General features: G+C 46.0%; 2 protein-coding genes across 3 annotated transcripts; both read left to right on the plus strand.

Annotated features, from left to right (window-relative positions):
* The first annotated feature begins 16,421 nt into the window (after window positions 1–16,421).
* Window positions 16,422–51,168, plus strand: LOC144251255 (transmembrane protein 87B). Of its 2 annotated transcripts, none has more exons than XM_077794276.1 (11): window positions 16,422–16,587; window positions 19,848–19,941; window positions 21,471–21,541; window positions 25,721–25,830; window positions 25,920–25,978; window positions 27,058–27,161; window positions 29,069–29,142; window positions 37,171–37,244; window positions 40,058–40,110; window positions 47,276–47,306; window positions 48,317–51,168. In XM_077794276.1, the coding sequence occupies exons 2-11, from the start codon at window positions 19,867–19,869 to the stop codon at window positions 48,374–48,376; spliced, it is 711 nt and encodes a 236-aa protein (XP_077650402.1). In that variant the 5' UTR covers window positions 16,422–16,587; window positions 19,848–19,866; the 3' UTR covers window positions 48,377–51,168. The 2 variants fall into 2 exon arrangements, with proteins under 2 accessions (XP_077650402.1, XP_077650401.1); XM_077794275.1 differs by lacking the exon at window positions 21,471–21,541 and adding an exon at window positions 24,176–24,247 and having other exon boundaries at window positions 16,425–16,587; window positions 25,722–25,830.
* An 11,511-nt stretch (window positions 51,169–62,679) lies between these two features.
* On the plus strand, window positions 62,680–111,650 carry LOC113175660 (fibulin-7). Its single transcript, XM_077794277.1, is given in 14 exon segments — window positions 62,680–62,782; window positions 74,970–75,129; window positions 78,852–79,022; window positions 82,706–82,831; window positions 83,752–83,901; window positions 84,383–84,520; window positions 86,657–86,795; window positions 88,217–88,462; window positions 108,571–108,779; window positions 109,254–109,369; window positions 109,536–109,766; window positions 110,850–110,964; window positions 111,159–111,256; window positions 111,423–111,650. Coding segments are annotated over 14 exon segments (2,202 nt in total). The 5' UTR covers window positions 62,680–62,707.
* The last annotated feature ends 25,237 nt before the right edge of the window (window positions 111,651–136,887 follow it).

Consider the following 136,887-nt stretch of genomic DNA (forward strand, 5'->3'; position numbering starts at 1 on the left):
TCAGGGATGTGGCTCAGTGGTCAAGTGCCCCTGAGTTCAATCCCCTGTCCACCCTCCCCCCACAAAAAAAGATATGCTGGGCCCCAGGACTTTAGAGAGGTCTTGTTAGAACTAAGATGAGGCAGGTCTGCTGGATGCAGTGAGACGGGGTGCATGTGAATCCTTGCATAACTCCTTACAGAGCAATTCTAAAAATAAGATTTAGATCCATTCCCAAACTGTGCCACGGCTGCAGGCTTGTTCTAAATGATGCCAGTTTTATAGGCAGGTCTCTTTTGCAGTACTAATTTGCAAGTAAAGAACATTTGCATGAAAGTATAAGTTTTTGAGTTCTATTTTCAACCATGCACAATTTTCCCCTTTCAAAGGATGTGTGCACTTCTCACATTGGAGAAACACTGGCTAGAGGATTTTGAAGTCCCTCAGCCAGGGCTTAATTTCATCAGACATTTCTCAGGGCCTCTGCATGATGTCTAGCCGGGAAATTGCCTTGTGGGAACTCTGCCAGGCGCTCTGGCGAATGCCAGCAGTCACACTCCAACGCAGAAGTGGTTGTTTTGTGACCCAGGGTGTCCGACATAAGCAAAGAAATCAGAGGCCTTCCTTCCCTTCCAGGTGAGGTAGCGTTGTTTGCACTTGACTTGGTAAATAGGGGGAGACTGGCAAGGTGCTTTTTGGAAGTGAGTGAGCTGTTTCAGTTTGGCCATTTGTGGTCCTGAATGACAGCTGACTGGAAATTAAAGCTGTAAATGGAACCTCAAACCACAGGGAGTGGGGCCGAGGGCCTGCTGGCCTGGCACAGGCCCAAATGCTCACAGTGCTTGAAAACACTTGCTAACACGAAGACAAGGGCCATAAGATGTAAACTAGATGGAGATGGATGTGCCCAGGAAGCAGGGAGAGATCCTCCAGCAGATGTGTGTGGAAATTAGTGGTGTGGGGATAACACATTTTGGTGCACCACACAGTAACCGTGTGGGGAAAGAGTCCCCTGGCAACTGTGGGTACCCTGGAGGGAGGAGCCTCCTGGGGATGGTAGGAGACTGGAGGGGGTAGAAGCTGATGGATCTGGTGCAGTTGGCACACTTAAGGGGTTCCTCCAGTCTGTTTCAGGAATGCCATTGAACGGGTGCCGCCCAAAGCTTTGCTAGTCCGTGTCAATAGTCATTGAAAAATAAGTCCATGTACTTTCCCTCCTCTTCTTCCCATTTTCTTACTCCTTTCCTCATCTTATTCTTCCGCAGCAGAAAAATCAGGATCACCTATGCAAAGCAAATATAGCCACAGAAGGCTACATGCTCCCAGCTGTCCCCTAGTCCTCTCTGGCCCTGGGTACTCTGAGCAGAGGCATGGTATGGAAACTGAACAACACAGAAACAGTTCACACCTATGCCTGGCTGCATGAGCAGGCTGGTGATTGGCTTCACAAAGTCTTACTGGTACTAAAGGAGAAGCAAATGAAATAAGAAAGGCACCACTTTGGTGAAATTCTAATATTCAAAAGTGATACCAAAATTTAGATTCTATAAGTAAAGAGCAGATTTCACAGTGGAAAATAGGCTGCAGTGAAATAGAAAAAAAAAAAAAATTGCTGTGCTTAGCGTTTGAAGGCCTGGGTCTGTTTTGTAAGTTGGACTAGTTCTTAGCTGGAGGAACTTTGTAAGTTGCATTAACTTGAGAGCACTTCCGGGTTCATGGTTTTCCTGTTTAGACCAAGTCATCCTTTTTGTCAAGGAATACTTTTTTTTTTTTTTTTTTTTTTTTTTTTTTTTTTTTTTTGATGGAGGGTGGCACTTGGAAACCAAGACCTGGATAGAGGGAGGATTATTCCTACTGGAGCCTCGTTGCTTCTCCCCTTTGGTGGAGAGAGCTAAGAAATGTAATCCAGAAGCCAGGAATTCATGCTGCGAACTGCAATTACAACAAATTTAGCACTATAAAGTTGTTTCTTGTTATTCTCCATTCCATATTTGAATCTTCCTTCTCCCTTACTTATTTGCTCTAACCTATGATATATTCAAAATATTACCGAACTGTTACATCAGGATCACTAATGACAACAAAACTCTTAAGTAGATATAAGATTTCTTTGCATGCATCTATTTGTCCTTAGAATAAATCCTAGTAAGTGTATGTGCCTGGAGTGCCATGTTCAAGTTCCTGGAATGAATTCCTTTCTTCTACCATTGTTACCAAATTGATATATAGTAGGATCATTTATTTGTGTTTACCATACTTGAAAAAAAACTTTTTGATTTGTTTATTGAATATGTGAAATATTTATATAATCCAAAAGTCAAAACTATAAAAGGTAATAGTCATTTTTATTCTTTATTCCCTTCCACCCTTATCCTATCTAACCCCAAGTTTTATGGCTTCTAAGTTAATCTTCCCCTGATATTTTTGTGAAAAAACCAACGGTATAACTATTTGCTTATTTTCTTTTCCTTTTCATGAAAAGCATAGCTTATTATTTATATATATCTCATGTCTTTCTTTGTTTCATTTGTATTTGTCTCACTTTTTTATTTTTCTGGGTCAAAACCATACCCAGGACCTTGCTCATAATAGGCAAGAGCTCTGCTGATGAACTAAATCCTCAACTCTTTTTATTTGTATTTTAAAAGTCACTTCAAACACACACACACACACAGAGTCATTTCACATTAATTCATAGAGTTCTTTGGCACTAATTTCGTACAGCTTCTTGTGGATGCACCTAGTTAATTCCATCAGACCTTGAAGGATGGCCATTTAGGTCATCTTCAATATTTTGATCTTATAATGAAAAACTATGTAAGTATGTTGTTTTGCATTGATAGACATGCATTTCCTGGAAGTGGGGTTGCTGGGTCAAAGGGTGAATCATAGGTAACTGTGTTTACTAGATATTGCCAAGTTCCTCCTCACAGTGAATATACCCCTTCCTCTCTTTCCAGAATATACCAGAGTTGTTTTTCCACTTCCTCCCTAATAGAGTCTGGTGCTCTTTCAAATGCTTGCCAAACTGCCAGATAAAAAATGGTAACTCAAGATGGATCAAATTGCATATGTCCTATTGTAAGTAACATTGGTCATTTTTTGTATGTTTAAAGGACATTTATGCTTTTTTCTATGAATTGCCCAATTTGGGGAAAATATTTTCATGGGATGTTTATTCTCTTCTAATTCTCTAAGAGTTCTTTATTTATTGTGGATATTAGTCCTGTTTTGGATGGCAAAGCAGAAGACTGTTGCACACCATGAGAAAGTACCTGCTTTCCAACACCCACTGGCTTTAGCAGTGTCCAAGTCAAGAAAGTCACTTTGATTTGCACAGAAACATAAGGTATGTTCTGCATGGTTTTAACATAAACTGTATTCCAGACTGTAAAAAAAAAAAATTACCCAGCATGATCAGGATTTAGGGAAAGGATATCTATCATTGCTGGTGATCCTATGGGATGTTTTTGAGTCACCAGGAAATAAAAATCAAAACACTACACCAGAATCACTGTATCCTGAGAACTGCCATCTTTGGAAGAATCTCTGTTTAGGTAATCTGCATGCCTCATTACAACTTTTAGTTATTCATACACAAATGTCATGAAAATAGCTATTTTTACTATAAATTTATTTTATTTCTCTTTTTCACCATTGTTAGCTAATTATGTTGATTTTTTAAAAGCTACCTAGTAGGTAGGATATCATCTAGAAATTTTATTTCAGTAAATACTGTAAATTATTTGTTGTATATGAAGAAGTCAGATAAGGTCATAGATGAAGAGCCAGATACAAGATCTCAGTCAAGCTGAGACAGACTCTGAACCTATTTATTTATTTTGCTAAATAACTACAGCCAGGCCACTGGCGAGATTTGAGTGCATCCTGGTGAACCCCCCCAGCTGTGCTGGAAAACAGTTTAGATGTTAACCCTGTATTTCCTTTTTGGTACTGGGGACCATGTATTTTTGGGTAGCAGTAGATGACATAGTGATGAGGACAATATTCATAACCCAATTCTAGTTCCCTCCTGGGTTGAACAATGTTTTTATTTTGGTCTCTTAATATTGTGTGCATAGGGGGAGAGAGAGAGAGAGAGAGAGAGAGAGAGAGAGAGAGAGAGAGCTCTATAAAATATAGTTGAATTGGTTTTTATCGATCCCCTCTTTTCTACTAGAAGCATAAGCAGAGGAGGCCTCTGCCCTTAAGGAGCTTAAAAGTGTGACAAAACAGTAACACAAAAAGAAAGCATTAGGCCGCGAGAAAGCACACGTCACAGTCAGTGATGTTTAAAGCATGGGGAGCCGCCTCAGAAAACACTCTAAGCCCAAATTCAAACAAGAGAGCTTTATTTACCTGGCCAGGGACTGTCACCCACCCGTAGAGACCGAGGCTCTGTGGAAGAACAGCCATTTCCTGTCCTGTGACTTGGGAATTTAAGGATGAAAACCACAACTCAGGGGCTTTTCTCAGGGTCATGCAAGCAAGCAAGTTACAGAAGCTAAAAAAAGCAGTTAGCTTACAACTTAGTTAATCGCATCTCGGGTCCAAGCAAGTGTCAAACAACCCAATCCTGAGTTTCAGCTGAGCAGGGGCGATAACCTATTTCAAAGTCCTGTAGACCCGTAAATGAACTCAAACCCAGGATGTAGCTCACCACAACCACCACCATATCCTAAGTTGGGTACATTCTGTGGGGTACAAAGTACAGAAAAACAATCTTTTTTAAAAGAAGACAGCTTTTGTTTCTGTTTCTCAGAAACGGGTCATGCACTTTTTTTTTTTTTTTTTTGTATAGAAGGCAGCAAAATGGAGTCTTAGGGCTGTCTATGACAGTTCTTGCTTTATAATTCTCTTATCTCACTTATCAAAATCTTATATCTATAATCTATATTTTTTACTAATCTATAACCTACAACTTATATTCTTATTGATTTTATTGATTAGTTTACACCAACAAAACCAATGAGTACTGTTACCCTTGAGCTTAGAGAAGCCAAGTGTTTATTTCCATTAATTCCTTTGGGAAATTAGGCTTTGCCTCATATTTTTGGGGGGAAGGGATAGTTTCCAGTATTCATATTTATTTATTTATTTATTGTTTGTTTGTTTGTTTCTGTGCACTGGATACTTAACTCAGGGGCACTCGACCACTGAGCCACATCCCCAGCCCTATTTTGTATTTCATTTAGAGACAGGGTCTCACTGAGTTGCTTTAGTGTCTCAGGGTTGCTGAGGTTGGCTTTGAAGTCACGATCCTCATGCCTCAGCCTCCAGAGCTGCTGGGATTGCAGGCATGTACCATTGCACCCAACAATAAACATTTATTCTTTAGTAATTTTTTTTGGGGGGGGCACCATAAAAAAAAGTACTGGAGAAGAAGGTGGGTGGTCTAGCCCAAAATACAATATTAAACTCAAGGGATGTGTCAGGCTGATTTCCATGACAACCTGAGACAAACACCTGATAATGAGGTGTAGTTTGGTCCACAGTGCTAGAAGTTTCAGTCCATGGTTACTTGGTCCCAGTGTCCTTGGGCCTGAGGTGAGGCAGAAAACCAGTGTAGGAATGCATGGCCCAGGAAGGCTGCTTAAGTCATAGCAGCCAGGAATCGCAGACACAGAGGCACCCAGGGTCCTGACAGCCCTGTCAAGGGTGGGCTCCCAGTGACCTAAGTAGGCCCCACCTCCTGAAGGCTCCTCCTCTCCTTAGCAATGCCCTGGGCTGAGGCCAAACGTTGGCCCTATGGGCCCTTTGTGTGTGGGGGGGTGGGAGGCGGCATTTGAGATCCAGATAATAGTGATGAAGCTGTGAGTCTTGTGATTCTTGGAGAAGCCCACACCCTGTGGGGTATGGCTAAGTGCTGGTACACACTGATATGGAATATTATGATTTTACATTGGAAAAATGGAAGAAAAGACTTCCTTTAACATTAAAGAAAGGCAGGAGAGTTTTAGGTGTACACAAAGAGGAAGACAGGTTTTAAATTTTTGAGAAACTGATCTAAAATAATAAAATATTTCTGTCTGGAGAGGAAATGATCTGTGGACCCGAGCACATGGCCACAGTCCCCGTGGTACCTTGTCCTTTCTTGAAGGCTGACATCAGACACACCAGCTCATGCACAGAGGGTCTAGGACTGTCCCATGTCCCCTCACACCTGGGCTGGTCAGAGCTGATGGCACCAGGAATTCCAGTGGGTCTCATTACCAACCAGAGATGAGAAGGTCAACCTCTGATGGAGGGGAATCTGGAGTCCCTGCCATCTGTGGTTGAAGACACTCACATCACGCAAAGTGTGCAAGGAAGGCCATGGGACATGTGACAGCCGCCTTCACATATCTGACAGTGCTGACGTGAAGAAAAGCATTTGACCTACTCTGTATGTCTCCGGGGGCATTTTCTTTCTTTTTCTTTCATCTGTTTTATTCCAATGACAGGATTTAAGACAATTCACAAAGATTCATATGACATAAGACGAAATGAGATCTCAAATCCTAGGTAATAAATTAGGGTAAAGAGAAAAATGAAGGCTGGGAAAACAATATACGGTTGTCCCCTTTATCCATGTTTTCACATTCTATCATTTCATTTACCTGTAGTCAACTGCTGTCCAAATACAGTACTTAGAAAATTCCAGAAATAAATGTTGGTAGATTTTAAATATTATTACAATATATTGTCACCATCATTCTATTTTATTTTTATTCATTGTTTTTAATTGATTAATATTTAAATTAAATTTTATGTGTAGGAAAAAATATAGTATATTGGACCCTCAGTATCCATAGGGTCCCAGGAACTACCCTCATATAGCGAACTCCCCAAATGCCCAAGTCCCTTATTTGAAATGGCATAATATCTACAATATAACCTACAGATATCATCCTATATACTTACATCATGCCTAGATGACATACAACATCATTATTAAACTAAGCTGTGTAGGGAATCATGTCCAAAAAAAAAAGTCTTGTCATGTTTAATGTGGATGCAATTTTAATATTTAAAATATTTAATATTAATATTAAATATAAATATCTAATATTTTAAAAAAATATTTTCTATCTGTGGTTGGTTGAATCTATGGATGAAGAACCTAGAAATATGGAATTTCAATTGTATAAATAAGGTTTGGTTCTATGGTTTGAGGCATTTGTGAAACATTTTAGAACCACTATGGAAAGCAGTTTGGAGATTCCTCAGAAAACTTGGAATGGAACCACCATTTGACCCAGCTATCCTATTCCTATTCCTTGGTTTATACCCAAAGGACTTAAATTCAGTACACTACAGTAATGTAGCCACATCAATGTTTATAGCAGCTCAATTCACAATAACTCAACTATGGAACCAACCTAGGTATTTTTCATAGATGAATGGATAAAGAAAATGTGAGATATATATATATATATATATATATATATATATATATATATATATATATATATATATATATATTCATTCAATGGGATAATACTCAGCTTTAAAGAAGAATGAAATTATGGCATTTGCCAATAAATGGATGGAATTGGAGAATATCATGCTAAGTGAAGTAAGCCAATCCTGAAAGACCAAAGGCTGAATGTTTTCTCTGATAAGTGGATGCTAATCCATAAGGTGGGGGTGGGTAGGGAAGAATGAAGAAACTTTGGATTGTTGCAGAGGGGAGTAAAGGGAAGGGAAGGGGTGTGGGGATGGGAAGGATGGTAGAATGAGGTGGACACTATTGTCATATATACATATATATATATATGTATGTATGATTATGCTACCAGTGTGACTCTGCACAGTGTTCAGCCAGAGGAGGGTGAAGTTTTGCTCCATTTGTATACAGTGTGTCAAAATGCATTCTATTGCCATATATAATTAATTAGAACAAATGAAAAAATGAACAAGTATCCCCCACAGATGAATGAGGAGCTTCTGTAGAATAGAAGTGAGATTCAGACACAAAGGGATGTTGTGATGTGGACTACAAATCAGTATCTAATCTTTTAAAATAGTAGAACCAGGAATTAAAGGGAGTTGGGCTTGGAAGTAAAACCAGGAGAAACCCCCACTTGATCATCAGCCAGGAGTGGGCTGGGTCACTTCGGGTGAGAAAGTTTCTCATTATTAGCTGATAATTGAATCAGGCCTGAGGTCATCCACCGTCTACCACATTGTGAAAGGAAATCTCATGTTGGAAAAGAAAAGAAGCTGTGTGAAATTAACTCTCAAGTTCCACAAAAGTCATTTACTTTAGAAATCAGACTCACTGCTTTTCATCTTGCAATGGATTTGTAGTCAAGTCCAAATTCACCACACGTACATGACCCCACGTAGGTCATCTGGGTGTTCTCTGAGGCAGGTAGGACATTGCAGTCCTCAGATTACCTCCCCAATTCCTTCCTGAGGGCCCAAGTCCCCAAAGCAAGTATTTTAATTCCTTGAGAAATAAAGCTGAAAATGCAAAACCAAAGAAGTCACCACACATTTTTAGGAACTACACCAAGTAGTAAATAACTAACGTAGAGCCTTTCCAAGAGGCAGAGGCCGTGGGAAACGCAGAAGTCACCTAGGTTACCAGGCACTAGTTGGAGTGCAAGAAAGATCCAACTCTGAATTCCCACACCACTGGGGCACTCTCAAAGCTGGTCACGGAGACTGTTTTTATAGGAAAAAATATGTGGTGGTGCTTCAGAGTCCAAGGTCTATCCACCATGGATGGATGGATGTCACTAGCACTAAGGTCAGTATACTATACAGGGAGGCTAAATATGACCACAAACAACTTCTGAGTATCTCTCAGCCTTAACATAATGAAAAGATTTTTTTTTCTCAGCTCTGCCTCAGTCAAATGAGAGAACATGGCTTTCCTTGAAGAAGTGACTTAGACCTAGGTCCTTTCCATCTTCCTAGGCTGCCATCTTCATATGGAGCCCAAGTGGCTATACAAGAAGAAAAGGCATTGAGGACTACGTGTGACCAATGCATCCTCTGCTCACATCTTTGGTACCTATTTCCTGCCATGCAGGTATTGTACCAGCAGGTTCCAGGCATTTCCCTGGAGAAGGAGCTCTCCTGGTTAACCCACCGCTAAGGGAAAGTGAGATGTCAAGGGCATGGGTACTGGTAGAAGACCAGGCAGCAACCAAGATGGCTCAAGTGCTCTGCTCAAAACCAGGGAGAGATTTAGCTTTGCTTCTGGAAGGGAAGAAATGGTGAAAGAAGCCAGACAGATCTGATGAGCATGGGATCTCGAGAGAAGGAAGAAGGTTTATGTCTGACCAGTGCTAAGTGCCCAGTGGGACTTTTGCAGGAGACTTAGAACATGGAGGTCATGTGGTCAGCTGAGATCTGCTTGTCTGCATCAATGTGATATATGATATGATTTGTCTCCTCCAAATATTCAGCAGGGTATATTACACATAAATTTACCAACATCCTGTCAAGTTCCGAGTTACAAAACAATACAAATCAGTTAAGAGGTGAATAAATCTAGCAAAGGATAGTAGTGAACTCAGAGAATGTCTGGGAGCCAGAGAAGGGTTGTAGACCATGCATACATGGTTCCTGACCCACGGTAATTCCACTCATGATTTTTAACTTCATGATGGTGGGAAAGTCATGCACATTTAGCAGAAACCACCCTTCAGATTTTGAACTTGGATCTTTTTTTTTTTTTTTCCTGGAGTAGCGCTATGCAGTTAGATCCTCTTGCAAGTCTGGGTGGCAGCAAGCACAGCTCCTAGTCAGTCATCTTGGGAGGATCTTGGGAGGATCCTCCCAAGATGATGGGAGGATCCCCAAGATCACCAAGGGAAATACCCCACACTCTACAGAGTGCTGTGAAGCTGAATCAGCCTGCTGGGTGGTGTGGGTGTATTTGATGCGTTTTTTACTTTAATTTTCAACTAATGAGTTTATTGGGATGTAACTTCAAGACAAGTGGAGGAGTATCTAAAGTGAAGGGGTCACACTTAGGTCACCCTTGGAGCACACCCAGTACCCACACCACAGTCATCAGCTCTCAAACTCACAAGATGTGCAAAGTCTCAAGTCTGGGAAGGTGCGACCACAGTGCATGACAAATGTCTACCCTGGGACTATGTATGGAAATCAAGGAAGAAGTACATTTTTTGGTGAGGTCAATGAAGAACAGAAATTTGGGACCTGGTAGCACGTGACCTGAAGAAGCAAACCTGACACTGCCCCATTACCCCAATGCCTCTTGCAAAAATCTTGGTGAGGGTGTGGACCCCTACAAATTGGAGAATTGGGGGTTCAGCATATTCTTACTTAGAGATCATGGAGAAGGTGGGATTCAGATGAAGTGTGATCAATCTCTTCCAATAAGAAAATGTCGTAAAACTTCCCTTCAAAAATAAAGGAAACTGTCTATTTAGGGAAATTTATTAGTAGAAGAATGTTCTGTTATCTCTGGATCAGAGTCTAGCCCTAACTGTCTGTGTTTCTGTAGGCAAACCTCCATCTCTCTGTGCTTCCTTTAAATGAAGGGCTCTAAGGGATTTCTAAGAATATTTTGCATGCGAGTATTCACAGTTTAGTCTATTCACTCTAGGGAAACTTTTTTCTATGCTTTATTGAGATACAATGTATATGAAACACAAAATATAAAGTATATAGTTTGGTGACTTTACACACACACAACGCACACACACTCCTGTAACCAATTTTTTCAATCAATAACGTCCCGTCCCCCCACTACAAAGCTTTACTATGCTCATTTGTATCACCACTGTTAGCTTTGCCTGTTCTGGAACTTCATATAAAACAGAATTATATAAATGTACTGTTTTATGTCTGACTTCTTACTTATACAATAGTATCCCCTTATCTGTTGGTTCAGTTTTCATGGTTTCAGTTACCATTGACTGACTACAGTCCAAAAATATTAAAAGAAAAATTAAAAATAAGCAATTCATAAATTCTACCTTGCTCTGAGTGGTGTGATAAAATCTCAAGTTGGCCTGTTCCACCCCAGCAGGGGAGTGAATCACCCCTTCATCCAGTGTATCCATGCTGCATGCACTACCTGCCTGTAGGCACTTGGTAGTCATCTTGGACGTCAGATCGACGTTGTGGTACCACAGTGCCTAGATTCCAGCAACCTATTTTACATAGCAATGGCCCTGAAGCATGACAATAGTGATGCTGGCAATTTTATTAAAGTATATTGTCATAATTGTTCTATTGTAGTATTCATAATTGCTGTTAATTTCTTCCTGTGCCAAATTGAAAAATTAACTTTATCATAGAGATATATAGAAAGACCACATCTTCTACCCCAGTCTCAGGCATCATCCACCAGAGGTTTGGGAATGTTTGCCCCGTGGATTTGGAGGACTACTGTTACATGATATTTGAGATTCATCCATGCCATTTTAAGTAAATTTTAAAAACTGAAATTAACAATTTTGGAACAAAAATCATTGTTGACTTTTAAAAATAAATACATGAAGTACTTGAGAATGTGGAGGATTCTAGGTCATCTGAGATCTGTGATCTTGATTCAAGCTGCAGAGTGTGATTCTGTTGCTATCTACCGACAGTATTAACAATAACAGGAAAGGAGGAAGGCAGGGATGGTCAAGAGGTGAGAGGGTGGGAAGCAGAGGGGCAGGGCCTGGGCTGCTGGCTAGCTAGGTCCGGGAATTGGTGGTTCTGAATTTTCTGGTAGATAGTGTTCTTTCCAGATGAAGTACAGTTGTGTAAACAGATCTGAGCTTGGAATGTAAGGAAGGAGGAAGGGGAGCCAAGTGATCCAGAGCCTGCTGGAAAACAGGAAGAACTTGCCTGAAATTGAGGAGCAATGCCTTCAGAGAGGCCTTCCTGAGAACTCCTCAGGCATTGCTGAAAATTGGATGCAGTGCAAACAGAAGCATGACCTGGCATGCAGCCGTCACTGCCTGCAGTGTCTCTGTGCCTGTCCTGCCCAGCCTGCTGAATACGTGTATTTAGCTGACCCAAGTAAGTAGCCTTGGAAATAAGTGGCATCTATACAACTCAAGACAAATAAATGGCAAGCTAGGTGCCCAACAAGTGAGGGGCTGATCAATCACCACCAAGGGCACCTGGAATTGGCATGGGCTATAACTCCCCATCCCCATCTGCTCCCAGCATCAAATTATTTCCAACTTGCAGCAAACTGCAAGGAATGCTGTAATTGTGGGTTATTTCAGAAGGGATAAAGGATGAACTTTTTACCTTTTGAAACTTTGTTTATAAACAAATGGTGCTGTACTTGGCAAAGAGCACCAAGTACATGTTCCCATCAGTCACGGATATTTTGCCTCTTGTATCTGTACTTTCTCTTTTCTCTTCTTCTTTATCTCATTCCTTCCTTCCTCCCTCCCTCCCTCCCTCCCTTCCTTCCTTCCTTCCTCCCTTCCTTCCTTCCTCCCCTCCTTCCTTCCTGACAAGACATCATAATGCTGCCCTGGCTGGCCCTGAACTCTTAGGCTGAAGCTATCCTCCTTAGCCCACTGAATTCTGGGACCACAGTCACACACCACTGTACTCAGTTTCCCTGCACTTTTCTTAACTTCTTAATGAAGCATTTAAAGACAGTTTTTTTTCTTGTTTTGACAAAAGCTGATTATGTATTCTGCTCCATTCTCTGGTCATTGTATTTTTTCTATATTCAGATACCCCTTAAAGTTCCTAAGCAAGCTGATGCTTCTGTTTTCATACTAAGAAATTCTGCAGGATCTGGTACACAGAGGGATTCTGTGAGCTGCTTTCTATTAAGCCTTTTGGCTGTGCCCAGATTATTTCTTTAAAAAATAATGTAAAATCCAGGGCCAATAAAAAATTGTTCCATGCTCCAAATTGGCCATGATTTAATATGGATTTTAGAACTGAAATAAATAACAGTGGAATACAAGTGCATACCTATTAGAATGGCTAACATCCCAAAACCTGAAAATAGCAATTGGTGGCAAAGATGTGAAGCAATAATAACTCTCAATCGTTGCTGGTGGGAGTGCAAAATAATTTTGGAAGAGTCTCAAAGTTTCTACAAGGCTTAACAATACTATCACCATGCAATGCAGCAATTGCATACTGAGGTATTTACTCTACTGATTTGAGAACTTATGTCCACATAGAATTTGCATTCAAATATGTATAGCAGCTGTATTCATGATTTCTAAAATATGGGAGCAAGTAAGATATCCTTTAATACACGGATGGATAAATGATCTGTGGTACATCTCTGCAATAAAATGCTATTCAGCAACCTAAAAGGAATGTATCATCAATCCAAGCAAGAATATGGATGCATATTGCTAAAGGAAAAAAAAGCAGCATGAAAGAGCTGCATTACTACATGATCACATTCATATCACATTTTGATAAAGGGAAAGCTATGGAGATGGGAAACAGGTTAGTCTTCAACAAGGGCATGGAGAGGAAAATTGGGTAGGGGAAAACATGGGATTGTCTTTTAGGGATATGAAACTATTTTGTACTATATTTTTGTGGTGACTTATGTGGTTATCAAAATTCATGGAACCTCACAACACACAGAGTGAAACTTAATGTACTTATAAGATTTTTAAAAAATCAATTAGGAATTCTGGGAATTTCAGGATAGAATTCAGCCTGTGACAAAAGTTGTGGCCGTGTTAAAAATGTATGATATAGGGCTAGGGTTGTAGCTCAGTGGTAGAGCACTTGCCTAGCATGTGTGAAGCACTGGGTTCGATTCTCAGCACCATATATAAGTGAATAAATAAAATAATGGTCCATCGGCAACTAAAAAATATTTTAAAAAATGTATGATATAACCTCACTGAAGGAGGTGGGGGAAGGTGCTGACCTGAGTAGCTTTGGAAATTATGGGCATTTGTAAGACTAAAGGTAAAGAAATTGTCCATAAATACTGTACTCTAGTTGATAAAGTTGTTCCTTACACAGTTAGCAACTCTGATACGTCTGTAGGTGTACCTTTGGGTAAAAGAATTAATTCAAGATGGTAGACCGTGGGAACCAGGTTTCTCACTGTTGGAATGGCGTTACACAGATGCAAGGAGAAAGCCTGGAAGGACCCAGGTGTGACTTCAGGGGCATTAGTAGGAAGCATCAGTGTGTACTTTTGTTTAGAACAAAAAAAATTTAAAATAATTCCAGATATGTGTACTTGAAGGTAAATACATACTCATCTCTTTCCAAGGTCTGTTGGTCCAGATGGCCTAGAATTAAGGGTACTCCAGCAGCAGCTTGCACACCAGCACCCTTACCTTGGTTTCTAAAGCCATTCTCTAATCAAAGCAACCAGGAACCAGGGCTCCTTGGAGAAATGGCTGAATCTAAGGTTGAGGCAGGGAATATACCTGGAAATGAGCCTGGGACATCTTATAATGCCAAAAAATGAAATGCAAAATTATGGAGTTATATCGAAATAACTGGCCTGAAGAAAGAATCCCCAAGGTAAAGTCAGAACAATTTGAAAAACAAAATGAATAATTGAATACTGGACCATAACCTAAAGTACAAAATAGTGATAGTAACCTAACTTACATAAATAAATGACTGAATAAATAACCAAATATAGAATAGACAAATCTCCTGTTCAGAATTTTTTAAAAAAATTATGTAGGTACTCACCTCTCAAGGAGGTAGAATATAACTAACTCCCTATTTTTAATAGCCTATGTTTAGTGAATTTCCCCCAAAGAGTACAGTATGGGACAAGGTGGGGTGGGGAAGGCGGCACAGTAAACACTGCCTAGACAGGTGATCAAGGTCAACACCAACAGTGATGGTCCTGTTGGTAGTATGCACCTGTGATGTAATGTGATAAAAAAGGCACTTGACCTCTGTGGTTTTCCTCCCCCAAACCCATAGCCCCAGTTTGATCATACGAAACACACAAGACAAATCTAAATTGTGAGGCTTTCTACAAAATACATGCCCCACACTCCTCAGAACTAAAGAGGTCACATAAAACAAGGAAAAACTGTGACAAATTGTCACAGCCAAGAGGATCCTAAGGACATGGTGACCAAATATGATATGATCTCCTGGATGGGATCCTGGGACCGAAAAGGACATAGGTAAAAATGAAGCAAATCTTAATAAAGCATGTGCTTACTTGATACAGAGTGAGTCTCCCTTAACTGAAGTGCTTGCATCTAGAAGTGTTTTGAATTTTGGATTTTTCCAGATTTTGGAATATTTGTATTTCCATAATGAGCTTTCTTTGGGATGTGTCCCAAGTCTAATCTTGAAATTCATTTATGTTTAGTATATACTTTATGCACAGAGAGTGTAGCTTTATGCAACATTTTAAACATTTTTTAAAGTATTTTTTTAGTTGTGGTTGGATGCCATACCTTTTACTTATTTTTATGTGGTGCTGAGGATTGAACCCAGAGCCACGTACATGTTAGGCAAGCACTCTACCACTGAGCCACAACCCCAGCCCTAAACATTTTAATAATAATACTTCCACAAAGTTTTCATAATAGGTAATTTTCTACTTGTGTCATCTGATTAGGGCTAATAAAGTTTCAGATTCTGGAGTATTCTGGATTTAAAATTTTTGCATTAGGGATGCTCAACCTGTAATAGCAATGACTTGATGATGGTTCATTAATTATGAGAAAAGTCCCACAGTAAATGTAAGGTATTAACATTTTTAATATTAAATTAAAATATTAAACGACTGTGGGAACTCTGTAGTAGCTTTGCAACTTCTAGTACATCTAAAATATAAAGTTTATTAGAAGTGGAATGAATAAGCGTAGTTCATACTTAAACCAATGTGAAAAAATTTTTTGTTCACTTGCATTTCTTGAAATTACATCAGAAATTTCAAGATACATTTGGAAAATTGGCTTTGATGCATGCTTTTGAGATGCAAGCTGACCCTCCATGCTTCCTCCAGTCCCAGGGTTACTGTGTCACGTCCATCATGCAGGAAATAGGGTGAATTCTGTTTACTTGGGCAGAGTACAGGTCCCATGCAGGTGGGGATCAAGGTTTCTGTTCTGTTATAGCCACCCAGTGGGAGCATAACATGCGTATGTGCATACACGCGTGTGTATGTGATGCTGGAGTTCGAACCCAGGGCCTCAACACGCTGGCCAAGTGCTGGACTCCTAACAGATGCGTTTTACATAAATAAGTGATGAAGGCATCCTGAGAAAGAATTCTGGTGGGTGTTATGACTTTCAGGTAGTCACAGGACAGGAAGAGGGAGAGTTGTGGGTAACCTCCAGGGGAAAGAACTGAGGATGCTCAGGAGACAGGCATTGGGTGACAGAAGAGCACTGCCAGCAGAGCTGAGCACTTTTGGAGCGAATTCTTCAGGAGACTATGGCTTCTCCATCCCTGAGGTTTCAAACATCATTTGGCTTGGAGAAGAACTTTTAAAGAAAATCTGGCTAATTGTTCTGAGTTCAGACTGTAGTTGTTCAGAGCACACGTCTAACATCTTGGGTGGAAGGCCTTCAAGGTACACACGGTGAAGTACTTTCTTTTTTCCCCCTCAGCCCAAGGCTTATTGATATTCGCCGAGTTGATATCTGCAGTTAAGAGGACGTTGGCCCGCCTCCTGGTGATCATTGTGAGCTTGGGCTATGGTATTGTGAAGTAAGTAGTGGGGCATGGGAAACATACCCTGTCTCTTACCTAGTACACATTATGATCTTGGTGGAACTGGAACCTTCTCTGTATCATTATGCAAATCCCCAAGGGTAAAATCCGCAAGAAAATGGTTTTAAGAGACTTCCCGGACTGGGGCTGTAGCTTAGTGGTAGAACATTTGCCTAGCATACATAGGATCCTAGGTCCCATCCTCGGCCAAAAAAAGTAAAAAGATTCCCATGTGCTAGTTATTTTATGTTATTTTCAAATAAGTATTCTGAATTTGAATTCTAATAACTTTATAGTAGGTTAACAAAGTGTTAACTTGAAGGATGATGGAAAGTCTAAAATGATTCTTGAAGTTCAAGCCATTTTGTTTTCTAGCCAGTACAGAAAAGCTTTTAAAATCACATTTGAGTGTTATAGAGTTGATTAGACACCGTGTCAGCAGGATTTCTAATGAACCTGACCATTCCCTGAGGACCTCGCTAGCCTGGAGCCACCAGCAGGCCTTTCCTCTCAAGTCTGTAGCTTCCTGGGCATGAGTCGGGAGAACTCGTCCTCTTTATCCTCACTGCTCTTTTCAGACCATTGTTCTCCCTGCCTTCCTAAATTCTCTTACTCCCAGAAGCTCACGCCTTCAGATGGTCCCCTGGGTCCCTTGCTGCATCTTCTCAAGGTACTCTGTGGGCTGCCAGACTCCTGCCCTTCATCTTCCTCCCCAGCACCTCCCCTGCTGGAGTTTCCTGTGCTTCCTGGTCCTGGGCAGATGGGCTCACACCCACCTCTCCTGCCCTTGGCTTCAGCTCCTCCCACAGCTGGTCCCGTGGTCTTGTTCTAAACTTCACTGTCATGGTTAAGCGCACCCTCTTCATAGTTTTAATTTTGAACATATCTTTTCAACTGCTGTCTCCTCTTTCCTGTCTCTCATAAATTGGCTTCTGTTCTTTCTGTCCCCAGTGTGCCCTCTGACCTTTGGGCCCTAGCACCTTCAGTGTCCCTTTCCCTGTGTGTCCTCACTTGGCTTCTCTGGCTTAGCTTCCTTGGTCCCGCAGGGTTCTTGCCCCTGCTGCTGCCCTTTCTCTTGGTCGGCCTTCTCGACAGCAGCCCAGTCCAGCTGGGTAAGTCCAGTTTTGTGACTGTGTCAGGCTCACCCCTGCACAGGGACATCTGCCTGGGACGGCACTGGACTTCACTGCCCTGTGCACTTGAGCTACTGCTGGGGTCTCTCCTAGACCCCGTTGCAGAGCAGCTTCACCCCTCTTCTCAAGTCTCCACCTTCGCCCACCCCCTCACAGCTGCCCCTGGCTCTCTCCTAGCTGAGAGTCTTCTGCACTGTGGTTCTCAGGTCCTGGCTTGCTGGGACACCCACTACACGCACCTCTCTTGGCCCTGCACACATCTCTGCCCTGTGTCCCTGCAGCAGTTCCAGTTTCCCTGTCTTGATTTTCCTCCCCGGTTGGTCCCTCTGTTTCTACCATTTTTAAAAGCAAGGTCCCCAAATCCCCCCATGGCCCTCCCTGCTCCTACCTCACTTCTCGTCACCATGTGCTGTGCGACTTCTCCTGTGAGCATCCTGCACTTGTCACCCCAACTTCCCGTGTAATCTTGACATCCCCAGGGGAGGTTCTGCCCCCACTGATCCACTGAGACCCCTCTTGTCAGGTCACCATGATGTCCCCTTGCCTGTCCACGTGGCCCTGCTTAGGCTGGTCAGGGGTCCCGCTGTTAGCTTCTGTTTGAGCCCTGGCTTTGCTCAGTTTGCAGAGTGCCTCGGGAGTTCTGTCCTCAGTCGCTGGCTGTTCCTTCCTCAGCTCCCTTGCTGAGCCCCAGCCTTGGAGTGCCCACATTGGCCTTCCGACTCCAACTCCGCCTCCGCTCGATTTTGCCTTGGTCGGCCTCTTGACAAAATCCCAGCCTTGACAGGTCCAGCTTTCCCTCTGCACCGGGCTCCAGTGCTTCCTCCCCATCCAGACCTGTGCTCCTCCACCATCTCCCAGGACTCCATAGTGCATGCTGGGTGGCCCCCGGCCCTTCATCTTTTTTATAAAGCCACCTATTGTGGCCATTAGTATTTATTGCCTGCCCCCCTACACTCAAGTGTGAGTCCCGGGGGCAGGAGCCTTGCTGGTCTTGGGTCCTTGACTCTGAGTCCTTAGCACGTGCTCAGTAACCTGCACCGAATGCCTGCTTGTGCGTGTGAGCTTGGGTTTCAGGGAGTTGAAAAGGCTGTAGGCAGGAGGCCTTTTTTTTCACTGGGGTCACTGAGATTCCTTCTCAAATGCTCTGTGTGGCCTGTACAGTAGACAGCATAGACCCCGTGGCCAGGGTCCGGCCCTGCAGTGCAGGTCTGGTTGTGAGCTTCAGCACCAGCAGTGTGTTGGAGCTTGGGTGGGGCGGGGCACAGGCCCTTGCTGAATAGCCCTCCACTGCTGGCTTCTCCTGTTGGACTCTCCACTCTGAGCCCCAGTGCAGTCTGGTTTTCTGGTTGTAACTAGAAGATTCACTAAACTAGGTAAATAATTTTAAAGATTAATTATGGACTTTAATCTTTATTTAGATTTTATTTCAAAATGACTGCCTTATTTTTTTCAAAATCAGGTTTTATTCTGGTAGATTCAGAAAAGATTCAGAAAAGGGTTTTTTGTATTCTAAATGTATGTGCTGCAGTCAATTCTGACTTAAAAATGTCATGAAATGTTTTTTTTTCATATTATTGATTATAAAAAACACTACCTTTGCATTTCTCTAGTTCATTGGTGTTTTACAAGTCAGAAATGTTATTTTTAATTTCTCAGTTTAAAGAATGAAGCTAGATTCTGTTAGTGCTCCTGTTCCAAGTGGCACAGGCAGAGATCAGAGGAAAGCCCTGGAGTCCATCTGTCCTCCAAGTCAGAAGAGCAGTGAGTGGCCTCCAGGCAGACCTGTCTCACAACAGTTTGTAGTAGGGGTCCTGCCAGTGGCCATTGGAAGTGGTCACTTAGCTTCTCAGTTTCCACAGCCTTCTGGTCCACTTGCAGAAACAGTATCCGATTGTGGTCATTGTGTTGCTTGAAGTTGAGCAGAGTCCTCTGGCACTCTGCTGTCCTCCAGCTGTGCTTCCCTGGCCTGTGCAGCTTCAGGTCCTACAGGAAGGGACCGATAGGAAGACCACTGCATCCTGGGACAGTGCCTCCCAGGCTGGGGCAGACTGAGCTGCTTAGAGGTGCCCTTCCCGTGTGCCATGCTCTCACGGCCTTCCCTTCCTCTGTCTCCCTTGGCTGTAGGCCACGTCTAGGAACCGTCATGCACCGAGTGATTGGACTGGGACTGCTCTACTTCATCTTTGCTGCTCTGGAGGGTGTGATGAGAGTCATTGGGGTAAGAACTGCATGATTCCCACTACCCCTTTTATTCTTTTTAATACTTATTTTGTTTTTTCAGTTGGACACAATAGTTTTTTGGTTTTTGTTTTTAATTTTGTTTATTTTTATGTGGTGCTGAGGATCAAACCCAGGGCCTCGAATGTGCTAGGCAAGTGCTCTACTGCTGAGCCACAACCCCAGCCCTCCCACCAACCCTTTATTATTGTTGCTGTGAAACATATTTTAGCTCCTGAGATGATTTTTTTTTAAGATCCCAGAAATTTTATTAAGACCCCAGCAGAGCTTTTTTCCCTGGGATATTTACCTTTTATGACATGATGTCCTCCTCAGAATCAGCTCTATCTCAGACTGTCCAGTGGTTCTTCATAAAGAACATTGTCTGTGCCATTTTCAATCTGCACACATTCATATCTTCCTTCATTCTGGATTTTAAGATGTGTCAAGTGGACAAAGTCAATGACACCCTCCAGGCATATCAGCATGACATCTCATCGCTTCCCTAAGTCTTACTGGTTGTGAGATTTCTCTGTCTCTTGTGGCTATTTTGGGGGTTCAGCAGGCCCCATTGTTAGGCCCAGGAGGTACGTTGAGAACAGAGACTTGAGCGACGTGGGCAGCAGTGCTGCTGGTGAGGAAGGGGTGATGTCTTCATCTGTGAGGACATTTCCATGTCCCGCTTTGGCTTTTCTTAATACTCGACTGGGCTGGGTGATTAAGGTGACTGTACCCTACCTTGTGATGCCACCCAGAGTGACCTTTGGGTTAGATGTGTGAATCAGATCATTGTGCATAGGGGGGCGTGTGTGTGTCACCACAAAAAGCCTCTCTCACATACTGAATCTGACCCCAAAGCAGGACATCTGTCCAGTGAATGTCAAAGCCTCATTTCTCTTCCTCTCATGTGGTACATCCATACCTGTTAAATACACCTGCTCTTTTTTTCTTTTAGTAGATTTATTTTTTCATAATAATAATGAACTCTGAATTTACATTTATATAATTCACATGAAATTTTTCTTTGCTAAAAAGAAAATAGAAAAGATACCTATTCCACATTTAAGTGGCGCACATAAATTGCATTTCCTTAACCTTCTACCTAACATTTTAGTGACTGTTTTAAATATGACTCGTCAGGGTGAAGTCTTGGTTTGTGTTTGCCTCAGGTGCAGCCCTCCTTGTTTTACTTCCTGTGCCTCTTCACACAGTGGGGAGTCTGGTTCATTAGCAGTACTGGCTGGAGATTTGCTGAGAGGGAGGAGATTGGCAGCTTGGGACTCAGTGCTTTTTATTTGCTAGCCCATAATAGTTTTGCATTGCTATTATCAAGTGAGCTGGTGACGAGTTGACATTTGTTACTGCCAAACAGATCATTTTCACATGCTAAACACAGTTCTCTTAAGAGAGAAAATTTTTTATGTGACATCACACAGTGATAAAATAAACTGAATTGTTTTCCTTTATCAGATAATAATTGCTAAACTGTGATGAAACTTACATTCAGGCTTCCTTGTTTTTATCTTCCAGGGTTCTAACCACTTAGCTGTTGTCTTGGGTGACATTATTTTAGCAGTTATTGACTCCATTTTTGTGTGGTTCATATCCTTTACTGTGTCCTTCTAAAACAGTTTGTTGTATCATTAAAATCAGATTACTTTTAATTCGTAATAATGATAGGATGAAATGTGGTTATGAATTATTGTTATCTTAGTATATAAGTTTAGTTGAAGGTGAAGAAGTAATAACTCCCCAGATAAGGACTGTCTTTGTATTTTCTGTTTAATTCCACCAGAATTTAGATGCTTTGTGTGTACCTTGTACTGATAGGAAGAAGACTGTCCCTGCATCCCTAAAGAGGGGACAGATATATAACTAGCAGTAATACTGCAGTAGCAATTGCCTTTTTAGAGTGGTTAATATGAACAGAGGGAGGAGAAATTAATTCTGGCGTAAAACCAAGGAAGCCTTCATAGGAACAATAACACTGACTTTGAAACCGACAGGACAGGGGGCACTTATCAGGAGGACTGGGAAAGGCTTTCAGGAAGAAATGAGGGGAACAGATCGTAGGAAGAGAACAGTGGCAGACTGTCTGGGCAGCTTTCCTGCTGGGCACGTGTGTTGTGAATCGAGCAGGTGGGACAGAGGAAGGACAGCACGGGGTACAAGTCCCTCTAGCAGCTGCCGTGGAGAGCAGGAGAATCACGACAAGTGGGTGGCATGACTTGGGAGTGCTACGAGGTGACCTGGAAGAGGAGACAGGAAGTCTGGTCAGGAGTCACTTGCAGGGCCCTCAAGACCTACTAAGGGTCAGAAAGATGTAAGTCCAGCAGTATCGTTGCTAGAAATGGGTTCTCAAAGGTCTCAGGTGTATCCTTGGGGCTACTGGCAGCAGTGTGGCAGTTCTTGGGGTGGTGAAATTGGAGAATGAGCCAAAATGAAGGCGGTTTGGGCAGCCCAGGGTGTTCCTGGGAAGAGAGTTGGCAGTGCCAGCCCGGGCTAGACGCAGCTCTGAGGTGGAGTGCTGGGCCTGGTGTGCAGGAAGCCCTGGGTCCCACCCCGGTACTGCCAGAAGTACAAATAAAAACATCACAGCTTCGATTTGCAGAGGGGTCGAGCTGGAGCCAAGGGTCTGATCAGAAGTCGTGTGGTGGGAGAAGGAGGCAGCTGTGACATCACCCAAGGAGAATAGGCGGCCCAGTGAAGTAAGGAGCTGGGCTGGTGCCTCGCTGCAGGGGAAGACGAGGCTGAAAGGGGGAGCAGAGCTGAGGGAGGTGGCAGGGCAGGGGACCACCCTGGGGAGACAGACCTGTGCTGTTGAGATTGCCGTGCCACGTGCAGGGCTGGGAAGGGCAGGCATGGAGCAGGCTCTGGTGGAGGGGCTGCGGCATGTGGCAGCGGGGGCACTGTGGGGACAGTGGCAACTGGGTCCTGCAGGGACCTGAGTCATAGGTTAAGGGTGGAGATCCCTGTCTTTTTTTCCTCTGTGGTGAGACTGGGGGAAATGGGAGGAATTCTAGAGAAAATGTGAGCTGGTCAGAGCAGAGTTGAGGCTGTGCGTACCCTGGACGTGGTCTGTCTCTCCCACATTACATCCTTGTTGACACTGTCCTGGTCGATAGGTTTCATGTTTTACCATGTTCTTTTTGTTTCCACTCTGTAACACTTTCATCTTTCGCCATTTAATTTTTTTTACTGTTTCCCTTGCATTCTTTTCATTTTCTCATCTGTTTCTCACAGGAAGGCCCAGAGGGCTTGAGCTTGCCTATGTCTCTTCCCTACAGGGAAGACCTCCTTCTCCCAGGTTTGCTGGCGGAGGGAGCCCTGCCCGTGGCTTCTCTGAGCCCCATGTGGGATGTTTTCTAAGCCTGGCCAGTCTATTCTTTAAAGTCCCTATTTGTGAACTCTAAGTGTTTTTGTAAACTATGTATTTGTGAACTTCCAAGTTGAAAAAACAACTCTGGACTTAATTCATTATCCTTTCTCTTCAAAGCAGTGGTTCTTGACCTTCTTTGAGTACTGGATCAGAAATGGCTTTGGAAATACCATGAAAGCCGTAGGAGCTCCCCACAGAACATGCCCCACTCCAGGAGCCCTGCCCACAGGGGCTGTTGCAGACTCCTGAATTATACTCACAGGCCCTCTGAGGTGCCTCGTTAAGAAATAGCACCCTCTGGGCTTGGGGCACACTCCTGCTACTCGGGAGGCTGAGACAGGAGCACTGCAAGTTCCAGGCTACCCTGGGCACTTACTTGAGGCCCTGTCTCAGTCTGTCTCAGGCCCTGCCAAAATGTGCTCATGGGTTCAACCCCCAGTACCAGGAGAAAGAAAACAGAAGTCCAGAAATTAGAATTGCCTTGATGAGAGGAAGGAAATCTAGTATCCATTTCTGCTGGATCCTGAACTCTTGAGGTTCGCCTTCAGATTGCTGTTGGCTAATTTCCACTATTAAAGCAGAAAGTCTGCTGTATGTATAAAACCAAAAACAGAACAGACCCCAGCGTATGTCCCCAATGATCACAGATGACAAATGAGAAGTAGGGCATGATACATACAGAACTGAATGCTTCGACCAAAGACTTTGCTTCCTCTGAATCTGAGGAACTTACATGGCTACTCATGTAAGAATTTGACCCTCAAGGAAGACAGGAGAGCCGCAACTCTCCTAAGCCCAGCTTTTCTCATGTGTGCTCCCACTTTCTCTGCTATTGTGTTTTGCTGTTTTGCTGCAGGCGAGTGATTCTGACCTTGTCCTTCTGGCCAGCCTGCCTCTCTCCCTGCTCGACTCGGGCTTGTGCTGGTGGATATCCTTTCCTAGCACAAGCTGGGACCTCACTGGGGACAAGCCTGTTGCTCTTGCTGCTGCTTTCCTATCACGGGAGGAGTGGTTTAAACTGTACCCCAAATAGCAGTGTGTTGGTAAGTGAAGGCTTAGGCAGCTTCCCTTTTACTTTTGATATTTTTATTCCCTGGTTTTTAAAAAACATTTCCAAATGATTAAACAAGGCCAGGTTTTTTCATCTTGTTGTTTAAGGAATAAAAGCATTTTTGTAAGTTCTAACAGTAGTTCTGGTGGACTGGGTTATGTTACTTTAGAAATTGATGTTCTTTGTAATATTCACCATTCAGGAACACTGAAAAGCAGTTTTGTAGCTTTACCAACTACTTTAGTTTTCATATGAAAACCAAGTTTTTGATTTATGAAATATTTAGAATTTAAAATAGGCATAAACGCTCCCTTCTAGTGCCCAGCTCTGCCCGGGCGGCAGTGTTCAGTTCACAAGCAACGCTGGCTGGTCTGCTCCAGAGGGAACCAGGGTCAAGGCAGAGATCTGGCTGCAATCCTTGCTTCTGAAAGGCGACATTACCTGAATCCAGGTTCAGAAATCCCTGCATTTGTGTTCTGGGAAAAGTCTGCTACAAAGAAGCCCCCTCCACACAGGACGTAAATGCCTAGCTGACCTCTTGTTATCTACTGGCCAGTCTGCACCAGATACTGTCTGGACCACACTTTAAGCCCTCTCCTTCCTGAGGGCCCTGAACTTTGACCCATAGCCCGAGCCTGCATAGCCCTCTGGAAGGCCTTCTCTCACCTGCTGACCTCAAGGAAATCCCCAGTCAAATCCAGTCCCACACCCACTCCTGTTCCCTTCTTGCTGGCCTCACCCTTCTCTGCCTGACCTTTGTGACTCTTAGAGACCTGTAGTCTTCTTCCTCCTGTACAGTCGCCCTCCCCTCTTTGGTAGTGTGTCCAGGAAGGTCTCCACCTACTGAAGATCTAGTTTATACTGCATACGTTTTTTTAATCTATAGAATGGAGCTGGTAGATGACCTAACTTCCCAATTGTGGTCTTTCAGGAAATAAAAGGAGAATAGACCAGAAAAAAAAAAAAAAAAAGGAGAGAAGCAAACAGGCAAGCTTGAGCCAAACAGCACATCCAGGGGCATCTGTGGTGTGTCTGACCTGGGGTCTCAGCGTGCACAGCTTTCTCCTGGGCTGCACACATTTGGCTTGGAATGAGCATGAACCAGGTGTCTTTGCCAGCGGCTGTCTCTTGAAGTCTGTTTATTCTTCTCAGTTGTGGTGAATTTTGAAGCAAATTCTGTATAATATGTCAGGATTATATACTATTGGTTACAATCACATTTTCTGTGATAAAATTTCTTCAAATTTTAGGAACTGCGTTTAGCACTATTAATTTTGGAATATATAAGATTCTTATTATGGTTTTTAGCTATTCATTACTATTTAAAATGTTTTCCCTTAACTATTCTCACATTTTTATAAGTTTGGCACAAACGATGAAGACCCTGAGGCTAAGAAAAAACACAGTGAAATTTTCCTTATATAGGCACTTTACAAATACTCTCATATTTGCTGTGTTGGGTAAGTGATTGACTTTTTCTCATTATGATAAAGCATTTCAATATTTCATGTTCTGTCCTCCAAAGGTGACTTTTTAATGTGTGTTTCAGCTTCCATAGTGTTTATGGTGTGGACAACCAAGACATTTAGAATTGCAAAATGCCAATCAGTAAGTAAATCTTCCTAGTTAAATTGCCATTAATTTTAGTTATACTATTTTGTGGAATTTTGAAGAATTTAGTTTGTTTACAAATAGAGGTAATTTTGATGGAAAATTTCCTTTTACTTTGAATGATATTGTATAGAATTACCAACACTTTACCTCTTTTAAATGAATCTGAAAAAGGAATTTCCCCTAAATCTCCTTTTTCTATCATGCTTTTTTCTAAACTTCTTATATATTTTCAAAAAGAATTTCCTTCCTGTAGTTTAAAATAATAGGAAAGGACTGTAGCTGTAACTCAGTGGTAGTGTTTGCCTGGGTTCATACCAAGCACAAAAAGTAATAAATAAATAAAAAGACAGGAAATTTTTTTCTCCTTGCATGCATACCATGAAGTTGGATGGGCTTTTGTCTTTTTTTTTTTTTTTTTTTTTTTTTTTTTGGTGCTTGGGATTGAATCCAGAGACCTGTGCATGCTAAGCCCACACTCTGCACTGAGTTACACAGCAGCCCAGGTCTGTGTCATGGTGGGCTGGAGTCCTTAAGCCGGGCGTGTGTCCGTGATGGTGTTTTCAATGTGAGCCTTCAGGAGCTGCTCCCAATGAGTGTTTTAGTTGGAAGAAAATGCCTTTTTCAGACTTGCAATGTGAAAGACCCTCTTTTAGGGGTCTCTTGAGATTTGGTGCTAGTCTCTAGTTCTGCATAAATAAGCACAAAGTGCCCCCTCAATCCTGAGCTGCTGCTGGCTTAAGGACAATGTAATGAAATAAGAGGTAACTTTTTTCTTTCTTCCCTCATTTTAATATTTTATACTCAAAGTTCTAAGTGTATTTTTAGGATCTTTTGTTTTCTAAATCTTTCTGTTCACCCTAAAATTTCATGGAAAGGCATGTTTGTAAGAGAAAGTAGCCCTTTATAAACACTTCAAACAATATAGGTTGCTTAAAAAATAGGCACTTATTTATTTGAAAGACTTACTTGTTGGAGAGATGCCATTAGTCCTCGTCATGGTGCTCTGTTTGGATGGGAAATCTGTATGTTTGTCAGAAAATTAACTTCTCCTGTTTGACGTGCTCTTCTTGTAGGACTGGATGGAACTCTGGGTGGATGAGGCCTTTTGGAGCTTCCTGTTCTCACTCATCCTTATTGTAATAATGTTTTTGTGGAGACCATCGGCAAATAATCAGAGGTACCTAGCATACGTAGTTGAAGTTGGCAGGCATTTGTTGACCCCTCCTAGAGTCAAAAACACTTTGAGAAACTGGGGAAGTAGTCTTTGCTTTTAAGCAGTATATAGTCAAGTGGGGCGACAAACATAAAAAATGCGAGACAGTAAAATAAGAGGTGTGTAAACCAGTCTAGAGGGGAGAGGGACGAGGACGATACCAGGAGGAGGTATGCTGCTCCTTTAGGAAAGGAGCAGACGGTGGAGGATTGAGCTGGGGAAGAATGTGCATCTTCTGGGTGGGGGAAGGCAAATCAGGCAGTTTGGTCAGAATTGAGGTTGAGTGTCTCCTCTTTCTTTTTTCTGTTTTCACATGGTGCTGGGCTTGAACTCGGGCCCTCTTTGTGCTAGGCAAGTGCTCTATCACTGAGCTACAGCCCAGATGGAAGGTTGAGTATCTCTTATCCAACACGCTTGGGACAGGAATGTTTCAGATTTTGGATTTTTTCAATTATTAAGCATTTGCATAGATTTTACCAGTTGAACTTCCCTAACCTGATTATCTGAAATCCAAAATCTGAAACTTTCTGGAGCACTGACATGATGTTCAGAACATTTTTACATCTTTGGATTTGGGGTGCCCCACCTGTGCTTGTAGGGGAGTAAAGCTGGAAAGGAAGGGTGGGACCAGAGTGGTGCAGGCTTCAGTGTCACCTTCAGAAACTCTGCCTTGGGCTGCAGTGATGGGAAGACCGCTTCCTGCCTCACCTCTCAGCCTTTGGAAACAACTATTATATTCCTTGTCTGTCCTTCAAGGAAAAAAGGAAAAAGTATGTGTGTTGCTCTCCCCCTTTTAAAAATGGCAGTCATACACACATGGCTCTGTTTCACACCTTTTTGTGTAAGACGTGTCTTTCCATGTTGTCATTTGTAGGTCCAGTACTTTTTGAAAGCTTTTTGTTACTGGGGATTGAACCCAGAGGTGCTTTACTACTGAGCCACATCCCTAGCCCTTTTTACTTTTTGTTACAGGGTCTCACTAAGTTGCTTAGGCTCTCACCGAGTTGCTGAGGCTGGCCTTGAACTTGTGGTCCTCCTGCCTCAGCCTCCCAAGCCACTGGGACTGCAGGCATGCGCCATCATAGCTTACTACATTATTTTTTAAAGGCTCTATGGCATTCCACAATATGCCTACAGCAGTTTATATAAGCAGTTATTAGACATTTTGTCTTTAGACTCTTGCTGTTATCAAGAACAAGAATGCTGTTGGACATCTGTCTGGGTAAACTCTTGTTAGTGGAATGAATGGCAGGTGGAACTGTGATAGCTAGTACCAGAAGGTCTTGAGGAAAGGAGGCTTTGATTAATCACCATCAGCAGGATGTTTGCATCCACAAAAGTGTGACTCCACCAGGGGTTTTATTTTCACCAGTCAGACTTTGTCTTCATTAGGGGACAAGCTGGAAAGCCGCAGGCAGGAAGGAGAACCTCGCGGGGAGACAGAAGTACTGCAGGGCATAACCTGCCTGAGCACATAGATTGTATAGATTGTGGAATTGCTTTCCAGAAAGATTTTATCCACTTCTGCTTTCACCAGCATAGCTTCACGGTGATTCTTGCTGACTCGAGAATAAAATAATTAAATTTTACATTTTTTATTAAAGAACCTTTCAAGATGTAGGGTTTTTTTTAATTAATTTACTTTTTTAAACCTTTATTTTATTTATTTATTTGTTTGTTTGTTTATTTATTTTTATGTGGTGCTGAGGATCGAACCCAGGACCTCCCACATACTAGGCGAATGCTCTACCACTAAGCCACAACCCCAGTCCCAAGATGTAGGTTTTTATATATAATGACTACTTTAGATATAAACTAAAAATTGAACAGGTTTAAGCACACTAGTGACACTATCCTCCTTCTTTATACAGATATGCATTTATGCCCTTAATAGATGATTCTGATGATGAAGTTGAAGAATTCATGGTAACGTCTGAAAATTTAAGTGAGTGTTATGTTTTCTCTTTAGGTGACTGTTGTACTTGCTGTAGCAGGTCAGATCCTTCCCTGATGTGATACACAGCCACATGCATCATTTTAAATTCTCCTGTAAATATTTGTAAACATCTACAGGAACCTTTTCTTATGATAGGCGCTCATAAAAAAAAAAGTCAGTGATTAAATTTGGGGATTGCCAAATGTAGCTGGAGCCTTTATTCCTTATTTGCACTTTATTCCTTATTACAGTGGGCACATGGTTCTCACATCGTGGTCCCAACGTGTGGTGCTTAGTCTGGAGAGGTGCTGGTCTTACGTGGTGGCTGGGTTCCTGTGCCTTGTCTCTTCTTGCTCTTTTAAAAGCATGCACACCTATTGTTTCCCAGTGATGTCCACAGCATGTCTAATATGGTTCCAGTACCATGTATTTTCTCTCTGTTGGTCTCCGCATTGCATTTTGCAGTCTGGTTTGTCTGCCATGTGCTCTAATGAAGCCCTCAATAAGGCAGCATCAAGGTGTAATTCAGATACTGAGAGTGACTCTACCTGTTCTGTCTTGCTTTCCTCCTGCTTTGATTTCTCTTATTAGTAACATTCTTTCTCATAATTTATTTTGATTCTTGCCTCCTTGTCCAAAATTCTTTGAAAATGCCTGGTCAGCAAACACCATGGCATGACCAGCATGCTTCCAGTGCCCCTTCCTTTACCTCTTCTCATCTTCCTCTCACCAGCAACCCACTCTTTCATGGTTTTTTTGACCCTCCTGTTAAGAAAGTTCAGAAACCCAAAAAGCTTATTCACCATTAAATTATTATTATTAGAATTAATTAAATTATTAGTATTAGAATTCCATGCACTGAAGTTCCAGCTTCCGGAATGATGGGGTGAACTGTAGTGACACACCTTTGTGTTGATGTCTGACCAGTATCAACTCAGTGGACACTGACAACACGGAGCACTGGAAAGCACTGGAGAGCAACCAAACCCAGAGCAGAACCCGGGCAGTGGCCCTCTTCAGAGTCCCCATTGACAGAACCTGTCCTGACACATGGCCTCTGGGGACGCTGCCCTGTCCACGAAGGGGGAGTGGAGAGTGGAGAGTGGGGCTGTGCAATGCCTGAAGACCGCAGGGGGAACTCTGTGAAGGGGAGAGCACACGTCTCTCAAGCCTCCACTGATGCTGAACTGGGCCTGTGCTGAGCAGGACTCCAGGCTGCCAGAGAGGGAGGCTATTTGCCTGAGGAGTAGAGCAGAGATGTGGGGGTTGCCCACTGCGGCTTTGGAAAAGTGAATCTCAGCAAGTGAAAGGGCTTAGATGAACACCTTGGGCTTTCCTCGAAACCCCTGAACAAACCATGCTCTGGGATCTTCGGTATTCACCTAAAACTAAAGCAGAGCTGGAGAAAACCACCCTACTGAAATCTAGCAAGGTCAGTACAGGTCAGCGATCCATGGGAAGTTCAGGAGAGAGGCAACCTGGGAGAAAGGCATAGGCACGAGAGGAGAAGCGAGAACCAGAGCACTACAACTGAAGATCTAATGTCTGACGTCGCTCACTGGGTTGGATTAACAGGAGACGTGCAGGTTGGACGCACAGAAGGGAAGGGTGAACATTTGGAGACAGATCAAAAGACATAAACTGAAAATTAGAGAGAAAGGCTAGAAACAAAGTGAATGTGACCTGAGTGACCCGTGGCCTTATTGAACATTCTGCACGTGCGTAACTGAGCTCCAGAGGAAGAGGGGATGGGGAATAAAAATATTTGCAAAAACACAGAAATGATTAATAACACTAACCTTGGATCGGCAAAGCTCTAATGAGAGGCACAGAGGAAGTGTTCAGAGACCTTAGAGGCAGACTACTGAAAACGAATACAGAGCTTTCAAAAGAATCCTTTGGAAGAAGGTACTTTACACCCAGAGACCAGTGACAGCAGACTGAAAATCTTGAAGACAGTGGAATGACATTTTTAAAGTAGTTTTAAAAAATTGCCAACCCAGAATTCTGTATTGACAAAAATATTTTTCAAAAATGAGAGTGAAAAAGGGTATTTTCAAGTAAATAAAGCTCTAAGAATTGGTCATCAGCAGAGCTGGCCTAAGAAAAATGCTAAGGGAAATTCCTTAGATTGAAGAGAAGTAGTATCAATTTAAAAACTAGCTATAAGAGAAACAGAAGGAAAAGTCAGTTGATCTTTTGAAGCAAAAATAGTAAGGGTACATTGTGAGGTTTGTAAGATATGTGGAAGTAAAATATATGAATGTCACACGAAGGACAGGCTAGGTGTAAATGAAATCCACAATATGTTACAGTTTCTATGTGCAGAGTAGATTGCGATAAGTATGAAACATTTTGGAATCTTTGGAGCATCCAGTTAAAAAGCAGCCAACAGAAGGGATAGAACAGAATATTAAAACAACCCAAAAGAAAATAGGAAGGAAAAGACAGAAGGGACCAACATAAAACAAATTACAGTGTGGTTGATGTAAATCTAACTGTTTTAATAATTGCATTAAATGCAGGTGGGCTGAATATTCAAGTTCAGAGATTGTTAAACTGTTCTTTTAAAAAAAAGTGAAATCAGGTTATGGGATATCTGTAGGAGATGCTTTAAAAGTGACACCTGGTTGTGAAAAGTGCATAAAGTGAAAAAAAGGTGTACAACGAAAACACTAAGCATGGGAGAGTCAGGGTGGGTTCTGATGAAGTAAACCTCAAGGCAGAACCACCAGGATTTTAAAAAGCATCTTTTCAGCCAGGCACAGTAGTGCACCCCTGTAATCCCAGTGACTCAGGAGGCTAAAGCAGGAGGATTGCAATTTTGATGCCATCATCAGCAACTTAGTGAGGCCCTGTCTCAAAATAAAAAAAATACTGGGGATGTAATTTAGCACCCCTGGGTTCAACCCCCAGTACCTAAACAAATAAAAGTTTAAAAGCATAATTTCTTAATGGTAAAATGTTGAATTTACAAGAAGTCATATTTCACATATTTTAAAGTTACATAGACAAATTTGGTCATAATTATCTATTTGAACATTCCTTTTTCAGTCACTAATAATGCAAGTGGACATATCAGTTATGAGTTGAACAAAGCCTTAATTGACCTGTTCAAGTCCACATTGAACAAGATAGACTATAATATATGGCTTTGAAAAGTCTTTTCAATATTCCCACAAGGGCTGGTGGTTTAACTCAGCAGTAGAGCACTTGCCTATCATATGTAACGGCCTGGGTGCAGTCCCCAGCACAGCAAAAGCCGAAAATTCAAAGATTGCATTTCCGCAGAGAGGGAACTGTAACCATGATGGAATTAAACTAGGCACTATTGATAGTAGATACCTAAAAAGAATCCAACATTTGGAAGTTGGTAGCATGCTCCTGAGTAACTAACGGGTAGAAGGAATCACAAGTGCTAATCTAAAATGTTTTCTATTAAATGATAAAAATAGCATATCAAACTTTGTGGGACTAGTAAGTCCCCAGAAAACGGATGGCTTCAGTGGCTGGCAGTTTTTACTAAGAAAGGAAGCATGTAAGACTAGTGACTTGTATGTCTGAGAACTAAAAAAGTAAAAAAAGAAGGGCAGATCAACCTAGAGTAGTTAATGAAAAGGAAGGGAATTTGAAGGTTAAGCGCCTATATCATGAAATGGAAAGCAGGGAGAACAGAGGAAATCAACAGAGCCCTCCAAAGGGGCTTAGTAGAAATGGCATTTACTGCCATCTATTGTCAATGAGAGAGGAGGACAATAAATGCCAGTGTAGGGAGAGACTTCCAGTGTTGGGAGCAGTATTTGGGGTACACAGGTAATGTCACCACCAGCTCTGTGGTAGTCAGTGGGCACCTTGAATGGAATAGACAAAGTCCTTGAAAAAGAACACACAACAAAACTACCGTAATCTTAGTTCTAAACTTATGCCACCAATTCTGAGTAGCCCTTTATCAAAGAAATGTGGTTTATAATTTAAAATCTTCCTATAGAGTACTAGATCCCTGGTGAATCTTTCACATATTTCATTGAGGAAGAAATATTTCAATCCTATACAAACTCTAGGATGTAGAGAAGATGAGAAACTTTCCAATTTGTTTTATAAAGCCAGCGCAACTAAGATGCCAAAATCTAACAAAGACATTACAAGAAAAAAATTACCAATATCATTGAGTAGAGACATTAAAATTCTTTAAAAATATTAATGAATAAAATCTAGCAAAGTATGGAAAGGCAATCATCATCAAGGGATATTATCCCAGGGTTGTTAGCCTGTTTTAACATTTTGGAAATCACTTAGTGTAATTCATCATATTAAAAGAACGAAGAGGCCAAGTACAGTGTCGCTCACCTGTAATCCCAGCTCCTCAGGAGGCTAGGCAGGAGGATCGCCAAGTTCAAGGCCAGCCTTGGCCACTTAGTGAGGCCCTGTCTCAAAAAAGTGATAAAAGGAGCCAAGGAGTAGCTCAGTGGTAAAATGCCTCTGGGTTCAATCCCCAGCACCAAAAAAGAAAGAAAAGTATCTCACTAGATGCAGATCTTATAAACCCCAACTCAACAAATTAATTTTGAAATGGCATGAAAAGACTATACAGTAGCCATACTCAGTGGTGAAACAGCCAGTGCTTTCCTCCCAGGCCGGCGAGCACAAGGGTGCTGGAGAGCGGGAAAAGCAGGGGTGCGAGGGAGTGTTGAGACTCCTTGTTTGTACACTTAGAAAACCCTGCAGCGTCTGTTCAAGTAGAGGAGAATCAGTAAGTGACGACACAAAATCTCACCAGTTGTTTTTCTGTATACTGACTGAAAGCAGGAAAGTTAAATCTTCAAAAATAAAATATTTAGGAACAAGTTTATTGAAAAAATGCAAAGAATCTCTGCACTGAAGACCACAAAATAATGCAGAAAGAAATTTTAGGATAAAGAAATACAGAGATCTAACACATCTATGAATTGGAACTTTTGATATTAAACTGTCAGTACACCAAACTGATAAGTAGATTCAGGGCAATCTGAGTCATAATTCTAGCTGACAAAAAAATAGACAAAGGTTAAGATGAGGGCTGGGGCTCAGTGGCAGAGCGCTTGCCTAGCATGTGTGAGTCACTGGATGCCATCCTAGCACCACGTAAAAATAAACAAAGGCATTTGTCCATTTACAACTATAAAAATTAAAATGGGTTAAGCTGATTTTAAAATGCATATGGAAAAGCAAAAGACCTGAAGGAGCTTAAACCTTCTTGAGTCATGATGTGGATACACCTTGAAAACTCATTAAGTGAAAGAGACCAGTGACAGAAGTGAGCCCACCCACGGGTCAGTTGACTGGCCCAGGCATTGGGACTTTTATAAGGAGAGGCAGTCTTTTCCACAGAAAGTGCTGGAACAACTGTTGGAACATATGGAGAAGTTACCTGGATGGCTAGCACGCATCTAACCATAATTAGTTCAAGGTGGATCACAGACCTAAGAGTAAATCATTAAATTATAAATCTTCCAGATAAAAACAGACGCTGTCTTCATGACCTTGGATGTGGTAATTTCTTAGTACACAAAAGACAGTAACCGTAAAATTTTTAAAAATCAATAAAATAAGCTTCATTGAAATTAAAATTTTATGTTCATCAGTAGAAACTTAAGAAAATGAAAAGACTACCTATAGTGTGTGGGATAAAATATTCTCAATAGATGTATCTGACACCAAGTCATAAGGTAAGAATTCCTGCAAATCAGTCAAAGAAAACCCACGTTGTAAACAGGGACAGGAGACTTGAATGGACATTTCACCAGAGAAGACAGCAGTAGCATTAAGGTACAGGTACTCCATGTCCTTGTCACCAGGGAAACACAGCTCATGCTGTAATATGATGCCACTACACCTCCCTTAGAGGGCTGAAAATACAAGGCCAGCAGCAGCTGGGTGTCTCCTGCACCACTAACAGGAAGGAAAGGCACGAAGAGTGCTCCAGAAGCAGCCCCACGGTTTCTTAAAAGCCCAAACTTAGAGCTGTCAGGCAGTCCAGCCATTCCACTCCAAGAGGAAATGAACCAGGTGTCCACAGAAGGACAGGACTGTTTACAGCCACTTGATTATTCCTCATCATCCAAAGCTGGAAATAACAGACCTCTATCAACAGGTGAATGGATGAAGATACTGGGCTGGGGATGTGGCTCAAGCGGTAATGCGCTCGCCTGGCCTGCGAGGGGCGCTGGGTTTGATCCTCAGCACCATATAAAAATAAAATAAAGATGTTGTGTCCACTGAAAACTAAAAAATAAATATTAAAAAATTCTCTCTCTTTAAAAAAAAAAAGAAAGCAATTCAATACTATCCAGTAACATTCTATACAGGAGTGAATCTAAGAACTTTACATTGCACAAAAATACCCAAATCCAAAAGAGCATAGATGATAGTTCTGTATATGACATTATAGGAGAGGCAAAAGGAGCCACGTGATCGTCTCAGAACAGGATTGCTAGGATTGATTGGAAAGGAACATAAAGAACCTTTTGTGATGTATTCAATGTCTTGATTGGGATGGTAGTTACATAAAGGTATGTGTTTGTCAAACCTCTTTAGTCTGTACACTTAAAATTTGTGTATTGTTATATTATAAGTGTACTTCAATTTTTAGGGATTAGCATATTGTACCTCTTAAAGAAATGCTAGAATTTACAGTGCCCCATGGAAACATTTTTTAGATTCTAGAACTTCATCTTATTTCATTATATCATCTTACACTGTTTTTTTATTAATATATTTTTTAGTTGTCAATGGACTTTTTTTTTTTTAATGTGGTACTGAGAATCGAACCTAGTACCTCACACATGCTAGGCAAGTGCTCTACCACTGAGCTACAACTCCCCCAACTTACACTATAGATCTCACAATAATGTACCAATTGTCCTAGATTATGGAGAAGCAATATTTGTAAATTACTGTAATAACAAATGTGAATACTTACTGGGCATAAGTAAGTATTTGTGTGTTAGGTACTTTTTATGTGCTAAGTTGTGTAATGCTCCCAGAATTCTATGAGAGAGAGACATTGTAATCTCCATTTTAGAGTTGGAAACACCAAGTCATCGCTTTACCCAAGGTTACATAAGAAGAGCCAGATTATAAGTGAGCCAGTTTAGTTCAAGATCCAAGCTCTTGACCTTTGCCACACTGAAACTGCTGACATAAAGAAGAATCTAGGTCATATATGAACAAAATGTTTTTCTTCCTCATCTTATTTCTACCGTAAGCATGTTCCAACAACTTATTTATCAGCAAAGTAAAAATACCCAAATGTGTGTTTTATTCTTGAACATGATGCTGCAGATTCTACAGACGTCCAAGTCCGGAAACTGATGTGAATTTACAGGAAATAATGCGAGCGTGTGCGCGTTGCACTCTAAAGCTAGGCTTCAGACTAGTAACTTGTACTGGTTGTTCTGATGAACAGTTGTCAAAAACCCAGCCTGGAGGACACCTTGAAGTGAAATCCGCCCGGGCAGAGGTCACACCATGAGGCCTCACTCATAGGAGAAAGCTAGAAAGGCTGGTCCTGCAAGGGTGGAGAGTGGGCTGATGTTGCTGGAGGGAAGGGGAGATTGTGGACGGCTGGTTAATAGGTGCAAACTACAGGCAGGTGGAAGGAGTTCCAGAGGGCCTGCAGTTGGCCACAGTCACTTCGTGTTTCACAGTGGCTAGAAGAGAGGATACCAGTGTGTCCAGCAAAGAAATAGTGACTGTCTGAGAGCACAGATGTACTTGTCACTCTAGCCGATCACAAATTATACAAGTGTATTGAAATGTCCCAGCCACCCATAAATATACATTATCTTTATATCAATTTTTTAAAACTATTAACTTTTTCCATACCTCTTTCCTATATCTTCAAATGGCATAGTAAAGCTAGCACTCTGCTCAGAGTTTCCACTGTTAACTTTCCTTTAGGGGAAAAAATCCTTTTTCTTAATGGGTTATTAAATGTGAAGTAATAAAGGAAAATATTATTTTATAATTTACATGTATGTATAATGTTTCTCTTCACAGCTGAAGGAATAAAATTAAGAGCCTCAAAAACTGTTTCCAATGGAGCAGCTAAACCTGCTACTTCTGATAATTTTGTGAGTATAGTATGTATTTAATAGAATCTCAGTCTTTAATGCTTCAGAATCTGTGAGTGTGCTATTCATTGATTCTCAGAACAGTTTCAGCCATGGTTTTTGATGTAACTGTTACCATATGGCAATACTAGTTGAGGCCCATAACTCTGATACTTGTCAAAAGTGCTTTCCTGGGGCCAGCAGCAATGAGCATCACCTGGCGCTTTTAGAAATTCAGAGTCTCAGGCCTGCCCCAGACCTGCAATGCTGAATCTGCTTTCTAACAAGATTCCATGACTGATTTTTTACATTAAAGATTGAGAAGTAGGGGCTGGAAATGTGGCTCAGTCAGCAGTGTGCTTGCCTGGCATGCGCGGAGTGGTGGGTTCGATCCTCAGCACCACATAAAAATAAAAATAAAGATGTTGTGTCCACCGAAAACTAAAAAAAAAAAAAAAAAAAAAAAAGATTGAGAAGCTTTTTATAATTATAGGTTGTGTTGACTTTTCAGTGTATTAAAGTGATTCTTGAATCCATCTTTTTTTTAACATTTATTTTTTAGAAGTAGTTGGACACAATACCTTTATTTTGTTTATTTATTTTTTTATGTGGTGCTGAGGATTGAACTCAGGGCCTTGTACACGCTGTACCACTGAGCCACAATCCTAGACCCTCTTGAATCCATCTTAATATTAATAGCATGTGTTATCTGTTGGGAAAAGAATTGTGTGTTATATGCAGTTAGCAAAATCAATAGATTTTTTTTAAAATGAACTATGGAAGTTTGAATAAAATGGTATGATATATAATAGGGATATTTTGTGCATAAAAGTAATGATTTTGAAGATAAGCAGGTTTACACTCTTAGAATTATATTGGCTACAGATAATACTATGTAAAAAAGTGCATATGCATATAAATTCTAATAGGACAGATGATGTATGAAAATGTTCCCTGTTGGGTTTGGTAAATTCTCTGATTTTTATATTTGGTTAATTTTTTAATCCTTTAAAATATGTTCTTTGAGTAGTTTCATGGCAATTTAACTAAACATTCAAAATATACTATAGTTTTCTTTATCTGGTGTTAGAACTACAGAGTGAACATCAATAAGCCAAACATTCAAAATCCAGAATACTCCAAAGCAACTGTGACACAAATGGAAAAGTCCACACCATCACACTTTTTTTCATGCTCAAAATTGTTAACAAACATTGTATGAAGTTACTTCAGGGCTGTGTGTATAAAGTGCATACAAATCGTAAATGAATTTGGTGTTGGGACTTGGTTCCATCTCTAAGCTGTCTTATCATGCATATGCAAGTATCACAAAATCTGAAAAGTCTGAAGTCTGAAACACTTCTGGTCTCAACCATTTTGGATAAGGATACTCAACCTGTATCACAATTTCAGATTTCTTAGTTTTTTCTATTTTAGTTATGTATCTCAGTGTATTTTTAAATTCATTATTTGCAAACATAGCCAGTCCTGATGGTGCACACCTGTAATCCCAGCAAGTTGGGAGGCTGAGGCAAAAGGATCACTGACTCATTTGAGGCCAGTTTGGGCAACTTAGTGAGATTCTGTCTCAAAATAAAAATTAAAAAGGGTGGGGCTAGGGCTGGGATTGTGGCTCAGCGGTAGAGCACCCGCCTAGCGCATGCAAGGCCCTGGGTTCGATCCTCAGCACCACATATAAATGAATAAATAAAAACAAAGGTATTGTGTACAACTAAAATAAATAAATTTTTTTTTTTAAAGAAAAAGGATGGGGCTAGTTCAGTGGTAGGGTGCCCCTGGGTTCAATCCCCAGTACCACAAAGAAAGAAAGAAAAGTTTTTGCAAATGTGTTAAGAAAATAGTTTTTCATTTCTGTAAGTTAAGTGCGATCGGGGCTCAATCAGAGATTGTGGGCTTACTCTCACTGGTCTATTTCTGCTTAAGACCCACTCAGAGAACAGGGTTCCTATTCATCCTGGCTATTGCTTTGTCTCTCTGTTGGTAAGCATTTCATGTAGCCAGGTAGATAATGAAGAAAATTTTGATTTGTTTTACATTATAAAGTAAAATATTCAGTATTCCTTATATTTTCTCTTCTCTCTGAAATGATTATGAGCAAGTTTCCATTTGGGAAAAATTGTAGCTACCCCAGCCGGCCTGCTGCTTTTCTGGTCTCTCTAGGGATGTGAGCATGTGCACAGTGACACTTAGTCGTTGCTAAGGTAGATTATTTGGCCCATCATCCTTTTCTGTTGAAAAATTATTAGCTCATCAGAACTTTCAGGGGGATGGGGAGTACTGGGGCTCTAACCCAGAGGTGCTTTACCACTGAGCTACATCCCTAGCCCTTTTTATTACTTGAGACAGGGTCTCACTAAGTTTCTGAGACTGGCCTCAAACTTGATATCTTTCTGTCTCCGCCTCCAAGTTGCTGGGAGTGTAGCTGTGTGGCATAGCACAGAGCTAATTCATAAGAACTACAACAAATAGGGAAGCATCAGAGTGTGGAGAAGGAAAAAAAAATGCAAATCATGCTTTTGCTGTTTTCTATCATATATATCAACTTTGTTGTATTGTGGTTTCTTAGGACAAAACAATAACATGGATATATCTGACTAAAACCAAGAAGTGAAAAAACCTGAAATCAGCATTTTATTTGCCTGTTTAAGAAACCACTGTCTTAACTTCTGTGTGGCATATGTACCAACTTGTTAGGACATAGCAACTAAAAGAATGTCATGGATTTGAACTTAAATATTTACACATTTATCCTTCTAAAATATTCTTTCAAGTGATATTAAGCAAATGCTAAATATAAATATCTATTTCTACAGGATGAAGATTTGAAGTGGGTGGAAGAAAACATCCCCTCTTCATTCACCGATGTGTAAGTATCCTCTGTTACAGTCTTAGTGTAGGCTGTGGTTTAATGGGTCATTCTGCTGTCTTGTGCTTCTCAAACCTCATCGCTCCATGGGTTTTGTGGGCTCCTCGCCTGGGCATGGCTGTTTATTTCTTAAGAAAAATCAACAAAAACAAAGTTCTGGCTTAGTTTCTCTTTCCTTTTTTCACTGAACAGGAAGTTTAATACCAGTGACCTGTGACAAAGGCCCACTTTTTCTGATCTAGTTATCAGTATCATTATTTTGACTTAATTTTTGTTATAGAAAAGTTCAAACTCATGTAAAAACTTTTTATGAACATAACTCACAACACCGAGTATTGTGGGGAAGCTTTTGGAGGAATGATGTGACCGTGGAAAAAGTAATCCATAGGGATCCCTTTGGGGAATTTTGAGCTGTTGACATTCCTCTATATCTTTGTCCTGTTCAACACGAGAATTCCACATAGCAGTTTCCCCAGTCAAGACAGGACAGCCAAGCATGGGGACATTTCCTCATACTGTTCTGTCCTCCCTGCTCCCATCTGTCCCTCTCAAACAGTTCTGTCTGGTCTGATATTCCCTTTACCTGAAGAGTGTCCTATTTCTTGTAATGCAGCTGTGCTGGAAGAGAATCTGTCAAATTTTTGTTTGTCTGAATAAGTCTTTATTTCTTTTTTTTAAACAGTATTTTTCTAGATATAGAATTCTTGGTCAATAATGTTTTTCTTTTATCACTTCAAATGTTGTCACTTACATGTCTTCTAGGTTTCAGAGTTTCAGAAAAAGTCTACTTTAGTTTTTTTCCTTGTTCCTTCATGTTATATGGGTTTTGTTTGGTGGTTTTAGTTTTTGTTTTTGGCAGCCGTAGACTTCCTCTTTAGTGTGTTTTTAGAATATGGTGACTGTGTGTGTGTGTGTGTGTGTGTGTGTGTGTGTGTGTGTGTGTTTGTGTATGTATATGTATGTGTACACATAGATTTCATTTGTCTTGGCTATATACCTAGAAGTGAAATTGATGGATCATGATAATGTAGTGTTCAGCATTCTGAGAAATGGAAAGCTGCTGTGTTATTTTACATTCCTATTAGGGATATATGAAGGTAACAGTTTGTGTCCTTGCCAGTACTTGTTATTGTTCATATTTTTTATGTTATCTCTTTCAGTGGCTATGAAATAGCATTTCATTTTGCTTTGAGAGATTGATGTTATTTAAACTTTGGTAATTGAAATTGATGCATATCAGGTCTATGAAAAATAGGAACTACAACCAACTATTATATTTTTTTCTTTTAAAAGAAAATGTATATATATATTCTTTTATATTTACTTACATTTTTAGTATTTCTTCTTCCTAACATGAAACATGAGCTAAGAGCCTTCTCCTGTGGGTCTCTATTATTCCTTACAGTATGGGTTTGCTGGCAAAAATTCTGTTTTATTTATATGAAAATATTTGTTTTGCCTTCCTTGTTAGAGGATGGTTTTGCTGGATATAGAAATCTCTGTTGACTTTTGAGCACCTTCATATCCTTCATGACTTTCACATTGTAACTTTAGCATATTGACTTCCTTCAGGTTCTTAAAGCTCTACCACACATCAAGGCTTGGTTGAGCTTGCTGAACATTTTTATACATGTGTCTTTTCTTTTTGTACATACTGTCTCTCCTAGGCAAAGGATATAGGTCTTTTATTTTTCCTTTTTTTTTTTTTTTTTTGGTACCAGAAATTGAACTCAGGGGCACCTGAACACTGAGCCACATCCCCAGTCTTATTTTGTATTTTATGTAGAGACAGGGTCTCACTGAGTTGCTTAGTGCCTTGCTTTTACTGAGGCAGGCTTTGAACTCGGCAATCCTCCTGCCTCGGCCTCCCAAGCCGCTGGGATTACAGACGTGTGCCACCACACCCAGCTATTTTTCCATATTTTTTTATCGGCACATTATACTTGTACGTAATGGTGGGATTCGCTGTTCTATATTCATACATGCACACAATATAACAATATAATTTGCCCAGTATTATTCTCAGTAAGTCCCCTTTCCTCTCTTTCTTCCCCTGCTCCCTTTTCTTTACTGATCTCCCTTGCACCTTTATTTTTTTTTCCTCTCTTGTTTCCTTGTATGAGAGAAAACACACTACCCTTGACTGATTTGTCTTTTGTTGCTTAATATAATCTTCTCAAGTTCCATTCCATTTTCCTGCAAATGACATAATTTTATTTTTATTTATGGCTTAATAAAGCTCCATTATGTATATATACTACATTTTCTTTTTTTTTAATTCATTTTTTTATTGTTGGTTGTTCAAAACATTACATAGTTCTTAATATATCATATTTCACACTTTGATTCAAGTGGGTTATGAACTCCCATTTTTACCCCATATACAGATTGCAGAATCACATCAGTTACACTTCCATTATTTTACATATTGCCATACTAGTGTCTGTTGTATTCTGCTGCCTTTCCTATCCTCTACTATCCCCCCTCCCCTCCCCTCCCCTCCCCTCTTCTCTCTCTACCCCCTCTACTGTAATTCATTTCTCCCCCTTGTATTATTTTTCCCTTTCCCCTCACTTCCTCTTGTATGTAATTTTGTATAACCCTGAGGGTCTCCTTCCATTATACTACATTTTCTTTATCCGTTCATCCATTGAGCAACACCTAGGCGGGTTCCATAGTTCAGCTGTTGTGCTACTATAATATGGGTAAGCACAGATCACTGTAGTATGAACACTTTAATTCTGGGGCTGTAGCGCGCCGGCCTCATATATGTGAGGCCCTGGGTTTGATCCTCAGCACCACATAAAAATAAATAAAGGGCTGGGGATGTGGCTCAACTGGTAGCGCGCTCGCCTGGCATGCGTGCGGCCCGGGTTCGATCCTCAGCACCACATACCAACAAAGATGTGTCCGCCGAGAACTAAAAAAAAAAATAAATAAATATTAAAAATAAAACTCTAAAAAAAATTAAAAATAAATAAAGATACTGTATCCAACTTCAACTGAAATATTTGTGTGTGTGTGTGTGTGTGTTATTTTTTTAAAGAATTAAAAACTAGGAATGGTATAGTGAGCTATAATGAGCTCCTGTTTCTCCACATTCTTTCCAGCATTTATTGTTTGTATTCTTGATGGCTGCCATTCTAAGTGGAGGGAGATGAAATGCAGTGTAGTTTGATTGTATTTCCCTAATTTCTAATGATGTTGAACATTTTTTCATACTTTTGTTGGCCATTTATGTTTCTTTTGAGAAGTGTCTCTTTAGTTCTTTTGCCCATTTATTAATTGGATTATTTTGGGGGTGTTAAATTTTGAGTTCTTTGTACCATCTGAATATTAATTTTCTATTAGAAGAGCAGCTAGCAAAGATTTTCTCCCATTCAGTAGGTTCTCCTTTGCCATGCAGAAACTTTTTAATTTGATGCCATCCCTTTATTAACTTGGCACTATTTCCTGAGGTTAGGGGTCTTATTGAGAATGTCATTGGCTGTGTCTACACATCAGTGCTGACCCTACATTTTCTTCTAGGAGTTGCATAGTTTCTGGTCCAGTCCTAGGTCCTTGATCCACTTTGTGTTGTCTTAAGTGCAGGGTGAGTGCCGGTGATCTAGTCTCATTCTTCCACATATGGATAACCAGCCTTCAGCACCCTTTGTTCTTTTCTCCAGTGTATGGTTTGTCAGGAATCAGATGATTTTATCTGTGTGGATTTGACTTCTAGTCTGTACCATTGGTCTGTGGCTGTTTGGATGCCAGGACCATGCAGTTTTTGTCACGGAAGCTCTGTTGAATTCAGCTATTTTGATTCCTCTAGCGTGGCTTAGAATTGTTTGGCTAGTCTGTCTCTTATTCTTTCAAATTAATTTTAGCACTTTTTTCCTAGTTCTGTGAAGAAAGCTGGTATTTTAATGAGGATTGCATTGAATTGATTTATTATTTTTGGTTATATGTCCATTTTAACAATCTTAATTTCTGCCTATCCAAGAACATGGGAGGTATTTCTATCTTCTAAGGACTTCTTCAGTTTCTTTCTTCAATGATAGTTTTCATTGTAGAAGTCCTTCATCTCCATGTTTAGATTTATTCCTAGGTATTTTTTTTCCTGATTTCTTTTTCAGCAGATTCATTATTGGTGTTTAGGAAAGCTGTTGATTTTGTATGTTAATTTATACCTGCTACTTTACTGAATTTGTTTGTTAGCTCTAGAAGTCTCTTGGTGGGGCTTTTGGATCTTCTACTAGAGAATCCTATCATCTGCAAACAGTGGTAATTTTACTTCTTCCTATCTAATTCTTATTCCTTTTATTCTCCTCCCTTGACTAATGCTTTGACTAGAATTTCTAGTGCTATATTAAATAGGAGTGATGAAAGTGGACATCCTTGTCTTGGTCAGATTTTAAAGGAAATGCTTTGATTTTTTTCCCCTTTTACTATGAGGTTGGCTTTAAGGGGGTTTGTATATAGCCTCTGTAATGTTGAGGTCAGTTCCTTCTATCCCTAATATAAGTTTGTCGCTCTTTCTGTATCTTTTGAGATGATTGTGATTTTTTTATGTCCTTATTTCTATTTATGTGGTGAATTAATTTGTTGATTTGCATGTATTTAAACCATTCTTGCATCCCTGGGGGGAAAAAACTTGAGCATGACACGCAATCTTCTTAATATGTTGTTGAATATGATGTGCTAAGACTTTTAAAGGATTTTTGCATCTAAGTTCATTAGGGAAGTTGATCTGAGTTTTCCTTCCTCGATGTGTCCTTATCTGGTTTTGGTATGAGCGTGATCCTGGCTTCATGAAATGAATTTTTGTGTTCCATCCCTTTCTAGTTTATGGAATAGTGTGAGGAGAATTGGCATTAGTTCTTCCTTGAAGTACTGGTAGAATTCAGCCGAGAATCCATCTGGTTGTTGGCTTTTCTTTGTTGGAAGACTTTTTATTACTCTTCTGTCTTATTTCTAGTTGTGGGTCTGTTTGGGTTTTCTCTGTTCTCCTGATTCACTTTTGGCAGGTTGCATGTGTTTAGAAGTGTATTCATTTCTTCTAGGTTTTCCAATTTATCGGAGTTTTCAAAAGAATCTCTAATGATCTGCTGAATTTCTATGATGTCTGTAGTGATTTCTTCCTTTTCATCTCTAATTTTATTAATTTCGGTCTTTTGTTTTGATTTTGGTTATTTGGCTAAGGATTTATCAATCTTTTTATCTTTGTTTCACTGATCCTGTATTTTTCTTAATTTTCAATTTCATCGATTTCAGCTCTGATCTTAATTATTTTCTTTCCTCTACTGGTTTTGGAATGGGTTTATTTTTCTTTTTCTCAAGGACCTTGATTTTCTCACATGGCGCTCATAGCTGTAAACCTGCCTCTTACAACTGCCTTTGGAGTGTCCCAGAGGTTCTGGTGTGTTGAATCTGGATTCTCATTGGAGTCTAGGATTTTTAAATTTTTAAATTTTTCCCCTGATTTCTTCTATCACTGATTCATCATTCAAAAGTGTTTTGTTCAGTCTCTGTGTGTTCATGTAGTTTCTATATGGTTTTTTTTGGTGTTGATTTCTATTTTCTTTCCATTATCATCAGATAAAATGTAAGGAATTATATCAGGGGTTTTTTTTTTGTTTTTATTTTTTAATTTCCTTAGATGCCTATGGCCTAAAATATTATCTGTTTTGGAGACTTTTCCATGAACCCCTGAAAAGAAAGTGTATTTGTTAGATGAACTATTCCATAGATGTCTGTGGAGTCCATTTTACTTCTAATATTTTACTGAGTTTCTGTCTGGATGACTCTGTGTGATAGTGAGAGGTGTGCTGCAGTCACCCAGGATCATATATGCCGGGTCTCACTGAGCCTTAATTTGAGTGGTGTCTGTTTTATGTGATGAGGTGCACCCATCTTGAGGCATAAATGCGTACCATCGAAGTGTTTTCTTGTTAAGTGTTTCCTTTGCCAGCGTGGTGTGACTGTGTCTTCTGATTAGCTTGGTCTGTCTGCTGCGTCGTGTGAGAGTATCGACTGCTGCCTGTCTGTAGCTTTCCTGAGCATGTCCAGGCAGCATGGGAGACTCTCTCCAGCACCTTTCCCAACGTGTTGACCCTTTGCCCTAAGAGAGCACTAACACACGTGAGAGGAGTGTTCTGACTAGATGGCAGATCACCATTCGGGTAGTTTCCCAGCTGTTCAGAGAAAAACATAGCAAGGAAGTGACAAATAAATCTGAACTTGGATGTCAGTCATGTTTGGAATTACTTATTTGTGTATTTTTAGTCATTGATATTTCTTCACCGCATTAAGCTCTAGGATTGCTTATCTTATATTGAACCCAGGGCCTTGTACAGTTTCCTTTCTGATATAGAAATAGCCTGTGGTCCACTTCCTTTCTGAAGTTAAGATTATTCAAATTTTTCAGTTAAACTTTTGACAAAACAGTTTTTTGTTTTGTTTTGTTTTGTTTTTGGTCCTGGGGTTGGAACTCAGGGGCACTCAATCACTGAGCTACATCCCCAGCCTTCTTTTGTATTTTATTTAGAGACAGTGTCTCACTGAGTTGCTTAGCGCCTTGCTTTTGCTGAGGCTGGCTTTGAACTCGAAATCCTCCTGCCTCAGCCTCCCGAGCCACTGGGATCACATATAGGCATGTGCTACTATGCCTGGCAACAAAACAGTTTTTAAAGGAACACACATTCCGAAAAGTGTTCATATCCTAAGTAACTGTATAACCCACTAAATTTTTTAAATGAGTACATTTGAGTAATCAGCATCCAGATCAAAAAGTGGAACATGACTAAGCCCTAGAAGCCCATGTTCCTTTCCACATAGGGGGCCATCTTCCCATAGGTTCTGTCGTCCCGACATCTGGAACTGTAGAACCTGTTCATTTTAAAAATTTTCTCCCTCAGTAGCTCGTCCATCTTCTTGGTTGTATGGTATTCCACTGTTTGACCATGCCAGTTTCTCCAGCTGGGCTGTTTCTAGCTTAGGGCTGTTGAGCACAGTGCTGCTATGAAAACCCTCCTCCTTGTCTGCTAGAACCTGGGTGTCTCCATGACTCAGCTGAGCATCTGCAGTGGGAATTGTGGACCACAGGCTATTTCTATATCGTTTTCCTAGATTCATTGGCCTACTTTTAATAACACTGTCACTTTTTTTTTTTTTTTTTTTTTAGAGCACTTCCAGTGTTGGTGGATTCGGATGAGGTAAGATATGTTTTTGCTTATTTCCTTAGAGCCGGTATTGTCACAAAATAGAAATGTACTTCAGAAAGAGATTCTGAAAGTCACTTTTTAAAATGAGTATGGGTTGAAGAGACGGAAGGACATTACGAATTGACTTGTGATGAGGCATAAAGGACTTCTGGGTGAGGTCCTCCTTTAGCCAGAAGCAAGATTAATGCTTGTTGGTAGGAAAGGGGGGGGGGTCTCACTTTATGAGGCGTTCAGTGAATGATTCACTAAACCCATGTCTAGGTAGGGTTGACAGGATTTGAAGGGGCAGCTTAACCTCTGACGCTGTGCATATTTTGTTGGGGTAGTAAATAGTGTTTCTGTTTGGTCTCCTCGTTCTTCACTTACCAAACAGGAACTCTGCGTCAGGGGTATGGCCTAGGAAGTTCAGGGGGAGGGTTGGGGTCACAGGATGTTCAAGGTTGCCTCAAGTTTGAAGTGCCAGAATGAAGGCTGGAGGGGGGAGGCCAAGTTCAGGTGGCTGTGGGGGATGAGCTGTTGCTCTGTGTTCACTGAGATGCAGGAAATAACTTTGCATCAGTGTCATTGGGGTTGGCGGCAGGGGAAAGTTTGAGAAGGCTATAACTTCAGGCCTTAGGACTCTGCTGAAAGACGCGCCTAGAATTACTTTAAGAAGATGTTTGAATTATTTACTTGATGGCAACTGATTCGTGATCTCAAAAAGACCTGGATTCCGTGAGGCCAGGCAGATCCAGACAGATCCCGGTGGGCTGTGCTGCGATCCGCCGGCTCCTGCCTCCGCTCCCGGGGCTCTGAGCTTGTGTTTTCTGGGCAGCCAAGGGCTGGTGCTTTGTGGCCGTCAGCAGGTCCCTGGGCATTCTGAGTGTGTGTGGACTGTACTTTCACTGTCTATATCTGATACTTTCCCAACATGGAAAGCGTAAATCGTGATTTTTGAAAGATTAAAAAATTCCATCACAGTCTTGGAAGCAGCATTTTGACAGTTTTTCTTCTCCCTCCAGGAAATTATGACCAGATCTGAAATAGCTGAAAAAATGTTCTCTTCAGAAAAGATTATGTGATCGGAATGAGTATAAATAAAACCAAGGTCACGGCCTCGGACTGTGATGGGTGGGAGCTTGTTAGGGGCAGCCAGCAAGCTCTGGCCCTGCTGCCCTGGACATCACGTGGTAAAGGAAGGACTCGGAGGAGGCTGTGCATCCTCGACAGCTGACTTCTCCGTGTCTGCCGGAGTGAGTGGCTGGACTTGGAAGTCATCTGAGAAGAGCACGAGGAGGAAGCCGTGTGCACAGACGCCTGCTGGTGACGTGCCAGCATCGGATTGGGGATCTCTCTTTTCTCTGGAAAAAAGGATCATTCCAGGTTTCTTTAAATTATATAAAGTCTCCTGCTGTTCTTTCTATTCACTTTGAGATAGATAATGTGATTCTTCTGAAGTATAGCGTGTCCGTGTCCCCATCTTTGGGATTTATGATTACTAGAAGCAGTAATGATTTTTTGTTTTACTTTTATACTGATGACTTAACATTGGAATGTGGGCATGTTGATATGTCTCATTTTGCTTTTTTTTTTGGTCTGCACAATGCCATTTTTTGTGAATACCACCATGAGCACCAGATCATGGAGTTAGGTCTTCTCTGAGCTCAGGGGAACACATGTGCACAAAGAGAAAAGTCTTAAGGGTTCCTTCCACAGATTTGCTCTGCCACTGCCCCTCCTCGGGCCACGGGTACGAGAGCTACTGCTGAATCTGCTGGGCAGGTGGTGGACAGCTGGCCACATGGTGCCCCACAGCATCTCCTGCCTGGCAGGTTGGGAGGCCCATTACTGCTGAGCCTGGTGGAAACTAGATCTGTGTCTTGTACACAATCTTGGCATCTTCGTCTTATAATAAAGGCACATTGAACTGCAGAGTACATCACTGCTGATCTGGTAATTGCTTTGTTAATCTTTAGCCATGTTTTGCTGCTTATTTGTCACATTTCTTGGTGACATATGGGTTGGCAGGGGTTTTTTTTTTTTTTTTTTTTTAGTGTCTTTCTTTAAAATAGTGTGGACGTATGCAGTTGGACATAGTGTGATGAAACTGTGATTGTGCCACTCCTTCCATGACCAAAGATAGAGGGCTGGCAACCTGTGAGGCAGTGATGAGGGGCGCATCTCGCCTGTCCTCTGCAGGAGTCCAGCCTGTGAACTGAGAGTGACTTCAGAGCATTTGAGAAGACAGGAAAATCTTGACCATCACAAATCTTTGTTTTTCACTGTGAAGCCTCAGAATGGTTTTCTTTCCTCTCAAAAGCCTTTCTGACCTGCCTCCTGTGGTCAGAAAGGAGGTTAGTAAGAAGACTGCCTTCAGGCAGCAGCTTCTCCTGGGAGGCCTCGCCTCACAGCGGTGCTCAGCGGGGAGCCCTGGCAGGACAGCGCTGCTTGCCCCTCTGGAGACAGGCAGGTTTGCCAAGTGGTGCTCGCTCTGGACACCCTTCCTGGGAGGAGAGGGGCTAGTTGAAGGGTTCTGGTTCCATCCTTCGCTCAAGTTTCTGCCAGGGTGATGGCCGCCCACCGAGTTTCCCAGCACCTGGTTTGGGTGCTCTGCCTTTGCCCAGCTGGTTCAGGACTGGAGGTGTCTGCTGACCTCCTACCCCACGGTTTGCAGTGGGTTGACCCCTGACTCGGCACACAGCTGGGGTTGACCTCAGAGGCCGAGTCCTGGGCCTGCAGCCAGGAGGCACGTGAACATGGTGGGTGGGAGTGGGGGCCGATGGCAGGTGTCACACTAAGGGGAACCAGCCCCCACAGGCCTTGCTGCTGTTCATAGGGACAGTTCTTTCTCCCACCATGTAGCTCAACAGGGACTGAAGGGAGCAGCTGCTCTCCGCCCTCAGGAGGCAGGTTCCCTCCTTCCGCTGCTGCTGAAGGGCATGTGCAATGTCTATCCTTCCTGGTGGTGGTGTCATCTGTATTTCTGGGGAGCAGGAGCCCTGGCACTTGGCTTCCAGGCCCAGGGAGGATGGCAGAATGTCCCCAGGGCGCACAACTCCTTCCTCAGGGGCCTCCAGACCTGGGGCCTGCTCTAGGGGTTACTTTAGGAAGCCTTGGCGAGGCCTAAGGGAAGGGCCCACTTTGGTATGAAGTGTGAAATTTGCCTAAGAGGAAATTTTCATGATTTGAAGTAGATTAAATATCTCCTTTAAAGTGTAGTCACTTTATTGCAAAAACTAAGGAAAAATAGCTGATTATTTTATGCCTAGAGGTAATATTCCCTTACTTTCTTGTAAAAGAAATATTTTTTCTAATCTTTCATATCCCTTCCCCTCTGTATTACAGAACATTAGATTTGCACTACTATAATGTCGACTCAAAGTATAAAAGTGTATAAATAAGTTTGATTCTATATCTTCCTTTTGAAAGCGGTCTGGGGAGCCTCCCTGGCCGTCACGCTAGGGAGGTCTCTGCTCCTAGTCCTTGTCTTTTGTGGCAGCAGCAGAAGACAGCCCTGCCCAGCACCGCCCTGCACGACAGAAGCTTGACATGGGCACGTTTTGAACATATCAGCTGTATGTATGTAAGTGACAGAAGTCGATTTTTAAGGAAGTGTATGTTATGCCACAAGAACTCATGGCTGGGTTAAGAATCTTCTTTAGAACTAGGAAAGTGTTTTATTCATATATTTGGGGAGAAAGTTTGGGGGCTTAAAAATTGTATTTTTTATTTAAAAAACTTAAATTATTCTATAACTTGAAAGAAATTTCTTTGAATATAGGACATGACTATTTGAAGGATTTTTGTTTGAAACATTAATGTATTTTTGTGCCTTAAAATTGGTTCTTTTAATAAAATGCTTTCTGAAAGTTTAGATGATTGATGATTGACAATATTTGAACGATAGACTGCATGACTCTATAGGAAAAACAGACTTCAGTAGATGGCAGGACTGAAATCCTTCAAAGAGGAGGGATATTCCATTAAACAAGAAACTGTTCAACCTCAGTAGTGATACAGAAATGCAAAACAAAAGGTTGGGGAAATTTCTAAAAATCTGGTTAACCTAAATTTACGTTCTTTATAGACATCTGTAAAATCCCTTTGCTATCAAGGTCTGGTGAACTGAGCAGACTCATTAATGATGGTGAGAAATGACTCATTAATGATGGTCTTTGTGAGAAGAAGTTCATGAAGTTTGGATGGTATCAATTTTGGTGATATTTTAAAGGACGGCTCAAAATACAGAATAAAGTTTCTGCACAAGCGTGTATTGTAGTATTCAAGATGAAACTAGAGGCGAGTTTAAATGTGAACAATAGGAAAATTATTGCATTATGGTTTAACTGGCTACTTTGGGGACACTGTGCAGTCATGAAGTTATCACAAAGAATTTATAACAACAGACGAATACATGTTACTGACATAAAAACAAAATCAAGGATTGAATAGCAGTGAACCAAAGTGGCACTGTGGTCAGTGTTGTTGGGGTTCCACCCCAACGTGGTCCCCATGTGATCCCAGCCTGCCGCAGTCTTGGCTGGGCACAGAATCACGAGCCACTCACAGCTTTGTAGATTGAAACAGCAATTCTTTATTCCCGAACTCACACCGGCCTCTACACACGTTCTGGGGAAATCCACGTACTCCACCAGGCTTTTTATCCTATTCCCAGCAGGAATAACCTTAAACCTGGAACTGCCCTAAACCCAGATTGTCTTAAACCGGGAACGCCCTAAACCCAAGGAGCAGGATTCTTCCTAAAACCTGCAGGATACACCCTAAACCTGGATCCACCCTGGTCCTTGAGCAGGGTCACCTTTCTCAAACATACATGCAATGTCACAGCGAATGTCCAAGGCAAGTCCATTTCCACGAGTCCTTCCTCTAAGCAACATGGGGTACGCTGGCAAGGAAATTTCGATGTGTCATTTCTACTTGGCAATGGCCCTCAGCACCAACCCTTCAGAAGACTGAGATGAAAAGAGGGCGACTCTTGTCCCAGCCCAGATGGGCACAGAGGTGGGGAGGCTGGCCTTCCAGGTGGTCCCTCAGGACCCCCAGTTTATTTCCATCCGAGGCCACCATTGACACCCAGCCAGTGGAAGGAGGAGGAACCGCTCAGAAGGTTCTGGGACTGGAGCAGGAAGTGGCGAGCATTGCTTCTGAGCAGTCCCTTGGCAAAACCTGGTCCTGTGGTCACACCAGACTGCCAGCAGGCAGGGTAGTGCCAGCAGCCCGGCTGCCTCCTTCCTGAGAGGGGGACCCCTGGCCTCCTGCCTTGTGGAGCAGTGGACGGCAGCAGACCTAGGAGCTTCTCCTGCCTTCGCATTACCTAACTTTCTAAAGCTAAGGTGTGAGCTTTGCCTAGGCTGCATGGGAAAGGCTGTGTGGCTTCAGGTCACAGCTGGATCCCTGAGAGCCCCACCTTGCTGGGACATGTGGTGCAACATGGGGACATTTCTTCAGGGATCTTCTCCCAGCCTGATGTTGGGGACCAGGACGGGAGCCTGGAGGAGGGCAGGGGCATGTGATGACTTGGGGCCATTCACAGGGCACCAGGCTTAGCCATTGACCCCACAGGAGAGGCTTAGTAGCCTGCCTTAGGTAACCCACCCAGGAAAGTGACCAGACTGGCCTAGTATTAGCAGGAGTCCTCCTTGAAGGATTTTCCTCAAGTCCTGAGGGGAGTGGAGGCTCCATTTACCACGTCCATGTTTGCTTATTGGAGGGTTGATAACGTGTCTGAGGAACCTGGGGCACTGCCCTCCTCGGCCAGCTGACGTCAAGGTGGAAAGTGCACGGGAAACCCTCTGAAGTTCAGGTACATCACCTTAAGAGTAAGTTGCCCAGAGGTTCCCCATGAGTGACCTGGGCTTACAGCCGAACACCTGGGCTGTGTGACGTAGGCTGGCGTGATAACTCAGATGAGAATAACTTGGGTAGCATTTCCTTAAAATTATTTTTGAAGAATAAGAAACTGCAGTTTATATACAGGAAAAAATTCAAAAGCCATCCAGCAGAGGGTGCCAAAGTCATGTCTCCTAGAATTCCTAATCTCGACTCTTTGTCCTTAAATCTTGCCTTTAAAAAAATAAATACAAATAGACTTTTTCTTCTAAAATGCCATTAAACAGATTTGGGGAGTAAAGAAAATAAACCTTAAAAACATAACTTTTAGGGATTGGGGTTGTGGTTCAGAGGTAGAGAGCTTGCCTAGCGTGAGGCATTGGGTGCAATCCTCAGCACCACATAAAAATAAAATAAAAGATATTGTGTCCACCTATAACTAAAAAATAAATACAAAAAATAGGCTCAGTGAGGTTGTACGTACAATGACATTTACAAACAATAATATTAAAAAACATATCTTTTGAAATGTTATAAACTAAACATGTGCGTAGAGTCTGGGGGTGTAGCTCTGTGGTGGAACTCTTGCCTGGCCTGTGTGCAAGGGCCTGCTTCAAACCCCACCATCCTAAGAAAGAAACTTACAAGCAGCCAGAGAGGTGGCACTGCACCCGCAGGACTGAGGCGCGCTTTGTGTGCTGGTCACCCTTGCTGCCTCATTTCCTGTGACCTCATTGTCATTCTAGCCTCCAAATTCAGCTCTTAATGCTGGTGCTCTGCTTTGAGTCCATCAGTAGGGACCTCCTTGGGGTAGAGTGGAGCCCAGAGGGTTAGCGGCAGTGTCTGTCTTACATTGTCCCTACTGAAAATAAAATATCCAATTCCATGAATTTTGATATTTTTCTTTTTTTAAAAAAATAAAGTCTGGGCATAGATGCATTGCATCCAAGAAATTATTTTAGATATTTATAGCAAGAAGGAAAGAACAGGTTGCCTTTTCCACTGCCTGTACACTTGGAAACAATATCCTTATAAAAGGCAGTTGCAGATTTCCCCTTCTGATAATGGAGGAGTGCCTCTGTGGGACCTGCCCTTCCCACAGACTGCTCTAGATAATTAGAGTCGCGGCTACCTGGAGACAACTGGACTGAGGAGGCCCAGGGCACCAGAGGGAAGTCAAGGCTTGCGTGAAGGAAACTGCAGGCTCCAGTTCACAAGGGATTGAAACCCAGACTTAAAACCGGGTTCACTGGTTTGAAGAACTGGAAGAGCTCAGGAGCAGCACAGGGGCTGGGAAGAACAAGAGGAATTGCTGAAGAAGAATGCTAGCCATGTCCCCAGGGGATGGTGGCATTGGGATGGGAGGCCTGGGGAAGGTGATCAGCTGATGAGGGTGGGGCCCTCAGGAGTAGATTAGTGCCCTTATGAGCGATGCCCCTGAACTCCCTGTTCCTTCTGCCATGTGAGGACACATGGAGAAAAGAGCTGCCTGAGAAGAGAAAGCAGGCCCTCCCAGACAGCACCTGGATCAAGCCTCCTGGCCTCCAGAGCTGTAAGAAACACACGCTCGTTGTGAAGACCCCCTCCTTGTTATAGCAGTGCACACTCATCTAACCAGAGCCAAAGCAGGTAAGCACCAAATTCTGGATCTAAAATCTTCCCTCGGCTGCGTCACGGGCTCTCCCTCAGCTGTGTGTGTATGGGGATGACTGCATCCATCTCCGGCTGACAAGTGGAACCTGGAGATCTGTTCACACCACAGGAAACAAAACTAGACCTTGATTCCAACCAAGTAAATTGCCTACTAAACAAGAATGTGAGGATGACATCAGAGAAAATGGCAGAATAAAGACCTGAAAGTTTGCCCCTTCATTAGGGAAAAAAAAAATGCTCACTGAGACCCTGTCTCAAAATTTAATAAAAATAAGAACTGGCAGCTGGGTGAGGTGGCGTATGTCCATAATCCCAGCAGCTTGGGAGGCTGAGGCAGGAGGATTGTGAGTTCAAAGCCAACCTCAGCCGAAGCCATAAGGGACTCTGTGAGACCTTGTCTCAAAATATTTTTAAAAGGCTGGGGATGTGGCTCGGTGGTTAAGTACTCCTGGATTCAATCATCCCCCGTACCAAAAAAATAACTCTCAGAATCAACTTTTTCAAAACTTTAGAAATTAACTAATAGCAATCTGAGGAGCATTTACTCAAGAAAAATAGCTGAACCTCAGTAAGAAGAGCAAACACTGTGGTGTTTTAATATGTCTTGAGTCTGGAGCTCAGTAGCAGCCTTGAAGAATAATAATGTGCTCAGGACCAGAATGGTTTCAGAAAACAAAATCTTCAAAAACGAATATTGGAATATAACTAACAGAACATTGTCAATGAATTGAACAACTTGGGTGAAATAGACAAATTTCTAGAAGACACAAATTACTGGAACTGACTCAAGAATAAACAGTCTCAATAGACCCATAATAAGTTATGAGATTCAATTAGGAATTGTTTTTATGACTTCACCGAAGTCCAGGCCCAGATGGCTTTACCACTGAACTCTACAGACATGTAAAGGAAATTATTATTAATTATTCAAAAACTCTTCCAAAAAACAGAAGAGGGAACACTTTCCAACTTATTCTATGAGGTCAGTATCACTCTGATGCCAAAACTAACCAACGGCAACACAAGAGGGGGAAATAAAAACTGCAGACCAGTGTCTTGCATTAATTACATGGAAACAAATATCAGCGACATATATACAGCAACACATAAAAAGATTTATACACCTGATGCAGTTATCGGTAGATACAGGAAAAACATTTACCAAAATTGAACGCCAAATAAAAAACTCAACAAACCAGCAAGAAGGGAATTTCCTTAGCATGATAAAAGGCATCTACAAAAAAAAAAAAAACTACATAGTTAACATGATACTCAAAGAAAAAAGACTGGCGCTCTCCCTCTGCTGAGGTCTGAATGTTTGTGTCTGCAATACTAAGATGAAATCTCATCCCCAGTGTAGCAGTATCAGGAAGTGAGGCCTTTACAGGTAATTAGATCCTGAGGATGGAGCCTCATGAATGGGATTAATGCCCTTGAAAAGAGGCACCTCTTCCACCGGGGAGGACACAGCAAGCAGGTACCATCCTGGAGGCAGAGTTTGAGCCTCACCAGAGACTGAATCTGCTGGCACCTTGATCATGGGATTCCCAGTCTCTGGAACTGTGAACAGTAAATGTCTGTTATTGATATACCAAGTCCAAGATATTTTGTTACAGGAGCCTGAGTGGACTCAGACACCCCCTCAGCTCTGGCACAAAAGAGGATGTCCACTCTCACATCTATTCAACACTGCACTGGAGCTCCTTGTCAGGACAACCAGATAAGAAAAAGGAAGAAAAGTTATTGAGATTAGAATGGAGAAAGTATCTCTATTTGCAGATTACATTATCTTGTATATAGAAAACGACAAGGAATCTACTAAAAAACTATTAGAACAATAATGAATTCAGGGAAGGTGCAGGATGTCAGATCAATGTACAAACATCAATATTATATTCATATATTTACAGTTAATAATTCAAAAATGAAAGGTTAAAAACATCCACTTACAGTTGCATCAAAAGAAGACAATACAGAGCTGAAATATAGCTCAGTGGTAGAGAGCATGTCAAGTCGTGTGAAGCCCTGGGTTCTTTCCCCAGCAGCACACAAAAAAAGGTTCCTTTAAAGGAATAAAATACTTAGGAATGAATCTGACAAAAGTAGTGCAAAACTGTACAAAACATTTTTGAAAGAAATTGAAAACTACAAAACATTTTTGAAAGAAATTGAAAACTACAAAACATTTTTGAAAGAAATTGAAAAGATATAAATGAACTAAAAAAAATGCTTATGGTAAGATGACCTACCATTATTAATAGGGTAATAGCCCCCAGATTGACCTATAGATATAAGAAGACCCCAACAGAATCTCAGCCGACTTTTGTAGAAACTGAGAAACCAATTCTAAAATTTATATGGAATTTCAAGGAACCCAGTTCGCTAATTCCTAGATACAGTGGAGGACTTGCTTGTTGGAGCACCCCTTTGATATGCAAACAATCAATCCTGAACCCACTCTCCCACCTACCTCCTTTTATGGAACTCCTGCCTCCTTTAATTGAGGACACTATCCTGCCCAAATCACCATAGGAAGTAGACAACTAGGGAATTCCCTGAAGCCCAAACCCCACCACGCTACTCCGACCATCCCATCAGCCTGCTTAGCTTGCTTACCTTGCTGGGCCCATTTCTGCAGAAGTCACTGTAAAGTTTCTGGCCCACAGTTCTCTCTGTCTGCCCCTCTGTCTTGAGCACTTCCCCTTGTGGCCCTGCATCATGTGCCATTCCTCCCAAGTGGGAATAAACATTCCTTCCTCCATATCAATTGTTTTCCTGTCTATGTGTTACTGTAACTGTTAAATCCCAGGTCCCATTCAAAGATAAGGGGCAGAAACCAATGAAATTGAAAACAGACAATGGAGAAAGTGAACAACCTCAAAAGTTAACTCTTTGAAAAGATAAACACCATTGATTAAAGACTAGCTATAATCATTAAGAGACCACATAAATCATTAATATCAGGAATGAAATTGGGGCTATAACTACAGACCCAACAGAGAGTAAAAAGATAATAAGAAAATACTACTACTTTATGCCAATAAGCTTGAAAAATTAGATAAAATGAGAAAATTCCTTAAAAATAACAATTTGGGGGCTGGGGTTGTGACTCAATGGTAGAGTGCTTGCCTAGCATGTGTGAGGTACTGGGTTCGATCCTCAGCACCACATTAAAAAAATAAGTCTATAAAATAAATAAAAATATATTGAAAAAATAATAATTTGTCATAACTGAGATGAAACAATTTATCATGACAGGATGAAAGAAAATATCCAATTATACACACACATTACTTAGTGATGATTTTAGACTTACAAAAAAGTTGCACATTAGACAGTGTTCTTCCACCTTTTTTTAAAAAAAACAGAGAGAGAGAATTTTTTAATATTTATTTCCTTTTTAGTTTTTGGCAGACACAACATCTTTGTTTGTATGTGGTGCTGAGGATCAAACCTGGGTGGCACGCATGCCAGGCGAGCACGCTACAGCTTGAGCCACATCCCCAGCTCCTGTGTTCTTCCACCTTTATCTAGGACCCCTCTGTTCAGCATTCGTTCAAACTTCAGCTTGATATTGGGAAACTCCCTGAAGTACTCTAAGCCTCAGCTTGCCCATCTGTAGAGTGGGAATAAGGGGACCCAATTCACCAGGTTGCCATGAAGACCACGTGGAAACTTGTGAAGTGCTTAGCACAGGGATTGGCATGGAATGGGCGCTTGGGAATGTGTGTTCCCTTCTTATGTTATACCTGCATGAAAGACCATCAGAGTCAGTGTTGGCAATGGCCCCTTACCTGTGTGCCTACTGTGTGCTGAGGCTTGTTAGGCACTTGATTATTTTGAAATCTCATAATGACTTTTTTTTTTTTCTTTTTTTCTTTTTGGTACTGGGGATTGAACCAGGGCACCACGTAACCACTGAACCACATCCCCAGAAAGAAAAATATATTTATATTTTATTTAGAGACAGGGTGTCACTAAGTTGCTGAGGCTGGCTTTGAACTCGATCCTCCTGCCTCAGCCTCCTGAGCCACTGGGATTACAGGCGTGCATCACCGTGCCCGCTGATAAGCATTTTTTTATTCCATTACCTAGATGAGGAAGCTGAGAGTTGCAGGTCCACGCTGGCAGCATGGAGGGAGCGAGGCTCGCCCAGCCAGGTCTGACTTCAAGGATTGTGTTCTCGCCTACTTCCACCATCTGTCCCTTCCTGAGGCGTTTGAACTTCTATGCACAATGACGTTTGTGGATTTTCAAAGCTGTCCTCCTTTTGACAGATATTAACTGATGTTTGGTCTTTAATTATGGCACAGTGAAATCTGTCTTTCTCCAGGCTTTATCTTCTGAACTGGGAGGGTTTTCTCGGGAGGTTTCTTCTGGCTGTCCTGACATCATGCACAAGCAGACAGTCTCTTCAGTGTTTGCCGCGGGACTGCAAGGTCTCGTTGGCTAGAGCTCCAGATACAATGCGAGAGCATAATGTAGCGCCTGGCACAGGGCCGAGCCTGGCACAAGGCCATGCCTCGAGTGGGCACTCAGTAAATATTTGTGTAATGAATGAATGGGATGAAGTCACTGCTCTCCTGCTGAATGATCCCTCCCACCCCCTCCCCGCTGTCCCTTGTCTGTTACCCTGGGTTAGCCTAACATGCTGGGCTTTGTTCCTGGGGCCCCTTGTGGGTGTTTGGGGGCTGATGACATTTACAGCCACAGATACAAGTGGGATAGAGGAGGTAAGAGGAGAAGATCTGCAAACAAGATTCAGCCATAGGGAGGCAAACCAGTAAGAAGTCCCTGAACCCCAAAAGGGTGGACAGCATTAGCAGGGCCGCCAAGAGGGACCCAGAGCATCCTGCGGGACCCCTCCGGAGTCCCTGGTTCCCCCCCCCCCATGCCACCTCTGGTCCAGGCTTAAGCCCAGATTTCTACAAATCTTCCCCTGTTGCTTCGCATTCCTGAGCTACCGGGAGAATATGAGTGAATCGGAGAGCTCCTCCCAGGACACAGCAAGGGGTCCTGCCAAAAAACCTTTGTAACTATTTTCTTTGTGCTGATCCCCCTCCCACCACCTCCAAAAACAATCCTCCAGCATTCCAGAATATTCTTCTGAAAGTTACATAGGAAATAGAAGGAACAGAACAGTTGATAGGTCCATCCAATTAGCTTATATTCACAGACCGTCTACTTTTAGACAGCTGGCCAAGTTTCAACTGTGGAGAGCCTGCCTCAGTCTCTGCAGATCCAGGGTGGTCGAGGACAGAGACAAAAGAGACATCAGACCTTATGCCAGCCCAGACAGCAAAGCACTAAACAGAACGCAGTCATAGGGTAACACATGAAGTTAGTAAGTAATAACAACAAATCCCTGTTGAAACTTAGAAACATTTGAAATTTAAAATATAAAATTCCTGAAATCCTATAATCACAGATTTGATATAAGTAATATTACTGTACCCCAATAGTGAAAGAGGGCTAAGGTCTCCTGTAGGAGCAGCATTCTGGGAGGGGCCAAATTTGCATACCTTGGGACATCACTCGATCATGGCCTGCATCAGTTCGCTCTGATGCAGGAAGCCAAGAGTCTCCTCCAACTTCATGACTGTAGAAAAGGCAGGAGAAGAGAAAAGGAGAATTATCTCCACCAATGTCTGGCTCCCAGGGGACAGCGCTGGACCTTCCAGTGGAGCTTTCCATGTAAATACAAGATGGGGTAAAACACAAACAGCCACACTGACCAGAATGGAACCTTTCATTCACAGAGGGAGAGTACTGCCAGGGAGGGGGATGCTGGGCTTTTGGCATGGATGGCATACACATGGGAGAAGGAGGCTGAAAACCACAATCTCCACAGGCTGCCTTGGATGGGGCCATCACTGTCCCCTTCTCTCCGTCTGGACAGAGAGAAGCAGTGTTCTGACCAGGACTCTCTTCAGGAATGCAAGACAAGGGAACACAAGCTCTGCTCTGCTTCCCCGAACAGGGACAGGAAGGAGAAGCTCAGCAGATTTCCTGGGTAGCCAAGGCTCCGGTGGCCAGCCTGTACCAGTGAGGTTCTGATTGGTTCCCGAGGACAGGCTATGGGCTGAATGTTTGTGGTCCCCACCCCTACCACCATTCCATATGTTGAAAATCAAATCCTCAACATGATGGTATTAGGAGGTTGGGCTTCTGGGAGATGATTAGTGCTATGGTCCGCAAAGTCCCTATGTTCATTCAGGACTATTCAGAGGGGAAATGATCGGATCACAAGAGCTATGACCTGATCAGTCCATCCTAGTTTGAATGGACTGGGTGTTAACTCAGGGCACGGGGGTCATGGCTGGAGGAGATGGATCACTGGGGGTGTGCCCTGGAAAGGTTCATTTCCCTATGGTCCCCTCCCCTTTCTCTCTCTGCTTTCTGGTCACCATGAGTGGGGCAGCTTTTCCTGTTTCCCACCCTTTCGCCATGATGTTCTGCCTCACCCCTGGGCCAGAGCAATTGGAGTCAGCCTACCAAATCCCCGAAAATGAGAGCCAAAATAAACTTACCCTCCTCTGAGTTGTTCTTGTCAGGTATTTTGGTCACAGCAATGCAAAGCTGACTAACAGGTCACAGGGGCTCCACCTTTATGAGTGGGGTTAGTGCAGTCTGCTTATAAAAGGGGCCCCAGAGAGCTCCTCTGCCTATTCCACCAGGCGAGGATGCCACAAGAAGCTGCCTCTATGGAGCCAGGAAGTGGCCCTCCCCAGCGCAGGACTTTGCCATGCCTTGCTTTTGGACTCCCCAGCCTAGAGAACTGAGAGAAATACCAAGACCAGGAGAGGATGCCAACCTTCCTTTCCGGCTGCCAGTGGGAAATCTTCTGAACCCCTTCCTTGAGCTCTTGAGCTCACTGAAATGTGGAGGAGGAGACAGATTCAGGCCTGGCCAGACTTGGTATGCACCACAAGTGGCATCCTGGGTTGCCTTCTTCCCCAAGAGCTAAATCATGTTTTCTAGGAGCGTAAGTGGGAGGCATCTGGTCCCCCCTCAGCTCTTGGGTGCAGGGAACCTGGGACTGCTCCTGCCTGCCCTTCCCAGCTGTTTCCTTTTCCGCCTTCACAAGGTTCTAGAACCTGACTTCGATTTTAAACTGTTTCCCCTTTCCTTGGGAGATCAGTGGAAACCAGGAGAAGGCTGTAGATTCTTAGTTTCTCTGGGTGCCCTTAAATCCTCAGCGGCGTCATTTAGGGGATTCTAGACTCCTCTCGGTTGGAGAGCTTATTCTAACCTATGCCACGTTTAGGAAGCCCATCACCTGTCCTCACAGTGTCGCGGAGAAAGGTGTCCTTGTTGGAGCTGTGAAGTAGGGCCGACCTAGATTTGGATCTTCACTCTGCTCCCTGTCCCTGGGTGATATCAGCCTCTGTCTCCCCGATTGGGAAATGAGGATGGTCTCGCGTGGACCAGCCCAGGATGGGCTACTGGTCTCCGGCACGTGTGCGGGATCCCGGCCGCTCTTTCCCGCGAAGGCCCTGAGGATGCCCACGCTCGTCCTCGGCGTCGCGCCCGGCCTCCTCGGGGCGCCGCGGCTTGGGCGCGCTCCCAGGCGCATTCCTGGCCGGGCAGCCCCTCCTCCCTCGGTCTTGGCCAAGGGGCTGGCGCCTCCCCGCCTCGCCGGGGCCGTCTCGTGCCGGCGGCGGCGGCTGCGGACGCTGGTGGCCGCGGGGGCTGCAGGGTCCGGCGCGCCGCGCACCTGGCCCAGAGACTGCGCCTCGGCAGCGCGGCGCCGATGCCCGAGGGGCCGGGCTGCGCCCGGCGCCTCCCGGGTCCCCGCGCGCCCGCCGCTCCGGGCCCTGCAGGGGCAGCTGCGGCATCTCCGGGAAGGGCTCGGCAGGGAGGGCGCCGAGTGATCTCCCTTCCCAGGCAGCGAGGTTCTGATTGGCAAGATGGTGCCCCACTCTTGGCGCGCGCTCTTCCTTCTCCTGCTGCTCCTCGCCTGCCCTGCGTCGCGGGCTTCCCAGGTCAGTGTCCCTGCAGCCCGCCGCTCCCCGTCCGGCTCGCGGGAGAGGCACCACTGAGGCGGGAGGGACCGGGCTTGCCACATGGCACTCGGACGCTCGGGGCGGGGGCTTGGAGCGAGTGTCCGGCTGCGCTTCAGTTTTCGGAGAAGCGCAGAGTCCCCCATCTGTCATCTCAGATGCGTCTCGGGCCAGGCGCCTGGGAGGACCCGGGCGGGTCTAGCGGGGCAGTTTGTGCGAAGCGTCGATCCGCGGGGAGAGGGCTCCGCGTGAGAACAGGGGAGGAGGCAGAGGTCTCCCGGACTTCGGAGACGGGGTCTTTCTGGGTCTCCGTGAGCGCTCCCAGCCATCCTGTAGGTTGGAGAGCGTCCCGCCCTCCAGCCCGGCATTCACATTGTGACTGGAGTGTTCCTGGCGCCACACACCTCAAACCCCACAGAACTTTCTTGGCCGGTCAGCTCTTCCCAGGGGGACTGACTGGGGAGCTTCTGAGCCCGTGCGCTCCGAGCCCACGACCCGCGTTTTCTTCCACGCACGTACAGGCAGCTTGCTCTCTTTTTGCGGTTTATGTTTGTTCAAGTCCCACTGGGTTTATTTACTCCATCAGATTCACGTTCCCATTAACTATTAGGAACTGGTTTTTAAAGCCACAATGCAGATAAAGATGCATCTTATTGAGGTGGACCTGGAATCGCCAAGTTCAGAGCCAGCATCCAGCAGACGAGACTAACTTGGGCAGTCAGAGATTCCTTCCCTCTGAGAGGGGCCTGGCCCTGGACGGCCCACCAGTTACCCAGACCTTCACTGCCACCGACAGCAAACAAAGTGGCTGTATGTGGAGGGGAGGGGACAGATGCCACCAGGATTCTGTAGGCTTCTTCCAGGCACTGCATCCTCCTAGCAGCCGGGAAGCAGGATCCTGGTCACCCCCATGTTGCAGATAAGGAAATTGAGACCCAAGGAGTCTGTGACTTAGTCAAGATTACACCGCCAGGAAAGAGAAGTGTAAATCCAGCTGCCCTTGTGAGACTCCAAGCCTCCCTTGCTTGCAGACTCTTAACTGTACTCCTTGCATTGGGGCAAAATCCTTGGAACAAAAATTGGGACAAAAGCCTGGCAGGCATGCCCCAGGCTATCTGGAAACCCCCTGGAGTATAAGAAGGGACTCCCGGGAGGGAAAATTAGCTTCAGACCAGACCTGGTGAGGATAGTGCTATCAGTGGTACTTAGGCTTCTCGGGGCTGCTCAGCAGCTAGGCACTCAGAGGCCCCATTTGGGGCCACAATGAACCCATCCCCAGAGAAATGGAATCTCCCACTAACTTCACAGACACCAAACAAAACAAAATCTGCATCCTGAGTTCATCCCAGCAGCACAGGAGGGTGCATCCTCTAGGGGTTCCCTAGCCCTGGCCCTGGAGGGGGCAGGGTATGCAATGAGAAGCTTGATGCCCAGCCCTGCATCACCTGATCTTAGGTGCTCAGGCAAATGCCTGCCTCCTGAGAGCACCTGGGAAACAGGTGAGACTCAGGCAGCTGTCCCCAACATTGCAGCTGCTGCACCCAAAATGAACCTTCTGGGGCACCGTTCTCAGGAGATGGGGATCCACTCCCTGCCTGCCACATCCAGCTGTCTGCGATTCTAAGCTGTAAGAGCACCTGACTCAGGGGCAGGGGAGCAAGAGAGACTGTTCATTGATGCTTATTTCAACGTTCATGTGACTTGCACTCCCCACCCCTCCTCCACTCCAGCCTGCCCAGGCAAGCCTGAGGGGTGAACCACAGGGAGGCCTCCGGCTGGCCGGCCCCCATGCTTGCTGGAGTAAGCATTACCTGGCTTCTTCTCATCTTTCAGATCTCTGCTCAGATAAGCACCCCTCTGCCAAGGCCTTCCGGACCTCCTCTGTCCCTGCATTTTCTATTATTAAGGGAAGTGGAAGGTGGCTTTGCGCAGGGTCTGCAGCAGGGACCCTGGGCCTGGCCAGGCTCCCAACACCCCTCCTGTCTCCAGGGCTTTCCGCTACCTCCCACTTGTGAGCAGTCTGTCTTGAGTCATTTTTCCAGGTGTTTTGTGACTGGTTGACGGAGAGTGGGTGGTTGCTGGGAGGCAGGGGAGGTCAAGCAGCAGGGGGACCTTGCAAGGGTGGCTGTTTCTGTGCCCTCTTTTCCCACAGGAGAAAACTGGCTTCACTGGGGAGACAGGAAACATGTTTACCCACCCCTGCTACCCCCCCCCTCCAGCCCAGAGGTTCTAGAGAAGCACAGGCTCCCAGCTCCTCCTTGCCTGTGAGGTGGGCAAGGTGTTAGAGGTGGAGGGGTTGGGATGTTTCAGAGGCTCCCCCCTCCCCAAACCTTTCTGACCTGAGATGTGTCAGGGTTCCAAATCCCACCATTACAGGGTTATGTTTTGGTCCATCACTTTCTTCTTCTTCTCCTTCTTCTCCTCCTTCTCCTCCTTCTCCTCCTTCTTCTTCTGCTTCTTCTTCGTAATGTGGTTGAACCCAGGGACCTTAACCACAGAGCCACATTCCCAGACCTTTTTTAGAGTCAGGGTCTCGCTAAGTTGCTGAGGCTGGCTTTGAACTAGAGATCCTCCTGCCTCAGCCTCCTGAATTGCTGGGATTACAGGCGTTCAACACCACACCCAGTTGGTCGATCGCATTTTACAGTTAAATAAAAACACATGTTTTTAGTGTTCATTTCCATTATTTTAACCATAGATCTGTGGCAACCACACCACTACAATTAGGATACAGAGTGGTTCCATCACCCCCAAAACTACACCATGCCGCCTTGTGAAAAGTCACACCAGACCATCCCCTATAACCATCATCTGTCCTGTGTCACCAAAGTACCATCTTCTCCAGTGTCATAGCAATAGGATCAAGCGGGGCAAAGCCTTTGAACTTGGCTTCTTTAGCATCAGTGTTCCAGGTCCCCCTGTTGGCGTGGGCTGCACAGCGCCCTACCATGGTGTCACCTCCAGTTTGGGGCAGTTATGAGTAGAACGGCTATAAACATTTACACACAGCTTTAGTGTGGCTGTAAATTCTCATTTCTCTTGGGAAATACTTAGGAATGGAATTGCTGGGTCATTTGGTCAATGGAAGTTTCACTTTGTAAGGAACCGCCAAGCTGTGTTTCTTTCTTTCTTAATCTTATTTATTTATTTGTTTTGGTGGGGTTCTTTTTTTTTTTTTGTCTTTTTTGGAACTGGGGGTCGAACCCAGGGCTGTGCGAGTGCAAGGCAGACGCTTTGCCACTGAGCTACACCCCAGCCCAAGCTGTGTTTCTTAACTGATGTCACCTTTTACATTCCTGCCAGCATCACATGAGACACCCAGTTGCAGGCTGGGGACATGGGCTCCGTGTGCTAAGGCCCTGGGTTCAATCTTCACTTCCTGTGCTTATTTGCCACGTGACTAGTCTGTTGGGTGAAGCACCCATTCAGGGTCGTGTTGTTGTTCAGGCTGGCCTCTGACCCCTAGCTTCAAGTGATCTGCTGCTCAGTTGCCACGTAGTTGGGACTACAGGGTGCATCACAGTGCGTCACAGTGCGTCACTGTGCGTCACTGTGCATCACTTGGCATCACTGTGTCAAGCTTGCCCGCTCTTGTTGCTGTTGTTGTTGTTTGTTTGTTTTGTTTTATATGGAGACAAAGCCAAGGGCGCTTAACCACTGAGCCACATACCCAGCATTTTTATATTTTATTTGGATACAAAGTCTTGCTAAGTTGAATAAGGCCTTGCTAAATTGCTGAGGCTGGCTTAGAACTTGTGATCATCCCACCTCAGCCTCCCGAGCCGCTGGGAGTTCAGGGGTGTGCCACTGCACCTAGCCAGCTTGCTCATTTTAAAAATGTTTTATTTATCTTCTTGTTGTTCCGTTTTGAGTGCTCTTTACATATTTTGTATACTAGTTCTTTTTTTAAACATGCGAGTTACAAATATTTTCTCCCAGTTTGTGGCTTATTTTGTAACTTTTTTTTAAAAACAATGTCTTTTCTAGAATAAAGACTTTCAATTTTAACAAAGTCCTAGTTATTAATATTTTTATTTTTATGGATCAAGTTTTTGGTGGTCAAGTTCAAGAACTGTTGGCCTAAGGTCATGAAATTTTTCTTCTAAAATATTTATAGCTTTACATTTTTACTGTGGTCCATTTTTAGTGACTGTTTTTGGACCAGGGACTAAATTTAGGGGTGCTTAACCACTGAGCCACATCCCCAGCCCTTTTTTTGTATTTTATTTAGAGACAGTGTCTCACTGAGTTGCTTAGGACATCTCTAAGTTGCTGAGGCTGGCCTTGAACACTCAATCCTCCTGCCTCAGGCTCTTGAGCCACTGGGATTACAGGTGTGCGCCACCAGCCTGGCTTTTAGTGACTTTTTAAAAAAACTCACAGGTGAGGTGTGTGCGTCCCTGTGCATCCCTTGTTTATTGTTCCAGTTTGATTTGTAGACAGATAGTTGGATTCCCATTGATTCTTCCTGGCAAGTTGGTCAGAAGTCAATTCGTCATCCACGTTTGGGATACTTCTGACCTAACTTCATCCATTGAGAAAGTCAGTCCTCCAGCTTTATCTTTCCTTTTCAAAACTGGCTATTCTCGTTTCTCTGCCTTTTCAATAGAAGTCTAGAATCAACTCATCTGTATCTACAAAAAAATCCTACTGATTATCAGTATTGCAATAAATATAGATCAATTAGGAGAGACACAAGATCTTAAAAATATTGCACAGTGCTGAGCACAGTTTATTTAGTCTTCATTTAATCCATTGGAGTTATTTTTTTTCTTTTTTTTTTTTTTAGTTGTAGGTGGACACAATACTTTCATTTTATTTATGTGGTGCTGAGGATCGAACCCAGGGTCTCACACATGCGAGACGAGCGTCTACCACTGAGCCCCAGCCCCAGCCCCTCTGTCAGAGTGTTTTAGTTTTTAAGTCAAGCATGGCTCATCAGATTTATATGAAATAATGAGTTATTTCATTTTTGAAGCTATTTTAAATGGGACTTAATTTCCAATTGTGTGTTTCTAGAAGATGCCATTCCAGTGGGTTTTCCTGTGTTGTTCTTATGCCTTATGACCTTGTGGAACTCACTTATCCGTTGTATGGATTTTTTTTTTTTAGATTTCCTCATTTTTTAAATACACACAACTGTATTGTCTGTGAATAAGGGTGGTTTTATGTTCCTTCTACTCTCTTCTGTGTGTTATCTATTTAGTTTTCAGCCTGACAACATGAACTAAAACTCCCAGTACTACATTTAGGAGGAGAGTGGACAGGCTTGTCTGTTTTTTTCATCTTGGGTTGAACCCCGGTTGTTCCACCACTGAGCCACATCCTCAGCCATTTGTATTTTATATTTTGAGACAGGGTCTCGCTAAGTGACCCAGCCTGGTCTTGAACTTGCAGTCCTCCTCCCTCAGCCTCCTGAGTAGCTAGGAATCCAGGCATGTGCCACTGCGCCTGGCCATGGCCATTCCGTATTTCTAAGCAGCTGGTCTCCTGTGGTGACAGATGGACACTTTCCATTGTTCACTCCCCAGGGTACTAACCTATTTTAGCTTTTTTGCTGCTGTAACTCAAGGACCCGACCAGAGCTGCTGTAAAGTAGGAAAGGTTTATTTAGGGGCTCACAGTTTCAGAGGTCTCAGTCCATGAGAGGCTGGCTCCATTCCTTGGGCTCCAGGTGAGGCTGAGCATCAGGGCGAAAGAGTGTGGCAATGGGAAGCAGCTCATGTGATGATCAGAAGCAGAGAGAGACTCTACTCATCAGAGACAAATATATATCTCAATCCCCACCCCGAAGCCCCCTCCTCCACCACACCCACCACCTCAGTTTCCACTCAGTTCATCCCTATCAGGATTAATTCACTGAGTGGGTCAAGCCTCTCACAGCCGAATCATTTCTCCTCTGAACCTTCTTGCGCTGTCTCCCACTTGAGCTTTTGGGGGCACCACGTCTAAACCACATCATGAACCTTTCGAGCTGTCTATTGCCTGGTGCGGTAGGTGGGTTCTGCTGAGGCCCAGAAACTGGTGGCTGTAGCCTGCGGTTGGGAGCAAGGCCAGCGGGGAGGGCGACGGGGGAGATGACCTCGTGTGCTCTCCCCGACTGACTCAACGTCCACTGGCTTCCCGGGAAAACCAGTGGCTCTTGCCAGGGCAGGATTCATGACCTATTCCCCAGTCTGAGGACGAACGAGATGAAGAGGGTGGGAGAAGGGGACCCAGAGCATGTCCCTTCCCAGAACGGTGTGGCCCTGCACTTGGCCCTGGACTTGGCCTGTTAGTTGCAACTGATGCCAATGTGGTCAGGCTGCTGGGGCCGCCAGGAGTGTCGGTGGGGATAGACTGCTGGTCACTCGGGAGCTCACGCTGATGAGGGGTGTCTGCCAGGGTCACAGCTCCAGGAGTGTTTGCCGACCCTGCAGGAGCCGGAGCCTCGGAGTCTTGTGCAGAGCCGAGACGGGGTATGTGGTGAGACACCGATTTGGTGCCCACAGTGGCCCTGGCACCGGGAGCAAAGCAGACAAGGGCAGCCCAGCAGTCCAATGCTGAGAGGCCTGGCGAGGCTGCAGGTCGGCATGGCACCTGGACCAGGCAGCAGGAAGTGCCAGGCAAGGTGGCTCCACGTCAGACAAGCAGAGAGTGTCCTGGCCTCGCGCTGGTTCATCTGTGTGCTCGTTCAAATGAGCACCTAGTGTATACTCGGGTCCCACACTCCACAACAAGGTCCTGGGTTATCTGAGACTTATTCTGTGCTCAGGAGAGATGCAGGGCAAGGGAGAGGTGGGATGTGGGACACTCTCTGCAGCAGGTCACATCCGGTTCTGGAGCAGATGCCCTGGGGTCCGAGTCCTGGACATGTCACTGTGGCTAAGAGACATTCTGCCTCCTCAGATACAGAGTGGGCCATCATGGCACCCACGTCCTGGGCTGCCTTGGGCATGTAATAAAGCATTCATGTGACACATGGTTTAAGTGCCTGCTCTTGGCTCCCGCCATGACCGTCATCGCCCCTGTGACTGTTTTAGAACACAGACAAGAAGGGGACACAGTGTGAGTGTAGAAACATGAGCAGCCAGAGGAGGTAGAGCTCAAAAACTTCCAGCACGCGGGGCTCAGAGCCCAGAAGGAGGCTCCGTGGTGGACTTCCTGTCCACCTGTCTAGGCCTTGGTATCCTGGTGTTGGTCAACTTAAGTGTGGGTGGTGCTGGGAGGCATTGTTCAGAAGCCACTAGCCTTCGATCAGTAGGCTTTAAATAAAAGAGATCACCCTCATGGTATTATGGTTCGGCCTCCTGCAAAAGACGGATCCACCCCTCCCCCAGAGGAGGGGATTCTACCTTTGAGGCTGCCCTTGGACTTGAGCTACAGCCTGCAGACTTCCCTGGTCTCCAGCCTGCCAGCCCAGGAGCCGGTTCCTTACAGGCCTCTATCCTTCTCCATGTGACTTTTAGCATGTTAAATATGTGTGCTATGGATTACACAGGGATGATACCTGATACATACTAAACACGTGTTCTATGTCACACTTATAGGAAGCAGACATACGTTAAATAAGCTTGTTTTGTGTGTATTCCTACTGCCTGCTTCTCCGGAGCACCCTGCCTTACGCCAGGGCCCTGGGCCGCTCCCCTGGTGAAATCCTCTCACTCCCCCAAGATGTGTCCCCTTTCCCTGCTCTCAGGCAAGGAGGCCGGGTGGGGTCCCTAGGATGAGGGAGTTGAGGAGCGGTAACCGGCCTCCAGTTTGGCCTGGAGGAAGCCTTCGCCCCCTTGGGCGTGACTCCCGCTCCGAGGGCGTCAGGTCCTGGCCAGCAGGCGTACATCTGGCAAGTGCATGGTCCCTAGACCTGAAGACATCCAAACATCTGGGTTGCTGTTAGCAACGCGCTGACCTCACACATAGCTGTGGCTTAGGCAGACCAGCGCGAGAGGCAGCCCCTCCAAGTCCGAGGGGTCATCTGTGGCCATCTGAGGCTCTGGACTCTCCTGCCATAGATGGGACTCTTGAAGGGTCCTCAAACCCAGCCTGACACTGAGAAGGAGACCTTTCCGCCGCGCCTCGAGGGCCACCTCCCCTGGTGCCCCCACACACCCCTGAAGGCTTTACCCTGCCTGCAGGGCCTCAGGAGCAGACTCCAGGTCTGTGAGCTCCAACAGCAGGGGCACCTGGCTAGGATGGAGGGTCAGGCCTACCAGGGTGGGGTGTGGGGACCAGGAAAGCTGGGGTGTCACAGTGATCTTTGGCTATGTCCACCCCTGGCCACAGGTGGGGTCTCCAGGTCTCACATGCCTCTCCCGGGGTGGCCGTGAGCTCTGAGGAACCTCCCATGGATGCTCTGGAATGAATATGGTGAGGAATCGGCCTGGGGAAGATGTGCTGAGGAGGGGTGTGGCTGGAGTATGCTGTGGGCCTCGTTCTTCCAAGAGCCTTAGACCACCCCCCTCCATAGCTATTGGCACTGACCTGAATGTTCCAGAACTAGCTATGTCACCTCCTCCCAGCTCAGGAAGAGCTGTGTGGGCCGTGCCTGCTGTTACTTCTCTAACTGTTCAAAGAGTCTCACCCCAGAGATGGCAGATCTTGACCTTTTCCTCCTCAGTGATGGAAGAGTTTCACAGAATGTCTTTTCTTGACCCCATTTCCAATAAGTGACTACTTCAAAGAGGAGGGGATTCTAGTTTTCATTGCTTACTGTCCACAGCAGAAGCCAGCGAAGGAGCCGGGTCTGGAAGGAATGGAAACGTTTTTCGGGGATCTCTTTAGGGAGAAGAGTAGAGGGACCCAGAAGAGGCCAGAGGAGTCAGACTCGATGTGGCAGCTTCAGACCTCCTAGGTGCAGTCCCCTCCCGGTGTGCAGTCCTCCCTGGCCAGGGGTTGACCTCGGCCTGTCCATAGCCCTGGTGAGCTTTCCCGCCAGGGTAGGGGTGGCACTGAAGGAAGTGACTTGCTCCCATCGCAGCTCTTCTTGGCTCAGAGAGATGGAGGCAGGGGCATGGGAGGGAGGGGAGCAGAACCGAGGCTGAGGGTTGCCCTGCTCTGTGACAGGTACCATGGCCATGCCAGCCTAGAGGAGGAAAGCAGAGGCCAACCCTGAGTCGCTGGCACGCGCGAGCAAGAGGACATTGAGCTTTGTGCACGTGGGTCCCCCTGAGAGCTGGAACCCAATGAAACGCTCACAGATTGTGGTCCTGGGACACAATCTTTGTTTTGATGTTGTTCCTGTTTTGCACTTGGTTTAGCCAAAAGGCTAAGGTGTGGTGTGGTGTTTTTCTTTGTTTCTGAATTGTTTTGCAAGGAATATGCTGTCATTGTAGGATCGAGCAAGATGGTAAAGTTTGAAAGGGGAAACGCTTGGATTCTCAGTCCCCCTCCTGCGACCTCATTTTTCCCCCTTGCAGAGGGACTCAGTTCCACCCGTGCCCAGGCTGAGCTCAGGTGGCAGATTCTGAGCTGGCTCTGATGGCTGGTCCTTGGGGATCTGCCTGTTAGGAGCTGCTGCTGCACATTCCCCCAGATCCCCTGCGGAAGGCACTCATTCTCTGCTTCCCTGGCACCTGGCCCTGAACCTGGCATGCTGGCCTCCCCAGAGCACCAGGGGCCTTCCTGGTACCACGTTGGCCGTGTTAGCATCGTCCCAGGAGATCCTGAGGCCCTGGACTTCCCTCAGCGAGGCGGCCTGCAGCCCTTCCATCTCCCCGCTCGCCTGGGTGCTGCCCGAGTTTGCTTGGTCACAAAGATTTTAATATTTTCCAGTTGCAACCAGGGACATGAGTGTGTCTCACCCCTAATGTCCATCTCCGGGAAAGCAGCTGGTTTCCCTAGAAACAGCTGTTCCTGGAGCCAGGGGCACTGAGGTTGGAGACACTGGCTGGCCTCTTCCCTCCACCCGCTCCCCTTCCCCGGTCAGGGTTTGGAGCCTACCCCACCACCCAGTCTGGGCAGCTGCCTGCTCTTCCCAGCAGAGCCCTTGGCATTGAGTTCTCTCTGCTTCAAGACAGAGTTCTTCCATGTCCACCAGGACAGCTATGGCCCACAGAGCCCTCTCCCAGCTGTCTGGGCCCTGGGCAGCTGTAGAATTCGTGGTGAGGATGTTTCCTCCACCGCTTCCCTGCCCCCACTGTCCGACCTCAGTGCACACAGGGTTGACCCCGCTGTGGGACACTGAGGTGCCAGCATTTCACTCCCTCGTGCAAATTCATCAATAAGACCATTCATCATACAGGGGCGTGTGAGAACCAAAGAGAACGCCCACCGGGCATGGGGACTGGGCTAGAAGTTGCAGGAGCAGGGGACGGCTCTGCTGCTCCTTGGCTACACCCATCTGGGCCAAGTCACTTGATTCCTAGCCTCCCTGTCTTCATCTAGGAGAAGGAGACAAACATATCACAATAACAAACCCCAGTGGAGACTGTCTTCTCCCAGGGTTGCTGCCAGCTCGTGGCTGCCGGTGTTTCTGGAAGAACTCGGGTATTCTCCCCTGTGAGGCACTTCACCAACAGGACTGACACACAGCCACGGAAACACCTACGAAGCAGTCCTGTTTTCTGTGAGAGGGAGGAGGCTGGGTGGGTCTCCCTGCTGGGCAGGTAGGGATGGCAGGAGGTCCCCGCTGGTGCCCCCAGGCCCTGCGTGGGAAGGCCTGGGGGTTGGGGGAGGAAAACAAACAACTTCCATTCCAGGCAAGGCTGTGGGGCTGTGCCTCTGAGGCCCTGGTGTGGTGGGGCCAGGAGCCCCCGTGGATTAATGAGTTCCAGGGGCAGTTGGCAACACAACTTTGACAAAAGCGTCCATTGAAACCGGCCATGAGTCATCTGCTTGGTAAGAGCAGCGGGGTGCAGGGGCCTGGCAGTCTCGCAGCCTCCCTGGGAGAGCAGACGTGGCTCTGTCCACGTGGCCACCGTGGTGGCGTCCAGTGGGCGAGGCTGGCAGCCTCCCAGGCAGCAGAGGCCTCGTGCCTCAGTTTCCCAACGGTGCCGCTGGCTTTGAGACAATTTCCCTCAAATCATAAAACTAATACTCTATGGACAAAAAAATCAGTATAAGAAAAATAAAACTCAACACATAAATTTGTCCCTAAGGATATCCTTGATCTTCATCTTGACCTAGCTCCTTTCTTCCCAGCAGGTGACACAAGTCAGGTGACATGAAGCTGTGCCCCAGCTGCGTGTGCACAACCTTAGAAGCCAGTGGCCCTGGATGTCAGGTCCCCCGCCCACTCACCCAACTCGCCCTCCCCTCTCCCTCCCCGTCCTGGCACTTAAAGTCAATTGAGATTAGAGACTCTGGGATCTTTATCATGGAACATGATGCTTACCTTGCTTTAGGAGTCTATCGATGACAAGCACAGTTCTCAATTTTTCCTTTTTTTTTTTTTTGGCATTTAAAAAATCATCAGAATTGGCCAGAGATGGTGGCTGGCGCATACCTGTAATCACAGAGGCTCAGGAGGCTGAAGCAGGCAGATCCTGAGTTCAAAGCCAGCCTCAGCAACTTAGCAAGGCTCTAAGCAACCCTGCAAGACCCTGTCTCCAAATAAAAATTTTAAAAAGGGCCAGGGATGTGGCTCATTGGTTAACTACCTGGGTGCAATCCTGGTATAAAAAGAAAAAGAAAATTATCAGAGCTGGTCGTTGACTTTTATGAATGCCTCTTTAACTGTATTGAGCTTTTTTCTTATTTTCCCTTGTACACTCGTGTGCACGTACACACACATACACACACACACGCAGATGCATCAATACTGTTTTTGTGGTACTGGAACTTGAACCTAGGGGTTTGCACATGCTAGGCAAGCACTCTACCACTGATACAATCTCAGCCCTTTTCATTGTTTTGAGACAGGGAGGGCCTTGTGAAGTTGCTGAGGCTGGCCTAGAACTTGAGATCCTCCTGCCTCAGCCTCCCCAGCCACTGAGATTACAGGTGCAGTCGGGCCCTCATTTGGGTTTTTTTTGAGAGGTGAACTGGGCTATGATACACGTGCTGTCCTCTGGTGATATAACCAGGCAGAGTGGGGCTGGAGTGCTGGGCAGAGAGGGCATCTCAGGAGGCCACTTCCAAATGGTGCTTAATAAGAGAGGTTTGGATCCTGTGTTTGGGGATGTCTGGAAGCCCAGAGCCAGCGCGTGGGTCTGAGCCCGTCCTGATTCGGGGTGGGCTCTTCTCTCCCCAGAACTGTCTCAGCAAACAGCAGCTCCTCTCGGCCATCCGCCAGCTGCAGCAGCTGCTGAAGGGCCAGGAGACCCGCTTCGCGGAGGGCATCCGCCACATGAAGAGCCGACTGGCCGCACTGCAGAACTCTGTGAGCAGGGTGGCCTCGGACGCGCCCCCAGGTGGGTCCCCGTGTTAGCACTGCTGGGGCCTAGAACCCACTCAAGCGGCCCGCAGTTCTGTCCCCAGCCCAGGTCACCCCTGCAGGAAGCCCTGGACGGTCCTCCCTCCTCCCTCCTCCCTGCCTCCCTGCCTCCATTTCCATCAGAGGGCACATCTTAACCCTGGCTGGAGTGCGTGTGTGTGTGTGTGTGTGTGTGTGTGTGTCTGTGCGCGCGCGCGCTCGTATTAAAACTGCGCCTACTGTCTCCCCCGACATGTCACCCTCTTTCCTCTTACACCTTCATTCTGGGCTACACAGCCATCATGGCCCTATGATCCTGCAGAACTGCCAAAGCAGTTGCTCAATAAATGTGGATGGCATCAATGAATGGATTCCAATTAGTTAGAAATCAATCGTCAATCAATCGTCTCCACTTTCCTGCCCCTACCCAGTGGGACAGCAATGGGCTTGTCATTTAACAAACTTTTTTTTTTTAAGCACTCTTAATGGAAATAAGGGCCTTGCACATGCGCGGTAAGCGCTCTACCGCTGAGCTTTACTCCCCATCCTTAAAGGGCTGTTTTTTAGGGCAGTTTTAAGCAAAACTCCTGGGAAAGCGCCAGAGCGCAGGCGCACGCCCCACCCGGTGCTGGCGTCCCGCAGCGGGTCGGCCCCGCTGCTCTGTGCGGGAGACTGAGGATCGCTCCGAGTGTTCAGGCGTGAAAAGCATCCTCCAGGGATGTTCCAATGCGGGGAGGCGGGGAGGGTGCCCCCGGGACGAGTCCCGCTTGTCTGTTGAGGTTGCAGCGCGGCCCGAGGCCCCTCTGCAGGGGACAGCTCCGACCGCACAGGGGCGCCTTCCCCTGGGTGACCCTGCGGGCGGGCGCGCTGGACGCGGGCGGGTGCTTTCCTCTGGCTCCCTGTCCTGGGGCGGGCGGGGACCGAGCCTCTGGCCTGACCGCACCTGCTCACCGCAGACACACCATCGGGGCGCTCTTTGCGGTGGAGACCGTTTCCTGGGCCGCTACTTTACAGAAGTTGTGGTGCAAATCCAGAGGCTCAGCGCGGAGCCCCCTCCTGCTTCCCTTGGCTGGGCTCAACCTGCCAATCAAAACTCACCCTTCCCAGGCAGGTGATGCCCCAGCCCTCACACACCAACTCCAAGGGGCAGTCAGGGCGTCCTTCTCCCTACAGACTGGGAAACTGAGGCCAAGAGAAATGGGTTAGCAGCCTCGGGCCCTTGATCCAGTGATTCTATTTTCTCCTGTTAAAGGCTGGACTCCACAGAGCCTGTTCCACGGGATTGCAGAGAACTGCCTGCAGGGAACCTTAAAGCACGGCCTGCCCGTGTCTTAGGCCCCTGTCCACCAGACCCACGGAGAGGCAGTGCTCATGACATAACTCCTCCTCTCATCCCCAGCTTGGGGCTTTCTTCCCTGAGCCAGGTTAGGTTTTTTAAAAGTGGTAAGTTCTCTTTTTAAAAAGTGCCCATCGTGTACTGTGCCTCACAATAGGTGCTGGACGCAGTGCTGGGTGCGTCACAGGGGTCCAGCCCCGGGACAATCCTATCAGGTTGTCTTGAGGTCCCTGGGCCTCGGGAAGGCCAGACATTGCCCCAGATCAAATGGCCAGTAGTGGGGAAATTATCTTCTGCTTTGTTGTGGGGGCAGGGGCATTTGCTGGGGGTGAGCAAGAAGAATTGCTGGTCTTCCTGTTTCTGGCACCAGGCCCTGTGTCTCCCTGACCCCAAGCTGCTGTGATGACTTATCTGCTGATCTCATTCCTTACACACTAACCTCATTCCAAAAGGTGCAGGGAATTCATGTGGCCCTATGTACTCACCAGGACATGCTCATAAAGTGGATCCACCCAGGGGTTCCTCCTCATCCTCCACTAGAGCAGTGGCCTTCAGCTCTCTTTGGGGATGTGATTGACCATTGATTTCTAACTAATTGGAATCCATTTATTCATGCCACCCACATTCATTGAGCCACTGTTATGTGCCAGATACTATTCAAGCTATCTAGGTACAATTACTTGTGTTGTCCTTCTTGAGGGTTTTTGTTTTGCTCTTGGGTTTTTTGTTTGTTTGTTTTTTCAGTACTGAGCATTGAACCCAGAGGCTCTTTACCACTGAGTTACAGCTCCACCCATTTTTTAAAATATTTATTTTTAGGTGTATGTAGATGGACATAACACAATGCCTTTATTTTTTTATGTGGTGCTGAGGATCGAACCCGGGTCCTGCCTGTGCTAGGCGAGCGCTCTACCACTGAGCCACCATCCCAGCCCCAACCCCCCACCCATTTTTATTTTTTATTTTGAGACAGAGTCTCAGTAAGTTGCCCAAGCTGGCCTTCAGCCTGAAATTCTCCTGCCTCAGCTTCCCAAGTCACTGGGATGACAGGCATGTCCTATCATGTCTGGCTCTTTCTTGAGGTTTTTAAATATTTCTTCTTCCCAAAGACACCCTATTCCTTTCCCCCTACAGTGTTTTAAACTTTGTCAGCATGATAAAGTTATTTAAAAATAACCATAGAGTCACCTATCTCAGGCTCTGGGCAGCGCCCTGTGGGCCTGCCGGCCTCTGGATGTAAGCTCCCTCCTGCCTCAGGAACTCCCCATTAATAAGAACCCCTGAGAGCTTCAGGGATCAGCTCCTGCCCTCCTGCCCCTCCAGGCTGCCCTGGCTGCCCCGTGGAGAACCCTTGCTGAGTCTGGCCGGGGTGCAGTATCAGGGCACAGTGCGGTGGCCTCTTGAGGGCTGGGTTTTGTCTGTCTTGGTCGCCAGTGGCAAATTCTCTTTTTAAAAAGTGCGTTTTACCTGGGGACGCAGGGAGAGCCCAACACATGATGTGTCATTCATCTGCTGGTTCAAGAACCATTTATAGGTCATTCACTAAGCGCCAGGTATAGGGCTGGTGCTGAGGACACAGCGGGGACCAGGCCAGACGGCACCCAACAGAGAATACTAACCCCAAGGTGGAGACAACCCGGCCAGCAAGGATGTTCAAATGGTTGCCAATCTAAGAAGAAAGTCAGGGAGCTGTGGGGCGAGGTGCCCTGGAGGTCTCGGCTGGCCATGGTGGCCCGGGAGCACTCACTCTGGGCGGTTCTAGCATTTGAGTAGAGACCTGAAAAGCAAGAAGGGGCCAGCTGGGAGAAGTTCTGGGGAACATTTCAGGCAGAGAGGCCTGGAGATGGCCTGAACCTAGCCTGTTCAGGACACTTAAAGAACCCGAGTGAAGCCAGGGCTGGTGGTGGACACCTGTAATTCCAGTGTCTTGGGAGGCTGGGGCAGGAGGATCACAAGTTCAAGGCCAGCCTCAGCAACTTAGCGACGCTCTAAGCAATTTAGGGAGACCCTGTCTCAAAAATGTCTGGGGATGTCGCTCAGTGGTGAAGCACCCCTGGATTCAATCCTCAGTACCAAAAAGAAAAAGAAAGAAAGAAACCCAGGGGGCTGGAGCTGCCAGAAAGCAGAGCCAGTAAGTGGCAGCGAGAGGGCGAGGCAACCATGACAGGGCGGAGTCCGCCCCTCTCTTAGGCTCCCACTTGGTGTCGCTGAGCCTTGTTGCGCCTTTCATCAAGCAGGCACCCCAAGAGCCCCTGAGGACTGGGTGAGAGGTGTGTCCTGCACGGCACAGCCTGCAGCGGGACTCACAGAGGTCCCCCTCTGTAAGCCAGGAAGCCGACTATGGCCCGGAGGAGGGCTCCTCACCCTTCCTTTTCTCCTTACAGTTTCCTGCCCGGCGCTGAGCGCCCCACCTGATGGCAGGAAGTTTGGAAGCAAGTACTTGGTCGACCATGAAGTGCATTTTACCTGCAATCCCGGCTTCCGGCTAGTGGGGCCCAGCAGCGTGGTGTGCCTTCCCAATGGCACCTGGACAGGGGAGCAGCCCCACTGCAGAGGTACGACCCAACGCACTGCTCGGGTCTGCTGGGTAGGAAGGGTTGCTCCCTGGGACACTTTCGCTTGATTCTTTAATCATTCCTGGACCACAGAACATGGGGAACTTGTCTTGACTCCAGGCCTGGGCTGATCTCTGCATGAGTTTGCTAAACCCTCACAACAAAGTCATGTTCTTGCATAGAGGGAGATTGAAACCTTGTGGTAAGGTCACACAGCTGGGAACACTCTGACCCCAGAGTCTTTGTTCTTCAACACCTTCCTCTGCCCTGGATTCTGGCAACTGGGTCTTATTAGTTGGGGGCAAGAAGCCATCCGTGCGTGAGGAGAGGGACAAGAGGCAGGGCCTGCAGTGGTCACTCTGTTCTGGGGTTGCGGTCTGCTTGTGAGCTGCAGGGGTTCCTCAGGATGGAGGAAATCCCACTGGTGTCCTTTGTGTCTGTAGACAGGCTCAGGGAGAGTGCTTTGAGATGTGTGGACGCAGGACACGATTTTTTTCTTTATGCTAGTTTGAAAACAGAACTTTATGATGTGGAGTGCCGGGTTTCAGTTCTAGCAACTAAAAGGCTCAGGGGTCATTCCAGTTGAACTGGGCTGACTGGATTGTGCAAAATAACCACACAAGAGACACAAATACCTTTTTCTTTGGGGGTCTCTGTGACAACTCCTCTGACCTTAAGGGTCCGCAGGAAGAGAGAGAGTGAGAGCACATGCTGACCCCTTTTATTGAGAAGAAGCTATTCAAATGAGGCAAGAGATCAGGTTTCAGGGGGGCTGAGTCTGTCTTCATGATGTCCACTGTCAGCAGGTTGACTGACACCTAGGTAGGCCAATCAGGTAAATTCCTGTTGAGAGCAGAGTGTCAAGGCAGCTGCAGTCGGCTAACTTGGGAGAAGCCTTGTCCAGCAGCTGCTGAGAGATGGGTAGTGACCTACGAGTACTTCACTGCAGCTACCACAGGGTGACCACCATGCCCAGTTTATACTTAGATGAAAAATACCCTATCCAACCCATTCTAGGACTGGCCACTACCTTGCTCCCTATGCCAACCCTTCCCAAATGTTAGTATACGTGGCCCTGGTATAAGTCCAGGTGGGCTGCACCATGTGGTCCTCTGGTGGGGAAGGACAAATGGCCAGGAAGGAGGCTGCAGAGAGAGAGCTCAGGATGAGTCTGGAATGAGCTGGGGAGTTGAAGATCAACAATCAGGAGAGCACCACGTGGGACCATGGAAGAGGTCAGCCGACTCACCGCCATGGTTGGCAGGCAGGACCGTCCACTCCACACAATGATCTTCAAGGGAGAATCTGACCTTCCGGGCTCTGACTTCGGTGAGGGGCTACGTAGCTCTCCCAAGACATCAGGCAAGAGGCAGTGAGCCTGTTCGGATGTCCCCCCTGGCCAATGGGTACGAACCCTCTGTCTAGTGTAGCTTGCTTGTGACTGGCACCACACTGGCTGGTTAGGGCCCCAAATCCATCCATGCTCTGAAACTCTCAGGATCTTCTCTGCTTCTAGTAATAGCAGGAACAAATACAGGGAGTTTCTCAAAGTTGAGTTAATATCAGTAATAACTAGAGAATATACTAAAAGTGCCGATTTCCTTGGTCTTTGGAGGCCTCAGTGCCTGCTTCCCGTGAGCTGTCTGGGTGGCTCTGGAGCACACTGCACAGAGTCATGGAGGAGGTTCTGCTCAGCGTGGGGAGTCCTCCCTCATGACGAGAGCACCCAGGATCCCTGGAAGACACCCTCTTCAAGTCGCAGAGACAGAGCTCAGCTGGGGGGCGCCAGGGGTCCCACCTCTGTCACGCAGCTCTTTTCCATGCCTGGGCTCCTGGCCCCCACGTTTGTAGCTCTCTGCCCGAACACATCCTCCCAGGTCTCTTCTCTGATCCACTCCTCTTGTCGTCTGAATCACACGATGCTCACCATAAATGCACGCTCTCTTCAAGGACAGAGAATATGGGTGGTACCCAAACAGTGAGCCGGCAGCACCAGGCCATAGAATGCCTCTGACTGCACCTCAGATTAGAAATGTGAGCGGGCGTGGTGGTGCACACCTGTCATCCCAGCTCAGGAGGCTGAGGCAGGAGGATCACCAGTTCAAAGCCAGACTCAGCAACTTAGCAAGGCCCTAAGCAACTTAGCAAGACCCTAGCTCTAAATTAAAAATAAGAAGGCTGGGGATGTGGCTCAGTGGTCAAGCACCCCTGGGCTCAATTCCTGGTACAAAAAAAAAAAAAGGTTAGAAATGTGGGGAGTTTGTATGGAGCCTGTCAATAAATGAGCATCCTGGGCAGATCCAGAGAAGGCAACAGGACGGGTCCAGGGGCACCTGTGTGTGTATGTGTCTGGCCACTGAGGCCCCAACAGACTCCAAGTGGAGGCCAGACTCTGTATCTTCCACTGGAGGCCCCCAAAGAGAGGCAGTGGCCCCCAGCCCTTGGGGTCAGGCTGAAAAGACACCAGTGTTCACACCTCTTGACTCTCTGCCTCTCCATGGCTTAGTGGTGGCCCACTCTTGGAGTGGGCTGGTGGCCATGATGGGGCTGGACCACAGGTCCACACAGCAGTCCAAGCTCCATGGCATTTGTGAGCAGTTGTTCCAGCCCGAGTCCTGGAAACTGGTCACCTGAGAACAAAATGGCTGGCGGAGGGCACAACCAGGCTGAGGTTATAGAGCCACGGAAATGGGTCCTGTCCCCTGGGCAGGTGACATTTGCACAGTCTGGGCCCTATGGACAAACAGAAGCCCTCAGACAGTTTATATAACAAGGCAGCCCCACAGGAAGCCAAAGTCCTCTTGAATCCCCCCAAACAAGGCTATGATTCTCCTCAGGCAAAGCACCTCCCTCTTAGAGGGGTGGGCGAGGGGCTCTTAGGTTGATGAGGGCAAGGGTTCAAGTTCCCATATGCTGCCAGCAGGTCAGCAGGCAGACCTCTTCTTCCTGCGCAGATGATTTGTACCTGGACTGAAACCCAGCTTAGGAAATCCATAACAAGCACACAGCCTGAGGGCTTTGAAAATCATCTTTACATAACTAAGATATGCAGATGAGTGTTGGGGAAAGTGGATGCATACCAAAAGCTATAAATAAGCCAAGAACAATCACCTAGCACTCAGAGAAAAATGGAGTGCACTTTTACAGTCCGTGTGTCTACCTAGAGCTCTTCCACAGACCCGTCGAGGGCATGAGCAAGGAATGGCATTACTGAAAAGTCAATCACTCCTGCCTGGTGAAGCATAGGAGAGCTTGCGGCTGTGAAACTGGGGGACTCACTGTTCCCATTCCCAGCATCCTGCTGGGCTATCCCTCCCCTTGACAACACCCCTGAATTTCACTCCTGTTTAAAGGTTGTTCCACTTTGACGCTGGCTAATGGGGACAGAGGGAGTGGGCAAGAGGACAGAGGCCTCCGCCTGGTTACAGCTGTCTACACTGCAGCTTTGCACACTAAATCAGTGCCTCCGGTGGAGCACGGCCAAGTGCCAGGCCCACTCCTCACAGAGAGCAGGGTTACTGAGGAGAGGAGCCAGGGCAGCACGTCAGCCAGGTGGAGAGGGCTGCCAGGTCAGGTGGGAGCAGACAGCTGGAGGAGTCCCGTGACAAAGGAAGTTGGCTCATGATTGCCTTTTGTTTTAGAGCTGGAATCACATCTGTGTTTGGGAATCCCTTCTCTCCTAGGTACCAGCGAATGCTCCAGTCAGCCTTGTCAAAACGGCGGAACGTGCGTCGAAGGCATAGGCCAGCACAGGTGCATCTGTCCCCCAGGGAGGACTGGGAGTCGCTGTCAGCATCAGGCTCAGACTGGTACGTAGCTGCTGCTGGCTGGTGGCAATGCTCCACTGCAGGGAGGTGAGGACCCTTGTCACTGTCACCAAACACAGATGTGTTGGGAGCTCAGTGCCCCTCAGTGGAGTGTGTCTGTCCTCTCTGGTGGATATCCTCCCCGTCCCTAAGGTGGTCACTTGGAGGGAACCTGGCTCTCCCATGCAACCCAGTAGCTCCGCCCGTGAGGATGTGGCTGGGAAGCCTCACTGTGGTCCTCTGCTCCATCAGCATCTCAGCCAGCAGAAGTCTTTCCTCCAACCTTCACGTGCTACAAGATGGGCAGTTGCTGATGCAGTTCAAAGTATTTGAAAATCTCAACAGCCAGACATTTGAGTAGTGAGTCCCAGTATATTCCCAGCAGAGGTTTAATGTGCCACACGGTGGCTCGTTTTGCACATGGCAAGAAAACCTCATGACAAGGGACCTGTGGAGAATGGAAAGGTGGTGGAATGAGATGGACATCATTACCCTAAGGTACATGGATGGCTGCACGTAAGGTGGGACGCTGTGTCGTGCACAACTAGAGAAATGAAAAGTTGTGCTGCAGTTCTGTACACTGGATCAAAATGCATTCTGCTGTCATACCTAATTAAAATACATTGATTAAAAAATAAAAAGCGCTGGGGATGTTAAGAAAATAAAATAAAAGGACGGGGGACTTCGCGCCCTGGCGGGCCTTGGCGGGGACCATCCGGTGGCCTGCGTCTCCACGCGACATCTCACTCGGGCGCCCCCGGTCCTCGAGGCTTGGGCGCCCTGCCGGGGTCCTGGAGACCTGCACGTCTTCCTTCTCCACTCCAGGGGCAGCGCTCGGGAAGGGCCGCGCGGGGCTCCCCAGGGCTGGGCCCCCCCGCAGGTGCACCCGGCCGGCACTGAGGAGTCCCGTCTTCTCCCCGCAGCGGCCCGAGAGGACGAGGACGAGGGCGACTTGGCCGGCGACCCTGCCTTCAGCCGCGCGCCCCGCTGTGCGCAGGTGGAGCGGGCGCAGCACTGCAGCTGCGAGGCCGGATTCCACCTGAGCGCCGCGGCCGGCCGCAGCGTCTGCCAGGGTAGGCGCGGGTTCGCGGGGACCCCGGGACACCCGGGGAGTGGGCGGGGCTCCCTCCGCAGCCCGCCCACCTGCAGGGAGCCCGCCCCGCCCTGGGTACGCGGGAAAGGAGAGGGTGGGGCGGAGGCCGCTTCCTGGGCGTGGTCTCGGAAATCCCCGCCCACTTCGCTGTTTTGATGTTAAACAAATAGATGTAGCTGCTGGGTAGACCGTGGGGGTGCTCCTCAGAAAGCCAGCCTAGAGAAAGCAGCGGGGCGGGGTGGGGATCCCAGGCGCCTCCCCTTGTCGGATCCCGGCCCCGCCTACGTGCCCAAGCCACGCCCCTTCGTGGCTGTTAGCCATGTGCTCTACTGCGGCTCAGGCTCAGCAGCTACCCCAAGTCCAGCAATAGCCTCAACTGCTAGAGAATGGGGCCACCCTAGTTGGTGGCTGGATGACACCGGCTTCGTGGCTCCTGAAGTCAGCGGCCTTTCTCTCCTCAGATGTGAACGAGTGTGAACTCTTTGGGCAGGAGGGGCGGCCCCGGCTCTGCATGCATGCCTGCGTGAACACCCCGGGCTCCTACCGCTGCACCTGTCCCAGTGGATACCACACCCTGACTGACGGGAAGACCTGTGAGGGTGAGTGAGCTGCAGCAGGGGCAAGTGGCCCTGGGTCTGGACAGTACCATCTGTACCTGATCACCAGCTGCTGCCGCCACGCATCCTAGCCCCGACCTCACAATCAGTGTCAGTGTCTCAGGTCCATTGATCTTTAAACACAGCAACAAAAGGGCCTCTCAAAACCAGACCATGCCATCTAAATAGGAAATGAGTTGCTTAACCTGTGGGAGTGACTGTTTTCAAGGTCAGATCATTTCCACCCAGCTGGGGCTGGACCCAGAGGCAGAGCAGCCAGTCAGCCACTTCTGATGTACAACCTGGAGAAGCCCATTAGATTCCAAGGCCTTGTATGGGCATCTGCAAGGCCACCTTTAAAAGGGATGATACCTTACAGTCACTGTGCCTCCATGTGGCCAGATACACAATGCTGGCCATGTCCATGTCCTTCCGAAGGTGGAAGGCCCAGGGACTGGCAAGAGTGAGGGCTGCCACTATCCTTGTGCTTGAGCAGTGAGGAGAGGATGGGGTTTATCAGAGCCTCCTAGATGGCTGGGGGGATGCAGATGGCTGGGGCGGGGTGCAGATAGCTGGGGGGCTGGTGGCCACCACCAGATCTGGCCCCAGGCAGCGACCCTTCAGAGGAGCACACACCCACCCTCCTGCCTCCAATCTGCCAGCCCAGCTGAGAGTCCAGAGGGCTGAGAGTCCAGAGAGAGCCCAGGCCAGTGAGCCTCCTAGAACAGAGGGGGTTGGATGGGCACAGGTAGGAAGGACATGACTGGCTTAGGTTCTACCCCTGCTGAATCCTGTCCCTCAGTCCTGGGGACTGGGTTGAGCTTTCTAAGGCTGGTTCCAGGAATGGTGACAAGGGGCCTTCATGGACAAGTGGGAGTGGGAGGCACCCAGGGGGCAGGGGAAGAAGTGTAAGTGGGAGTGGCTGGCAGAATGGAGAGGCTGAGAGCTCTTGCAACAGTCACTGTTGTCACCAGCCCCAGGGACAGGGACATACCAACAGCAGGCCTCCTGTGACCCCACCTCTCAAGTGTTGACATTAATAAACACGAATAGTCCAGTTCTCCACAGCAGCTCGTAGTCAGAGCGTGGTAGTCCCCGTCATCCCTGGAGGGTACGTTCCAAGACCCCCAGTGAATGCCTGCAGCCAGAGCTGGTATCCAGTCCTGTGTACATACCTATGTTCAGTGCAGCTTATAAATTAGGCACAGTAGGAGATTAACAGTGAAAAATAATATTAGAGCAATTATTAAAATATACTCCAATAAAACTTATCTATAACATGAATTATTTCTAGAGTTTTCCATTTCATATTTTTGGATCATGGTTGACCACTATTAACTGAAACTGAAGAAAACAAAACTGTGGATGGGGAGGGACTGCTGTAGACAGCCCAGGCTCCTCTGGGTGCCAGACCCTGAGCTCTGGTGCTGTAGCAGGCCTCTGGCGAGAATTGAATCTACTGACGTAGAACCACCACACACTGGCAGGACCCACAGCCCTGCTCTCCCCCATGTATCCCCGTGGACACAGTACACTGAGGGCAGTGCTGCCCTCTAGGGCAGTGGCAGGGGCCTCCTCCATGGGCAGGAAGAGGTGGCTCCCTGCTAACTTCTCTTGGGGGTCCCCTGCAGGCTCAGGGGGGTCCACCTCTGGGACTGGAGTAGCAGGAGGCATCCAAGGAGCTGCCCCCCAGCCCATCCCACAGCTCATGGAGGCCCACAGAGGACTGCTTGAAGTGGGGAGAGATGGTCTTCAGCGGGGGGGACTCCCTGGGTGCTTGGAAGGAGAGCAGAGCAGGGGGTGTCTGCATCTGGTGGAGGAAGAGCCCAGGAGGAAGGTTTTTCTGGAGATTTGAACCTCAGCATGCAAACACCAACACAGAGGCCTTTGGGCTGAGAGGGAGGGAAAGAGGTCAGATCCTGGGGAGCGTGCTCCCCAGCATGGTTCTGCAGCACTTCCGCAGGTCCCTGGTCTAGATGGCTGGGGGTGGTTCCTGCCTGAAGATAAGTGCCATTTGAAAGTCCACCTTGTGTGGAGTGCTGCACTCAGAGCCTGTTGGGGCCGCTCCTGTGGTTTGGTGATGGAGGGAAAGTCAGGAGTGGGTGGATGTTTACCCTGGGTTCCTGTCTTGTATTTCAGATATTGATGAGTGTGCAGGTCCACAGCCCGTGTGCCCGCAGGGGACCACATGCATCAACACCGGGGGAGGCTTCCAGTGAGTCAGCCCTGAGTGCCCCGAAGGCAGCCACAATGTGAGCTACGTGAAGACTTCTCCCTTGTGAGTACAGCCAGGGCCACCCACAGCTCTTTGCACCCAGGCTCCCACCTGTACTTGTGGCAGGGCTGGACGCCTCCAGGCCTTGGAGGAGGGAACAGCTGTGTCACAGGAAGGATGAGGGCCAGGGAGCTGGGCGACCAGCTTCTCTGAGCTCCCATTTCCCTTTAGAGGTTTGCATTTAACACTTTGCCATAAGAACCCATCTTGTCACGGGAGAGTAATGCACCAAGGGCTCCCCTGCCACAGATGATGGTGGCACTACAGCCACCTGTGGGCATGGCCAGGGAGGGCGACCAGACAGAAGCAGCTGCCTCTGATGTTACCTTGAATCCCACAGCAGCCAGAGGCAGGTATACATGACCCGATTTGGAAGATGGTCATTTTCTCAATTCCACGTAGCTGGTAACTAATGGACCGAGTCATGCACTGCACTTTGTGTTACATCATCTGCTTTTCCAACAGTGCTAGAAGGTTCAATGCCCAGTATGCTCCACACTTAAACAGTAGAATTGCCTTTTATGGGAGATGGACATTTAAGGGTAATAACTATCCCTAGCACAAAGCCCCCACACTTCTCAAAAAGATCCTGAGAGCCCTCACACTATCTTTAAGATGCAGAGAAGTGACTTCATAAGCTTAGTTATTTAAGTTGCTCTTTGGATCAAAGCGGAAATTAGAAGCATCAGGAAAATGTGTGGCACCTAAGAGTGACAGTTATAAAAGAGAATGAGGACTCCAGAACCTTCCCAAAGGAAGGGACCTGTCTGTTGTGGCCTCCAGGGACATGAGATTAACAGGTGAGTGTGATATTTGATCTGCAAAATCATGATGGTCAGAATCGCCAGACACTAAGTTTTATTTGTCTTTTGTGTTTGATAAGATAGAGAAATATGGAAAACTTTTCTATGGGACCCTGATTCCAAGTGGGTAAGGAAGACAGGGTTTCCTGCTTTAAGAATAAAAGTCATTGTATTTGGAAAGCTCGTGTGTGCTGTCCCACACTGCAGCTGACTGTGGGGGTCCTTCCATGACAGGGGGAGGTCTTCCCACCTGCAGAAAGGGGACCTGGTTTGAATTCCAGTGTTGCTATCATTATGAATCTTCCCAGGCTTCGTTTTTCTTTAAAAACTAAAATAATAGCACTTCAATATAGACGTGTACACACACACACACACACACACACACACACACACTCCCCACATGAGTCAGCAGGGCTCCCAGGACTGGAATAGATGCAGAGTCCCTTCCCTGGACATGCCTGACGCCAGCCACATTCACTTGCCTGCAGCTCCGGAGCCCCTGGGTGAGGGACTCAGGGCTGGGGAAGGCCCCCTGGTGATTTTTGCAAGCTGGCAGGTCGGGGGAGGGGGCCCTCTAGAGCTTCCCCAAGTCTGACTTCGTCCATCTTGCCTCTGCTCCAGCCAGTGTGAGCGAAACCCCTGCCCCATGGACAGCAGGCCCTGCCGCAGCATGCCCAAGACCATCTCCTTCCATTACCTCTCTCTGCCCTCCAACCTGAAGACGCCCATCATGCTCTTCCGCATGGCCACGGCCTCGGCCCCCGGCCGACCTGGGCCCAACAGCCTGCGGTTTGGGATTGTGGGTGGGAACAGCCGTGGCCACTTTGTGATGCAGCGCTCAGACCGACAGACGGGGGAGCTGATCCTGTGACCCGGCCCTCCTCAGGGCAGGAGAGGGGTGAAGGGGAGGGCTGCTGTTTGCTGACAGCTATCTTCTGGCTGCTGCTCCAGGCAGGTGGGTGACTAGAAGGAACATCATCATACAGAACCCACCCTACAGGGAAGGGGGAAAACCAGGGAAGAAAATCCATACAGTAAGTGGCCTGGTGATTTCCCAAAGTACTTTAACCTAAGGGACAAAACAATATCTGGCTACTGTGTTTAATTTTAAAGATAATCTTAACTTGTATGTCTGTATTAGCTTCCTTTTTCTTTAAAAGTAATGACAGTTTTACTAATACATCTTCAAATTCACCCTTCTAAACTATATAATCCAATGGATTTTTAGTCTGTACACGCAGTTGTACAGTCAACACCATTGATAATTCCCAAACATTTTCATGGAATATTTTAAGAGAAATTCTGTACTCTTAACAGTTACTCACATTTTCCATCCCACCCCCAGACTCTGGAGACCACCTTTTAGCTTTCTATAGATTTTCCTACTCTGGATGTTTCCTATAAGTGGAGTCATAGAATAAGTTACCTTTTGTATTTGGCTTTTAGTTAGCACAATATTTTCAAGGTGCTTCTGTGTTGTAGCATGTAGTATTCTGTTCCTTTTTATGGCCAAATAACATTCCATAATATGGAGATAACATTTTTTTTGTCTTTGCATCAGTTCAAAGGCTTTTGGATTTTGTTTCTGTTTTTGCTGTAATGCATAATGCTGCTATCAACATTCATACACTAGATTTTGCACGGACAACTGTTTTCATTTCTCTTGACTATACATACATAGGAAAGGAATTGTTGGAGCAAACAAAAAAAAAATCTATGTTTAACTTTATGAGGAACTGTCATACTGTTTTCCACAGTGGCTGAATTATTTACATCTCCACCAGCAGTGTGTGAGGGTTCAATTTCTCCACAATCTTACTAGCACTTGTTTTTATCTTCTTGAATACAGCTATCAGCGTTGATATGAAGTGGCATGTCATTATGATTTTGATTTACATCTTCCTAATAGCCAATGATGTTGAGCGTGATTCAAGTGTTTTTATTAGCCATTCATATATCTCTGAAACACTATTCATACCATTTTTCATTTTTTAAATTGGGTTGTCTTTTTATTGCTGTGTTTTAATAGATACAAGTATGAATTAGTCTACTCAGGCTTCCATAACAAAATAACACACTGTGGGTAGCTGAAATAACTGAATTTTGTTTTCTCACAGTTCTGGAGGCAGGAAGTACAAGGTCAAGGTACTGGCAGGTTAGTGTCTGGTGAGGGCTTTCTCCTTGGCTTGCAGATGGTACCTTCTTGCTGTCTCCTTACTTGACCTTTCCTTCACGCTGGGTGACTCTTCCTCTTATAAGGACACCAGTCCTATTGGATTAGGGCGCCTCCTTTATGACTCCATTTAATCTTAGTTATCTTTTTAAAAACCTCATCTCCAATTATTGTTCCATCGAGGGTTAAGGTTTTGACTTATGAATTTGAGGGGAGCACAATTCTGTCTGAATGGGGTGTTTTCTGTATATATCCAATTACCCCAGATCCAGTTGTTGAGAAGACTATCATTTTCCCAGTTAAATTGTGTTGGCCTGCTTGTTAAAATCAATTGAGCATAAGAGCTTGCTTCTGGGCTCTAATTCTGTTCTGTTGGTCTATGTGTCTACTCTGTGCCAGTACAGCACAAACGTGGTCGTTTGGATCTGAATTGCCTCCCAAAGCTCACATGTCAACGGCTTGGTCCCCAATGCAGCATGTTCAGAGGTGGGCCTTAGGGAAGTGATTGGATCCTGAGGTTCTAACTTAATCAGTGGATTAACCCATTGATGGAGCCACAATTTAGTGGACTATTGGGAGGTAGGGGAAATTTAGGAGGTGTGGCCTGGTTGGAGGGAGTGGTCCCTGGCAGCATGCCTTTAGGACCTATATGTTGTATGGACACCTTCCTTTCTCTCTTGCTTTTTCTGCTTCCCAGCCACCATGAGGAGAGAAGCTTTGCTCCACCACATGTTCCACTCCAGAAGATTCTGACTCACCAAGGCCCAGAAACAATGGAGTCAAATAACCAGGGACTGAAACCTATGAAACAGGGAGTCAAAATAAACCTTCCTGCCTCTAAAATTGTTCATCTCATGTATTTTGTCATAGTAATGGAAAGCTGAGCACCGCTGTAGCTCTTTGAAGTAAGATTTGAAATCAGGATATGAGTCCTCCAATTTTGTTCCTTCAAATTATTATTATTATTTTTTGCTACCCATGAGTTTCTTGCATTTCCATAGGAATCCAAGATTGTCTTACCAATTTTTGTTAAAAATAAAATAAAAGTAAAAAAGCAGCTGGTATTTTTTTCAGAAATTACACTGAAGTTGTAGATCACTTTGGATAGTATTGCCGTCTTCATGGCATTGTCTTCTAATCCATAAAACATGGGATGTCTTTCACTGATGGAACTTCTTTCCGCCATGTTTTGTGGTTTTTAACTTAAAAGTCTTACATTTCTTTTGTTGAACTTATCTCTAAATATTTTATTGATTTGGATGCTACCCAAAATGGAATGACATAAGCAGTTTTAAATGGAGTGATACTGCTAGGCATACATGGGAAAAAGAATTAAAGTTTTAAAAGAAAACAAATAATTCCCTTAGGGTGGCAATCATTAAATCTTCCTCACAAACTTTTCCTGTGGGCTTTCCATCGCTTTGTCCTCCTTTCCCTTTCCTTTCTGTGCACAGCTTTTCCTGGACAGACTTACTTAAGACGTGTAGGAACAAGCTCTATCAGCCTCTCCGAGGGGAAAAAAAGAAAAGGGAAGCTGAGTCAAGAAGCAAGGAGACCAACTGTTCTGTTTGTTGAAGGCTGGCTGGAGAGGCCTTTTCCCCTGGAGTTCGTGTATTTGAACCACCTAATATGTCATAACCCAAGCGTCTTCCTTGAAAAAGGGGGAAAAAATGCTTAAATAGAAAAACCAACCTACAGAAAGGGTGTCCTGGGATTTGCCTTCATGCTAGATTATCCTGGTGCTTATTATGTCCAAGACTGACCTCAGGCATTAGCAGAAAAGGCTGCCAGCTATGCAGCCCGCTTTCATGGATTTATGGGAACCTCCCAGCTCAGTAATTACCTGAGAGAACTTGCTAACTACAGACCCCAACTTCTGGACTTAAAGGTTGATTCCTTTAGCTTGAGGAATAGCACTAAGAAGCACTTGCCTCTGGGATGGTTTGTGCAGGAAGGCTTGGAAGTCCTTTGTACCTGAGTGTATTTTCCTCTCTGATCAGGTCTCTAGAGCATTATTTCACGGAGAAAAGGGCAGGAGGGTATCCGGCCAGGTGAGGGCACAAAGTGAGCCAGATAGAGCAAACTCCCCCATTGCACCCGAAGGCCCTGCTCATCAGATTGTAACTCCTGTGTCAGGAACAGGCTTGGGGAACAGAGCACAGGTATTAGACCCAACTTCCTCCTCCTCATATTCTCCTATGGATGAGTCACACTTCTAGCCTGAACTGACTTTCCACAATCCTGCCCTTCCTGGCCTCTGCATATGTTACATACAAAGAAACTACACACCAAACAAGAGAAAGAAGGGAAAAAAAGTTAGGAAAAAACTGTAACCTGGGCAACCTGTCTCCTGGTACATGAAGTCTAGCTGCTTGAAGAGTCAGGACTGTGTTCTATTGGAGTGTTCTCTTGGAATCCAGGTGTGTGGTGTTATCAACAGAGCCACTTCTTAATCATATGTTAAACTATTCAGGATCACAAGCCCCTAACTAATGTGCAATTTGGCATTAGTATCTAGACTTAACCCAGGCTGTCCCAAAGTGTCCTTCTTCTATTACCAAAATTCCAATACCCCAAATCGATCTCCAACCTGTAATAGAATTTTGGGGAAAGACCAAACACTTGTAAGTAAGGGAAATGCAAAAACTCCCTTAAAAATTACTGTAGGCTTGAATATTCAAGACCTCTTCTAGCATTGCACAGATGAGCTGTACATGAGGCTAAGATGGCTGAGGCTGAATGCGATCTAGAATATTCCTGACACTCTCTTGGGATAAGCATATTTGAAGTTTTCATTATCACCAGGTTGGGCTACGTCTTCTTTGACAGACACATAAATAACATTTCTGTATGGCTGGTGGGAAAGCTATTTCTGGTGTGCACTTTCTTTAAATGGACTATCCCAGTTGATCCTGATGCCATCAAAGAAGAACTTGGCTTTAAAATTAGATGCACAGAGGCTCATACTTGATCCAAGGAAATAACCTCTCATATGCCTCACAGCTTGTGATTCACAGCTCCAGACTCCCTCAATGGGCCCTGGGGGTGGAGCAGACCCCAGAGTGAAAGGCTGCCCTCTAAGGGATTGGGGAATTCCAAACAGCTCTGGACATGTGGGGACTGAGATGAACTATGAGGTCTAGTTTTCCTCTTCAGATGTCCCCATTTTGACTGAAGCCATTAGGACAGACTGCTGGCTGTCTATCAGGGGCTGGGCCTTCTCCCTCTCTGCACTCAAGGTTAAAGCACATTTCCCAGCCTCCCTTGGAGCCTGGAGTGGCCATAAGATCAAATGCTCAGTGGAAGGAAGAAAACATGATTGTGCCCTTAGCAGTCCTGGGCTGTGAAGCCTCCTGGGAGCTCTTTTCTATGTCCTTGAGCTCCTTCCTGACACCTAGGGTGGCCCCAAGTAGAGACTTTTGGGATGCCAGAGATGGGACACGGCAGACTGCCATGAGACTGGACCCCTGAGTGGGTGTGTGGAGCAGAGAGCTGCTGACCTGGAACCCCCACATGGGACTGTTACACATAGGTGTCTGTCCAGAGCTGTCACTTGTTAAGGTCTCCTTGTTACAGTGTTTGACTTGAGCACCTGTCCCTGTGTTTTTGTCCCATTAACTTTTTTATCCTCCTTGGTATTTCTTAACCTGCTCCCCTCTAACCCTCCATTGCCCCTGTTATTCAAGCCATTCACCATCTCAACAGCCCCCTAACTGGATGGCAGAGCCTGACCCCCTGGCATGGTGAGTAGGGCCACCCCCAGTACACCCTGCCCACCCCTACAGCCTCAGCTCCCCATGCTCCCCCATCCTGGCTTCGTGTCACACTGAGAGACAGAGACCCACAGGCAATTCCCAGGCCCTCTCCGACTTTGTCACCTTCACAGAGCGATTCCTCTCTCCCCAACCCTTTTCCTTCTCTACACCTGCTAAACTCCTACTCAGCTTCACGGGAAGATGCACCTGATATCCTCAACTGGACCATGTGGCTGTCTCTGTCCTGGGAGCCCTGCCCCTTCTGGTTTCCTCTCCAATGAAACAAGTTTCTTCTGTCAGCTTAAGTGCACAAACATGCAAGGGACAAAATGATAGATACACATTAGGAGCTTCAAATGCAGAGTTACGAAGCCACTCAAGTTCCCCTAGTCAGAGTGACCTTTACTTCCCCCCTCTCGTCTCAGTTCCTGTGGCCAGGCCAAAAGGTCAGTGGGTCCTCACAGAAGGTCTAAAACCCTGTCTCTGGCAGAGGTGGTGCCTCCCACACTGAGCAGCATCAACCCTCAGGCGCAGCTCCCCACGGCAGGCCTGTGCTGAGTAGCTAGGTTGTGTGGCATAGGGACTCTGTCAGCTAAGGGACTTGCCAAGGTGAACAGAGAGTGAAACTGAGGCCTGACCTCCAGCTGTCCTCATCCCCACACATGAGGCCCTTTCATGCCACAAAAGGGAAGAGGCCATGCTGCCGCGTGACGTGGGGATTGGGATAGAACAGCCTCATTCTGTCTTATTGAATGGGGACATTCCTGGCCACTGGAGCTCTTCCAGCATGGGTTCATCTGGGAGAGGAGCTGTACGCAGTCCAAGCTGCCCAAAGACAGAACTGAAGAGAAACAAGGAAACAGACGTGTCCTATGGCAATGACCTACACCTTGCAGCACCCCCTTCCCATGAGGAGGGTTTGTGTCTGAGTTCACACACCCTTTTTCCTGTTTAACCATAACAAGATATTTTTCTGATTTTTGCCTCAGGTTCAGTGATTATATGGATGGAGAGTGGGTCATGACAAATAACCAGAAAGAAGTTCAACAAGCAAAACTCACTGAGCATAAACCCTACCTTTATAGAAATACAGCAAAATTTAAGCACTATGTTTTAAAACTATTAGTGTTAACAAATAATTTAGAAATATTATCCACAACTTCAAGTCCTCATGTTCTATAGCACAGTAGGGTGACTGTAGTTTACAACTATTTATTACATGTTTTAAAAAGAGACACCCCAAACAAAGGAAGGATAAATGTTTAAGGAGATGAAAAGGATAATTATTCTGATTTAATCGATACATATTATATACATGTATCAAATTATCACACTGTACCCGAGAAGTATGTACGTTTATTAGGTGCTGATTAAAATTTATAAAAATAAAATTCAAAAAAATTTTTAAAGAAATATTATTCAGAATTTTAAAATGACTTCTAGTTTTCCCCAATGAGTCAACTTCCATCTATGCAGTGGGTGGCCAGGGCAATGCTTACCCTTGGACTGGAGATCAGGAAACAGGGGCTCCAGCTCAGCCCTATTGCTAATTTGGACTTGAAGGAGTTCACCACCTCACTCAGGTTATTTATGTGTATCTGGGGCCTTTTGCAATTCTGTAGCTTGTATTTCTCCCCCAAGGGAGGCTGGGGGCCTTCTCGTAGAAGATGCTGGACACTAGCCCAGTCCAGGCTGAATACACATAAGAGGATGCCTGACCCACAGTGATGTCGTCCAATGTCATAAAACATCAAAGACCAAAGAGGGAGATCAGTTAAATTCTTTGGGGGAAAAATAATGCTAGATCCCAGTCTTCTGTACACTTTCTGATTTATTCTGAATGTAATCCTTGGCCTCTTTTCCCCACCTCCTGACCTTGAAATATTTCCATGGTTACTGGAGCTCTCCCTTCTTCCAGAATGTCTCTTGAAATTCTTAAAAGTTGAATTTCATGGTCAGTCTAAGGTTAAGTGTGGGATTATCTTACTGCCCTTCTTTCCCTACCTCCTCATTCCATTTCAGAGGAAAACTACACTTCCCTGCTTCCCCCACCATCCACAGCCCAGAGGACAAAAAGATACTTGCAGAATCATCAACATTTAATGATTCTGCTGAAATTGGCCTCCTTGGAGGTCACTAATGGAGAATGTGTGTCTGCTTTGAGATTCATGGCCTGTCCCCAAGGTGGCTCAGGTTCTTACCTGGCCCCTTTATCAGATCTGGTCATCAGATCCCATCATTGGATTGATTTCAACTGGGGCTCTTTGGCAGAGGAAACAATCAGAACCGGTTAGCTGAGGTTTCAGGGTGCTGAGCTCTGGAATCCGGGAGAGAGGCTGGTTTCAAAATTGATAGCAACACTGGATGTTACAAGCAAAAGAAATGTCATTGGCTCCAAAATAAAGAAGAGAAAAAAAATGGCAAAAAGCAACACAAGCTAATATTTATTTCTAATGCCAAATTATAAATTTATTATTATTATTAGTGGTACCAGAGATTGAACCCAGTACTCAACCACTGAGCCATATCCCCAGCCCCTTTTATTTTTTATTTTGAGACAGGGTCTCACTAAGTTGCTTAGGGCCTCATTAAGTTGCTGAGGCTGGCCTTGAACTCGTGATTCTCCTGCCTCAGCCTCAGCCTCCTGAACAGCTAGGATTATAGGCATACACCACTGTGCCCAGCAAAATCTTTTTAACTTTTTTAAAAAAATGTGAAAAGTGTTTTGTGAGGACCATCAGCTACTTGAGTGTGCCCCATGTGCTCTGGTAGAGAGGGCTCTGGACCAGGAAGAGGGGAGAACTCCAGATCCTACAGAGGTGCCCAGGCTACATTCAGCCTCTCGTGGAGGCCTCAGCAGGCTGGATTAAGGTGTGGCTGGTGATACCCAGAACAGGTGTGGCCCTTCCCTTGCTCAAATATGTAGTGCCTTTTGCCAGGGTGCACCCCGGGCATACCCATCTCCAATCTGGGTCCAGCTTTGAGCTCTATGACATACCCATGGGACCCCTTAATTCTCTCACTTTGATTAATCCAGATTGAATTCGTTTTGTTACTTGTAAATAAAACTCTTAGGAAAGAATCCAGCCTTCGTTATCACCCCCCTTCCTGTTTCTATAACTGGTCAATCAGTTAGTTGGCTGAAATAAGAAGTAAAATATTGAAAGCATTCAAATCAACCTCCATAGTTGTAGATTGGTTTGGGGTATCTGGATAGGTACTTCTTTTGGAATTATCCAAATAAATAATTTGTTGCTTATTATATGTTTGCTTTTATTATGTTTATCATCTAGGGTTTTCCTCTTTCTGCTAGGTATGAGTTCTAGGCAAAGTGGGGATCTTTACTTTTTCACTGCTTTACCAAAGGCTTTATAAGGTAGGTGCTTTATATATGTGACTTAGAAGAATGATAAGCAGTCTTGCCAGAAACACTCAAGCCTAATATTATTAATCTTATTACAGCAGTGATCCATTAACTATAGTTTCACTTTCCATAGTTTTAGTTACCGAAGGTCCAAAAATATTCAATGGAAAACTCCAGAAGTAAATAACATTATTATTATTATTATTATTATTATTATTATTATTATGCTGGGGATTGAACCCAGGGCCTTATGCATGCAAGGCAAGCACTCTACCAATGGAGCTATATCCCCAGCCCAACAACTCATAAATTTTTTAAAAATATATTTTGTAGTTGTTGATAGACTGTTATTTTATTCATTTATTTATATGCAGTGCTGAGAATCGAACCTAGTGCCTCACACAAGCTAGGCAAGTGCTCTACCACTGAGCCACAACTCCAGCCCAACAACTCATAAATTTAAAGTAAATTTATTATAGTATGTTGTTATAATGATTTCATTTTCTTACTAATAATGGTAGTTAGTCTCTTTACTGTGGCTAATTCACAAACTTTATCATAGGTATGAATACAAATTAAACTTTATCATAGGTATGAATACATGTATACAAACTGATAGTATGTATAGAACAGGTTGTTCTACCTGTAGTTTCAAGCATCATGGGGGTGTGTGGATTGTAATGTGTCCCCCAAGATAAGGGGGGGACTACTGTATTAGAAATAACCCTGTTAGGTTATTATCAAACTTTTTGTATCCTTTCAAAGAAATTGAGGAACAAAAGATTTTAAAAGGGGTAAATTTGATCTGTTCCCTTTATTTATATATTTGATACTGTGGATTGAAGTCAGAGCCTTTACCACTGAATTACATCCCCAGTCCTTTTTATTTTTTATTTTGAGACAGGTTTTTGCTAAGTTGCCGAGGCTGACTTTGAACGTGTGATCCTCTTGCCTCAGCCTCCCCATTGCTGACATTACAAGTATGTATCACCACACCTGGTTGGTCCCTTTATTTTATAGATGAAGAAAAACAGTCTCAAAGAAGGGAAATGACTTGTCCAGCATCTCCCAGCCCTGAAGTGACAGTTGAGGACTATAGCTTACCTCTCCCACTCAGATATCTTCCTGTAATACCACACAATCTCTTATTCCTATTACTTATAGGAGAGTCATTGGGCAGGTTTTTTTTTTTTTTTCCTTCTGCTACGAGGTGACAATACACACCAGGACAAGCTTGTAATTACTAGATGGTAGAGGATTTGGCTTTCCTGTCACCAAAGCACCAACAAAGCAGGAACATCCACCTGCAGGCTGTGGCAATAATATACTTTCTACTCTGGCCAATAGAAGGGTGTTATTTCACTGGCCTGAAATTGTTCTGTACCTACGAACAGCAGGGATCCCAGGCAATGCCCAAAATGATCACACCTTTTTCTTAGCCCTGACTTTCCAGATTCTTCCATGAAGCAACCCATCTCTCAATCACTTTGTCCCAGGCCAGGACCAATTTGGATCCCCTGCAGACAGGTAATAGAAGAAATTCCCATATATGGGCAATATTGTCCACTTTTGTATTCCTGAAAACCCCATGGTTCAGGATGGGGGATATAAGATGATTCTAGCAAATCCTGATAGTTGAGCCCCTGAGCTTCCCCTAGATTACTAAGGTATCCAGGAATTGATGGAAATATCCAAATGATTGAATGATGTACTCCATTAGCAAGTAAGAGTGCATCTATTCAAAATGTCCCTGCTGAGAAAGTTCAATGTGCTGTTAAATTGTGATCATTGTAGAGTATTTTCATTTTATTTGCCATCTACAATTTGTTAGATCAAAGAATAGTAATGTGTATATAATGATCATGTCATAAAATGAAGTTAGAAATAAGATGTAGCAATAATGTGACAAATCTGATAATGTGGCATGAAACTAGTTCTATACATAAATTTCCCCCTCTTAATACATTTAGAAAAGAAACTAGACAAAGCTAGGTACTCGACATGTGGAGACCTCTGGGAATGGAAACCTGATCCTAGGCATTGGAATAGGAACTATAACTCTAGAAATTAATTTATTCTTCATTTGGAGAGGTTTTGCCTGAAAAAAAAATCCTGATTTGTCACCATAAGAGAGTAAATTTTCCAAGGCCAGGGTTGTGGCTCAGTGGCAGAGAGCTTGCCTCACACATGTGAGGCACTGGGTTCCATCCTCCGTACCACATAAAAATAAATAAACAAAATAAAAATATTATATTCATATATGACTAAAAAATGATTTTAAAAAGAGGGTGATTTTTCCTTCAAAGGAGTCAGTTCCAGCTGGATGTGGTAGTGCACTCCTGTAATCCAGCAGTTTGGGAGGCCGAGGCAGGTGGATCATGAGTTCAGAGCCAGCCTCAGCAATTTAGTGGGACTCTGAGCAACAAAGAGAGACCCTGTCTCTAAATAAAATATAAAAAAGGGCTGGGGATGTGGCACAGTGGTTAAGCACCCCTAGGTTCAACCCCTGGTACCAAAAAACCAAAAAAACAACAACAAAAAACAGCTCCACAGTCCTTGTCTGAGACAGCTGGTCAAGACAGCTCTAACTGTGGGCCCTGGTGGCTGGTGAATTATTTGGCACCCCTTCAAACTGACATTCTTTAAATATTTTTTCAGCATTTTCTTAGTTGGGGTAGAAAGAACAGATTGTCTGCTAATAAAAACTGTATACCTCTTTCTGTACATTAAAAATAAAGGAGTTATTATATGCCTCTGAAATAAAAATTCACTGGAAATTAAGGAGCTGATTATTCAAAATGTTGCAAGAGAAAGAACATTCGTGGATGAGGAACTCCTCAAGGTAAAGGAAGAGGACCATTGTTTATTGAAGCAGGTAGACCAAGAGCCAACCATAAGGCCCGCAGCACTGGGAGAAAATTGGGCAATAAGTCTCATCTAAGTCACTCAGGAAGGGGGGATATAATCAGTTAGCCTTTTTTCCAGGACACAAAAGTTGGGGGGATTTCAGAAGACAGCAGGATGGTGAACTTCTTCATTATTGCCCTTTTCCATGAGCATGTGGCTCCATTAGATATTGTCAGGACCTATTTGACAACATTCACAATTTTTTCAAAAAAAATTTTTTTTTGTGTGTGTGTGTGTGTGTTTTATCAGAGGGGCTCTACACTGAACTTCATCTCCAGTCTTTTTTTCTTTTTTGTAACAGGGTTTTGCTAAGTTGTCAAGACTGACCTTGAACTTGCTATCCTCTTGCCTCAGTCTCCCAAGTAGCTGGGATTAGAGGAGTGTGCCATCATGACTGGCCATTTGAATGTTTTAAGGGAGGTTTTGAGTGTGTGTTTGTGTGTGTGTGTATGTGTGTGTGTGTATACATGAACCAGGTCCTTGTGAATGCTAAGCATGTGCTCTACCACTAAGCTACATCCCCCCAGACATTTAACTTTTTCTTTCATGTCACCATTTTTCTGCCATTTGTTGCTGGACAGTGTACATGGCATACACTTCCAAGGATATGCTCAAAACATATCTACATGTTCTTTCTTCTGGTTTGCATATGACAAATACCTCCCTATTTTTCTGAAGTTCTCGTTTTTCAGTTTTCTTCTGTTAGTTTCTGAATTTGGCAATTTCCTGTCAAAAATACTCAAGAGTTTACAGTTTACATAATAAAATAAATCACTCATCTCTATTATTAGCGCTAACCCAGGCAATTCTTTGTCTAACATTATCTTTGGGGGACTGTCAGCTGGTTGGTCTCAGACTCAGGGGTGTGTCCGAGGTTGCTCAGAACACTTGCTTGAATGCATAGAGGAAGACTGTTCAGTGGTAACACTAGTATTGTTGAGGAATGGTACATTTGTTGATTTTTTTCCCTTTGAGGACATTTTGCCAGTTGTTTGAAGATTCTTGTGTGGATGCTGGTGTTAGGACAACCTACTTCCCATATATTCTAATGATTTTTTTTAAAAATTAGCATCATCAAGACATAATTCTTATATCATAGAAATCACCCTTTTAAAAATGTACAAGTCAATGTTTTTGGTACATTCATAAAGTTGTCAAATCACCATTTCCTTCTAATTCTGGAATCTGTGATGGTGGGGGAGGTGGTGCTGGGGATTGAACCCAGAAGTTCTCTAAAACCGAGGTATACTTCTATCCCTTTTTATTTTTTGAAACAGGCTTCCCCTAAGTTGCCCAGGCTGACCTTGAACTTGTGATCCTTCTGAATCCTGCAGCTTCCTGAGTTGCTGGGATCTTAAGCATGAGCCAGCACACTTGGCTCTATTTCCAGAACACTTTGATCTTCCCACCAAAGAAGCCCTGAACCCATTAGCAGCCACTCCCCACTCACCCCTTCCTCAGCCTCTGGCAACCGTTAATTTATTTCTGTTTCTATAGATTTGCTGATCCTGAAAATTTCATATAAATGGAAACATAACCAATGTGGCTTCCTTTCATTTGTATCTGGTTTCTTTCACTTGGCATGTTTCTAAGATTTATCCATGTTGCAGCACAATCAACACTTCGTTCCTTTTTATTGCCAAGTAATGTTTCATTGTTTTGCTTTTTTCACATTTTATTCCCTCATCAGTTGATGGACATTTGGGCTGTTTCCACTTTTTAGTTATTCTGAATAATTATGTTGGGAATGTTTCTATACAAGTTTTTGTGTAGACATGCTTTCATTTCTCTTGGTACCTAGGAGTAGAATTGCTGAGTCTTAAGGTAATTCTATGTTTTGCTTTTTGAAAAACTGATAACTCTTTCCAAAGGAGCTACCTCAATTTGCATTTTACATAGTGATGTATGAGAGTTCCAATTTCTTCATATCTTGTTCACTTTGCTACTGTCCATATTTTTTAATATAGAAATCCTCGTGGGTACAAAGTGTATCTCATAGTAGGTTTGATTTGCATTTTCCTAGTGACTAATGCCTTGAGAATATTTTCCTGTTCTTATTGTCACATGTATATCTTTGGAGGATGAAGATTTGGGGTCATATTTCTGAGTTGTAAAAGTACTCTTTATATTCTGGATACTAGTCCCTTATTAGCAAATATTTCCTCCCATGCCTGGTTTGTCTTTTCACTTTTTTGACAGTGTCCTTTGAATCATAAACATTTCAAATGCTGACAAAGTCCAGTTTTTCTATTTCATTCTATGACTGCTTGTGCTTCCAATGTTTTAGGGCCACATAGAGCTTATGGCCCAGTTAGCCAGTGGCCTGACCCTTTCCTTGGTCTGGTCCATGTGAGGCCCTTGAAAGCTTTGAAAATACTATTACACATGTGTTAAAAGAACAACTTTAGACAAAGTAAATTTATCAGAATTTATTTGAGCCAAGAATGATTCGTGAGCCAGGAAGCACTCAGAACAAGAGAGGCTAGAATGCTCTGCCTGGCAGTGTGAGCAGTGAGCTTCCATAGGCTGAGTGCAGAGCAGACTGAGTAGGACATCACCTGATTGGCTAATGCCTGGGCATTTGCCACTTGAGGGGAATAATGTGATCAGTTAGCTGCCTCCATTGGCTGAATCTTGGGTGTTTGTGATTGGCTAAAATCGTTATTTGTTGCAAAAAAAAAAAGAAGAAGAAAGAAAGAAACAAGTAAGGGGGGCTGGGGATGTGGCTCCGGTGGTGGCGCGCTCGCCTGGCATGCGTGCGGCTCAGGTTCGATCCTCAGCACCACATACCAACAAAGATGTTGTGGCCGCCAAAAACTAGAAAATAAATATTAAAATTCTCTCTCTCTCTCTCTCTCTCTCTCTCCTATCTATCTCTCATTAAAAAAAAAAAAAAAAGAAAAGAAACAAGTAAGGTATCCAGGTCAAGTTAGGTTGGGGTCCATTAAGTAGGAACTCAAGTATGGACACAATCTCAGGCTAATGGCTTCCTACTTATTGCATTCAAGAACAGTTTATTGCTGTAACTACACTTTTTTTCCTTCAAGACAGCAATAATGGCAATGTCTCTGAGCATTGTCTCAGAAATACCAATGATATACTATGGAGCAAAGTGCTGACACCTTTTCCTATTTGAACTTTCAGAAGAGTTTGAGCATTCTTCAAGCCTTTGATAAAGCATTTCCTTCTCCTGCATTCCTTGGAATTTTCTTTCCATGAAAGAACAAAGGCCTTAGGTCAAATTTGAGTCTTCCACATTGCTCTCGAAGATTCACAAATAGATATTATAATAAGTTCTCTGAAAAGTTCTGTAATAAATAAACATGTTTAAACTAAAGCTGCACAAAATATTTCACCTTGAAACTATTCCAATAAGGACTTGATAGTTTTTCAACTAGTTCTTGCTTGATTGACGAGAAAGGATGGCTGTCTTAGGAAAATCTCAACCACCTGACACAATCACAATTTATTTGATATTCTCATCAGAGTCTGTGAGAGATGAATGGGCCTCCCCTCTCTTATAGCCACACCCTCTGGGATATGTGGATTCTGAATTATCGGGGAAAGGAGAGAAAAAATGGGTGGTCTCAGATGGAGAACTTAAGGACTAGACCTAGACATCACTCTCCATTACCCTCTGCTCATCCCATGCTCCTTTGGCCTGGACAGATGGTCCCCAGTTTTTGATGATCTAACTTGTGAAATTTTTACTGCCTCCAGTAAAAACCATAGTTAATTTTTGGATTTGGGTCTTTTCCTGGACTGGTGATGTGTGGTATGATCCTCTCTTGTTTTGCTGGGCAGCAGCAGCAGCAAGCCACAGCTTACAGTCAGCCCCTTAGTCATGAGGTGAAGCAACTAACACTCTACAGTGTGCTGCGTTGCTAAGCTAGGAAGCTCAGTAGGCCAGTGGACTGAATGTATTTTGGACTTAGGATATTTCATACTTAGCCATGGAGGTACATGGATATAACTCCATCATAAGTTGAGGAGGAACAATTGTTATCTCTCTAGATGTAATGTGGTCTACCTGTGTGACTGGGGGAAAAGGGTTTTGACACCTAGTGTTGTATGGGCCACATACTTTTGGAAGCACTACTCGATTGGCTTATGTGCCTACAGAGTAAGTGCATATATTGACTGATGTTATGGGAAGAAGCTTGGTGTCTTATGTGGCCTCCACTCCTGGATGCCTCCTGATGGTGATGCTCCCTCTGAAACCAGAGAGAACATTGCTTATTCTGACCTTGCACATATCTGTCAATAATGTATATTCCTACAATCAACAGAGAAACATTTGGGAAATTATATGTCAAACACTTTCACATTTATATTTCATCAGAGGCAAAATTGGAAAGAACAATTGAGTGCAGTACTTTAATTACACCACCAAAAACCAGGTGGGTGTGATTGCTAATGTAAGGATATGTCTCTGTGGACATGAAGACCAGACAGAATTCTGAAAAATGGAAATAGTTGATGCATTTACATGGCCAGCCTTTATCTATTATTATTTAGTGTCTGGAGATGCAGTAAAAAAAGAAAACAAATGACTAGTGCTAGTGGTAAATACTTGACATTTTCCCAGAAAGAAAAATAGATCTTTCTGTGGTTGGTACATCGGTAGATACCATATGCTGTGTTCTAGACATCCATAAATAGCCCTGAAAGACACGTTAATATTTTACACAAGAAAATCAATAACCCCCTACTGTATGCATATGATTGCTATTATGCCTCATTAAAGTGTATTTAAAGCCTTTTCCATATCAAGTGGGATTGGAAAAGTAATGAGAGTCCCTGAGCATGTGGTGTTGAAAAGGAAGAAGTGACACAAAGGCTTAGAAAAGGTCCTCTGAGTAGAAGTTGAGGGGCTTCGGAGTGTCCCCAGATGGGGCACAGGCCAGGAGCAGCTGGTCCCCGCTGGCCAGCCTACCTGACACTCTCAAGGCTCTCCAGCATTCCTCTGCCTTCCAGTCTGGGCTACTGCTGAGACCAGCCTGTGCCCTTTCCTGCTGAAGGTGGCTGCCAAAGAGGATGCCCCAAGGTGATCTGTGCTCCAAGGTGCTCCAGGGACCAGTTCTCAGCATCTAGACAGAGGCAAATCTTGTTTTGGGTGAAGCCTAGAACAAAGGCAGAGTGCTGCTTCTGTTCAAGTCCCTGACCCTCCCAGCCAGGCCTGCTTCCTCCACTGTTCCCAGGGGCTACCACTATGCCCCTCCCTCTTGGGACTACAGAGAGGCCTCCAAATACCAGTGAGCCCTGATGCTCCCGTAGTTTTCAGGATAGTAGCCATCCCTCTTGCTGTTTGCTGGTATTTCGTTTTCCATTTTAGCACCCCCACCCGCTTTCTGTACCCCAGAGCTACACCCTAGCCTGCCTCACTGTGATTGCTCCCTTTTACATGTGCTCCCACCACTGTGTTGTTGTCCACCACAAGGACTTAACTACAGTCTAGCTCTTAAGTGTCCCCAAAAGTCATGTGTTAAGGGTTTGTTCCATGTCCTATGGTGCTACTGGGAGGTAGCACCAGACCAAACCAAACCAAACCAATATGAATTCACTCATGTTAAATGCCACATTATACATCTGGAAAAAGATCTCAAACAGACCAGATTTTCAAAAAAAAAAAAAAAAAAAAAAAACTTAAAGGAAAAAGATCTCAAACAGACTAGATTTAAAAAAAAAAAAAAAAAAAAAAAACAGGAAATTCCAGTTTACCCAAGTCAATCTAACAAGAAAGACTCTATGCTTTAACCATTAACAACAACAATGGTAACCTGAAATAATCTGACACTAACTGATCACCTTTTTTTCCCTCTACTATTTGGTTTTGAAAACCCACAGTTTATAAAACCTACTGTTCTACCATTGCCTGGTAGGAGTGCTTATTCTATCCTATAAAATGAAGCCTGCCCAATTCATGAATTGCAAATAACAGCTTCATTATTAGTCTATTTCTCATTGCCATAACAGAATAAATATCTGAGGCTGGATACATTATAAGGAAAACAGGTTTATTTGGTTCACATTGCTGGAGGGTCAAATTCATGGCTGCTGGCATTGGTTTGGCTCTGGTGAAGGCTTATACAGTCAGCTTATGTTAGTCATATAACAAATACCTGAAATAGTCAACTTGTAAGGAGACAAGCTTTATTTTGGTTCATTTAGAAGTTTCAGTCCAAGATCAGAAAGTGCTCTCCTCACAGTCAGGAAGCCAAAAAGAGAGGCTGAGGAAGAGACTTGGGTCCCACAATCCCCTCTGAGGGCACATGCCCAGTGACTTGAAGGTCAAGCACTAGTCCCTACTTCTTAAAGGTTCTACCACCTCCTAGTAGTACCATGGGACATGGAACAAACCATTAACACATGACCTTTGGGGACACTTAAGAGCAAGACTGTAGTTAAGTCCTTGTGGTGGACAGCAACACAGTGGTGGGTGCACTGTAAAAGGGAGCAATCACAGTGAGGAAGGCTGGGGTGTAGCTCTGGGGCACAGCACCTGCCTAATGCAGGCAAGGCCCTGGGTTCCATCCCCAGTCCCTCAAAACAAACCAACCCCACACACTGAGGCGTTGAGGCAGAGGAAGCAGGTGGTACTGGGCACAGGAAATGACATCATTGCCTTGACAATGGATCAAACAGAACATGGAACCCTGGTATCCAGGAACCCACTTCACTGACCAAGCCATCCGAGCTCACTTGGTTGGAGCCACTGGAGGGAGAAGGATGTTCTCCTGTGGTTGCAGACAATGCCGAGCCTCAGGCTCCCAGGAATCTCAGGGGGGCCAACTAGCCCTTTTGTGGATACACTGGGTGAGGCTTCATCTTAGACGCCAGAGGTTCTGGCGATTGTCGCAGAGGAGCTCAAGAGTAACAGTGAGTAGCACAGGGCAGGTGAGCCCAGCAGGCCCTCTAGTCTGATCCCTGATGAATGGCCCAGGACTCCTATTCTGACTCTGTGTGTGTGTGTGTGTGTGTGTGTGTGCGTGTGTGTACTGATGGGAACTGTCCCATTGTGCTTTGACTCTAGTGTATTGGCACAAGTCATTTTTCTGTTTGTCACCATTTCCATTTTGAACCCACCATTCTTGGTCCCAACCCAGGGTGAAAATGATCAGAACACAGAGGAGCCCTTCAGGGTTCAGAGCCTTGAACCTTACAGGCAGGACCAGCTTAGGAATGAGCTCCTGCCTGTCATTTGTGGGAGGAACCTACAGTTCAGCAGCAACATGGGGTTAATCTCCTGGGATTTCATCCCCACCCAGCAGGTGCTGGATCTCTTGTTCCCAAGGTAAGCACCAGACCACCAAGCCCAAGTGTGTAGCCCCCTCATGCCTCTGTCTTGGGGCTGCCATGTGCCTCTCAGGGACCCAAAGGTTTGTGATACCTAATGAGATAGAGGACCACACTCATAGTGGAATGTCAGCCCCGAATGGTACGAGTCCTGGAGGTGCCTGCCACAGCCTTGCAAGGGCAGTGAACTTCCCCTCTCAGGCAGAGAAACCATCCTGACTCCAGCTGATCCACAGAGGTCCGTGGAGCAGTCCCCACACACTGGGCACCACAGCTCAATGGTGTGCACTGAGCTCATTCCCAGGTGGACTCAGTGAGGCCAGGTGGTCTTTCTGGTGTGATGTTGGCTTTGTGAAGAACGTAGAACTGTACCAGAGGCGTCTCAAAACTCGGGCCTTGGGAAAAGCACTTTTGGGTTAATAAAGACATGTTAGTTTCCATAGTGGGACAGAGCGTCCTAGCTGGGACATAGCTGGACAGGGGCTTTGGACATGGCAGCTCCCACACCCAGAGATATGTGGGAATCAGCAGTTTGGGCTCATTCACTGGTGAACATGGAGAAAGCACCCACTGTGTGAAGACACGTTTCCAGTCACGTTTCATAATTCAGTGAAAAATGGGGTGCAAATGATTGCCATTGTGTCCCTTTTCATGGGGTCAGCCTAAACCGCAGGTGCCATGAGTACAAATCCTACATGGGACTGCATCCCTGACTCCATGAGGCATAACTGCACGCTGTCCTGTTCAGTGACTATGGTGGACCCTTGGACCAACTTCAACATGAAATGGGCTTGGGGTCAAGAGGGTGGGCTCCTGTTTCCAGAATAGGGACCTGCAAGGTGATTTGACTTGGGAAGGCTGAGGAAAGACTGCTCTCCCCAATTCTGTGTTCTGCCTGCAGTGTAAGGTGTGGGGCTTCAACAGTAGGAGGGGTAAGGCGGGGAGTTGTAGGTGGAGTCAGGGTCCTCTGGGGAAGGCCCTGGGATAATGGATCCCCCCACACCACACCTCCCTGTCCTCCCCCAGGGCCACAGAGATGTGGTCTGCACTCATGGGAGAAGAGAGGTCCACCGCTACTCAGGGGGACTCAGTGAGCTCACAGAGAATGAGGTAGCATTGCAGCCCACGCCAGGGGCGGAGGTGTCTCTTGAGCCCAGAGAAGAGTGGGCAGGAGGACAGACACTCCCAGAAGGTGCATTCCAGGTTGGAGAGCATGTAGCCAAGAGGAAGAAGAGTGTCAGGCCTGCCCAGAGGAGGGGAGAGCTGGTCAAACCATGGATCTAGCGCTCCTTCGTTGAAGGTTCTTTGCCTGTAGCGACCTGTCCTGACCCTGCCTGTACAGCCACTGTGTCTTGCCTGAGGTGGACTGGTGTGTTCAGAACCAGGGACGGTTCAGGAGGGTAGGGTCAGAGGTTTGCTCTGGAGGCCGTGGCGAAGGCAAGGCCAGGGTTTTGCTGACTCCACACCTGCCTCCCCACAGTGCCTCATCTTCCTTCCTGGGGACCTGGGTGAACTTCTACTCCGAGGCTTCCCATCAGCCTCCAGGCTCTCTGAGTCTGCAGCAGCTGCTGCCGTACATGTGGCTCCTCCTGAGTGGCTTTAACCTGGAGCACCAAGCACACCACCTGCTGGCCCAGGTTGAAGATGGCAGATCAAGCCAGGCAGAGCCTGAGAGCCAGGCGGACCGGGGTGAGTACCTAAGTACCTCAACACACCTCCAAACCATACCCCTCCAATTAGTGTAGCCCTGTATGAGTAGATGAGTCCACTGTCAAGGTGGAGGCACCCACCATCAAGTGCTTTTCCACAAACCCACCTGTGATCATTGCTGCAGTGGGGAGAAAACCTTCAACACATGAGTCTTTGGGGACCAATCCAGATACAAAGTCTAGCTGTTTCTCTTTGATGGGTCCAACGTGAACTAAGAGGTACTGGGGTACAAGGGGCTATTTCCTTGAAAGGTGTTCCTGTAGTGGACCTCCTGTGCATAGAGGGTCCTCAGGGATTAATCAGTGGGGAGTCTTTGGTGGAACAGAAGCTGGATTCGGGGGCTCTCAGGTCTGTGTGTGAGACCTGAGCTGGCAGAGGCTCTCAGTTGTGGGGGATGTTGGGTAGTGTATTCCTTGAGTGTCACCTACCACGCCTCTGCCCCTGCCTTTCCAGAGCTGAGGGTCCCTGCTGATGCGACAGTATATCACGGCCTGATTGGAGGAGTGCATTATGACTTTCTTCTTAGGGAAACAGATGCCAGCAAGTCGTTGAAGGTCAAACCAAAGGAGGTAAACAGCCACCTTCTTCACTCTTTACTCCTGGTGCCACTCCACATCCTCCAAGGGGACAAGAACCTCAGGTTCTGGATGGATGTTGTAGAATGCCCACAGAGCCAACTGCCAGGCTGGGTGGGGTGCAGTTGCTGGGCTTTGCTGATGTTGTCATCCCCCACAGTTCTTGGAACCTTCTGTGGCAGTGGCATCCAGGACCCCAGCAGCTGTGAGCAGCAGCTCTGCAGTGGCTGCAGGATCATTGCCCCAGGCCACCCAAAGCAATGAGTGCTGCATGAGAAAAGTCACCAGTAGCAGCTCCTCACTGCTTCACTCCAGCGAGCAGGTGGAAGACAGCCGCGTTGTTCACGTCCTCCTAGAGGGACAGAGCCTGAGGGAGACAAAGCGCATCCCGGTAAGCCCGACAGCAGGGCTGCCTCCTGGGTGTCCACACAGTGGAAGGCAGGAGACACAGCCAACCCCAGGGCTATGGTGGGAAATAAAGAAGAGAGAGGTCCGTCTTAAGGGCTTGACCTGAGGAGGGAGAGCATCAGCATGCCCAGCTTCCGTGGTGAGTGGGCCTGTGTATTGTGGGTTTTGCAGGCCAGAAGTGCAGACGGAAGTGCTGTGGACAGATGAAGGCAGAGATATGTCCAGGGTGCAGGCTGCAGTGCCTAGAACTTGGTATTCTCAATGAGTGAAGTTGGAGCAGAGGAGGTGGCAGTGACTTGTCACATGTGTAGGAGGGGATGTGTTCCTGGTGGCAGGGAAGAGAACCTCCTTAGCATGACTAGGTGTAGGAATTTGGGGTCGGGATCACCTGGGGGGTCATGCCAAAGCTTCGGAATGTTAGGCTTTGCATGTATGTAAATACGGAGCTAAAGGGGTTCTTGGCAGAATTTCTATGGATGTGCAGTAGACACGCTAATGCTGCAGGTGTCCAGCTGCAGAGGAGACATGTTCAGTGACTGCCAGTGCTGAGTCAAGTACATCATTACAACCAGACCCGCACCGAGCTTCCAGAGGCCAGGGCCTCTCAAAGCTATCATGAAGCACTCAAGTGCACACTCTTGTATCTGAGTCTGTTTTGTGTCGTGGCAGTCAGGACCCAAATTTTCAGTGCATCTGCCTCTTCCACCCACAAAGGCAGCCTGCATCCCAGATCACACTTGGTGCGCAGATCCCTGGCCCATTGCTCTCATCTCAGTGAGATGAGAGTGTGTCTGTGCATAGGCAGTTTGGTCCTTTGACATGAGTGGAATGTGGCTCCCCAGGGGGAGGGGAGATGGCAGGTACAGGCAGATATTTGTACCAGGATTGTTCTAGTAGCACATTGCAAGAACCCAGGTGGTATATGGAGGACACACTCAGGTAGCAGGATAACAAGATTGTGCCCTTGTATATGTAGCTGAGATTTCTCCTGAATGTTTGACCACAGTCTTCTGGGTAGCTCTTCTAAAAGCCATTCTCTGATGACATTTGTCCCACCCTGATCCAGGTGACCTTTCAGGAGACGGTGACAAGCCTCATCCGCAGGGCCTTGGACCAAAATTTGTTGCAGCATGAGGATGTGGACAACTTTGAGCTGCTGTATATGATGTCTGAGGATGAGAGTAAGTAGGACAATCAGACAGTGGGGAGACATGATCCACAGTGGGCTCAGGATAACTGACAGCCAAGAGAAAGTGGGCCTTGGCCCCAAAATACCAAAGTGTGATGGGCCTGGCGGAGACTCTCAGGGGTTGTGGGTGTTTTGTGGTATAATCCTTGAGTGCCACCTAACAATTCTCTCCACTTCGCTCTGCAGAAATCAAGGTCTCTGACCACGCACTCGTGTGTCTGTCCATGAATCTGGGAATACAATATTTCATCGTGAGGAAACGCCCCCAGGTCAAGGGAAAGGAGGTAAACACCTACCTTATTCAAGCTGTGCATGTGCTGCCATTCCACTCCGACCTGAGGAAATAAGAAGCCTCAGCACCTGGACATATTTGCTGGAAGCCCATAGAGCCAACTGACAGTCTGGGGTGGCTTTCTGTTTCTGGGTTTGCTGATGTTCCATCCCCCACAGTTCTCAGAATCAACCTGCAAGTCCTCCAGGCCGCTTTCCCACAAGCAGGTGGGAGACACCTGCTTAATTCGTGTCCACTTAGAAACACAAAGTCCAGAGATGGCCAAGAGTGTTCTGGTAAGCCTGGGAGCAGGGGTGTCCCGTGGTACTTACACCTGGATGGGGAGCAGACACTGGTCCAATACCATGGACTACTCATGCCCTCTTGAATTTGGAGCTTCTGGATGATCAGGAGGATAGATGGGAATCAAGAAGGGAGAGGTCAGTGTGAAGGGCTGGAGCTGAGATGAGCGAGTGCAGCAGCTTGTCCACTGCCATGTCTGAGGGAGTCTGTGTGTCAGGTGGCAGCATGCAGTCCAGAAGGGCAGGGACAGGTATGGGTGACAGATGAGAATAGGACAGGAACTAGGTTGCAGGTTCCCTTGTATGGGATGCTGACGTCTATGGAGGAGGACAGCAGTGTGAGGTTCTCCATGTTCCTTGAACAAGGAGCTGAGAGAGTCTCTCTGCAGAGTCGATATGGATGTGGAGCAAGCACACTAAATGTCCAGGTAACCCAATGACCACCCTTGCCGGATGAGGTGCCCTCCTACATCCCAGCCAGCACTGAGCCTCTGGAGGCCAGGAGCTCTCGTGGCTATCTTTCAGCACTCCTGTGTGTGGTCATGTTCCTGGGTCTGTTTTTGGCCCTGGCAATCCAGACCAAAGCCTCTAGGTTTCGTGCCTAGGCCATTCCCAATGCCGCCTGCATCCTCGGGCATACCTGGGATCTTGGAGGCTATTGTCCCATTCCTCCCAACTTGTGGGATGAGATTGCATCTGTATGCAGGTAGTGGGGTCCTTTCACTCCGAGAGGAGTGCAGCTCCACAAAGAGCAATGGCAGGCCCAGGAAGTCCTATGTACAAGGATTGGGCTAGTAGCCTATGGGAAGAGCCCACACGATGAGCAGGAGGTCAGCCTCAGGTAGTAGGGTCATGGATGTTGCCCTTGTATTTAGAGTGGAGGTGCCTCCAGAATGCCCCTGCCCACTGTCCTTGAGTAGTCACTTCAAGGCCCATTTCCTGAAGGCCTGAAGGCCTGTCTCCCATGCTGCTCCAGGTGACCTGCCAGGATAGGGCTCCTGTTGTCATCCGCAGCGCCCTCGACCTACACTTCCTTACTGAGGAGAATCCAGAGGATTATGAGCTGGGCCAAATCATCTCTCGCCGTCAGAGTAAGTGAGACAATCAGATGGCAGAGAGCAAGGGTCAGGATGTGGACTCAGGTCAACTCTTAGCAACAAAGAGTAGTCTCTGACCCCCAAGAACACTCCAACAGGTGTGTTGGGTTCGTGCACAAAGCCAACTGCACTTCTGCTGGTGGAAGGTCTTGAGGTCCAATAGTATACCCCAGTGGATATTGCGGCTCCCCACCAGGTGCCCTCCCCTGGACATGAACAGGCATCCAAAGCTGACATCTTTGAGGAGTGAGGAGGAAAGCCTCTCTCCAGGAGCAGTATGTTTTCATGGTCTGGGATAGGAGTGGTTTCAAAGGAACATGGGAATGCATGGGCTAAAGAGGGAACTGGCATTTTGTGGACTGAAGCAGTACTATTGAAAGCCTTCTGTGTGACCAAAAAACCACTGCCTGGGCAGAGCATTGCCAGGATTCTAGCAAGCAGTAACAGGATGAAATTGGGAAGAAAACACAGCCTGGGAGACAGCCTGAATCATCTGTTTTTGCATAAATTCCATGGTCTTACGCACCTGAGTCCACTAGGCAAGGAGTGATCACAATAGCCAGGTTGTGATCCCTAACTAAAGTCAGATGAGGGCTTCCTGAGCACTTAGCCACAGAGCTCATCTGATAATAATGCCAGCGCTTTTTTGTTGGTTGGTTGGTTGGTTTTTGTGAGCCAAACACCACAGCAGCCATTATCCCAGCCTATGTACCCTGAAGACCACCATCCCTATGAGTTCTAGGATCACTTGTCTCCTATCTTAACCTACTGTTAGGTTAGTAGAGTCTATGGAAGAGGAAGTCTGTCTGGGGCCTTGGTAGCCTAAGAAATTCATAGCAGAGATCTCCACATCCAACCCAGAAGGGATGGAGAACAGGCTCTAGGTTAGAGGAGGGCGACAGGAAACACATGTTCAGAGGAAGGAGAAGCGGCTGTTGTATTCCCCCACTCGGGGTCATGGCACCACTGGGCCATACACCATGTTGGAGGGAAGCAGTCTCTTTGCTGGTCTTTGGAACCATTGTTCTCAGTAGGGCAGTATTTGGAATGTGGCCTCCATTCTCAGAAGCCTGGTTCACATGGAGGCGGGCTCCACCAACGCAGAAGCATGGCTCTAACGTGGTATCCGTGCTGGTCAGCCTGTCCTCACTGTGGCCATACTTGAGGAAAATAACTCAGAGGAGGAATCCTAGGCCTTTTCTCTGGGTTTCATAGCTTTCTCTTTGGTTGTGCACTGAGGCTGTCCATAAAGCTCTAGTGTGTGGCAGTGGAGAGCTCCTCAGCCCTTGCCACAAAGGCATAGACTGGGAGAGAGAGAACGAGGCTGGCAGAGAGGGAGAGAGAGAAAGATGGAGAGGGAGGACCTCTACTTGGAGAATGAGGATTCAGTGGAGCCAACAGGAACAAGGTACTGTTGCCCAGGGCACAACCCTGTTTAGGTCTTCCTCCAACCATGCTCAACCTTTCTTCCAGTCCCTCCCACCCCCCAGTAGTGTATTCATCTTGAATGAGAATTTCATGTTGACATCAGAGCACTCACCATCCAATGCTTCCCTCCAAACCCACCTATGAAGATGGCTCATGTGGGGACTGAATCTTCGGCACAGGAGCCTTTTGTGGGAGATTTCAGATGCAAACCCTAGTGGTGTGCTTTGGCAGATGCAAGAGGACCTGAGATATTCTGGAGTCCAAAGCCTTTGGTAGGAACAGACATTAGGTCTGTTGAAGTGCTCTGCCTAGTTCTTCCTCAGGGAGGACTGTGGAGGCTGTCTTTGTTGGTATTGGTGCTGAATTGGAGAGCTCTCAGGTGTGTGGCTCTGGCCTTTTCTGGCACAGGCTCTCAGATGTTGGCGTGTCCTAGGGAGCACCACCTCCTGAGTGCCACCTTCTTTTTGTACACCCCTCTCTCCCCAGAGCTGAGGATTCCAGCAGAGGCCAACGTATTTTATGCCAAGAATCCTCACAAAAAATCCAACTTTGTGCTGAGGAAAAGGAGCCTCTCCCAAAAGAATGATGGGTGGATCGAGCCTCAACCTCCCTCTCGTCCTGGAAAGAAGGCTCCTGCCCTCCTGAGGATGCTTGCAAAACCATTCTGCTGCTGTGTGCCTGGGCGGGGCTGAGGCAGCCCAGGAATATTTACATTGATTACTATTTTCTTCAAAGTTTGAATCTATAGTTTGCCATTGTCCTTGACCTTGTTTAGTAACACAGTTGTTACTCTATCCTGTATTTGTTGTTTCCATTAATATATTATTATTTTAAAATATATATGTTTTTGTTACCTGATCTACTGTGATGATTTGAGTATACTAAATGTAGCAGTGATTCCTAAAGGACACATCCAAACCAACAGGAAGGAATGTTTCATTCTATCAGCAAGAACTTTGGTTTTTAGGAGTTTGGCAGATGGCATTATCTGAGTCAGTTTTCCAATGGGGGCAATGAAGTATCAGCTATGATGGTACAAACACAAACAAAGACACACAAACACACACAAGAGCACACACACTCACTGAGAGATAGATAGACAGATGGAGTTGGTCTCTGCTGAAATACTTTGGAGACATGGTTCTGATTTCTCCCCTTTTGGAGTATTTTCAATTGCACAAGGTGTCTTGCAAATGAACCCATGTCTGAGGAAGACATGCATGTGTACTTCACATGCCACTTTTCACATAGCAGGAAGGTCATGTAATATTTTTCATGCAGCTGTCTTTTGACTGTGAACCATCCCATGAGGTCAGCTGTGGAATTTTCAACTTGTAGCATCACAATGGGGATCCACTCTTTGGATTTGGGGATATTTCCGATTTTCTTGATTCAGATTGGAATGATATATATATTAGTTTTTGATGAAAATTCTGCATTTGGTGGTAATGAATGTCGTGCATCTAGGAATCTGTAGAGTGCAGACAATGAATGGATGCCTACTGTTGTCTGGACTGGTCTGAAAAGTCCTGTAGCATCTGAGCATGTGTGAGGGCTGTACAGGTCTTGCAAAAAGTCCAGGTCAGATGATCCTGCACAAAGCTGAACTCCTAGTGGTCTCCACAACAGTGTAAGGGCCAAGGAGAAACACACTTCCACACAGAAGTTGGGAAGCTACCTTATGAAGGTGATCATAGATACGGGATCCTCTTGGTAGGACCCATTTTCTATTGGGCCAGAACTGTGCTCTGAATGTGGTTGCTAGAAGAACTTGGAATTTTCTAACTGAAGCAGTTCGTGCAAGCTACTTCCACTTGCAGGAACAAAGTGTGTTCTCATTGAGCACTTTAGGCTGTCCCTGGTTGAACTAGAGTGTCAGAAGCACTTGTAATGATTGGCATTCACGGTTTCACATTGAAGCCTCTGTGCCATCTGTCAACCAGTGATGGCTGCAAGTGGGGAATGGAAGCCATTTGCTGCAAGCAGTTTCAACTTGCAGGACTAACTTTGTTGTAAGTGGGCACATGGTGTTTTTCCTGTGTGAGCTAGAAGAAAGCAAAACTGCTTCTTACAGGTGACAGGCATGCTTTCACATTGAAGCTTTTGTGCCGTTGATCCAAAACAGTTCACTCATGTGGGCACCTGCACTTCAACTGTATGTTGTAAACAAGTGTGACAAATGGATGTCAGTGAGACTTTGGAAAACGGACCTTCTCAGCTGGTCCTCTTTCCTCCTGCAAGTTGGTGATCTCTTTCTGTCACACTTTGTGTTTCATGCCTGAACTGTGCTCTGAATGTGCTTGATGAGAACAGTTTAGAAGTGCAGAAGTGAAGCTGTTTGCAGAAGCAGCTTCAAGTAGCACAAGCTAACTTGTTCTCATTGAGCACATGGAGATTTTTCCTTAGGTGAAGCAGTGTGAATGAGAATGGCTTCTCAGAGCTGGTAGGCATGTTTGCATTTGGCAAACATTGCCATCTATCACCCAGAGTTCCTTGCATGCAGAAACCTTCTTTTTAAGTGTTCTCAGAAAGGTCTGATGAGTGGATTTCCATGGAATTTCGTGGAATTGATCTTTTCAGCAGTCCTCATTGGCTTCTCAAAATTGGTGATCCTGGGCACAAGGACTCTCTTGCCAGCCAACATTGTATTTTGGGCCTGACCTCGGCTCTGAATGTGCTTGCTGAGAGTAGTTTGGGAGTACAAAAGTAAAGCAGTCTCTCAGCAGCTTCAACATTCAGGAGCTCATTTTGTTCCCAGTGAGCACATTTGGGTTTGTCACTACTTAAACTAGCATGAAGAACCACCGCTTCTCAGAGGTGGCAGTTTCCCTCTGAAGCGTCTGTACAATTGGTCAATGCGAGTTCAATGCAGGCACGCACTTGGATTTCAAGTGAATTCTGTGACAAACAATTGAGCAATGGATTTCAATCCACCTTGGGGAACTGCTCTTCCCAGTGGGCCCACAGTTCTCCTCCAGTTGCTGAACCTAGGTCCAAGGGCTCTCTTGCTAGCACTCTTTGCATATGGGCTGAAACTGTGCTCTGAGTGTGTTTCCTGAGAATATTTTGGAAGTGCAGCACAGAAGAATTTTGGCAAGCAGCTTCCATATTAGGAAATGACCTTTTTCTCATCGTGCCCATTGAGCTTTGTACCTGGCTGAAGTAGCCTTAAATCCAATGGCTTCTGAGAGCTGGCAGGCCCAGTTTCCATTGGAAGCAACTGTGCTCTTGGTCAATGGCAAGTTGGTTACTGTCAGGTACCTGCAGTTTCAATGAGTTTTTAGAAGAAGGAGACCAAGGGGATAAGATGAAACTTGTGCAATTCATTTCCTAATCAATGTTGGAGATGCTAGGCCAGAGTGGACTTTTGCAATGATACTTTCTCATGTTTTCTTCAGGAAATGTGTTCTGAATGTGCATCCTGAGATGCATTTGTAGGGGGCAAACAGAAAAAGTTTGTGCACAAAGTAGATTTGTTCTCAGTGAACACGTGGCGGGTTTTCCTTGGTTGAACATGCAGGAAGTAGAACCTCTTGTCAGAGCTGATGGCACCATTTCACTTGGAACCATCAATGCACTCAATAAAGCAGAGGTCATTGGAAACAGGGTCATGCAACTTCAAGATAGTTTTCAGAATCCGTTTGAGGAATGGATTCCAAAGAATCTTTGAGGTATTGACCCACCCATCAGTCCTATCACTTCCTATCTGAGCAAGTGCTCCGAGGTACAAGGGCTCTCCTGCTAGCACACTTTGGATATTGAGCCTGAACTGTTCTCTGAATGTGCTCAATGAGAAGAGTGTGAAGTGCAGAAGAGAAGCAGGGTGTACAAACAGCTTCAATTGCAGGATGTAAAAGTGTTTCTAGAGAGCATATTGGGATTTGGGCTTGGTTGAACTAGTAGGAATTGGAATCCTTCTTAGAGCCAGCAGTTACGGGCTTTACTTAGAAGTTTCTGTGTCTTGTGTAAAGCAGAGTTTGTTGCTCATGGGTACCTTCGTTCCCAGTGAGTTTTCAAAAAATTTGAGAAAAATATTTCAATGAAACTCTGGGCCATTAATCTTGTCAACCATCCAATGTTCCACGTGAATATTGGTGGTGTCCCAAGGGATCTCTGGGTAGCACAATTTGCACTTTGGTTGTAAATGTCGTCTGAACGTGCTGGCTGAGAAAGCTTGGAAGTGCAGAACAGAAGCATTTTGTGCAGGCAGCTTCCAATTGAAGGAACGGTCTTGTTCCCTGTAAGCACATTGAGGTTTGTTTCTGGTTGAAGCTGCATGAAGTGGAACCGCTTCTCAGACCCGGCACTCTCAGTTTCTCTCTGAAGCATCTGTTCCATTGGAAATGTAGATTCCCTTCAATAGGGCCTCATCTAGGGAGCCTGCCCATGTGCCTCCCACTTGATTCAAAACTCCAGTGCACTTGTTGTCAAAGCAGGGACTCCGAGGAGAGAGGGGCTCTCCATTCTCCACACTGACATCTCTCAGCAGGGAGGACTCCTCCATGCTTGGATGGCAGGGCTGTGATCACCTGGGAAGGTGGAAATAGGAGGCTGGTGGTGTTCCTAGCCAGGATGCTGGTGATTGCAGTGCATTTAATCTATGGATCTCAAGGAGCCTTATGCTGCAGATTTGTGTACTTCTGCATCTGTATGCACACAGTTCTTCATGTGGGGAAAAAGCAGTGTTCTCAAAGTTTGCTTTATATTATACTCAACTGGTAATTTACAAACCCCAGTGTCCCATCTTAGCCCAGAGCCATTCCATCAGCCCAGGGCCAGTAGGAGGTCCAGCGGTCAGTACTATGCACAGCTCCCAGGTGGCTCCAGTGTGCAGCTGAACTTGACAACCAGTGTACTGTAGGATTTGCCCTTGAGGTTAGAATTCATTGACTTCCTCTTATGTCATTTGACTAGTCAGGATGTCTCATTAACTATCTGTGAAATCTTCAAGTTAGCAATCTCTGGTCATTTCTACCCTCTGAGGCACCTGGTTCAGCGGTTGGTCATGGTCATGGGTAGTCCTGGGTCACAATGAGGGAGAAAAAGACAATAATGTGGAATGGTGGTGTATAGAGTAAGGGTGGGGCCAGAGCCCACACTGTGGTTAGGGTAGGGAAGGGATCTGAAGAGACTACCTTGAAAGCGAGCTCTGGCTGCATTAACCAGGAATCAGGGCCTGGAATTGGAAGCCATGACAGGGCTTCTGACTAGAAAGGACACATCCTTCTGGGCTGAGTTGGAGGTCCATCCAGGCAGAGGCAAACAGAGAGGATGCAGGAGAGGGGGATGGTCTAGATCACAGAGCAGCTCCGTCATCATATCTTAGAGAATGGATTTTTTTCTTCCAGTTGTTGGTAAATGCTAATTCATTTACGTGTTACATTCACATCCACCTCGTCCATTGGAAAGGCCACTCAACCACCATAGGCAGTGATATCTTGGTGGATGTGTGCATTCTAAAAGGAGGTGAGGTTGGCTCCAATAGAGTGTGTGGGCACTCAGGCATTGGCAAGCTTGCTTTGGAGAGTGAATCCTCTAAATGTTATTGGGATGGCTTTTGAGAGCTCCTGTGGTTTGGCTAGACGTAGAATTCTTCCACACAATTTAGCATGGTGTATATTTTAGAGAGCATGATCACTGAGGGGCAGCTTGCCAGTTTGAAGCTGTGAGCATTAACATCTTTCAAGTTTCTCACCTGGAGTTGGCTACCTACCACTGGTGACAGTGTTTTGCTAATGCTGAGCAATACTGAACAAGTTTCTGGGCCAGTAATCCATTGCTGAACTACATCACCAACAAAAAGACACTGAGTGAAGGTGAGGACCAGAAGAGCCCGGGAACCACCTGACAGCAGCCCTGAAGTCCTGAGCTCTGGCACATCGTATGCCAACTCAACTGGGTATCAACCTTGTCTTCCTGGGCTCATTAGAACTGTGTGCTTCAACTTTCAGAAGCAAATGCAGAATGACAGAATCTTCTCTGAGGACACTTTTCTAAGTCTTATTTGCAGCACGTCTTCACTGGAATGAGTAGTCATTTGGCATTCTGTTGTACTTAAATTTTCATGAGATTCTACCCCTACTTGGTAGGTTGTGTGAAAGTGACTTGGCCTGAATGCATTTTACATCCCAAAATATGGCTTGTCTTTCCTCCTAAACCTATCAGGGCAGTCAGAGCAGCCAAGGAGTACTATAAATTTAGGCATAAAATGGCCAGATAGACTGGGATCACTGTACATCTTTCTAGAACCTTCTTTCATGCTCTGGCTTCCCTGAGGTAAAGTGTGGGGACTCTGGGATCCAGATTTGTTAGAAAGTAGTTTTCTTGGAAGGCGATGCTAGAAAACTCCAGGTGGGAACAGGAAGTGATTAGGAACTGGAAGACAGGGTGTACCAGCCAGTTGTTGTCATTGAGTGACTAAACACAGTTCTGATAAGGAGTGCTGGGGGTCCATGTAGATCATGCTACTAATAGAAGCCTTCCTACAGGGTGAGAGAGCTGGGGGTTCTCCACCCACTCCTGCCAGCCATGGCAGGATTCTGCTGCTGGCCTTCACTGTAGGCAAATGGGCCATGGTGCTGGGGGCTGGAGGTCAGCTGGGGTGTGAAGAAATGGCATAGTGCTGGACAATGTCATCCAGCTTTGAATCCCCAGACTGGGATCTTTAGCAGGGCAAGGTTAGAGACTGTACTCAATGCAGCGTCTACTTCTCAGCATAGTGCCAGGCATACAGCAGAACTTCATCAATGCCTGTGGAATGTGCTGGCTCACCCCAGCCCTGCTCCAGGCCTCTCTCAGCTGGGCTCTCTCTGCTGGTCCTGTATGTTCTAGTATATTCAGCTCTTGCTTCTTTGTATTTCGCTTTCCTGAATTATGTCCTCTTTCTCCACACTCCTGTGGTCACTCTTTCTCCACACTCCTGTGGTCCCAAATGGCTGTCTGGTGGGACTGTGGCAGAGAGATCTCATTACTACCAAAGATGGAGTTTTTAAACCAAATAAGACACGTGCTCTGCTGCTTAGGATTGTCTTCAGCATAACGTGAGGTAGAAGGTTTGAAATTAGGATTGTCCTCCCAATCTTAAGGCATGTCATCCCTGTGTGCAGACCAGGAAGTGCCCTGGGAAGAAAGGCAGGTGTGGGTTTGGAATCAGAGACCAGCATGAGAAACACTTTCACTGCTTACTAGACAATGAGCTTGGGCATGTTCTGTAACCTCTTGGGACCTCAGTGTTTGCAAATCTGAAATGGGGATAGTTGTATGACTGACTTCAGAAGGTGGGTAGACAGAATCCTAGAACTAGAGGAAGAAAACGACTGGCATCTGTGAAGCACCCCGTCCCCATCTTTAGTCTTTCCATGATTTTCTAAGCGTGTGTTGATTGACTGTTGGTTAGAGCATGCCTGCAGATCTACCTGATGTCCCGTCTAATCCACATGGATGGAGAAGCTCACTTTTGCCCAGTTGCCACATTTGCAAAGGCACCTTCTAATAGAATCGGATCTAGGAAGCTGGGGTCCCTTTGCAGAACATACAGGATCCACAGAAAAGTTCAAGCCCCTGAGACACAGGGCTTCTGCTGGTGTCCTCATGTCCTCATGGGCACTGCAATGCCTTTCTCCACTGATGTTCATTGAGAGCCTGGTCCAGGCCAGGCCAGGGCTCCCTGCTGAGGATGTGGCAGAGAATGAAGCACATGCCTGGCTGGCTTGTAGGGGACTCAACAATCAGGGGCAAGACAGGCCAGTGATGGTGAAGACAAGACCAGTTTGTTGACTTGTCCGAAGGTCTTGGAGCCAAGCACTCTTCTAAGCACCTTATCATAAAAGCTTCCTCATCCCTCAATAGTTGCAGGAGGAACAGTGCTTTGGTTGTCCCCATTTTCCATAGGTGACAACTGAGGCACTGCAAGATCAGGTCACTTGGCCAAGGTCATGGAGATAGCACAGGGGGAAGTGTTGGCTGCAAACCCTCCCAGGGGGCAACAGCTTTGGGCTCTTTATCACCCATGGCCTGCAACCTCTTGGTCATGCTGTGGCCCCTGTGACTTGTCTGTCACCAAATAGTGATTCACTGCAGGGCCTTTCCCGAGTCCTCTTCCACCTCAGAGTGCCTGTGTCTCACAGAGAGTTAACCAGTTTCCTGGGCCCCACTGGAGTTCCTGGTTTTGCCAATCTGGGGTGGGGTCTGAGAATGTGTGTTTGTAACAAGGTCTCAAGTGACCCTGAAGGTGATGGGTCTCAACACACGTGACTTTCCCCCTCCCCTTGGGTCATTTGACAGTGCCTGGAGACCTTTTGTGATATCATAAACCAGGGGTGCTGGTGCACAGCTCAGGTAGAGGCCATGGGTGCTGCTGAAAGTCTACACTGCTTGGGGAAGACCTCTACAGACTAAGAAGGATATGGCCTGATGGGCCAAGGGCATCAAGGTGAGGAACCCAGTGTGGAGTACAAGCACATGAACTTGGGTGTGTGAAGGTATGGCCTCAGGGCTTGTTTCAAACATGGCTTCTGTCAGTGCAAAATTCCAGCACCTCTGAGTGGCAGCGTATCTGACAAGCTCTGAGCAGGGATGCTGGTGCTGCTGACCAAGCGACCCCACTTTGAGTAGTCAAAGTGAAGTGGAGTTCTTAGGACACCATGAACTTCTCAGAAATGCAAAGTGGACATCTCCTGCATTGGTTCAGAAGGAAAGAAACTCTGAGTTGGAATAATCCTCTTTGGACTCACCTAGTTACAAGTTTGCCCTTAAAGCAGCGCTGAGACAGCAGGGCCAGGTGGGGGACAGAGCTCCACTTCTCTCCTAGCCGCAGGCAGAGGCCTGCTGGAAATGAGGAGGGTGCAGAGGTGGGTGAGAACTGCCTTGCTTCAGTCCCAAGCATCCAGTCAAGTCTATTGTCACCTGGAGTGGTGGCTTCTTTTCCAGGGTCCACGCTAGCATTGGGGTTTGCATCTGCCTGACTTTCAGTTCTGTGAATGGAAGGTGGGAACTGGCTGCGTGAGACATGGTTGCTCTCTTGGGAGAGGGTATGGGAGAAATGACAGGACGCCCAGCCCTCCTGAGCCCACACCCCTGCCCCTGTGATAAATGGCAGCATTAACAAGGTTTGGTTGAGAGGGTCCCCCAGATTTGTGACTTCCTATGTCCGCCAGGAGATGTCACTATGGCTGGCAGAACAGAAGGCCTTTCAAGAGTGAGCTGGGGGGAGCAGAGAGGGGAAAATATCATCAAATAGAAGGCAGAAGCCAAAAGTACCCTTGGCCTAGTGGGATATGGTCCATACTATCATTTTAGGAATGGGGGACATTCTCCAATAAACCCACTATCAGATCGTGTCACTGAGGTCCAGCTTCTGAGAGTTAGGCAGAAACTCTCCAATGAAACACAAAGTTCCTGGCTTCTCTCAACTGAGAAAGTCTCCAGGTTTTGACTCCTGGCCTATATGTATCAGGAAACATTTTCTTGAAGGAAACAAACACCTTGCACTGAATAAACATATATTTGTTGTAGCTTACCCTGAGACATCATATTGACGGGTTTTAAAAATTGATTCATTTTACAAATTCAGCAGCTTATTCTGAAGTTCCATTGCCCTCAAAATCCCTTATGATTGGCACATTAGCCAACAAGCAGAATTCTCTGAAGCCCCAGCAAGAAAAAAATAAAGTCAAATTCCTATTTGTTGACATTTGAGGAAAACAAGGGAGAAGCAAGGGGCCCCACTCATTGGTGACAAGGTCTGATTGAACATCTTTTATCTAATGCTTACCAAGAATGGTAGCAGAAACAGCACTGGTTCCTCAAACAGGGCAAGAGAGAGGTTGACACAGATGAAGAAGTATGTGGCCATCCGCATGGCCCAGTGATTATAAAAATAGTAAAGTCTGGAGAGGAAAAACAGTAAAGGTGGTTATAACCACTGAGCAGGAGTTATATAACACTCAAACTTCTGTGCTAAGACAAACAGGGGCCGGGGCTGGGGCGGCAGCTCAGTGGTAGAGCAGTACCCAGCACGCACCAGGTCCTGGGTTCCATCCCCAGCACTGCCAAATAAACGGGTAAATAAACAAATAAATAAATAAGACTCGTGATGGGTCACATGCCCTTTAGGTTCTCAGGAGCAGGGGTGATATTACTTGAGCTCAAACTATAAAACACTAACAGAAAACATCAAGATGATGATCATATCTCAAAGCACACTTGATGGACAGTCTCGAGCCAGGTTTAGCACCTTCTTCACGGAGTTGTTGTGACAGTAATAAGAGAACACTCTGAACCAGAGACTGACAAGGTGAACCCTCAGTTAAAGTGACCTAATGCCATGTGGGCGTAGCTGAGTCCAATGTGATAATGTGCACAGCCTGTCTCAACGCGGTATACTCAGGACAGATGTGGCTGCCACACGCCAGATCCCTGCAGGGTGGGACAGTTCCCCACTCCTGCTTGCAGTCTGGGCATATGAGGTGTTTGTTGCTTTTGGAGACACTGACACCGAGCGCTGATGTAAGAGTGGGTTTTTCCTTACTCTAGCCAAGGGCTTGGTCTTAGTTGAAACTTTAGGGGGAGATAGAAAAGGCTGGATTCCCAGGAAAGCAGTGAATGTGTGGGTAGCATTAGGAGGTGACAGAAGGGAAAAGAGAAGCCCTCTTTTGCACTCCAGGTAACGCTGGCTAGAAAGAAAGGTGGCCATGTGCGTCCAGCTTGGGCACTCCATCTCCTGGCCTTGGTGGTGTCCATTACCCCCGATCTGCTCTTAACTGACTGGATGCTCCCTGCACGTGGGACACTGTGCTCTTAGAACTTAACCCAAACCACCAGGCTCTGGGGCTGGGCTGCAGCTCCGTGGTGGAGCGCTTGCCTAGCACAGCCCCGTCTCTGGGTCGGCTCCCAGCACCGCAGAACACAACACTCTTGGGTTTTACCCAAATTATGTGCAGTACCTAGACCCCTCTGAAAAGTTTCTGTAGAAAGAATGCCTCCAGGTTTGTCTCAACCTCTAGAACTTAAGGTGGACAAGTGGGACAGCTAGATGATTAAATTACCTGATAGCCTGAGGGGAAGTTTGGAATGGAACATTCCTGTTGTACTGGGCATCAGAAACATAGGCAGCTCCAAGAGAAGGTTCTGGAAGGGAGAAAACGTCAGCAGAGGAACTAAACTGCTTTTTCCTAGTGGGAATGCATCAGGCACAGAGGGGAGCCCTGCCCCTCCACCTCCAGCCTGGCTCCCTAGAGGTTGCCACCATCAGCAGAGCCATAGGTGCCTTTCCTGGTGGGTCCTCTGGGACCAAGGATCCTGCAGCAGAGCTGGCCACGTGCACACTGCATTTTCTAGAACTCAAATACAGGTTCTCATTTGAGGAAGGAAAATAAGAAAGCACTGAACAGAATATGTACATGGCTTATGTGGCATATTTACACATAAATAAAGGTTCCATCTGTCCAAAAATACATATGAGTATATGCACACAAACCCAAGTATAGAAACCCAAAATTATATTTAAGCCACTTGGTGGGTGATTGAAGGGATTTTTGAGGTGAAATCTGACAAGTGAATTATCCATGTCTTCCAAATCTACTTAAGGTAGATCTCTATACATACATGGAACTGAAAACCAGTCACAAGGCTTTCATGTAATTCATGGTGGACACTTTTCAGCCAATATATTCTGGACTTTATCCCCCTGTCAGGACACAGAGTTGTATTCTTCTTAACAAGCAACTTATCATTCTGATAGTACTCATTTTTTTTTCTATTCAAACATAGTTGCATTACATATTCTTATGGGGGTGGGTACGACGGAACTCAGGGAGCTTAACCACTCAGCAACATCCCCAGTCCCCCTCCCCTCCCCCAGCCTTGAGACAGGGGCTTGCTAAGTTGCTGAGGCTGGCTTTGAACTTGCAATCCTCCTACCCCAGCCTCCAAGTGCTGGGATTACAGGTGTGTGCCAATGTGCTCAGCTCAACATTCTTTTGTATATTATACACACACACACACACACACACACAAGAATATCACACGTGCACACATAAATATCTTGGGGCCCTATGAGTGTTTTTGTAGGATTAAAAAAGTGCATTACTTCTTGATGAAAGAAGACATAGATATCCCACAGGCTTCCAAATGGTATGGGAAAGAAGACATGCAGGTAAGCATGCGCATGCGCACGCCCAAACACATACACACGTGCGTGCACGTTCTCCTGCTTGTCACTAAGGGTGATGAGATTTTAAACAGTGTCTAATACCGACCAGCCAAAGGGGCTTCTAGAGAATTTGTTTGCCTTTCCTTAGGACCAGGACTGCTGCCTCCCTGTGTGATGATTCACATTCTGATTCTCCATCGATGAGATAAGAACATACACACACTGACCAGCTATTTAGCCCTTTCCATAGACTTCAGAAAGAAAAATAGTCTGAGAAGCTAATTGACTGCCTGAGCTATCCACTGTAAACAGAAGCCATCTTCCTGCCTGTTTGGAATGGGTGTCTCTTACTGGTCAGGCAAGTTAATCTTAAAAATGCATCACGTATTCATAGGGTCAAAAGATTCCCAACTGTATGCAGATGGTCAGTCATAGTTCTATAAAGCTGTTAAAAATTATCCAAACAGAAAAGAAATGCTTGAATTAAAAGTTGATGCAGAACCATATCCTTAGAGATGGATTCACTGCTGTAAGAATGGATCGCTTTTGGAGTCTCACGCATTCCAGGGCAGGCGGACACTTCACCAGGGCACGTTACCAAAACCTAAGATGCACTATATATGTTTTTGACACATTATACATTTTTCTTTAACATATCTAATAAAATATTAATAGAAAAACTATTAATATCAATTATTTTTCCATCAAGCATCTTTAATATTGAGCAATAAAGAGTTTCCCAGTATACTCTTAGAATTCTGTTTTAGGTAAAAACAACTTGTATCAATAAGAGTTGATTTGTTTCTAGCTTTTTTCAGTGCATGCACATCAACTTTAAGAAAATTCTTTACCTTATATAAATGTTAAAATAGATTCTACTGTCTTTTATGCCTAAAAAAGAAAAAGAAAAAAATAAATACATGTTTAAAAAAAATAAAGGCCTATTAAACCTCAGAAAGATCATACTGGGGCAGCAAAGAATTCTGACTTTTTCAAAAAGTATTTACAGCAATATCTTTTTAAAGTTGCTGCTGTTCCTGGTTTGAGAAGATGACGCAGGGTTTGGTGTAGAGTGTGTGCTCAGCCTGTGCAAAGCCTGGATTTGATGGACACCCAGGAAAAGAAATTTAAAAAATGAAGCTATTAACATCCTTATGACTGGACCCTGAGACAGGAGCCCTTTGACACTCCTAAGCTTCATGTAGACCATTCACAGGCCCTCCAGAGGGAGGATGGGGAAAACCACTCCCACCATCCCTGGGAGCCAGGCCAGGGGGTTATCTCCCTGAGACATCATCCAGACCATAGACCTTAATGAGACCAGCACAGGTTTCCCTCCAGTGCCCCTGGCCATCCGGACACCCCTGGTTGTCAAGATCTGCTCAGGCTCTGTAACACCAAGCCTGCTCCAGGACAGCCCACAGAAGTGCTCTCGAGGCTTTCCCTGCCTTAAGAGGAGGCACATTTCTGACATCTGTCTCCACTTGCAATCTCCTCTACTCTGCCTTCTGGGCCTACTTCCCTCCTTCCCGTTACTGTGCAACTTCTTTCTCCTGCCCATTTCATTGGGAAATGTTGTTCTCAGCAGATGAACTGTAGTAAGCACGCTTACTTGTTGTACTAAAGCCATTTGTGTCTTCCCAGAAAACAAATTCTTTTCATCCAACCCAAGAATGTGACCTATCTTAGACACCCCATTCCAACACTTTATATTCAAGTTCATATGGTGTATTAGTTGGCTTTCTGCCACTGTAAGACCTGAGGTTGCTCATTTATAAAGAGGAAAAAGTTTATTTGGCTCACAGATTCCATATCCAGTTCACATTTGATTGACCCTGTTGCTTTAGACCTGTAGTGAGGCAGCACAATATGGCAGGCAGTGCATGGCAGAGCTACCCACTCACCTCACAGCAGCTGGGAAGTAGAAAGAGAAAGCCAGGAAGGGACCAGGGTCCCAATATGCCCTTCAAAGGCACACCCTTAATGACCTCAGATCCCCCACTGGAGCCCACCTCTGAAACATTCCACTACTTGCCAAGAGAGTCACAGGCTGAGGATGGAGCCTTTAATATATGGGACTTTGGGGAACATTCTTGATCCAAATGATAGCCTTTGGGAACCACTGTCAGTATCTACCGTGAAAATGGCAACCACCAAATACAGATGCTCCCCTGGAGGCACCTCATACAGGCTGCACCAGCCCACAGAGGGCCCTGGTGGACACAGGGGTTCTCAGTCCCCACGGCAGGGGTCCACTCCCTGGGGAGCTTTCAAAGACCCTGGTGCCAAGAACACCCCACACCAGCCATGTCAGAACCCACAGGAGGCGGGACCTGGGATCCGCTTTTTAAAGTTCAAATGTGACTTGACGGTCCAGTGACAGTGGGAAACACGGTCTACACTGGCCTTTCCCTGCAGCTTCCCTCCTGCAGTTGGTTCTCACTGCACCGTGAGGGATACACCTCCCCGACTCCCTTGTCTCCTCTTCTCATAGCTGTGAGGTTTCCTCTTCTCCTCGAGATTGAAAACTGGATTTTAAACAGTTGTGTTTCCTCCCTCCCCTCCTGACCCAACTTTGTAAGCCTTAGAAGGGAGGGGAGAGCACAGAAAGGAGGGACAGATGACTCCAGAGGTTCTCAGGGGAGAGCAAGGACGTTCCTTCCAAACGCCCAGCAGACACCCTCTTCAGTCTCCCCTGCCCTAGGAGTGACCACCGCGAGCCCCAGATTCTGTCAGGCAGGCAGGCGACAGGAGCCGGGAATCGGAAGCTGCTGATGGAAGTGCTTTGAAAACACACTAACATGTCTTGATGATATAGATAAGAAAATCAGCAAAACTAGCCCTATCTCAAGGTCAAGAGAAGTCCCCACACGTCTTAACTTACATTCTTCCACTCGGGTTTTTCCTCCCATTGCCAACACTCCGTCTGTCACTACAAACAGTCTTGCCCCGTCTTGCCTGACTCCACTCCTGCCATAAACTCATCCTGCACGTGGATAAACAGAGCAGGCCCCCGTTTCCCAGGGCCCCCTGTGCAAAAGCTGCCAGTGACTTCTCTTCCCTTAGAGCTACTCTCCTTTCCCAGATAACCAAGTGGGAAATCCTTGGCTTGGCCTTTAGGGGCCCCACAATCCCCTCTCTCCAGCTTTCTCTCCCTGGCTTTCCCTCCAGGAACAACATTCTTTGGAAAAAACAGATGGGATTCCTTGTCCACTGCCCACCGCGGGCCCCCCCTCCACACCTGATCTCATGCTCAGGCGCTGCCCTCCCACTGTCCTTCCTTGGACTCCATCTCACACTGCAGTCTCTCCTGGAGGACGAGCGATCCCACATTTCCACATGGAAAGACCACCTGGAGAAGCTGGGGCAGTGCCTGTACAGTGCGCATCCTGTACAGACAGCAGCCACAGGTGGAGGGCACCGGCCACTCTGGCAAGAAGGGTGAGTGAGTGAGTGACTGCAAACAGGCATTAGGACAAACACCTCGTGTCCCTCAGCATAGCCACTTGCAAACCAACAACCCACAGGCCAAGTGCAGTCTAAAGGTATGTTTTGTTTGGCCTGTAGAATGTGTTTAGGATGTTGGCTACTAATTCAATTTTTTTTCAAAACTGGAACTTACACAAAAGTTTGAAATTATGATTTCTATTTAAAAGATGGATAACATCTGGTGAGGTGGGGCTGTGTTATGGTTAGTTATTGCTGTTCGCCCCAATACTTCATCACCTGAACTTCATATTTTCCCATGTTTTGCGGGTCAGCTGGGCAGTCCTTTTGGAGTCAACTTAGCTGATTCTGAAGGTCATGAGCACTGGGTGTTCTAGGAGGATCTTGCTCACATCTCTTGGCCATGTGCATCCAGAGCATCGAGAGAGCAAGCACCAACACTCATGGGCTTCACACACCTCTGCTTGTGGACATCTGCTAATGTCCCATTGGCCAAAGCAAGTCCCATGGCCCACTTCATGTTCAAGGGCTGGAGAAATGGACCCTAACTGTATGGAAAGGAATTGCAAAGTCATCTTGCCAAGGGGCCTGCATTCAAGGATCAGAAGACTTGGTGAGCATTTTTGCAATCGATGATCAACCCCATGACACAGCTGGAGGTGGGTGACTGTGCTTTTCTTAGGGCAAGGGATATGTCCTCCATGTCATCACAAGCGCTGTCCCCTCTGTCACTGAATCATTCCCACCTAGCTGGCTGGTTTTATGTTGCTCTTGAGGGCACTGCAGATTAAACCAACACTGCTCTCTGGTGAGCCCAGGGAGCCCTGGCCAGCCCTCTGCAGGCTTCTGGTAACTGCCATCTTCCCCTGACACGAACTTTTCTGCAAATGGCTATAAGGTAACACCAGGGACCCAAGAGCTTGAAGACAGAGTAATCACAGACCTGCATGAAAAAGTTGAAGAGTGAGAACATTCAAATAGAAGCACACAAAATATCAAGAGGTGACCACAGAGGACAGTTGACAAGAAACAGCTTGGGGCACAGGCTCTCAGCCCTGGCTGCACCTCAGAATCCCCCAGCAGCCTTAAAGTTACTGGTGGCATGAGCCACATCCTCACCAGTAAAATCAGAATCTCAGGGGCAAAGCTGAACAAAGTACCTTCCTAAAAACTTCCCAATGAGTCTGACCAACAGTGAGGTTAGGAATCCCTAGCATTGGGATATTTGTATTTCAACTCTGAAAGGGAGGGATGCTGATGCATTTTTCAGGGACTATGCAGTTTCCTGTTCTGTGACCCAAAGCTAACTTACAAAAGATAAACCCAGTCAACTGGCCACCCACCTCCCCATATCTAGATGTTCTGCCGCCTCAGAAAATATGGGGCTCTGCTGAGGACTGTCTGTTGGTACCAGGTGCATTACCCTTAGTGCCTGCTGCCTGGAGGAGGTCTCTTAAAGACCTGGAGTCACCAAATCTCTGGCTTCTGTAGACATGCATTAAACAAAACGGCTCACACTGGAGTCAGCCAGGACTCTGACTTATTTTCTGTTCTTCTTCTATTTGCTAAGTTGCTGAGGCTGGCTTTGAACTTGAGATCCTCCTGCCTCAGCCTCCCCAGCCACTGCGATTTCAGGCCAGTGCCACCATGCCCAGCTGTATTTCTTGATCTCTCAAAGTATTAGTCATTTGCATGTGTCTCTTATTTAGACAAAGAAATATGAAACACACAGAGGGAGGGCATCGAGCATCTCTGGCTAAAATGATTTTCTCTCCACTGAAGGCTCTCATGATCACAACGAAGCCTGTCATTTTGTAGATGCTGGGACCAAGGGCAAGACTGGGAACGAAGAAACCATCTCCTCCTCCTGTCCTTTGCCTGATCACTCATTCATTCACCCACTCACTGACAGAGAGGACTTAGTAGAATGCACCTGTTGGAAGGGGCCTGACTTCTGTGGGAGAACAGCAGGCCAGATGGGAAGCCCAATGTTCCACCCCACACATAAGGGCCCTGTGGACTCTCTCCAGCAGGCTACTAGCCCACTGGGAAGCAAGGGAGCAGGGGATGCCATTCAGCCCAGAGTTGAATGACAGGGCCAGCCCAGGAAAGATGGGAAGCAGGACTAAGACACTCTGACCTCCTACACACTTGCATGGCCTGAAGGAAATGACCAGCGTCACTGTGTGCCAGACACTGGGCTGGACCCAACCTGCGTGGTCATCCCACAAGGTGACTGCGATTTACCAATCCCACCTTACAGAGGCTCAAGGAGGAGACCAGCCCATGATCTGGAAACTGCTCCATCAGAACAGGGGTTCTTGCCTCTCTCTCCACCCTCTGTTTCTTATCCCTCCAAAGGAAGCAGCCTAAGAGCAGATGCTTGGAAGCTCCAAGTCATCCAGAGGAGCCTGTCTGTCACAGCAAACACACAGAGCCCACCCTGGAGCTGGGTCCCGCAGGCCCAGGAAGAGCCAGGGCTGCAAACCCCATCCTGCACTGGGAACCTTGGTTGTTTTCCTGCGGGTACAGAGTGCAGTGCGCAGCTCTGGAGCCAGGCCAGCAAGACCTGGAATCAGGTCTCCACGCAATCCAGCTCAGTCCCTGCGGATGGGAGGCCTCTCCTGTGGCACAGGCTTGACAGCTCCAAGTGACCACCAACTCGCAGGGCTGCCCTCCAGCCCACTGTGCGCTTTCCGGCTTCGCAGCTCTCCAGAGCAGCCTGGGCTCTCTGGGCGCAGAGGACAGAGAAAGCGCCCAGAGCAGAGGGGCTCCCCGTCCCATGTCTCCACAGGGGCCCTTGTTCGCAGCAGCCGGTGCTGGCTTTTAGCCGGGTTTGTTTTCTCCCGGGGCTTTTCTCTGGGGAGGCGTCTGGCACGGGGAGGGCGACCCGATGCGCTGGGATCAGGGCGCCCTCGGGCACGGGGGACTGCACCCCTTACCTTTTGGGCGAGAGGCTCATCGCGGGGCTCCAGACGTAAGCGACTCACCCCCCGCGGCTGGGCCGGTCCGGGGCATCACGGCTATGGGGCACCAGAAAGGGATGCTCCAGCATCGGGACCGCGCCAGCGGACTCTGCCCCCAGCAGGCTGGCGGCAGGCCTCGGTTGCTGCTCCAGCCAGCAGCGAGAGCTCTGGAGGCCCCTTCCAGGACACGCTGGCCGGGGCGGGGCGGGGTGGACCGCATGCGGGGCTGCGGGGACCGCGCGGGTGGCCTGGTCAGCAGCCCTTGGCCCAGTGTGCAGACTGTGCGCCCCAGCGCGACATTGTGTGTGCTCTGCTTTGGGATCAGCGGAATATGAAGGGAACCTTCCTCCAGAGCTTCTTTGGAGAATTAAATGAGCTAATATATGCGCAGGGGCGGCTGCTGCTGGGCGCTGGTAAATATTGGTTCAGTCCTGCCCTGGTGGAGTCCCCCAGAGATGGGGTGCGGCCTCCTATGGGGGATACCCCCAGGGAAAGAGATGTGGGTCCTCCTTTCTTTTCCTGGGGCTTCCCAGTACCATCCTGACCTGGAACTCTGGGTTGCCAGAAATGCTAAATTTTCAGGAGAAAATGGAAATGTGAATTTGTTTATTTATTTTTTGTGTACTAGGGATTGAACTCAGGGGCACTCAGCCACTGAGCCACATCCCCAGCCCTGTTTTGTATTTTATTTAGAGACAGGGTCTCACTAAGTTGCTTAGAGCTTCGCTTTTGCTGAGGCTGGCTTTGAACTTTTGATTCTCCTGCGTCAACCTCAGGAGCTGCTGGGATTATAGGCATGTGCCACCAAGACCAGGAGAATTTTCATGATCCTGTTCCTGAGTTTTTTTCTTTTAATGTTGGCTATGAATTTAAAATAATGATAAATCCTTCCATGCCACCAAGGGCCAGCAAGGGCAAGTGTTGCTGGACACCCGTACCAACCAAATCCCTGGTCACCTCCAACAGAAGGGCGAGGCCTGGAGAGGCTGTGACTGGCTCTGTCACCTTTAGGCACATACTGTCCTTCTGGATGGTTCAGCAGGAATCTGCTAGGTCCTGATGGCTGGCAAGTCAAGGTCAGAGAAAGATGGGCAGAATTACAGCCCCAAGGATTCTATCCCTTATCCCTGGAAGTGTATAATCTATTTCTTTTCAGACAAATGAGAAGTTTACAGATGTAATTCAGGTTCCTAATCAAGTGACTTTAAAAATAGGGAGGTCACCCTAGATGACCTGGGTTGGCCCCATGGAATCCCAAGGGCTCTTAATGTCAGCAGAGGACGGAGGGGAGGTGAACCTTTCCAAGCCCACCAAGGACCCTGGGCAGGTTGGAAAGCTGTTACCTCCACCTGCAGGGGCAGCCCCAGACCTCCAGGAAGGAGCAAGGCTCAGCCCGTGCATTTATGGGTGCCTGTGAGACCCCACTCAGAGGATGCGGCCTCGCCTCACGGACCTCTGGCAATACAGGCTGTGTGAGAAAGTACTTCAGTCTCCTCAGTGTGTTAAGGTGGAAACCTGGCAGAACGCTGGCCTGCGCCTCAGAGCTCACATCATGCTCCAGTCACAAGGCTGGCCCACAGAGCCAACTGTGTGGCCTCAGCTCCCCGGGGGCGGCCAAATCCCACATCTGCAGCCCCACCTTTGATTGTTCCCGCCAAGGCCCCACCTCACATCCCCTCTGAGCCCTCCTCAACTTCTCAAGGCCAGCGGATCACGTCCTCTCTGTCCTGACTCTTCATGAAGACAGCCACGTGGCACTTTGCAGATGTAGTCCCCCCCCCACCCCTCAGGCCACAGCATCTGTCAGAGGAAGAAGACAGGCAGGCTCTATCTTTGAATCCCCAGCACCTGACCTAGAATGGTAAAGAAAATTCACCCTGGCTGCTGGCCACGGAGCTGTCTACAGGATGTATCCAAGACTCACCTTCGTAACTGTTGAGTGAATGGATTATATAAAACTGCCTGCCTGCTCTTGAGAAAGGCCAAATATTCCATTTCTATCTTAAGTGACAACTTATAGAATGGTTGCTTTATGGTAGTGTCTTTTAAAATGGCTTTTTTTTTTTTGTAAATGTGTTCAGTGTGAAGAGTTAAAACAACTAATCAAAGATCGAGCCACTGTGAGCACATTTTGATGGACAGCCTTCCCTACAGCTCCTTATCTGCACGTACACAAGCAGGCACACATGCTTCTGTAAAACAAATATCCTACCTGCACCCACTGTGGATAGCCTTCTACCCTGCATCCCAGGCTCAGGTCAGACTTTCACCCCTCTGTGTGGGAGGCCAACCTTACAGGTAACTGAGTTACACTCCCCAGCTGGGTGCTGAGGCACTTAGTCACAGAAATGGGTGTGTCTTGCTACAGCCCCATGGGTGAAGCTATGTTCACCTGTTCCTTTGTAATATAAACCCTTGCCCTGTTTAGGATAGAATCTTCCATGGAAGTGCCTTGTGTGTGTCCCCTCCTCTTACTGTGCCCTTGGGTATGGCCTACCCAGGTGTCAGTCAACCTGCTGACAGTGGACATCATGAAGATACTCAGCCCCCTGAAACCTGACCCCTTGCCTCACTTGAATAGCTTCTCCTCAATAAAAGGGGTCAGCGCGTGCTCTCTCTCTCTTTCTGCGGACCCTTAAGGTCAGAGGAGCTGTCACAGCAACCCCAAAGAAATAGGTATTTGTGTCTCTTGTGTGGTTATTTCGTGCAGCCCAGTTAGCCCAGTTTAACTAGAGTGACCCCTGAGCCTTTTAGTCACGAGAACAGAAACCCGGCACCTCTGTCCACAGGAGGTTCCTCCTTGATCTTGGTTAGTCTTCACAAGGAACTTTCCATAAGGCAAGTACATGACTGAAGTTTGCTCAAACTGACTAAAAAGAAGCAGCGGGTTGAAGGGGAGAGATGTCCTTCTCTCTTCCTCTCTTGTGCCTATGAAAGTAGACTTTAAAAGCATGTGTTCCTGGCTGGGTGCAGTGGTGCACGCCTGTAATCCCCGTGGCTCGGGAGCCTGAGGCAGGAGGATCATGGGTCAAGGCCAGCCTTAGCAGTTTAGCAAAGTCCTAAGCAACTCAGCAAGACCCTGCATCAAGGAGGTTTACCCAAGGCTTCAGTGCCCAGAGGTTTTCTTGGGACTTGGTCACAGGCTGCGTGGCTAACCCGTAGACTGCCGCCTATCTCTGGGCTAATACCTTTGGTTTGGTTCCTCTAGAGGTTGGAACTAATACTCCATAGCCCAGAGCCCCCAGGCAAACTCCATGTTTCTGCCCAGCAGGATGTTCCCAGTCCAGAGGATCTCCCAGTGACTGAGGGCAGAGGCTAGATCTCTCTTTGGCCAGGGTTAGTTCTTCACCACATACTTGTACTTATATTTGTTTTCTTTTTGCAAATTCTCTTCTTTTACTATTTATTCTCAAAAGGATAAAACAATCTAAATATTCACTAAGAGGGGACTAGTAGAATAAGCCAGCTAGAAAAAAAATGGGGCATATACCTATAGACCATGAGGCGATGGCCAGTATGTTACTCAGCTGTCCATCCCTATAACAAAATACATGAGATAATTAACTTATAAAGAGAAAATGGTTATTTGGGGCTCAGTTTTGAAGGATCTAGTTCATGTTTGGGAAGACCCAGTATATTTAGGCTTCTTAGTGGAATTGCTGGGTGGCAATGATGGGGACCACGTGGCCGAGAAAAACTGTTTACCTCGTGTCCAAGAAGCAAAAGAGAAGATGAGGGGGCACGGTTCCCAAATCCCCTCCAAGTGTGTGCCCCCAGAGACCCAAAGACCTCTATGAATTCTCCCTCTGAAATCCTCTACCACATCCCAATAGTGCTACCCTGAGGACCAAACCTTGAATACACAGGTTGCTGGGACACTTAGCCAAACTGCTGAAAGGAACTATTTAGTGAAAAGAGAAAGACGATGTTCATAGCAGCACAATTCACAATAGCTAGACTGTGGAACCAACCCAGATGCCCTTCAATAGATGAATGGATAAAAAAAATGTGGCATTTGTACACAATGGAATATTAATCTGCACTAAAAAATGACAAAATCATGGAATTTGCAGGGAAATGGATGGCACTAGAGCAGATTATGCTAAGTGAAGCTAGCCAATCCCTAAAAAACAAATGCCAAATGTCATCTTTGATATAAAGAGAGCAACTAAGAACAGAATAGGGAGGAAGAGCATGAGAAGATGATCACCATTAAACAGGGACGAGATGGGGGAGGGAGAGAGAGAGAGAGA

This window comes from Urocitellus parryii, assembly GCF_045843805.1.
Source record: "Urocitellus parryii isolate mUroPar1 chromosome 12 unlocalized genomic scaffold, mUroPar1.hap1 SUPER_12_unloc_1, whole genome shotgun sequence".
Classification (NCBI taxonomy): Eukaryota; Metazoa; Chordata; class Mammalia; order Rodentia; family Sciuridae; genus Urocitellus; species Urocitellus parryii.

Bases quoted from the DNA above. Each gene is read 5' to 3' on its own strand.
- LOC144251255 (XM_077794276.1), top strand. From the start codon at position 19,867: ATGCACCGAGTGATTGGACTGGGACTGCTCTACTTCATCTTTGCTGCT. The intron at 27,162-29,068 runs GTACCTAGCATA...TTCTTTATACAG, and splicing joins CCATCGGCAAATAATCAGAG to ATATGCATTTATGCCCTTAA. The intron at 40,111-47,275 runs GTAAGTATCCTC...TTTTTTTTTTAG, and splicing joins CCCTCTTCATTCACCGATGT to AGCACTTCCAGTGTTGGTGG.